At 38.3% G+C, this 141,593-nt stretch overlaps 12 protein-coding genes and 3 long non-coding RNA genes across 27 annotated transcripts in view; 5 read left to right on the plus strand and 10 right to left on the minus strand.

Moving 5' to 3' along the window:
• Positions 1-755: 755 nt before the first annotated feature.
• On the plus strand, positions 756-22,009 carry LOC110057076 (uncharacterized). 2 transcript variants are annotated; one of them, XR_002297505.2, is made up of 4 exons: positions 756-854; positions 943-1,024; positions 6,452-6,603; positions 15,907-22,009. It is a non-coding gene; the product is annotated as an uncharacterized LOC110057076 (long non-coding RNA). The 2 variants fall into 2 exon arrangements; XR_016209940.1 differs by having other exon boundaries at positions 15,920-22,009.
• On the minus strand, positions 21,910-37,082 carry LOC110057075 (uncharacterized). 3 transcript variants are annotated; one of them, XR_016209941.1, is made up of 5 exons: positions 36,812-37,082; positions 36,660-36,716; positions 30,931-31,001; positions 25,858-25,956; positions 21,910-25,644 (listed from the first exon to the last, which is right to left on the minus strand). It is a non-coding gene; the product is annotated as an uncharacterized LOC110057075 (long non-coding RNA). The 3 variants fall into 3 exon arrangements; XR_002297500.2 differs by having other exon boundaries at positions 21,910-25,956; XR_002297501.2 differs by having other exon boundaries at positions 21,910-25,956; positions 36,660-36,720.
• A 7,021-nt stretch (positions 37,083-44,103) lies between these two features.
• LOC149118576 (uncharacterized) lies at positions 44,104-47,523 on the minus strand. The gene is made up of 2 exons (XR_016209950.1): positions 47,268-47,523; positions 44,104-44,391 (listed from the first exon to the last, which is right to left on the minus strand). It is a non-coding gene; the product is annotated as an uncharacterized LOC149118576 (long non-coding RNA).
• LOC110057073 (transcriptional enhancer factor TEF-1-like) lies at positions 44,291-59,145 on the plus strand. 6 transcript variants are annotated; one of them, XM_089298505.1, is made up of 15 exons: positions 46,481-46,627; positions 46,738-47,061; positions 49,800-49,864; positions 51,181-51,216; positions 51,278-51,340; positions 51,656-51,802; positions 52,006-52,176; positions 52,619-52,720; positions 53,230-53,289; positions 53,700-53,762; positions 54,297-54,404; positions 54,649-54,707; positions 54,982-55,063; positions 56,355-56,507; positions 57,285-59,145. In XM_089298505.1, the coding sequence occupies exons 2-15, from the start codon at positions 46,890-46,892 to the stop codon at positions 57,396-57,398; spliced, it is 1,395 nt and encodes a 464-aa protein (XP_089154631.1). In that variant the 5' UTR covers positions 46,481-46,627; positions 46,738-46,889; the 3' UTR covers positions 57,399-59,145. The 6 variants fall into 6 exon arrangements, with proteins under 6 accessions (XP_020619317.2, XP_020619318.2, XP_089154631.1 ...); XM_020763658.2 differs by lacking the exons at positions 46,481-46,627; positions 51,278-51,340 and adding an exon at positions 44,291-44,413 and having other exon boundaries at positions 51,181-51,243; XM_020763659.2 differs by lacking the exons at positions 46,481-46,627; positions 51,278-51,340 and adding an exon at positions 44,501-44,632 and having other exon boundaries at positions 51,181-51,243.
• Positions 59,146-61,598: 2,453 nt separating this feature from the next.
• On the minus strand, positions 61,599-65,972 carry LOC110057064 (fructose-2,6-bisphosphatase TIGAR-like). The gene is made up of 5 exons (XM_020763647.2): positions 65,873-65,972; positions 63,975-64,012; positions 63,472-63,590; positions 62,761-62,838; positions 61,599-62,245 (listed from the first exon to the last, which is right to left on the minus strand). Exons 1-5 carry the CDS (start codon positions 65,932-65,934, stop codon positions 61,712-61,714), a joined length of 831 nt encoding a protein of 276 aa, XP_020619306.2. The 5' UTR covers positions 65,935-65,972; the 3' UTR covers positions 61,599-61,711.
• Positions 65,973-67,985: 2,013 nt separating this feature from the next.
• Positions 67,986-69,386, minus strand: LOC110057066 (uncharacterized). Its single transcript, XM_020763648.2, has one exon. It carries the CDS (start codon positions 69,095-69,097, stop codon positions 68,375-68,377), a length of 723 nt encoding a protein of 240 aa, XP_020619307.1. The 5' UTR covers positions 69,098-69,386; the 3' UTR covers positions 67,986-68,374.
• Positions 69,387-72,176: 2,790 nt separating this feature from the next.
• On the minus strand, positions 72,177-74,660 carry LOC110057063 (uncharacterized). The gene has a single exon (XM_020763646.2). It carries the CDS (start codon positions 73,404-73,406, stop codon positions 72,522-72,524), a length of 885 nt encoding a protein of 294 aa, XP_020619305.1. The 5' UTR covers positions 73,407-74,660; the 3' UTR covers positions 72,177-72,521.
• Positions 74,661-75,817: 1,157 nt separating this feature from the next.
• On the minus strand, positions 75,818-79,221 carry LOC110057077 (uncharacterized). Its single transcript, XM_020763663.2, has one exon. It carries the CDS (start codon positions 78,904-78,906, stop codon positions 77,254-77,256), a length of 1,653 nt encoding a protein of 550 aa, XP_020619322.1. The 5' UTR covers positions 78,907-79,221; the 3' UTR covers positions 75,818-77,253.
• Positions 79,222-84,355: 5,134 nt separating this feature from the next.
• Positions 84,356-89,108, minus strand: LOC110057049 (uncharacterized). Its single transcript, XM_020763633.2, has 3 exons — positions 88,540-89,108; positions 86,339-86,738; positions 84,356-85,179 (listed from the first exon to the last, which is right to left on the minus strand). The coding sequence occupies exons 1-3, from the start codon at positions 88,965-88,967 to the stop codon at positions 84,961-84,963; spliced, it is 1,047 nt and encodes a 348-aa protein (XP_020619292.2). The 5' UTR covers positions 88,968-89,108; the 3' UTR covers positions 84,356-84,960.
• A 3,754-nt stretch (positions 89,109-92,862) lies between these two features.
• On the plus strand, positions 92,863-98,034 carry LOC110057072 (uncharacterized). Its single transcript, XM_020763655.2, has 4 exons — positions 92,863-93,246; positions 95,109-95,308; positions 95,944-96,189; positions 97,428-98,034. The coding sequence occupies exons 1-4, from the start codon at positions 93,036-93,038 to the stop codon at positions 97,455-97,457; spliced, it is 687 nt and encodes a 228-aa protein (XP_020619314.2). The 5' UTR covers positions 92,863-93,035; the 3' UTR covers positions 97,458-98,034.
• A 4,665-nt stretch (positions 98,035-102,699) lies between these two features.
• Positions 102,700-110,764, plus strand: LOC110057069 (mitochondrial glutamate carrier 1-like). The gene is made up of 11 exons (XM_089298548.1): positions 102,700-102,799; positions 104,487-104,635; positions 105,873-106,004; positions 106,510-106,565; positions 107,055-107,145; positions 107,683-107,740; positions 107,860-107,926; positions 108,457-108,631; positions 108,773-108,827; positions 109,195-109,264; positions 110,071-110,764. Exons 2-11 carry the CDS (start codon positions 104,619-104,621, stop codon positions 110,328-110,330), a joined length of 981 nt encoding a protein of 326 aa, XP_089154674.1. The 5' UTR covers positions 102,700-102,799; positions 104,487-104,618; the 3' UTR covers positions 110,331-110,764.
• A 1,010-nt stretch (positions 110,765-111,774) lies between these two features.
• LOC110057070 (V-type proton ATPase subunit E-like) lies at positions 111,775-122,520 on the minus strand. The gene is made up of 9 exons (XM_089298560.1): positions 122,402-122,520; positions 122,220-122,285; positions 119,117-119,226; positions 118,743-118,809; positions 118,348-118,437; positions 115,956-116,024; positions 114,375-114,469; positions 112,909-112,996; positions 111,775-112,232 (listed from the first exon to the last, which is right to left on the minus strand). The coding sequence occupies exons 1-9, from the start codon at positions 122,432-122,434 to the stop codon at positions 112,170-112,172; spliced, it is 681 nt and encodes a 226-aa protein (XP_089154686.1). The 5' UTR covers positions 122,435-122,520; the 3' UTR covers positions 111,775-112,169.
• Positions 122,521-126,241: 3,721 nt separating this feature from the next.
• On the plus strand, positions 126,242-130,938 carry LOC110057059 (uncharacterized). Of its 2 annotated transcripts, XM_089298579.1 has the most exons (4): positions 126,242-126,474; positions 127,956-128,070; positions 128,890-129,252; positions 130,031-130,938. In XM_089298579.1, the coding sequence occupies exons 2-4, from the start codon at positions 127,986-127,988 to the stop codon at positions 130,405-130,407; spliced, it is 825 nt and encodes a 274-aa protein (XP_089154705.1). In that variant the 5' UTR covers positions 126,242-126,474; positions 127,956-127,985; the 3' UTR covers positions 130,408-130,938. The 2 variants fall into 2 exon arrangements, with proteins under 2 accessions (XP_089154705.1, XP_020619301.1); XM_020763642.2 differs by lacking the exon at positions 126,242-126,474 and having other exon boundaries at positions 127,896-128,070.
• Positions 130,939-131,979: 1,041 nt separating this feature from the next.
• LOC110057056 (uncharacterized) overlaps positions 131,980-141,593 on the minus strand; it is a 10,915-nt gene continuing 1,301 nt past the window's right edge. The window contains exons 1-3 of one of the 3 annotated variants that reach the window (XM_089298601.1): positions 134,622-134,717; positions 134,364-134,450; positions 131,980-132,981 (exon numbers count right to left, since the gene is read on the minus strand). In XM_089298601.1, the coding sequence (XP_089154727.1) occupies positions 132,600-132,908 (309 nt within the window). In that variant the 5' untranslated portion in view covers positions 132,909-132,981; positions 134,364-134,450; positions 134,622-134,717 and the 3' untranslated portion in view covers positions 131,980-132,599. Of the gene's footprint in view, positions 132,982-133,306; positions 133,433-134,363; positions 134,451-134,621; positions 134,718-141,593 lie in introns of those variants that run through there. The other 2 variants (XM_089298609.1, XM_089298605.1) reach the window with 2 other exon arrangements.
• LOC149118577 (uncharacterized) overlaps positions 141,004-141,593 on the minus strand; it is a 3,372-nt gene continuing 2,782 nt past the window's right edge. For both annotated transcript variants that reach the window (XM_089298587.1, XM_089298591.1), the window contains exon 2: positions 141,004-141,593. This exon is cut by the window's right edge and continues 769 nt beyond it. The gene's annotated coding sequence lies outside the window, so the exon portion shown is untranslated.

The following is a 141,593-nucleotide window of genomic DNA, read 5'->3' on the forward strand; positions in this document are numbered from 1 at the left end:
CTGTCTGGAAAACTTCAGCCGTTCACATAAAGGTAATGATCTCAGCAACAGACAACTATTATTACAGGCGCAGAACGCACTCCTAATCTTTGATTGCTACTTAGTATTATTGTAATATTACAGGGTGGTGTCGTGGTAAGGTGTCCGAACACGGAATCGGAAGTCGGAACACAGAGAGCCCTCACGTCCGTTTAGAATATGAATAAAATATCGAGCTACCGTAAATCCTCGAATTTGCGCCCGGGGCGCTTATTTCAAATTTAGGAGAAGACGGGTTGCGCTTATTCGAGGGGGCGCTGGGTGGGGGGGGGGGGGGGCTTATTTAATTTTTCCCAAATCGTGACCTGACATGATCATTTTTTTAATACATCATCTACACGTAAACAACAACTTAAGCTGTTTATCGACATAAAAAGCTGATCCGCGGCACCATTAGAAATTCACGTGGTCACAAACTGAACCAATGTTCAAATCTAAAACTAAACGACGAAAACTATACATCATTTGCTGTCTCATTGCTCGTCCACAAAATGGAGGGAGGGGAGGGGGGCGCTTATTTTAAATTTTGGCCGATAAGAGGGGCGCTTATTCGAAGGTGGCGCTTATTCGAGGAGGGGGGGGGGGGGGCGCTAATTCGAGGATTAACGGTATCTATTTCACGTGTTCTGTGTTTTGTGGCGGCCATTTTGAATTTTAATACGCTAGTGTGAGGTCTGGAACCGAAATTACGAAAATCGCTCGGAGCCTGCCTCCTCGGTGAGCGAACGGATCCCCCGAGAATTTGTGAATTAGGTTCCAGAGCTCGCAGCAAGAGAGTCTGGGAACGAAAGATGGCTGCTGAAGCTTGCAGCTAGGTAAAATGTTATTTTTACGCCAAACAACCAATGGAAAGACTGCCTTTGGCTCTTGACACGTATTTTCTGTTGTGTTTTGGTATCTCAGTGCAAGAATTATGCCTGCAACAGGCTACAAAACACATAAAATGGGGACACGGTGACTGAAGCTGATATGCAAAAATGCTAAGGTAAGCTTAATTAAGCTTTAACTCAAATACTGTTATTTACAAAGATGTTAAAAAGTACTTAACTCTCCCTCTCTCCCCAGGGTGTGTGTGTGTGGGGGGGGGGGGGGGGGGGGACTTGACCCGTGTTTGGGTAGAGGGTGTCACCAAGGGTTTGAAATCCTGACCCTGTTTAGGACAAAAATGCTCTAAGGGACTGGAGCTAGCATTAGCAAAATGGTGTATTCATTGACCTTTGACCAAAATAATTTTGCATATTAATTTAATTTTGGGCACGAAAGTTTGCACTGCGCGGAATAGAGATGGCAGCGTTTAAGCTTCCATCTCTCTCCAAAAAGTGAAGATGTCCTTTGGAGTTTCCAGAATTCTTGTGTAATTTAATTAAAATCAAAGAAGAGCTTGAAAGTGGGACATTTGGGTCCGTATATTTGGCCAAGTTCAATGTTGCTGATGAGAAGTGTGTTAGTGTTGTTGTCAAGAAATTGAAAGGTGAATCCGCAGAATCCAAGCGACACTTTCAAAAAGAAGCTGGTATTCTAAATAGTGTTAAAGGCCACAGACTGAAATATCTCCGGTTTTTGGGAGGACATGCTAATGTGTAACCTATGTAACTGAGAAGCAAGGTGGCTGGCTGGATGGCAGGCTTTTCAAGCTATGCAAAATGTTCTACTGAGGGGAGTGGGGTGGGGTAATTGTGATGAAAAAATCATCCAAGTAGCTTTTAGACCAAATAAAAATACATACTAATGTAACAAGAAAAGAAAATCATAGAGGGCTGAGAAAGATATATCTTGAGCGTTCAGAGTCCAAAAATATATAAAATTCATGCTCAACTTGATAGAGTACTTGATACCTGATAGACTAATTTACGTATAAGCTTGAAATGGTCACGAGTAAACACAATCAAAAAACGAACAAAGTGAAAGGAAGCAATATGATTAAGGCCTAATTGCACGGAATCAAATGTGCAGCTCCCTTTTGTAAGGTTGGTTTGCCAAAAATGCAAACACAACCAAAACAGATCGTGATGTTAAAATAGCTATTCTTTTTCATGTCACTTGACTTTTGCAGATGTTTATTTATTATTATTATTATTATTATTATTATTATTATTATTATTATTCCAGCATTCTTATAGACAAATCAAAGTTTTCCATGTAATTAGATTATCTTTCGATCACTGCTGTTTGTACAAAATTTTAAACTGTAAACCGTCTGTCAAGGTCTTACGAAAATTGGTCTTTTATTCCAATTCAATTCAGTTTACAATTTTCATTTGTGGCTATAAATAACATAACTTGCGTGTTCTAACATACCCTCAGACATCAATGCGGTGTATTTTACATGGAAATCATTGTGACATATTACAAACAATGGTGTTTGTGTTAGACCTATCACCATCTTATTCAAATCTAGAGTTGGAGAGAATTAGGTTCAGTCAGGATGAATAGAGCCATGCTTACAATTGTTGTTGTTTATTTGTTTTTTTGTTTGTTTAACTTAAAGAGACTTAAAATCCCCTTTCTCTTGATTCATCATTTCCCACACCAAGGATATTAGATTGACAGACATTGAAATATGTTACGATTATCATAAAGACTAGGGACATCAACTAAAGGCAGTAAAGATGCAAAATAATTAATAAGGGAACCAAGTAAGGGCCTCTTTACCATATGAAAAAAAATTGTGAAAGTGTTTCGGGGCCCAGGGAAGGTTCATTCAGCATGTGGTGTACCATCATGAAGGCAATCATGAATGAAAATTTTTTTTGAGAATGTTTAGGAAATGACAGAATATTTTCAGATTTCAAATATGTTCAATCACCAATCATGTTTTGTTGCAATAAACGTTATGTCAAACGGGAGTATGACTATTCAGGAACATGGTAATGAAATGAGAGAGAATCAAATGATGAATTATATATACCATTCTTTCAGCTCGAGTAACTTCATTACTAGACGAATAAGAACAGTAAAAATAAAATGTGAGTGATAATAATCAAACAAATAAAATTGTTCTTGTTTTGTTTACCTTTTGTTTGTCTTTTTTCTTCCACCAGCTACAAATCCAGGTTTTACAAATCTACCCTTTACAAATCCATGTTTTACAAATCCACCTTTTACAAATCTACCTTTGTTTTTTTTTTGGGGGGGGGGGAGGGGGGCTGCAGCCCTTCCAACCCCCTGGCCCGTACGCCTATGATAATATAGAACTGCGGTTTGTGGGAAAATTTGGCCAAAGGAAAATTTTGCATTGAAAATTTAAACTGGGATTCCTTGCCTCTTGGCACAGCTGTGTCCTACAGATGTCATTGATAAAACACATTTCCAGAATCACTATAGAAATCAAGGGATTTTGCTCGAACTATTACGCAATTACTGATTGCAAATCAACAAGATCTCTGCTTTATTTATTTATTTTCTCTTGAAAAGTGGCCTTCCCCCAAGGCAGCCGGGCGGGCACCTGGCTAAAAGCCTGGATAGAAATCAGTTTGTTAAAATAAAGATATCAAGAAAAAGGCTCACTCGAAGGTTTACATGTACAGTATAGTATGGATGATAGATGCTTGGAAAAGTGATAGTTTTCTGATGATAATTTTTAACTGTCTAGAACAATATAATAATGAAAATGTCTTGCATTTAAAATTGTCTACATGTATCTTTCCAACTTCATATTTACTTTTTTTTAAATTTAATTTTCAATTTTACAAACTTCTTATAAGATTAAATTTGGAAATACAGTTAACAATAAAGATTAGCGAAAAAACTGGGCAACGACGTTTCGGTGTCATCCTGGCACCATTTTCAAGTTAAAAAATATTTGTGCGAAAAGTAAACTAATTTATACCAATGGTAGAGGTGCGAAATTGAATAAATTAAGATTAAGATAGCTGTTCAATGTTCATGTTCATTCCAATGAGGTGTCAAACACTGGTAATGAGTTCAGTGTCTGTTCAAAGCCTAAACAAATACTTTTGCGCGAATGGAGTCTGACTGTGTGTTGAGGCTCGGTTTCTTCTTGTGAATCCACAACATTTCGTGGATCAAGCAATCGAACACCGAAACGTCGTTGCTCAGTTTTTTCGCTAATCTTTATTGTTAACTGAATTTTACAAACCTCCTAGAAAAAAGTACTTGTACAAAAATAATAAGAAAGGGACCAAAAAAGTAATCAACTTGGCAGATTAAGTGACTTAGTTTTTGACAGAAAATAGAGTGAAAGTCTAACTTCTCAAAGTTCCTATGAAATGAAAAATATTTGAATGAATATCTTCTTGAATGGAGTGAAAGTCTAACTTATGCCTATGAAAAGAAAAATATTTGGCACCAGAAATGTACATTACAAAGAAACAAAATGACACCCGTAGTGACATTGCCATGGCAACTCTCTTGACTCCAGTCTCTTTTAAAGTGGGACAGAGGGTCCTGCTTGGAACAGACATGGTTCCCATATTGTCTAAACTATCCTCATTAGATTCATGGAAGTAGATACTCCTTGGTTAAAACAAAAACTGGGAATTTTAGTTTTAATTAAGACAGGACCAGTGGCAAAACTGTTGTCCTGGCAACAACACAACAGGTGTTATTTAGTTTCTTTTGTAATGTACGTTTCTGGTGCTAAGTTTGATGAATGCCACTCCAATATTTCCCTGGAGATATTGTTTATTCAGTATTTTACTGTTTTAGTTGCACAGCTTATGACGTCATCACTTTAATTCCAAATTTTCATAATACAAAAACATCAATATCTCTAAAACAAAAAAAAAGATATTCCCAACAGTAAAATGCCATTGCCTTTCAATTACGCAGCAATTATTTTTCATTTCATGGGCACTTAAGGAGACTTTCAATCCATTCTTACTGAGAATTGTAAACCACATCCTAGAAGTCATGTATCTGCTTAGCAAAAACTATATTTGGGGAAGTCAGTTAGTTGGAGATCAGAAGTCATTTAAATTACCTTAAAGAGTTTTATTCTATGCCCAGGAGCTTAGAATGCTTGTTTGCTATATTACACTTACATGTATTGCAGACATGATGTTTAGTTTCTTTTTGTAGAGTTAATTAACGTCATGGCCTGGAGCTAACAACTGTCATTGACTTATAAGAAATTTTCAAATGATCTGCTCTTTAGTGCAGTTCTAGGTTTCAAGCTTCTTGTTTAATTTTGATAGATGCAGTTTCCACCAAGTCCAAATATTCAGCCTTGCCTTTGAACTGCCTTAATTTGCAACTATTATCAAATTTCATTTGATTTTTTATAAATTCTGAAATTTTCCTTAATTGTAACTTCCATTAAGCCTGTCCTGAATCCTCTTGCACAATTGACTTGTGCTATCCTTAAGAAATTTTCATGTTTCATCAATTTTTGCAGTTTTTCAAAAGCTGTTGTTATAAACAACAAATCAAATCATTTTGCATGTTTGTAGTGCCTACATGTACATGTACATTCAATCCTGGTCATTACTTTTTATGGCACCATTTTTAAAAGTGCTAAAAAGAATTCACACAAGTTTCATGATTCAATTTTTATAGCAACCACAAAGTTCATTGTAAACAGTTACATGCTTAGCATTCTTCCAGCACTTGAGCTGTCAACCTCACAAATGCAGGCTCACATGGAACATTGCAGCTTCTTCACAGTTAGATCTTTGAGTTCTCAAACAATTTTTCTAGCAGCTTTGTAGCAGTTGTTAAGTAGTCTTGAAGGGTTTTTTATCAGTTGTTGTAAGTTTCCCCCCATCCCATCCCATCCTCTATATTTCTGGTCCAATCATGCCTGGAATTAGGTCTCATGGCTAGGTTGCCTGTAAGGATAATTTGCTGGCCATGGGGATGGTATTTATCAACTGGGGCTGGCTGGCCACAGTGGAAACCCCTGGAAACCCCCTGATTAGTGAGGTTTTTGGAAGGTGATAATGCAAGACACCTCATCTGTTATCAGTGGTAACCAGGCTGAGTGAATATTACAGCTACACCTGACTCACTCCTCCTATCAGTGATTTGAGATAGCTTGCGGTATAGGCATTTTTGTTTTGGTTGGGTTTATCTTTTAGAAAATAAAAATTATCTCTGCAATAAATGTGTTTTTTTAGCAATAGTCAGTAGACTGAGTTCTTAATAATTTCACCATAACTTTAGAAATGGGATTAATCGCCAAATGTCCTCCTAGTGCTCCCACACGGCAAACATGTAAATCTGTTTTTTTAATCTCAACCTTGTCTTGTCTTGTCTTGTCTTGTCTCGTCTCGTCTCGTCTCGTCTCGTCTCGTCTCGTCTCGTCTCGTCTCGTCTCGTCTCGTCTCGTCTCGTCTCGTCTCGTCTCGTCTCGTCTCGTCTCGTCTCGTCTCGTCTCGTCTCGTCTCGTCTCGTCTCATCTAACTTATCTAACTTAAAAGATAATATTACCTTATCTTATCTTGAAAACCAGGATGGGACACTGGATAAACCTAGATGGACTGTGGAAAAACTTGAATGCACAGTTGACAGTATTGGACACGTGGTGGGAAAAAGGGATGGGCATGAGTGGACAACTCTGGGTGGACAGTGGAATCCAAAAACATTCAGACCTTGACCAACCAGGTAAATACACTGTCTTGTAACCATCTTGGATCATGTGTACTAATGGCATCCTCAGTCTTGACACTGTCAATTGATACCCTCAATTGGCATCTCAATCTGTACTCGACCGGCACCTTGATCAATACTCAGTCAACACTCAATCCACTATTGATTAACAGTTGGTCACTAGTTGGCCGAGTGTCAACAGACCTATATGCATTGATCAAAAATTAGTTGACTTTCGACTGAGATGTCGATTGAATGTCAGTCAAGTGTCAACTGAGGTGTTGATGAAGTGTCAGCCGGGTATCGATCAAGTGTTAATCAAGGATATCGATCCACACTTGACTGCAGATGCCTTTAGTACACATGATCCACCATCTTTGCGACATGTTCTTGATAAAATTTCAGGCAAAGCAGTGTGTCAACCTGATAGAATCTCCTCATAGCATTCACTGCTTTGGAACACCTTTCCATTAATAATACATGTTATACCTCCAAGTGAAATTACATAGGAGGTCAAGGCTTTCCATTCAACCAGGAAATCTGTGGTGCAAAACATTCTAAAATATGGTTTTTGCAACATGTGCTTTCAGGAAGTACATTATCATATATATGCGTACAATAATTTTTGACAAAATTATATTCATCCAATGCAAGCCAGTTAGAAGTTAAGGGAAGTTTTAAAACCCAAAATTTTTAAAGAGAAATTAATTACCATACTGAAGTGAAATTTTCCAATGGGGAAGGTATGGTTTAAACTGACAAACCTCTATAAGATGGATTTCAGAGCCCATTGCACAGAGTTTCCAAATGCATTGTACTCATGAGTCAACCTTTACCTGTATCTTTTTTAATTGTTTTATTTAAAAAAAAAATAGAAACTTAAGATACAAAACTGTTTGAAAATTTGTGGACATTTTCTCGAGCCTCCGTATGTTGACAGGAAATTCTAAACTTTGGCATTGCCATGATCATCTTGGTGGGAGGCCTCATGGTTAGTGCGCTCGTCTCTGGATCGAGCCCTAGGTTCGAGCCCTGGCTGGGGACATTGCATTGTGTTCTTGGGCAAGACACTTTACTCTCACAGTGCCTCTCTCCACGCAGGTGTATAAATGGGTAACGGCGAACTTAATGCTGGGGGTAACCCTGCGATGGACTAGCATCCCATCCAGGGGGGAGTAAAAATACTCCTAGTCGCTTCATGCTACAGAAACTGGGATAAGCTCCGGCCTGATGGGCCACTTGGCTTGTATGCAGACTTTACCTTTACCTTTTAAGATACAAATGTTAAGATTCAAATGTTTTATTTACAATTGAATAGTCCTGTTAAATTTCTTCTATACTCATTGACTAATAAGAGAACAGTGACACTGATGACACCATCACAAGCTACATGTAAGCGAGTCTTGAACATTTAAGTGTTGTGAGTTCCTGATTGAAATTTAAGCAAAAAATTCCATGCATTCTAAGTGGTGTTCTTTAACCCTATTTAGCCACGTTTTTTTCTTTTTGTTACTGAGCCTGATTTGAATTGAATCAGGGTATGACCCAGTACAAGTTAAATACCTTATAACATGAAATTTTCATGACACGTTTATTTTGCAATGTTGAGGTGCACATATTTTGCAACACTTAAATTCCTCAATTTTGCAAATCTTTTGTATTGTGAATCACTTCAACTTCACATTTTTGAGTAACACACAACTTATTTCTGTGATAATGTTACTTAAACATGGCCTTGAATTAAGTAACCAACTTTATCAAAGGTACAATAACGTCAAAATTAATGAAAACCCAATGTAAGGACTATAAGTTAACAGTAACATAATGTAAAAAGTCTGCATACGAGCCAAGTGGCCCATCAGGCCGAAGCTTATCCCGGTTTCTGTAGCATGAAGCGACTAGGAGTGTTTCTACTCCCCCCTGGATGGGATGTTAGTCCATCGCAGGGTTACCCTCAGCATTAAGTTCGCCGGTACCCATTTATACACCTGCGTGGAGAGAGGCACTGTGAGAGTAAAGTGTCTTGCCCAAGAACACAACACAATGTCCCCGGCCAGGGCTCGCACCCGGACTGCTCGATCCAGAGACGAGCGCACTAACCATGAGGCCACCGCGCCTCCCTGTAACATAATCTGAGTCACTTAATTTCATGTTATGTTCGCAACACTTATTGTTCTTGTCACTTTAACTAAATCACATTTTTTTTTTAATCATGAAATTCGCGAAATATAAAGTGTTGCAAAAATTTCACACAGTAAGGTACATGTAGATGTATCTCCAGAAGTATTCACTTAATGGTATCAAACTTCTGTGGAGAGTAAAGCATCTAAATTAATCATGATGTCACAGAATGCCAAAATGATGTCACACATGTGGAGATGTCTGCCATCTTAGATCTGCCATCTTGAACTTCCAAAATTTTTCAAACAAGTCAGATCGGCAATATAACAACACAAGTAAAATTATGTCAAGAAATTGTATTAAAATTGTCCTGGAATCTTTAAATTTGCCTCAACATCCAGAAAAAGACCAAATTTGGGTAAAACACCCTTTGAAAACATAGTTGCCATAGAATGCCAAATCATGTGACCAAACAGTGGACAAACAAAGTGTGTCCATATAATTTGTGTAGCTTCGAATGCTGTTTTTTGTAGGAGTATATTGAATTTGGCATGGGTACTTTGTTCCCCTCCCTCGCAGGCTAAATTGCCAGCTTTTTATGTGTCTGTCCTGTCACTCTCTTTCCTGACCAAACAGGCCACCCATGGTCCAGAATAAAAACTACTAGAAACAAGTGATCGCGAATGATCAACAACGCAAATCGTCTCATATACACGTGCTTTGAGATGATGTAATTTGTTTTCACCCAGCCAAAATATCTCATTCCAGTCTGCATTAGGACTACATTCCCCTTTTTGCCAAATGCAATCACAGTGAAAAACCAATTCAAAGAAAACCAAACCATTGAGAATAATGAAAGAAGCCACAAAAGAGAACAAGAATGATGTAGCAGATGGACATGAAAAGAAGGCCAAAAGCCCCTGGCAAAAACCTAGAGGGTCAGCCAATTTGCAGTCTTCACAAAAAAATCTCGATTTTTGGGGGGGCTGCAGACAGACCAAAATGGAATTAGGATGCGTTCTTGAGGAAAGCAAAAACACAATAATAACCCAAATTATTCTCATGTTTTGATTAGATCCCTCCTATGATTTGTTAGAGGACAGATGCATGTTGACATCATCGTTACAAAGTTTTTCCCCTCACTTTTTTTTAAATCAAAGTGGCGGAATTGTACAAAAATTTAGAGGACATTTTACCTGACTGGAGGAAGGAAGACAGAAAAAGTCTTGCCAAGGCTGTAACTATGTACAAGAAACAAGAAGAACAAGAAAAGTGTTTTTTTGTGGAAAATGACCTGCGAAATATACTCGAGCAGTCGCGGTCCAACTCGACTAAAAGAAACTCAAAATGGGTCGTGAAATTTTTTCAAAGCAAGAACCTAGTGCTTTGCTTCACATTTAACAAACTCAATAAGCAAAACTTTTGTGAGGTTAATTTATTTTAAAAAATTCAAATTTTCTCAGTCTCAAAATAATTCTTGACACAGATTGATGTCAGGAATGAAACATCACAACACCACTTCTTAAGATCAGTAAAATAAACACTGACATAACCTTGCTTTCTGATGCAAATGTTCCAGCCCATTTCAGGGCAGAGCAGTGAGCAAAGTATAGCTTACACAGCTTATGGCCTTGCTAGAAAGTGTCTCCGACATTACTTCAAATTGATTTGAGAATCACGAACCACAGAGGACACAAATTTCCACCGTCACGAACACTCCTTCTATTCAAACCTTGAATCGAATGGCCACCAATGTTGACTGCAACCACAAGTTTTCTGGACGTATTTTTCAAATCCAGCAGTATTCAAGGCAATGTCCAGTTTTTTTCGCTCACAGGGGTGTTCTGATGAGGAAAACTCACTTGACTTTTCCTTCATTTTCAATACGATAAATTTTGAGGATTTCAAAGTTCAATTTTACTTTCTCTGCAATTCTGCTTTCATTCCACAACAAGGAACATTCAATTCAAGTTTGACAGTGGCATGATTTCTCTGAACCAATCACAATTCTTTGCTATGCACAGCAACCAATCAGTTTGCTTTATTTTGTAAAAACAATAAATGACGTCAAATTGCTATTTTCTTGTTTGTCAAAAGGGGAAATGCCCCACTTTTGAGTTACATGAAATGATTTTGAATATAATAGCTTTTATCCATGCAAAGTTTGTTTTTTTAATTTATAAAACAAATAAATTCCATGTTGCCATGCATCTGTTCAGTAATATATCACTGGAGAAGTCAATCTGTGGTAAGAGCATCAGTGCCACTTTTTGTTCTTACCACATTTTGACATCATCTGTGATCTATTACTGAACAAATGCACGGCAATGTTCATGGAATCTCTTTGTTAAACAGGGCTGACACACAAAAAGCTGGTGTCAAAATCTTAAATAAAAAAAGAGTTAATTTTGTTTAGCATCGATCTGAATGTTTTCATTCTTTTTATGGAACAAATTATTAAAGCTCTGACATCAAGAAGAATGTAAATTATTATTCTCATTGGTCGGTTTTTTTCACAGCTGATGACTTTTGTGGTTGAATGGAAAGTAACCAGATATGGCTTAAAATATAAATCACTTTTAGGGCAGTCAGTCAGTCAGTTAGAGATCAACCTTAAGTTCAGGATTTTATTTTAGTACCCTGCCTGGAGATCTTACTTTGTATTGGTTGAGGGGGGTGGGGGAGGGGCTCAGGATGGATGTTGGATATCCAGGCACTTACTGCAGACAGGCTACTTAGAACTTTAATTTTTGTTGTGCAAAAAATTAATTTGGGAGGTGCCCTAGCTTGCCATGGTTTAACTCTTCACAGGACCTTTGAGGATCTTACAAGATCTTCAAAGACCCAGTTAAGACCTAAGTACATGTATCTTTCAAGGATTCTTTAAAGATCTTTGAATGATCTTACAAGCTCAAGATCCTTTTAAAGGAAGATCTTTTCATTGATTCTCCAAAATTTTCAAAGATCTTTGTGAGATCTTTGAGAAATATCTTTGGAGATCCATGAAGATCCATACGGATCTTGGTCAAGATCTTTGAAGTTCTTCAATATCCTTAAAGATCTTGATCATGATCTTTGCATTGATATAAGAAGCTTGATAAGATCCTCGAGGATCCTTCAGTTGAGAATACTTGAAGTAGAGTGATCATGAGCAGAGATTAGTTAGTGCATATTGGCCAGTTTTAATGTCAGCAGGGGACTTAAGAGTGAATGCCTACAAAAATGGACCTAAATCGCCTATCAATGGCACAAGTCGAAAAATTAATTTCGCTTGTATTTTGTCCATAGATAGGTCCTAGTAAGAATAGAAACGGACCATAGTTAGTTTCTGCTAATACAGCTTTCTTTGGTAGAAATACGCCAAAAACGATTTCGACCCGATTGGGCTCAAAATCAACTTCCGGTTTTGCTGAATTTCCCGAATATTTGATTGCTTCGCGCTCCACAGAACAGCTACTTGAGAATCTTTCAGTGGATTTTATATTCAGTTCAGGTCTTCGTGGTATGACTGAGCGAAAAATAAAATAAATCAAAGTTAGTTTTGAGCCCGAAAAGAGATCAAACTGACACGCAAAATTTTACAGTGTGTCGCAAGAGAATTATTGCATAAAAACATCGCCATATTTTTCTATGGGCTATAACTTTAAATACCATAAAAACACTTTCTACGGGTTAAATATACACCCACCTGTTAGGATATCAAAAAATATCTCTGGGCAAATGGTTTCAAGTCGCCCGCCTTGGCCTGTGTTTCTCATAGATTTTGCCCAAAATCCGCCGTTGGAATGTAAACAATTGCGTGACGCGGATAGCCACTCTCGAGTAAAATATTCGTTTCCAGCAATCCGATGAAAGCAATTTTTGAAACGTTGTGTGGATAAAATAATGGAATTTTTTTTTTGTTTAAGTTAGTATAAATATATATGTTTTTTCACTTGCATTGCAACACCCACGACACCCCTGATAAAGAACGTTACTACAGTACTCCGGGAAATGATTTTAACACTTGTTTATTTTGTCGATTTCACTGATAACTTACAATACAGTGGTAGTTTTAAAGATACACTTAACCAATCCTCTATGGTTTATGGCAATTGAATCATTGACTGACAAATAAAGTCAAGTGGAAATACCATAATTTCTATAAACTACTAACTGCGTGACGGCATCTCAGCTCTTCTAGCTGTGTAGAACATTTGTACCTACACAATATGCTCAAACTCAGCTAGAAAACCCGGAATTTCTTGAATTGAATTAGCCGAGGAAGAAATTGCGTTTAAGTTTCAATCAAACTGGGGAAAAAATCCATCTTTTCTACTTTGGTTGTTTGATCAATTAACTGAAATTTGCAGATCATAACACTGGTAGACAAATAAACATTACAGTGGTCGGTCTAGGACTAGGTTTACACTAAAGGAGTTTTTTTTGAATTCGTAAAAGTTCCCGGATTCATCAATTTTAGAGTACTCGGATTAGTAGGGGTTTACAGTTAAAGGATATTCGGATTCTCAACCGTTTGCACACGACGATAACTCCGGGAACATTCATGATGGAATGGTTAACAAGCAGTTTGTTGCCTAGACAACGAGAAACAAAATGCTTCTGAAAATAACGCTAGGGGTAGGTTGAGACAGTCTGAAGTTTTCTTTCAACTCGCTGACCACAGTACTGTTGTCCATCATGTCAGGTCCCTCCAGGTATTTATTCTGGTCTTTACTTAATATCTAGAACCGTCGAGGTTTTCGATCATGCCATCGTCGTCATCTGCGCAGGAAAGTATAAATTGGGTTTCTGAGGAGTATGGCATTACCCATTATAAAAGTGATTACCTACACCTGAAAGAGCACGAGGTAATCACCCAGCGACCGCCATCAGATGGCTATCAATGTGCCTACGACTGGACTACGACTGGATCATGTAACCCGCCATTTTCGTTCCACCGCAAACTCAAAAGATCACAGGCGGAAAAATATCCGGATTCGAGAGAAAATCGTTTACACGACAAAACTCTCCGGATTCAAAAGTTTTCGGATTCAAAGTTCCCACTTAAAATTCCGGATTCAAAATCTCCGGAGACACGACCAAGCCGGGGAGTTTTTATTTCGGATTCGTCCACTTTTGTGTAAACGGCAAAATCAATCCGGCACTAAAACGTTCCGGATTCATCACGAGTCCGGAACAATTTCCTCTAGTGTAAACCTACAATCCTGGCCATAAGTTGTTGGGACACCTCCCCTTTTTGCACGCTAAAACCCACGATTTCAACTACGTCCTTAACGTTTTAGAACAAAAGATGAATAGAAGAAAGTACAATTAACCCCCCCACCCCCTGCTCCCCCCTAACAATGTTGCATGAAAATGAAGCTATTCTGAAGACTAGATCGGGTGTGGGAAAAAAAGGAACAAGGGACAATAGAAAATGGTTAGACAGTTGTGTTGGAACCAAACGCGATTGCTGAAAAATCGCTATTATTGGAATAAGACGTGAATATCTATCTTGTCATTTCTTTAGGAGGCGAACAATTCTTGAAACGTGGCTATTCTGAAGCTATTGTCAAGGATTTTGTTTTCAAGATTTTTATCAACATTGACTGGGGGGAAGGGGGTAGGCGGGCTTGCGCGGTTTAATTTTGGTCTTAAGATAGGCTGCCTGTGAAGTCATCTGCCGTAACTGTCCCAACACTTTTGACCAGCATTGTAGTCTTTAATGAACAGTTAACATCCATCTTATTTTGTTCGCGGAAGTCGGTCACGGAAGAGCGAATTTCAATGAAATATATATATAATTTGATTAAGCAATTAGCCAAAAATAGGTTGACCGCCAAAACAGTTTAGGGTTTAGCCTAACTCTAACCTTAAGTTTTAAGACTGAAGAAAAAAAGAAAAAAGCATTGAGCATTTCAGTTGTTTGAAACAGAAACATTCGCGCATAATATAGTACGTGCGTAACCTGGAAAGCAATCCGTCCAGCACAGTAATTGTTCAAATTAACAGCTTACTGAGACTCTCGCACCGTCGATGCCTCTTATTTATGATTTAAACTTTTAGGATTTGTTTACTTTACTTTTTCCGACTTTTTAGCAAGAGAAAAGGCAGTAAATGTGCTGGTACAAATAAAAAGGTTTAACCGAAAATCGATCCGTCGAAATCAACAAATACAAATTTAATCGCTGTAGTGTTCCTTCAGATCACATAAGGCTAAAAACCAACAATATCAACTTGTCATTACGCTTAACAAATCAACTTAGAACGATTTTCTTTCTAGAACTCGTTCTTGTAATTAAAATGATCAAAGAAAGAATGACAGCTTAAAACGACATAGCAGTAACACCCGAACTCCAAGTAAATTGCTTTTAATTGGCGTTTTCAATTAACGAAATTTCCAAAGCGATGACTTCTCACATTCTCACGGCAGTTCAGGGGAAAATTTATGAGAAGCACAGGCCAAGGCGGGCGACTTAAAACCATTTGCCCAGAAATATTTTTTGATTTTCAAACAAGTGGGTGTACAGTTAACCCGTAGAAAGTGTTTTCATGGCATTTAAAGTTATAGCCCATAGAAAAATATGGCGATATTTTAGTGCTATAATTCGTTTGCAACACATCGTAATATTTTGCGTTTCTGTTCGATCTCATTTCGGGCTCAAATGAAACCACAATTTATTTTATTTTTCGCTCAGTCATACCATGAAGACCTGAGCTGAATGTAAAGACCATTGAAAGATTCTTAAGTAGCTGCTGTGCGACCCGAAAAGCAATCAAATTTTCAGAAAATCTAGCATAACAGGAAGTAGATTTTGAGCTCAATCGGAGCGAAATCGTTTTTCGCAAATTTCTCCCCAAAAAAGCTGCATTAGCAGAAACTAACTATGGTCCGTTTGTTTACTAGCTAGGGCCAATCTCTGGGCAAAAAATGAGCGAAATCGATTTTTCGACTTGTGCCGTTGTTTGGTCTATAGTTATGGGCACTGGCTCTTAATTGTTGGACTAAGCTATATACAGACCTAAGAGTCATATTAAAACTAGGTAGTTTGTAGGGTTTCTTTTTTCATTTATTGACTTATTATCTTAGTGTAGATATTAAGCAAGACAAAATTTAAACCTGTGCAAGTGATAAGAAATATATATATTTCTAGCTGTCTTAAGCTCAGATTGGATTCCAAAATAACTTATTAAACTGTGCTTGTTTCATCACAGGATGTTGGACCAGATGGAGAACATCACAAGACAGTGTGGACTTGGAGAGGCTAGGAATTTAAGCACAACAGGACAGACATGAGAGAAGGAATAGAGGATGCTTAAAGAGTCAAGCCACCAAGGCAAGATGGTTTATGGTATCATAAGTAGTTTGTCTATTTAACTGTGTATGTATTTGGCCCAGCCCGGGAGGCCTTTGAACATGGGGTACAGCTGGCTCAGGGTTTTCCTCCTAGGAGCAAGTGGACGTACGGGGAGGTTTTTCACCCAGCTGTTGTTCCACAACCCCTGTTCAGGTTAGCTGGTTATTTCTTTACCTTGACATAGTCTTCAACTAGGTTTTTATAGTAGACTCTGTAAATTACTTACATTGGTTTGGAGCAAGTCAAGCTGACTAACTCCAAAAACCTTATTGTCACTATCTTATTAGGACAAACACCTCTTGACCAATGGCAACAGCAAGTCACTATTTCATGACCTCAGCAAAACAATCAACAAATATTCTCTTCTAGAATAGAACTAACACAAACCTAACTAATACCAGATGGATTGAAACTGACAACACCTGACACCAACAAATACTTGTACCTTGTACAAATGACTTATTCATGACCTCAACAAACCTACCAACAGACTTTAACTTCAAACAGAACCGACACAAATTTGACTTACAATAGATAGAGTAACATTTCACAACTTACATCTAACACTGACAACTTAACACCTTACAGATAACATATTTATGACATCACCAAACCAACCAACAAACTTTAACTTCAAACAGAACCAGCACAGACTTGAATAACAACAAATGGATTGAAACTGACAACAGTTATCTGACATCAGCAATTATTTATACCCTACAGATTTATGACTTATATTCATGAGCTAAACAAACCAACCAACAAACTGTACATTATTTTGTAACTTCAAACAGAACCAGCACAAAGGTGACTAATGACAGATGGATTGAAACTGACAACATCTGACATCAACAACTGCAATACTTGCACCTTGACCTGGACCTTGGCAAATCAATCAACAAACTTTAACTTCAAACAGATTAGAACCAGCACAAACTTGACAAATAAGAGATGGATTGAAACTAACATCTGACAGCAACAATTACTTACACCTTACAAATGACTTTTTATGACCTCAACAAGCCAACCAACAATTTTTAACTTCAAACAGAACCAGCACAAACTTGACTTACAATGGATGGACTGAGACTGACAACATCTGACATCAACAACTACTTGCACCTTACAAATGAATAGATTTATTTATGACCTGGACAAACCTAAAAAACTAGACCTGACATCAGCACTTCAGTTTAAACCTAAGATACAGTCACTGACACTGCAGGATTAACTAGCAACTAACATACTCTGTACCACAATCACCAATACTTTACAGACCACCGTAAGTGCACAAGTTTCATACCAATGCAAGGATAAGCACTGAGTCAGATAATATTCTTGTTATACATAAGTGTGTGTGCCACCATTATTTAAATAAGTGCTTAATTCTTCTGAAAGAAAAATGATCTCTGAACATTTTGCTATATCACCATAGCTGTACATGGAATGAGAGGTAGTTTTCTCTGCAGATTTACAACCAGCTCACTTTTCAACTAAATTTCAAGAATTTATTAATTTCTTCAATTCAAAATTCACAGTTTTTGCAAACACAAGAAAGACACCCGTCCAGTTAATTGTTTTCTTCTGTGGTTCTGTACTGATCTTGGCAGCTACCTCTAAGTCTCAATTGTTCTGATAAGACTCAAATCCAAAAATTTGCAAAATTATGTTTATTTTAATAGGAAAACAAAACATCTAAGAACTCACTTATGGTAATCTCTAATTAAAACACATTTTTGTTTTATTGGGCATATGCTAAGGTTCCATCCTTAACCTTAAAAATTGGAACCACACTGAGTACCTTAGAGTAAGTTACATGTAACTCTGAGAAGGATGCAGGATGTGCAGTTTTTCAATTTTCCGCTCTTGCAAATTGGGGTGTGCTTCATTACAGGCTATGAAAAATTGATAGTTGGTAGAACTTTAGAATTTAGCTAAAAAATACGTCACAGCCCTGAGGATAGCTTGCTAAATGATTACTTGTTATATTTAGTGTACAATGTACTTCTTTCATAAAAGCAAAAACTATTTCACTACTAGACTCTTTCAGAGCAACAATCAACATCCCGCTGCCACTCAACCTTACTACTTACTGTAGCTTTCTTAAAATAATCACAAAATGTTTGTTTCTGGTTAATCTTTTAAAACTTGTGTAGGAAATGAATTTTATTAATTTTCTTCGGGAGTCAGTAATTAAAAACTATTTTCCTTTTTGATCCATCTTTACCATTTAAAATGCTTGGCAGCTTGATGGTGGTTGTTTAATTCATAAATCGATTATAAATTGGACAATCTCAATGCACACTTAGTAAAAGTGGATCTGCAAGCTCATTAGCACAAACGTAAACTATTGCTAGGCAAAAAATATTAACTTATCTCAAACAAAACAAAATTTCCCACTGTTAAAGTAAGGTTAGCTCATGCCATCTTTTTTACCTTCTTGACTGCATCATTGATTACTTTCAAGACTTACCCAAATTTTCATTGATGCAAATGTTTTTGGCCTTAAGGTAGAAAATATGACTCTACTTAATGCTTGTAGGAATTTTTTGAGAGGCAATCTTACTGAAGACAAAATGTTATCAGAATTCAGAATTCCGCAAAAGTTAATATGTAGGTCATCATCTCGGAGGTTTTTTAGAATTGGACTATTTTAAGTTTTCAAAGTCTTATTTTCATTTTGTTTTCAATCTGTTCAATTTTTGTCCCATTTTTCATCACTAATGATGATATTTAATAGTAATATTAATCAAAGGTAGCTCAACAGTCTGCATTTTTACCTTATTTCTAAGTTCTTGTTTTTATTCTGCTTATGTGGAAACAAAATCTTGATTCTCTCACACAAGTATAAACAAACATTTTACATTCACATCAAAATGATTATGATGCCTAAGACTTACACAATGCAGGCTGTTGATGAATACCACTGTATATTAAGTTGCTTAATGCACTAATTTCTTGGTTCTTACTTGGTGTTGAAATGGAGGCTTTCTTCGGCTTTCGTTTAACTTTTACAATGCCTTCTCAGTTGCTCCAAAAAAATTCTCGGAATTTTTAAATAAGAATATTTTTATTTACGCTCAACACCCTCAGTGCAGCCTGCTCAAAGGCTAGGTTAAGGTTTCCTGGTTGTTTTTTCTTGACTTCCATTACCAAGAAAGAACCATTATTTTCCGTTGTTAAATTATTTTTAATGTTAATGAGCTTGCATGTATCTACTAAAGTTGTTAGGTTATTATTTAATTCCAGGACAGAAGGTGGCACACACACCAAGACACGAATCTAGCCAATCATGTCCCTGCTGGGTTGCGGAAGCTCTGCCTCTGAGAAGGTGTGTTTCTGATGTCCTCTGAAATATTCCAACTGAGAAATCCTGGGAAACGTTTTCTGATCCTGTAATTCAAGTGGGGACAGTTGGGCACTTGGAAGTGTTGGCCATTTGCTCTCAAGTAGGATGGACAGTGTGAAGGAAGGTGAGAGTTTGCTTTTCATGTCTTTAGGGTTTCACTTAATTTGTCACAATACCCACACCATCAATTTCGGCCCAGCAAGATGCTTGCTTGCAGTCAATGCGTCAGGAAATGTTCCACAACCAAGGGTGTAAAACAGGAGTGCTGAATTGTGGGGCTCAAGGAAGGTTCATCTCTAGAGAAGGCATAGACAGAGGAGATCACTGAATTTCGTCGGTCTGACCTGATTGGATTTTCACAAATGACATTAAATTGAGCTGAGTTACTGCAGGTCTCTCTGAATGAGTTGCTACTCAGGGTCAGGTTTTCTCTCTTTCCTAGTTTTTCATAAAAAAATAATTTTTAACTTTAAAATAATAAAATTAAATCCTGTAGGTCCAATTATAAACAAAACAGCTTTTGCAAAAAAAACAAATTGTTACTAAACATTTTATTAAATTTTCATTTTCACTTTCAAAATTTCAGATGTAATTATTTTCATTCTCTGTTTTCATTTTCATTCATCTTATAACATATTAATTTTGATTTTCAAAAAATTCCTTTCATTAGTTTGATTGACACTCCTCAAACTAAGGAGGACTGAGCACCAGATTTTTGGCACTAGGGTCTCTGGGATTGCCTTGGTAACCAACATGAGCTGTGATTAGTCAATGGTTGCCTTGATAACCATCAACCAATCATAGCTCATGCTAGTTATCAAAACGATCCCAGGAATCCTTATGCTGACAGCTGATGCCTTCCTTAAGTTTCTGGAGTGTTTAATAGTCATTCTTATTTGTCAAGTAGATGTTTATTGGAAACACTTACTAATAAATATATAATAGGTGTTTGAGGAATAATTCTTCATTGTTAGGCTGGTTAACTGTTAATAAAACGGCGGCATCCCATTTAACAGTTAATTAGTCTGTTGATGAAGAGCAATTCTGAAACAGTTTGTATTGAGTATTCTTTTAAGTACTTTAGTTAATTCAGCCAATTAAACAGGAATTCAAAAATTTTTGCAATAACAATGAAAATTCGTAATCATAAACATTTGTTTTGAGGGGGTGTTTTTTTTAGGTGGGCTCAATTTCTTTAACACTAAAATCCAGTAAAACTCGCTAAATTCAGAGTTCCTCGGATTGTCACGTAATTCTGCTGCTCTACAAAGTGAGGAGAGACATTGCGATAGCAGAGAAGTCACGGATGCGAAGGACGCTACAATCTCTTGCAATGGGAATCCGAGATTAACAAATTAAACCTCTGCAATGGAAATTATTGACTCAGGCTGGATTCAAAACCATTTCAAGCCAAAACTTGGCCAAATTGAAAAAAAAAAATTATGGCATAATTTATTGAGCAATGAATTTCTAGTTTTAAATCTTCGTGCATGTATATTTAACTTAGTTCTCTAACACAAAATAACTTAAGCTCATAAATTTTTGACACTTTATAGCAGCGATTCGGCTTAAATCTTTAGCTTGTTTTAGGTTTCAAATAACTACAAGACTCGCTCAGCTTTGTATGTTAATTGCTCGTTTCAGATCACGGATGTTCTCTGGACAATTGGCTTTCTAATTATTCATTCAGTCGCACGGGAATTTGACTTGCATTTGAATAAACAACTCTTCAGAGTAACGTCACGTGATATGAGATAGGACAACAACCAAACAAGCTGAATACACTTAATTATCTAAACCTTTTCCGTATTTTTAGTTTTAAACCAAAACTAAACCTTTTTTCACCGTAATAATCGGCCAATTTCTTTCATTCAAATTAAAGAGAGAAACCTGACATCGGTAGCTTCACAGATGAGAGACTATTAGCGACTTGTGCTCTTTGGCGAAGTTTGTGGAATGACGGTCGGTCGGAGGTTTGGTCGGAGGTCAGACTGGCGGATTCTGTGTTTAATTCTTTCTTTGATTTCAACGGTGATGCACTGTAATTGAGCGTCATACTTTAGCGCCTCGGTTTTTCTTGTCCAGGTTGCGGACATTTCCAACTAAAATGGGTTTTCATCCAAACTATTCCGGGAGGGCGAGCTTATCGGTAAATCTTTTATTTTTTTGGAAGCATAAACTTGCGGATTAGCATCTTCAACCAAATTCTGAATTTGGCATTTTAATTATTTTTCAACTCATTAATTCCAAAATTACTCGAGTGTGGCATTGTGACAAATTAAGGCTGAGATCCCGGAGGCATGGGGAGCAAACTCTCACTTTCCTTTACGCTGTCCACCCCACTTGAGACGAAACGGTCAACTCTTCCAAGTGCTCAACCGTCCCCGGCTTGAATGAAGGGATCAGATAAAACAGACCAGGATTTTGAAGTTGGAATATTAAATAAGGACAAACGAAACAACACTGACTTGGAGAAGTAGAGTGCAAGCGACCCAAAGAGCGGGGACAAGATTAGCTAGATTATTATTTTTTTTTATTATTATTATTTTTTTTAATAAAAGTAATGGACAACAGAGACAATGTTTATTTCAATAAAATTTTGTTATCTTTCCTCTCTTGTTGTTTTATTTTGCAATCCATCCATCTGAGTGCACTAGATTAACTCTCCAAAAATAAGCCAAGTTCTAGAGAAGTCTTGATAAAACTTTGTAGTACGATTAACACTTAGGTTTAATAAACGGCTCGTTTCTTATGTCACTGTACGCCACAGAAACGTCTTTTGAGTACAGTGCTCTTCAAATGAATGAACTATATTTCAAGAGAATTTGTACCAAATTGTCTTAACCCTTTGAATACCAAACTTTCGCCAAAAAATACCGTTTTTAACCGTTTAGTCAAGTTTTTTAGCTGCCATGACGCTAAATAAGCATAAGTTTTGCTAAAAAAGCTTTTTTTTTTACTAAAAGGAGAGATTTTTCGAGGATTAGGTACAAAATTAAGCAAAACTTCAATTCCGGGCATGCGCATAAGCCAAAATTTTGCCATTAATCGATCTCAATTTTGTTTGTTGCCCCTTTCCTTTCTGTTTTTCTCGGCCCTTTTACACTGGTTACCTTTTGCATTGTATGTTCTTTCTGGCCGCCGTGAAAAGTTGGATGTTAATTACGGGCGAAGCCTAGAAATGGACCTTGACCAATCATAGGCGTAGTGGACCATTTTACCACCGTTTTTGCACCAAAACTGATAACGTGGTTTTTCGATTTGCGATGTCGGAATGTCGTCGATATCTAAACCTGACCATTGTGCGGAAAGGCCTAGCCTAGTACTACTATCTGCTTATCAAGAATATCTGATGACATTTAAATTGATGACGTCACAAGTGGTACAAAGAGCACGACCATTAATTACGCATATATATGCGTAGTTGGTATTCAAAGGGTTAAAGTCTAAACTGGTAGAAAATTGAGCAATTTCAGATTTTAGTGGACATATATCCGGTAGCAGAATAATTTTAAGTATTTTACAGTCTTTTAACATTTTCTTAAAGCTTAAGATATAAATAGTTGACTGAAATAACACCGAAAACAATTTCCCTTGGGAACGAGAGAAAATAAATTTCAAAGTTCAGAGAAATTGTGCAAACACATAAAATTTCATCATCGGTTTCATTTCACCAGTACTTTCAGTTTTTCATACGAAGTTCAACATTTGTTTTCGACGTTTGGCGTTGCTAGAAATGATTGGTTTTTTTTTTTTGGAGAAGATATTTAAAACAGTGGTACAGAAGTTTGCAATACGATGTAAATAATCTTAGTACTAAGTTTTTGTCCATTTGTTACTCGAAGTTCTGGTGGATTCCGTCTTAAAATTTAAACATATCTGTGGCGTACATTGGAACAGAAGCAAACCGTTTACTAAGGCCAATGGTACCGTGAAGTTTTATCAAGACCTTTACTACTGTAAACACAAGAGTTTCAGTCCCAAGATGGACATATTAATTCTCCCTACTAAATGCCCAGTGTTTTGATTCTAGTTTTGAGAATTTGGCGTTATATCAAGACTATGCCGAGTTGATGGTTTTCAAATATATTACTACTGTGAGGAGAAATAATGTTCATCACTCTTGGGACTGCCTCAGAGTACGTTTCCCAAAACCTCTCCAACATGCCTTCTCTGAAAGAATGGTTTCCACATAATCGCTGAAAAACCGAGAATATTCGCAACCGTATACAAATTAAATTCTTGATGTTTGGTTTGCTTATATTTGCTTTCAATACAATAAAAAATGGCTCTGAAAGATATTTTTTTGTGTGCACGGAAAATTAAACATCCGAAATAAATCACCTCAACGGTATTTTCAATTCTGTAATTTCCGATTGCACAACATCAAAAGATTCATTCAACAGAGATTGCTGAGAAATTGTAGTCAAAGCTGCAATTCTACTGCTGAAAACAAATGGTTTGAAATCATAAAAACCAAATATGCAAATTTGTGCATGCTGTTTGCACGAACGAATAAATTTTTGCATATTAGCTGATCAAAATAATAGTTTTAACGTTTGCAATCAATTGTTTTCTGAATAGCCGTTTTCTCTATCTTGTAGTTGCTTCTTAAAGAGTTAGTATACTTTAGCTGAAAATTTAAACTCCAGGATAAATACTTCTGTACTTGCATATCCCGTCTTACGTGACACTTATTATTACGTTCTTTTCGTATCACAAGGTAAATCAGTCACGCAAAAGTAAACATCCGTCATGTTGAACAAAAACAAAAACTTTGCAAACCAAAAATTTTCTACTGTAATCTTGAATGTGCGTTTTGGTCAAGATTTTCACGACATCTGAAGGTATAGTGGCAGAGAGGGGAGGAAAATGCTTTGAAAAACGTACCCAGCAAATTTGCAGTGAATAGAGACACAGTCAAACCAACCCAAAGGCAACCTCCTGTACACTTTGCCAAACCAGAGGGGAGTTTATATAGTTAGATTTCTCCTCTAATAATTTAGCGGCACGAGAGAATTTGGGACTTTTACAACGTAGTCGCATTTCAGACTCGAGACGGTAACTTCCAGAGGGTCACTTTACACAAGGCAGTCATTTCGAGAGGTTTGACTCTGTTCAATACTTCAGACATGCAATGTACTGTGCCAAGACTTTTTTAATTAAAAGTGAATTCGTATATATCATTTTTGCCTAATTTTGTCAAGATGATGTATGTTTGATACAGAAGTTTAACGGATTATGAATGCCAATTATACATCATGTGCAAATCAGTTTTAACTGTTGGTCAGTCAATCAGCCAATCACAGAGCCTGTCCACTGGTAAGTGAGTGAGCGAGTGAGTTGGCCTGTAAGTCAGTCAATCAGTCAGTCAATCAGTCAGTCAGTAAGCATGAGTCATTGAGTCGGTGAGTGAGTTAGGGAATAGGCCAGTCAGTCAGTTGCCAGTCCATAACCAGTCAATCTGTCAGCAGTCAATCAGTCAGTCAGTTAGACAGTAAGTCAGTCAGTCAGTCAGTCATGAATCAGCCGGTCACAATGTGTTATTGAGTCAGTTCTTCAGTCAGTGAATCAGCCAGTCAGTCAGTTAGTCAGTCTGCCAGCAGTCAATCAGCAAGTCAGTCAGTAGTCACAGGTCAGTCAGCAGCAGTCACGAAACATTCAGTCAGTCAGTCAGAGTCAATCTGTCCATCAATCAGTTAGTCATGAGTCAATCAGCAACTCAGTCAGCAGTAACGGTTCAGTCAGTCAGTCAGTCAGTCAGTCAGTTAGTTAGTCAGCAGTCATGAAACAGTTAGTCAGCCAGTCATGAGTCAATCGGTCAGTCAGTCATGAGTCAATTGGTCAGTCAATCAGCGCTCACAAAACAGTCAGTCACTCAGTCAGTCAGTCATGAGTCAATCTGTTAGTCAGTCAGTTAGTCAATCAGTCAGACAGACAGTCAGTAATGAGTCATTCAGTAAGTCAATTATGAGTCAATTAGTCAGTCAGTGATGAGTGAGTCAGCCAGTCATGAGTGAGTCAGCCGGTCATCAGAATCAATCTATCAAAAAATCAATCAATCAGTCAGTCAGTCGAGTCAACCATCCAATCAATCAATCAGTCTGTCAGTTTTTGGTAATGTATAAAACAAACTGAATGACCACAGCTACCATGAGAATGTCAATCAGCCAGTCAATTGGTGCTGTAGCCCACTTGCCAACTGAGTTAATATGCATTCACCAAAGTTGAAAATGTAATCCAATTCTGAAAAAAAAAAACATCATACTTTTGAACATCATTTTTGGATGCAGAAGGTAAATTTAACAATTTCATGGATGATTGGTTTAAAAATGTATTTGCTAAAGAGTGTGATTTAAGAGCTTTTCTTACTCATTGTGTAAATAATCAAGGCATAAACTGCATGTCTGAAGTCAAATAATCAGAGCAGAACTTGGCTTATTCAAGAGTTTTGTTCACCTAGTTGCCCCAAGAGATGGATTGCAAAACAGAACATACAGCCCTTCTGAAGAAAACTCCTTGAAGATTTAGTCCACTTTGTTGCTGTTGGCATCTGATCTGGAAAAGAAAGAATACTTATTTTCAGCGAGTATCAGGCTAAGAAATAACTTTATACAAGTTCTTATGATATTATTACCATGTACTCCACATTGCAGTTAACTACAGTCAAACCTGTATATAACGGCCACACTTGGGAAATTGCCAGGCGACCGTTATATACAGGGTGACCACTGTACACAGGTTTCCTTTAAACTCCCCTGGAAGTCAATAAATAGCATTTTTATGTGCAAATAATCACTCAATTTATGTTTTACTGAGAATAATGAGTAACAGCAACACAATAAACACGATAAAAAAGGCCCATGAAATGTCCATGATGTACTTTAAGAGAGGTGCAGTATACTTTGATCTCAGAGAAGTCTCCTGTGAGTGGCTGCATCGGACGCTGATAGAAGAGAAATTTGATGCCGAGGGCTGTCTTGGTCTATAAAACAGTAGCCTAATACAGCGTAAAACCGCCACTGTCAACTTGATAAGTACAGTTAAGTGTTATAATCAGGGAACCATGACGAAAGTGAAAACAGTGTGGTACGGTTGTATTGTTACAGTTACACTAACTATTATTTGAAAGTGACACTTTAATGTTATTTGCCACACGCATGTGTTGGACATAGGCGATGACATGTATTAGTAGTTGTGTTTAGTACTAATATTTGTATTTTTGTGAGACCCCTGCCTTGGTGGCTGCTATTCAACGAGCTGATGAATAAAGCTTGTCATTATTTGTTAATTGTAAACCAATTTTGTGACCGTTATATGGAGGTAAAAGATAATAAAATTGTGGATTCAGGACGTCTAGAGGGTGATCACGTCCGTTATATACAGGAGACCGCTATATGCAGGTCAAGTTAACAGTAAATAATTGAAGGGGTGAGTGCAAAACCATGCTAAGTGACGATTTGGGTGAAAAAAAAAATTTTCGCGAAAGGGCTTGAATTTTTGCATGCGGTCTTCAATGTAATAGAAAAACGCGGCCCTGTATTTTTGTCATTGGTTTTTGCTTCGTTTTCGAGTTATAACGTATGCAAAAATACTTGGCTTTTCCTAGCCATGTCTTTAGGAGTTTATTTGTTGAACAGCAAACAGGCAGACTGTTTATAGTGTATGAAGTCAAAATCAAATCTCACAGCATATATAGAGCGGAAATCTGGGAACAGATTGTTTACATCGGCTATTGTGACGTGAGCACAACACGTGAATCGATCGAGCGGCAAACGAAATACCATCGAACTAAAAAGAGATGTGCCGCATTAGAGCTCTGTCAACTAATATCTTAAGCATTGTGTTAAAGTACCTTGTGTGCCTGCCTGGTGGTTGAGAGGCATCATAAAGCCTCGATAAACCCGTAAGTCATCAGCACGTTTTAAAGAATCAAAATGTGTTCTGAAACTTCGAAGGTAGCTGATATACCGTAATCGTGTTATCGGCGTTCGAAGTCAGATCGAGCCAGGCAGCAAAGTCCAAGAGCAGTTCTTGCCCAAGAAAAATACCCTCTCGTGAGTTGTGGCCCATTTGCCAAGCGTTGCTAGTGTCAAAGTTTGGAAAGCGAGAACTGGTTTTTGAGTGATAAAATTTGTCTTGTATCGACCGCCATGTTTTCCCGCGCACGAGGTGTAAAGACCCTTCCCGGCATGCATTGCGATCACGTTCTGCTCGCGTTTCTCGAACTGGTAACTAGATTGTTTCGGCTTTTTTCATTTAAAGATAATAATGGCCAACAAGTAGCGATCGATTGTAACATAGATCTGTGATCCAGGTTGCTTTGATTTTATTTCATATCGGCATGATTTGTAGTGTTTTGAACTTCTGGGATCAGCGGACATGCAGATGTATGGAGACCCGTACGTTGCGCAGAAGGGTTAATTTGTTAAACTGTTAGGCGGTGCGTGACATAAAGCTACGATCGCGTTTGTCGAAAAATATGTATTTATGTCGTGATTTTTAGCCATTTAAGACGTTGCTGTATTTGGAAAAGTGCTTATTTGATGTTTATTTGTTCAGTGCAGATAGTCATTGTCCCAGATAACCAAAGTAAGTTCCAGATGTTAACACTATTTTCCGGCCGCCATATTTTACCTATTTAAACCTGAAATCAACATTTTTGAGCTTATACGTTGCGTGAAATTAACATTTTGCTGTTTTCTAAGTGAAATCAACATCCTTGCCGTCACGCGTTACGTGAAATCAACATTTTTACCTATTTAGACCTGAAATCGACATTTTTGAGCTTATACGCTGCGTTAAATCAACATTTTTCTGTTTTCTAAGTGAAATCAACATCCTTGCCGTCAAGCGCTAACGTGAAATCAGCATTTTGACCTATTTAGACCTGAAATCAACATTTTTGAGCTTATACGCTGCGTGAAATTAACATTTTGCTGTTTTCTAAGTGAAATCAACATCCTTGCCGTCACGCGTTAACGTGAAATCAGCATTTTGACCTATTTAGACCTGAAATCGACATTTTTGAGCTTATACGCTGCGTGAAATTAACATTTTGCTGTTTTCTAAGTGAAATCAACATCCTTGCCGTCACGCGTTAACGTGAAATCAGCATTTTGACCTATTTAGACCTGAAATCGACATTTTTGAGCTTATACGCTGCGTGAAATTAACATTTTGCTGTTTTCTAAGTGAAATCAACATCCTTGCCGTCACGCGTTAACGTGAAATCAGCATTTTGACCTATTTAGACCTGAAATCGACATTTTTGAGCTTATACGCTGCGTGAAATCAACATTTTGCTGTTTTCTAAGCGAAATCAACATCCTTGCCGTCAAGCGCTAACGTGAAATCAGCGTTTTGACCTATTTAGACCTGAAATCAACATTTTTGAGCTTATACGCTGCGTGAAATTAACATTTTGCTGTTTTCTAAGTGAAATCAACATCCTTGCCGTCACGCGTTAACGTGAAATCAGCATTTTGACCTATTTAGACCTGAAATCAACATTTTTGAGCTTATACGTTGCGTGAAATCAACATTTTGCTGTTTTCTAAGTGAAATCAACAACCTTCCCGTCACGGGTTAACATGAAATCAACATGTAAACCTTTTTTGACCTGAAATCGACATTTTTGAGCTTTTACGTTATGTGAAATTGACATTTTGCTGCTCTCTAAGAGAAATCAACATCCTTGCCGTCGCGCGTTAACATGAGTCAACGTTTTAACCACTGTTGACCTGAAATCAATAAATTTGAGCTTATATAAGTCGCGTGAAATTGACATTTTGCTGGTTTCTAAGTAAAATCAAAGTCCTTGCGGTCGCGGCGGGCCGATCCTTTGTTATAATAAACCGAGGCGAGACTTCGACTTATAACAAAGGCTTGGCTTGGCTATTATAACAAAGGGTCGGCTCTGTTTATCATAACAAAGGCCCGGCTTCGTTTATTTGAAGACCTCGGCGGGAAAAGGGCGCTAGCTATTTTAATCAAAAGTGAACTTTGTCGAAAACGCTCCAAATTTCCCATACAGTTTTGTTTAGGTATGTTTAACAATGTCCCGTAGTTTTTCCGCTAAGCTTCGCTTCGTTTTCGAGATATTGCGTATGCAGAAAAACCACTCGGTTTTCCTAGCGGCGTCTTTATAAACGAAGCAAAAACCAGCGACAAAAATACAGGACCACGTTTTTCTATTACATTGAAGACCGCATGCAAAAATTCAAGCCCTTTCGCGAAAATTTTTTTTTTCACCCAAATCGTCACTTAGCATGGTTTTGCACTCACCCCTTCAATTATAAGGGACAATTTTTGCGAAGTTGTTCAGTGACCATTATACAAAGGGTGACCACTATATACAGGGCCGTTACATACAGGTTTGACTGTAAGAGGAAATCTATAATGTTAAATCATAATCTTCTCAAATAGTCTACAGTGAATCAGTCAGCTAAAGGTCAGTCAGTCAGTCAGTCAGTCTCCCCTTCTGCTGATCTGTCTGTGTCTGTCTGCAATTCAGCCAATCATTTTATCTGTTAGTATATTCAGTTGCCAGTTTTCAGTCAATCAGTTAGTCTCTTTACCACCTTGCTGACTCTTTACACTTGTTTTACTGACTGTCCAAAGGGCAAGCACTCATTGCTACATGTACTTATTTCATTGCTACAGAAGTTCACCTTGTCAGTATGTCAAATAATCTACATATCAGTTTATCAATGAGTTAACCTGTTAGTCAGTCTGTTTGTCAATCCATCACCATGCCACTTCCACTAGTTGATTTGCATACTTAAACAATTGCATGTACATAGTCAATGAATAAATCAGTTCACAGATCAACTAGAAATTCAATTGGATATTTTGTCAATAATATTTTATTGGAAAATAGTTAATATACCTAAGTACATTGTTGAGTTTTATACATGTAAGTATGTCATCAGAACTTCAAAGAATGCAAGAGAAGCACATAGAAAAGAACGTGGTGACACACTTCACAAGTCTACTTAAAAATTTCCAAGTGCTGATCAGTCTCTCTATTGACTCAGTCCATCAACCAGCTAATCAACCTCTCCATTAGCAAAGTCAATTAGTTAATCATTTAAATGGATTAAAACCCAGTTTCCAGTTTATTCAATGCAAATTTGAAATGGAGAGCAAAAGAGGAATTTAGTACAATTTCAAGGTTACCACAGCAGACAACTTTTGTACTGGCACTCTTGCTAAAAGAGGCCGCAATGAATTAGAGAAGACAATTTGTCACATTTCAGAGGCTTGTAAATTAGCACTTATGAGAAAGAATTTCAAGGATGGACATCTTTCTTACCACTAAATGAATTATTTTTTTCATTAAAATACAAATTTTGCTGAAAAAAATGTGCGAGTGTAATAATGATTTTGAGTGAAGATTTTTGCAGGTCATGAAAAAATCCCTGAAAAATGGTTTAACTGTTAATATATAAGAATGCTACTAAGTAGTAATTACTTGTCTGATTAATCAAGAGTAATATATTTGTTAATCACTGTAATTTATTAGTTTACCTGGATAACTGCAGCATGTAAATCCTGATTGCCAAGTTTCTGATCCACTTGGTTCCCTGTTTACATCTCATCTAGAAAACAAAATTTAGGTCACCTTTAATTTATATGTATGTAGTTTCCCCGAAGCTCAAAATACTAACTCTCCTAACCAAATGCCAATATAGTATAGGGAATTTATAGATTAAGGCAACAACTCCTAAATGTTTTCTGAGCTGAATGACATTGAATAGGGTTCACACTGATGTCAATAAATTTAAAGGGAGCATGTAAATTCCAAGTCCAACCAAACCATTCTTGCAGTGCTAAATCTGTCATTTTGACATCTGGCAACTTAAAAAAAAAAAAAAAAAGATCAGAGACAGCCCTAGTCTTCTCGGACATATAGAGACAAGGCGGTCATATTTACACAATTTTGCTGTACATTAGTCATATATATACTGTATGTATGTATCTAACAGTGACTTAGCATGGATTCTTGGTTCTCCTAAATTCTAACAAATAGAAAACACTCAATGTAAAATTTGCATGCACACATCACTGGGATGTGTACATTTGTACACAGTCTGTTTTGCAGACTGTTTCTACTCTTTGTACACAGATTTTTGAGTTTAATAAAGACAAGAATGAGACATGCTGCTTTTAATTTTCTTCAACTCTTTTTCCCAAATACCTTTCAAACAGGTTATATGATTGTTAAAAACTTAATAACTGCCAATAAGTTAAAGAATTCTCACAAATCATTTTAGGAAACATCATGCAAAACTGACAAAAAAACATCTACATGGTTAATTACTTGGCTTTCTCTTTCACAACTGATCGTGAATAGCTCTTTTTGTAAACCTTAGCACAGTGCCGAAAAAAATTTATTACATAGCGATTTGGACAAAATAATTATTACATAATTTGTAAACACAAATAATCTGATGACTCAATCTGTAGCCACACATGAAGTAACAAGTGTGCTTTGCAATGCATTGTAGGGTAATTTCAAAAGTCTGGAAAGGCCATTATTGAAAGCAAAACATGTTTCAAAGCAAACACCATCTGCAAACAAAATCTTCATAACCAATAGCCAACTCATTTGCAATAGGAGCTCTCTCAGCATGGTCGATCATAATGAAAAATTAGTCAGAACACTAAAAAATTTGGTTACACAAGGTCTGATGACTGTTAATTCTAGCACTATTAACATCTTTTGACTATTCATACTATATTTCTGTGAAAAATCATGAAATGCTTCTAGTGTCTTTCGAAATTTTACGGTATCCATTCGAAATTTTTCCATGGCCATTCCAACATTATTTGAAACTGTTTTAAACAGCTGGAACATCCTTTTCTCATCCGTTGATTAGCTGTTCATTTAATAGCTGTTTGCTTTGACAGTTCATTCTCATCACTTGAAATTAAAATATACAACAATCTCATTGCTTAGTTCAAAACTAAGTTCTGCTGCTGGGTTAAAAATAAAAAAAAGAATTTTTCATTGCTGTTGAAACAATTTGAAAATTTTGTGCTTGGTTTAATTGATCACTGTGTTCAAGGCACTGTAGTTTTTGTGCCCATGCTGGGTTTGATTATCAATTTTTTTGCCACTGGGTTAAACATTTTTATTTATCGCTGAATCATTCTGAGTTGTTGCTGCATGAGCCAAATTCAGTTTGCTTTGTTTCCCAGTTTGAAATTATAATTTTAAAAAAATCGTAGCAAGCTTTAGAGTCAAATCTGTTACTGGGTTAATTGAAGAAACTTATTTTTGTTGCTGGACCATTCAGAATTGTTTTATTTGCTGGGTTTACAGTGTGTTTCACAAAACTTTTGTCAAAAGGTTTCTGAAATTTGTTTGAAATTCCTGAAGTTCGCTATGAACTTGGCAATTTCATTACGTAGTTATCAATCAAATCGCGAACTTAGAAACAAAGTTGTGAATTTCTGGTGCAGTGGATTGACTTATTTGCTGATCCTTCTGTAAAATTTTACAACTGAGTTTTCCCAGATGTCACCCAACACCTGCCTAAAATAGAATACAATTTCTGTCGTGTCAGTTTCTCAGGTACATGTAGCTAATTCAGGAAGAACTTCCACGGATAGTGGTTTAAATTAAAGTATTTTGCGTGTACATTAAAAATCTAACAGAGATATTGAAAAAACTGTTTTTCTTTCAGGAATATACATCATTCTAGAAATAGCGTGAAACAACAGCACGTATCAATGCCATTCGTTGAACTTTTGTATTTCCATTTCTTCTGTAAACCAGATGCAAATCGAGTCATTTGTCAAAAATTTACATTTCAGAAGTACCAGTAAACGATGACTTCCAACAGAGAAAATGCAAATGCAATAGTAAGAAGATTAAAAAAAGAAAACGGCACTGTTCAAGCTCGAATTTAAGTTCTGACAGTAAAAGTGAATTGCACGTGGCACACGTAAGCAGTAATTCATTTGCAGTACCACACAATTGCCCAGAGTGTTTCCACCTTCAACTGCATTTCTCAGTTGGGTAGATAGAGCTGTTCCATCGATTGTTCTTCACTCTGCTCTCTTCCCTCTAATTGACAGCGGTGATTCTTCCTATAGGAAATCTACTTGATGTGCCTAAAGGTAAGTTCAGTTCCTTCAAAAACATCTCCTCGACTTGATCCAAAGTAAGAGGTTTTAGTTGAAGCCTCCTCGTAAATTGGTCAAGAGTGTTTCAAAAATTGGGTGATGTGTTTTTTGGTCCATTTTGTCCCTAAATGTAGCCATCTAATTTGACAAGTCTGCCATAACCAAGATACATGCAAGACAAGAAATGGAATAATGGGGGTCAAGCAACTTGAACTTCCCAAATTCCAAACTTTGCTACAGGTGCAATTATTTAAAACAAACTTCGGAAACCGTTTGTCGTTAAAGTTTTGTGAAATGCACAGTAAAATATTATTTTTGCCATTGGGTTCAGAGGTGTTTTGAAACTGGTTTGAAAATGGTTTTTGTAATAAGACTGTACTAAATCACTAATTATTAAACTTAATGCTTTACTGTTGGACCATTCAAAGTTTCTCTGTTGATAAGTCAGAATGGATTTCTTGCTAGGTTCACCATTACAGGTCTTTATTAATTTATACGAATATTGTTTTTCCAGCTGAGACTCGATATTCTTATTTTTCTGCCAATTTTAGGCTGAAAATATTCTTGTAAATATTCTTAGATTATAGTGTATCACATTTCTGCCTTCAAAGGTAATTGGAGCCAGCCTGCAGGCCTTTTAAGGCCTTAAAAGGCCTAATAATTATAAAGAAATGTCATCAGTATCAAATGTACACTCAGCTAGTGCTGTTTTTGTTGTTTTTTGGCATATTTTGCTGTTTAGAGAAAAGAAGAATTTTATACAATTTACTATAAATATATATAAATTGTATAGTATTTACAAATTTTCAACACACAATATTATTCTTTCAAAATCTCAGCCTTGGGTTTATTCTTAAGGTGCAACTACTCAAACCAAGGTGGCCTGACAAAATTTTATTCAGATTTAACAAATGAAAATCACGGAGATTAACAATAGTTTTCCAACAAATTATCCACGTAATCAAGCTGTACATTACAGTGGCAACAGATTTGTGTTAAAACTTTTAAAATGCCAGTGGTCTATTTGCGAAGAATTTGCTTAAGTGGCCTTAGTCAGAGTAGTCACACTGTAAACTATTCTTAAAATTTTGCAAATTTCAGTCTCGATATTCTTATAAAATGTATTCTTATTAAAAAACAAAGAGCGTATACTGTTTGGTGGGCTCAGAAAAATGTGTAAGTATTTCCTATGTCATTTGACAATTAATGCCCACTTGAGTATCTGTACTGCTTAAACACCTCTGGTCTGATTACAAATGAACAATTTATTGTTTATTCTCAAACAAAGCATTGCAAGATTCTTGCTTTGCCTTCCATACACAAATCTGTCCTGTCTACACAACAAATTTCCATATATGCATATACTGCAAGACTAGAAATCCCATCCTTCAGTGTGTGTATACAAGGAGTTGACCTGGGAGGGGGGCGGGGGGGTGAGCACTGCACGAACTGACCTATGCATAACAGTGAGAAAGGGCCATTTTCTTTCACTTTGATAAATTTAATACCTGAGAACATAGTTACTAGAGGGAAGTGGTTATGAAACCCAACAAAGTTCTTTTTTGTAAGTATTCATTCACTTTTTTGGCCTTGACCATGCATAAAAGATTGTGCACAGTTATGGATCTTCTAAAATACATAGAGCCATCTTTGTTTGCTCTTTTGATCTTTGCGAGGCTTTATAACCATTCCTCTCTAACAACTAAGCTGAGAACAAGGAATCCATACTACTATATATACAGGCAAATCCACATGGTAATAAGTAACAAATTTGATTTTGTACTTGAACCTAAGTCTGCACTTGTAACAGACCCAGCTTGAATTATTAGGATTTCTAATATTACAAAGACTGTATAAACGTACACCTTAGAATTTTACAGCTGCCAACTTTCTCCAAAGACATCTCAAAGATTACTGAAAAAGGATATGAGCATTGATGATCCCAGTCCCAAGACGCACTTTCTTAAAATCTAAAGCTGTTGCCAATACTTTTCCTTTGATATCAATATACAAGCAGCAATTTCTGCAGTCTCATTGGCTAAGAGTTGCTTGAAATGTGGTTGAGATGAAAACTATGGCTTTGCAAAATCCTTGTCAAAAATTAATTGTTAAAAGACTTCAGTACTCTACAGTAATAATTAGCCATTTGGTTGATTTTAGCTCAGTATTTTCAGTGTGCGTTCTAGCATCATAACTTGAACGTTGAAGAGCTTCCTGTTCCTCATCGATTTACATGGTGCAGTGTTTCACAAACCCATGACATACGGCTAAGCCTAGAGAACATTTGAAGACCCGTGCATTTTCCCTTTAGTTTGTTCTCAATTTTTTTTAAATCTAACAGGCAGGAAAGACTTATCTTCATGCAGGTCTTGAAGGGAGTGAATGAATATTATTTACCCTTGAATGAACAGGTCAAATGTTTTGGAGTTTGACATCAGAATTTGCAATGAAAATTACCAAAACATGGCAGACATTGCCACTTATATTTTATCAATAAGTAATCACGTGATTTTTCTTTTGATTTTTGCAATAAATAAACACAAATTTTTCAAAGTCTATAAATTGCACTGGCACTACAGGCTCCTGCAATTTTGTTAGCCTTTGAAAATTAATGTATGATTATTTATTCCAGATTGTACCGGAAATCATGTGATTTGTACCAACCTTAACATGAACTTTCCGTTTCTTTCATTAATTCAAGTTCATATACAACTCAAGTTGTGGTTCAATATTACGTTTGGTCCAATTTGGTACAGCTTGCTTTGTTTCAATGACTAACATTATAATATATTACCATGTACATGTACTAGAACAAACGAAACTGTCAAATTGTACCGGCAAGGGTAAAATTGATCCACAACATAAGCTTATATTTCTTGATAATGAGCAGTAAAGGCTGTAATAGCTCCATTTTTTTCGGACGTGAGATCGCGTAAGAGTTCGAACTTCAAGCTTGAGACTCAGGCCAAAAGGTGTGAAAGTTGGCAGGTGTAGAATTTGTCGCTTTGTTTTTCTACTTATGCTTATATATTATACCTCTTCTAGTAGTTTAAGCTTAAGCTTACATTAAATCAAACTGAAACACAGTCACATTGTAAATTCAAGGTTTGTGAGTTTCAGCTAACCTTCATCGTGCAGAGCATTCATTGATCAACTAGCAAAACGTCTCCTCATTCCTCGTCCTGGCTTTGACATGCACAAAAAGGAAAAAAAGGTTACCTTATGTCTCACATCAAGTATTTTACTGGCTTAAATCGCTTCAAAACAAATAACAAACCTTTGAATTGTAATTCACTTGCCCACGTGCAAAATCGCAAAAAGACATTACACCCGCAGACCAGAGGGAGATAGCAGGGTAAAACGGGAGGGGAGGGGAGGGAGAGGGCTGCGTGGATACAGCCTCCGAGCTTCCTCCGAGCATTCCTCCGAGCATGCAGTCTTCGCACTCAAGCACAGGAGCACAGGTAGCCGTCACATCCGTTTAGAATATGAAGATGTTTTGTGGCGGCCATTTTGAATGTTGAATACGCGGTTTGCTAGTGCGAGGTCTGGAACCGAACTTACGGAACAGCGATCGAATCCTTCGAGGATTTGCCAATTTTCCCGCCCGTTTCAGATTTCGGTTTCAGGCCTCACACTAGCAAATCGCGTATCTAAAAATTCAAAATGGAGGTTGGTTTTAAAATTTTTTCTTCATATATATTCTAAACGGATGCGAGGGCTCCCTGTGTCGGAATGAAGCGTCAGTATTTCGAATCTTGGTGTGGACAGCTTTTTTTTTCTTTTGATTTTTTCTTAACTACTGAGGGATGGTTTGCGTCACATCCGTTTAGAATATGAAGATGTTTTGTGGCGGCCATTTTGAATGTTGAATACGCGGTTTGCTAGTGCGAGGTTAGCCTGCAGAGCAGGTGAGATTTTTTCGAGCGAGCGCTCACATCGTAAAAAGTTTAGCCGCCATCTTGAATTTTTCATGCAGTGGAAGACTGGGGAGAGAAAGAAAGTTTTACCAAGGAGGTGAATGATAGGCAAGAGGAAGGATAGGGGAAGGGTGGAGCGAAGAAAATCTCATTCCCCCCCCCCCCCCCCCCCATCCCCCACCGTCTAACATGGCGGTCTAACATGGCGGTCTGAAAAGGCGGTCGCAAGGTTGTAACGCTAACTCGCCCCAATAAGACGCCTGCACTGCAGGCTAGTGCGAGGTCTGAAACCGAACTTACGGAACAGCGATCGAATCCTTCGAGAATTTGCCAATTTTCCCGTCCGTTTCAGATTTCGGTTTCAGGTCTCACACTAGCAAATCTCGTATACAAAAATTCAAAATGGAGGTTGGTTTTAAAATTTTTTCTTCATATATATTCTAAACGGATGCGAGGGCTCCCTGTGTCGGAATGAAGCGTCGGTATTTCGAATCTTGGTGTGGACAACTTTTTTTTTCTTTTGATTTTTTCTTAACTACTGAGGGATGGTTTGCGTTTATAAAGGAAGTAAAAAATATTCAGGCAATAAAAGTAAAGTAATTAACGGTAATTATATAAGGAGTAACTGCAGAATGCTCGGCCACTCGAAGTTGTACCCCTTACAGTGCATTTATTGAAACCGGGGCCACCCAGACAATGAAAACCAATCAGATGGCAGAACTGAAACAATAGATTCCAACATTTTCAAATCCAGCCAATCAAATGTCCGGTACAAAACAATGAAATCTCAACTTTTTCGCTGTGAATTGTTATGCTTACGCGACATTGTGTCACTTTACTTTAGATTTTACATTTACAAGCGTGTTAAACTCATTAGGTTTGACCGTTTTCCACTATATCATTTTTACGGTTGTTTAAAGTCATAGAATAGTAGATTTTGACAATTTTTTGACCAAATAAATTTCACTCCTGTTGTCTGCGCTTGTTTCTATTTTTACAAGGGTCGGTACAAAACGCGGACCCCTCAATCTGGACCCCCTACTGGATTCCCTTTTGGACCCCATCTGGACCCAATCTACACCCCTTCTAGACCCCTTCTGGACCCAATCTGGACCCCCATTTTTTTCTTTCAGAAAGTGCGGGCTCCTGATTTAAATAATTAAACTTAGAACGTAACGCTATGAAGTCTATTTAATCAGTGAGCAAAATGTGAAGAAATCAATGAATTCAGGTAGCGTTGTGTCTAGAATAATGAAATGGCTGCGGCCGCACTATCTATCTCTCGTGAAGTCACAGCTTACTTATGCCACGGAAGTTTGGTCTCCTGCTAGTGTCAATTTGAGAACAATCTTAGAAAGAGTCCAGAGGCGCGCCACTCGCTGGATGCTAAGAACTAGAATTGTCCTACAAACAACGATTGCTGACTCTTCGCTTGTTACCACTAACATATGACAGGGAACTGAGAGATCTTTTATTTCTCTATAACTGTATTTCTGGATATACTGACCTAAAAATTGAACGATATGTTACTTTTACCACACATGGCCGGTCCCGCTCTAAGAATCCCACCCTCGTACTAAAACCTGCTTACTGTAAAATCGCAACTTTTCAAGCGTCTTTTTTCAATAGAATTGTAAAACCCTGGAACGCTATCTGTAATTTCGCCCCTCAAGACAAATTTTCTAGCCCAAGTTTATTCAAATATTTTTTGCACGCCACCTGTTTTGTTGGCATAGCTTGAAATGTTTTCCACCCCTAAGAGGTACTAACTCTAAAACAGTAAAACGGGCACACCGAGCATGATCCAGGCCGCGCGAGCAACATGGAGTCAGCAATTAAACAGCATGCTGAGTCCACGGATCAGAACATTCACCCAGGAGACTCCTAGATCCTCGAACGTGGTGTTAACAACTACCACAAGAGGACTCTCAACTTTGGACAGCGCTGCCATCAACAAGAGGAAACCGTTCCCTCGGGTTTACTTACCGTTGATTTAAAAATCATCATAATATAGATAGGACCCCGCACGCGCTCTGATTGGTCAAAATCCCATGTTTTATCAGAGTATAAAATATAGAAAAAGCGTGCTTTATTGTTTTTTCGCACATTACCTCTATATCATAAAGCAAATGAAGAAGCCTAAGCCTTGTATTACACTAAGCCTTGTATTACACCGGACATTTGAGAACACTCGAGAAATGTAGAAAACACTCGCCTGCGGCTCGTGTTTTCTACATTTCCCTCGTGTTCTCAAATGCCCGTCGTGTTTTATCACAGTTTAAATCACGGCTTAGGTTTCTTTATTTGTTAAATAAAACGACAGCAAGCGCGGGGCTGTAGCGCGAGCAATAACGAACTTTGATATTGCATTGATGAACTCTGATGAAGGTGAACAGAGGCCACCGAAAATTCAGTTACAAAGGTAACAGATCGGATTAAGAAAGTTAAAAAAATGTCATTTTTGATAATTATTTTTATTATTTTCTTAATATTGTTTTTTCATCGTCCGCCGTCCACGGTCCGCCATCCGCCATCCGCCGTCCGCATCCATATTTTACAGAGTCCACTGGGCTGACGCAGACTCGACCTTTACTGCTGGGCTCCTGCTGCTGCGCAGTTAAAAATGCCACGCACAAGCCGTAACCAATAAGAGAAATGGATTTCTATGATGTCATCAATAAGGAATTTCTCCGTTCAAATCCAAGATGTCTTCATTACGGGAAATGGAGATGAGTGTCGATGAACAGGACAAAATGTCGCAAAATATAAAACAACTCGAGCTACGATGCAAGAATTGAAGCTGCATGAAGCTGTTCTCTCGTGAACGTCAGAAGCACGCCTACACGTCAGGTTGACGTCAGCATTGGCCTAACATAACAAAAATTTGGTTGGAGAGTGATACAAACAGTGGAGTTTTATCGTATCAGTTCACATTTGACACTCGTTAGATTACATGCACAGTTTATCTCAGATCTCACTGATGTCGCCTCTAATGAAGTAATGATCTCAACATTATGAGACAAATAACATGGCGAATCAAAAAATAATTACGAAAATGCTGCTGAAAGCACGCTCCCTTTCCAACTGTTAGAGAGCGCGGTGAGCGAAAGAACGTAGATGTCAAGGATTTCCGCTCGCTATGCCAATGGCCTAATGCCAGAGAGGAAGTGTCATCGTTTTATATCTTCAAAAACTCATATCTCCTCTTTATATTTCAATGGACCTGTGGTTGCTGACGTCATTGTTTACATTTTCCGCAATAACCCGCGACCTCCGCAGAGAAGGCAGAATTGGCTTCACACGTTGCGTGTTAAACTTAATAATTGATGAAATGTTCAGCTCTGTGAGTATAATATTAAAAGCGAAAATGGCTTCAAAACCTGTAAAATTTCTGAGAGGTAAAAGCTGCTAATGAGCTTATATATTCTTTGAAAAAAAAGTTTAGTTTTTAAATCCACTTTACATTTAAAGTATCGATACATCGGGCTCGAATATTCCTTGGGACCTTTTATAAAATCGTGCTGTGCCGTCCTTTCAATATTCAAAACTGATATCTTTGTAGTTTGATCAGAAACTGAATCGCTTATGCTAATGAGACAAATATGGTAAAACAAGGATTCCCCTGTACGAGAAACTTGCAAACTTTGCAAGCTCTCAAATAGGATGCATAGAAAGCGTACATTTGCGCCACCACTGTACACCTCATCATGTGCATGGGCGGGATAGCTCATACATGTGCGTTTATGTTCGCTTGAAGGAAAGGCTAAGTGCTAGTGGGGCCGGGGTTGCTGGCCAGCCATCTTGAAAAGCATGCAACCACGAGAGAACGCCTGGGCTAAGGTTGGAGAACATTTGAGGCATACACTTATAACCATGGCTGGCTGAGGATTTATAACCTGATCCTGAACGTTTTCTTTCTTCTTTTAAAGTAAAGAGAATCGAATGGTGAAATTATCCCTCGTGGCTGGCGTGGATCGCACGCAAACTCTAGCAGAGTAAAAGAATTTTAACCACGACGGTTGAATTTGCCATTGCGCAAGTTACCTCGTGACTCTTGTTTTCCTCCGTGAGGAAAAGTCTAAAGGAGTAAAAGCTGAGCAATCAGGTTAAGTTCATCGTGGAATACTGGAAACGTTTTCAACTGTAACTAAAGATAAATTTTCCTCTCATCCGTCTAAGAAACAACAATCTTGTTTTGCAGGGACATTCGGAAATATAATTGAGGACTGTGAATCACAAAGAAGGTCACGATCTATACATACTAAGACATTGTCTGCCCCGTTTTGTGGTAACGAAAGATCGCCCTCAGTTATTCAGGCAACTTTCAAAACTTCGTTATGAAGCTTACAACACACTGAGCAGTACAAACACATACACCAAAAAACAACACACACAAATAAAATTAAACTATCATTAAACTCTACCTGAAAAATTTCAAGTAGTAAGCCCATTTATGAATGAAGTTATTTTTGCAACACAGTCTCTCATTTTACACATTTCTGACGTTTTCTGAACTGAATTAGTTTTTCAGCTGCAGTCATAAGCAGCAGTGGTTCGGCGATGTGTTCGGTCCTATCTCTCCACAGCCCAAATAAACCACATAAACTACCAGGAAAATTGCTACATGTCTTAAACCCAGCTAACACATATCACATGAAATCCATGTGGTGTACATTAATTATTCTCACAAAGTCTTTGTACGAGTCTTGCATGGCCAAGCTTTGCATCAGGAGGATCGAGCCTTTAACGTAGAGATTGGCATGTACATGAGCACATATTGCTATTTTATTGAAGACGTTGTATGCTCTTGACATGTGAAGAGACGTTTGAAATGAAAAACCACCCATTCAACTCTCTGAGAACTGTTACTGGGGATCATCCCCCTTTCCCCAATTTCAATGATGGAAAATGGCGCATTTTGATTTCAGCAAGAATTCACCACTGATTTTTACTTCTCTTTTTCTACGTCCATGTCTGTGTAGCCTTGATCCTCAGCCTTGTTTCGTGGCTGTGTTAAGTGGAAATTGTAACACAAAAGGATTAATAGGTAATACGTTCTTAGCTTTTACGTCATTTACTGAAGTACTCGTGGGTAAGTCAGCTCCTATCCTCAATCTTCCATATTATTGCATGTAGACGTACGTTTTACTAGAAAATTCAGTCCTCCTTTTCAAAAGAGAGCGTGTCGGATCACATGTTTACATTTTTTCGCTTTGACCTTATTTAGCTCGAGGAATTCAGAGGAGGAAACGAGATGGAATTGTAATATTAGAGTTCTAGTTCATGACCCACAAAGTAATCTGATCAGAAAACATTTTTGGCATAACAGGCATAACTAAGCAAACACAGCTGAGCTGCTGTTATCAGCTTATAGTATTCAAAGAATCTAATTATAGCCACATATTTTCTTCCAACTGAGAGATTTTTGTGTGTGACCAGTGTTAGCTAGAATCGATTTCTTCCAAATAAAGATGCGTCGAGCTGTTTTTTTCAGTTCAGTCTTTTTATTTCCAGAGCCGGTCACGACAATGCCAGCTATTTTAAGAGATTTCTGGGTTCAACCCTTGTACTTCTGCAATTAGGCCAAGTTCAAAATTGGAATAAATGAAATGCGAGTCAAAAGAGCACCATCTGCATACAGCAGAACTATTCCAAAGCTTTATATCAGATTTAAAAGTCACACTGAAATATCTATTGGACCTAAAATGCAATTAAGCTCTTCAGTTATTTACAGCAAAAAGAGAAAAAAATTCTAGATACATGTTTAAACAAAGAAGATTTCTAAGTATTACAGACTTACATATCGGCTTGAGAAGCCTCTCAATCGAACAGTAAAGGTCGCCTTTTAAGTTTTTTTTAAAAATCCGGCTATTAATTTAAAAATTCTTCGCCGTTCCGTTTGATCTTCCATTCTCCACTATAGCTGTAAAGTACTTCCTTTGTTTTCCTCTCGTTTGGAATAGTGTTTAATTCCATTTTAAAGCGTTTTGTAACAATACCGTGACTAACTTTCGGCCTCACTAACATACTCAGTCAAAATTGACACTCTCTTAATGAATCCTCGAAAACACGACACTCCGTGCTACATTAAAAGAGCGAGAAAAGACAGAAAATCAGTGTACGAACTCGCGTAGCACTGACAGCTAGCTGCTGAATTCACTGACGTTTATCGCTCCGTAGAGATTGAGTATGATAAATACGTAAACATAGAAGAAATTTAAAAAGAAGCGCAGGAAGAAAAGAGGAAACAATCCGTTGTAAGCTGGGCCCTCGTGAACCGTTTCTGAACAAATTTCCGACAGCAATGAAAAATACACTTGACTTAACAAATCATAGCGACAATCAACATAGCTTATTTAAAGTATACTTTTGTACGGCACACAGCTTATATGCCGAGTTAAGCTATATTAACAATTCCCTGAATTATAAAATAAAATCATAAAATCATAAAATAAAATCATAAACCTAACATTAATCTGTACCAGAAAATAATGCAATGTAGTTAAAAGTCCGACAAGTTAATTTTTTCCTTGCAGTATATAAATTAAAATTTGAGGTTACAGGTTTTCAAAACGATTGAAGTTCTACCGCGTGCCATGGATGTTTGTTTTGAAACAGTTCGCATTTTGTACTGACTGAAGAAGACTGATTACCCGTCATGTTCGCTTGACATTTATTCGTGTAGAATTTGCTTCACACACAATTCTTTGATTTTTACACTGATCGATTGATGATTAATGTCTCAGTCTGAGTACCTGACAGTGAAAACCTGTTAAGTAGAAGTTGACATTTCTGCGGCCTCTTGAACCTTCATCATGACATAGTCGTTATACAATAAAGAGTCAACCGTTGTCAGCTCTTTTCTTAGAGCCACCATCTCCAAAATTCCTCGGGCCGTGAAGCCAAAAGTAGGAACTCTTCAATACAGCTCAGGAGGCTGTGGAAAAATAACATAACCGGTGAGTTCAAATTGTTTTCTTAGTACAAATCTTCGACGAGTGATCGGGTAAGCTTATGTCAAACGTATGATCTGCAGTTATATAACATCAATGGGACTGTCGAGAGAACCCGCCGCCAAAACCGGCAAAATGTAACAACTACGGTTTGGCCTGACGAAAATTATGTTGAGACAATTGAGCAAAGGCCTACATCAGCACAGTTACATTTTATATCACTCGGTAGGTTGTTTCACTTTTTTTATGTTACTTATATGAAAGAACTTCTCAGTTTGAAAAGCATTCAGTTAAACCGGCTGTAAGGATTTCTAGTAAACTGCAGCGGCTTATACCGCCGCCAAATGACAATTCAGCCACTGGGTTAGCAAAAGCAGTCCTCTATAAAAAAAAAAAAAGTCAGTTTCTAATGGCATCAGTTTGTGATAATTTAAAAACAAGCAACAAACAAACGGATATAACACAAGAACAGTGGAATTTCGATTTTTCGAACCTCCAAGGGAAACAAGAATTGGTTTGAAAAATCGGGTAGTTATTTGAGAAATCGTGGGTAAAATTAGAGTTGGACTGAGTGGATGAAAACGAATTTTGTCACCTAGAATCGAGAGGTTCGAAAAATCGAGTCTTGGAAAGTTTGAAATTCCAGTGTAGCTACAAATTGCCGATCGTGCGGCATCAATCACTGATCAAATCTAATCAAAGGTTGACGTGACTTGATCATAACAGTCAGGCCGATTTGACACTAACTTACCACTGCGTCATGAAACACCTAACTGCAACAGGCGCGCTCAATATTTCAATGGTTTATTTGTTTCCGAGGAAGGAGACTTGAATAGCGAGGATATGATTACTTACATTATTCTCCACTGGCGCTTTTAAATAAAGTACTTACTGAACCTGACTACCTTACTGCGCAAATTGTTTATTTAATAACCACATCCGTTCGGCAATGGACTCTTTTTGAAAATTTGCTCAATTGTCTTGGTAATCAGTCAATATTCAGATTTTAGCCAAGGAATTCAATAACAAAACAGGCACCGAATTCAATATCACGCTTGAAAACAATAACCTCTCACTCGGTGAATAATTACAACTTAACTAGAATCACTCAAGCGTTTGCTAATTGTCCACGAGTTCTGCAGGTGAACTGTCATCTTGGACTTTGCCGTGGACACTGGTTGTGAAATACTCGAGCAGAAAGAATTTTTATCATTTTTTTTTTTGGTTAATAAAGTAAGTCAAAGCTCTGTTTCTTTTAACTTCACAGTATGTGAAATCACCTTGTCTAACTAGCCACTTACTTGATTTACAATAAAACCACTGATCATATGGACGTAGCGAAAATTTCTAACAGTGATCATAAATTAAGGTCTCTCTCCCACCCCGAAATGGCTAATCCCGGTAAAATTTAACAGCCGTTTATGTTGGAAGATACGTACACATTTATCGTTGTTTTAAACATCGTGACAGAAAAACTTGGCCTGCTCAAGCACCGGGATGCCAGCAAATTCGTGTGCAAAAATAAAAATCACATTATCATGCAGAATGAATAATTTAAACTGTACAGGTAGGATGTGGTCGTTTTAAGACAAATTAAATCTAGCTACTGTCTGGAAAGACCATTCTCTGAGTTAAAATAAAGAACTTAACATGTGTATTACAATCTCGCGTGCCTCCTTGACAAATTTAACGGGGTGTGTTTGGCGAGAGCCAATCACAACTCGGTATTCTCTAAAATATGCGTGGAATGACGTGGTGGATTCATTATTCTGTATCCACCAAACGCAAGCAGCGGCCTACAGAGAAATCTGCATTTGATCAGAAGCTAAATTGCGAAATTGTGACCGCGGTAAGCCATAAATTGATCCTCTTTTCCAAAAATCACAAAGAAAAAAATAGTTTATAAGATTAAGTATGATTTGAAGACCTTTGCGTTAAAGAAAACATTCCTAGAATTCTATCCCCGTGTTTGGGCATCGAACCAAGCGAGCTTCGAATTCTTCTTGAGGTGACGGGTGACGAAAGGAAATGTCATGAAACCCCCTCTAGGGAGAAATAGCGCAAGTCTTTTGTGGGCGCGCCGAGCATAGTTGTGTCATTCCTTAAATTCTTTGTTGGCCTCCGTTTTCACTCAAGCAAAGGGCAACTTGCTAATTCCAGGTGATTTTTAGAGGGACGAGCAGACTATCATACTTTTTGTCTTTTGGAGACTTCTGTGAGGTCAGGTTCGTTGCACGAAAGTATGAGGGATTTCAATTCGTTTGATAGATTTTCCCCGTCAAATGTTACATCGGCCTGTAGAATCGTTCGAATTTTTCTCATTTTTCCAGACTTGTGCTTCCGGAACGACTGATCAAGACAACAGTAAGAAGTCTACACGGCTAGTATAAACAGTAGTTGGAGCTTCCCTCCAGTTAAAAGCCATATTTTTAGTGTTGTTTCCCACAAAACCGCCAAGATTTCGGACCACGAGGACCTCGAAATGGGCAACTCGGCCGACGAGGGCAGTGCGACCAAAAGCCCTGTCGACATGGCCAATGATGCCGAAGGAGTTTGGTCGCCAGATATCGAGCAATCCTTTCAGGAGGCACTCGCTATTTACCCGCCTTGTGGCCGGCGAAAAATCATTCTCTCCGATGAAGGCAAAATGTACGGTAAGTGATGCATTCTTATCGAATTTGTGCAATTCTTCAACTGTCGATTGTGTGAATATTGCTTTACCCGGAAACCTAAACCTGCCTACAAACGGTTGTCACTGGCTTAGATAGCTTTTCCCTTGACTAAGTCAGTTAGTTTGAAAGTATTTCTAAAATGAGAAACGGTTGCATTGTTAAGAATAGAGAGAATGGTGACTACATACCGTATCTTCCACGAAGGCATGGAATGGACAGTCGGTTGTTTATATCAACTGAACAACGCCGATCTCTTGTTGTAATAACTACATTACTGGCATTCAACACGAATCCCGATTCTGCGTGGCAGCTGGCTCGCCAGAGTTCATGAAAATGTTAGCATACTTCAAGGCTTCTTATCGGTTTTCGCCCGCAAACCTAGAAATCAGCCTGAACAGTGTTAGATGTCACGAATGCTCAGTTACGCTCTAAATGTATGCTACGCGTGTTCAATTGTTTGAAATATGTTCGCTATGTATCTCGCAGTTTTACATTAACCCTTCACCACAGCGGTTGCATGATCGATGTAAATCATCAATTTCCCGTAATTTGTGTTGTAGAAAACCAACTTATCAATTTTTCAGAGGCTTAGTGAGTCAAAAATCAAATGTGATGATGATCTTGATAGATTCAGCGAATTTTGTATCTTCATTTGCAGTTGTGATAATCCGCTGCATGTTTTTTTCGTTGCTTTAATAACTCTGTTACGTAAATTATTTTGGCAGAGTGCATGCTTAGTTTATTGAGTTATAAATGGTATCGAAAAGTGAAATTTTATGTGGCATAATTTTTCAAACTTTTGTCTTCCATGAAACAAAGACCTTAATATTTATCCTGATTAGTATGCCACATGGAACTATTTGGTCGTGTTGTATATTGAGCAATTTTAATTGAATATTATAAAATCTAGTGCTGGTGAAATATAACATGTTAAACCTCTCATAATCTGTTTTTTTTTCTGCCCACAATGACTTTCGTTTCTTTCTGTAGACATTTTGATTCAATAAATTTTTGCTACGATGTGTTAACAAAGTTAGTTGAAAAGCTAGAAATCATCTGCATTTTCCTAGCAGACTGGTATTTTTTTTTGAATTTGCGTTTTTTTATAGCACACTTGAGCTTGAAACTAGAATGCCTTACAGTTTTAAGTGTTCGGGGGAGGGAATTTGTTTAACCAGTAACATTTTCTTTTTAGTGAACCATATAATGCAAACCTTTATAATTAATATAGAGTTTGTAGTCAAAAATTTTATCAGTATATATGCACCACAGACAGTACATTTGTTAATAAATTGCAGGTTCATTTAGTTTTACAACTGTACTGGAAATCAAACTATTAAATTGAAGATTAAGATTTCAGGTGTTACTGCCAACTACTTGAAAAAGAATTATGTTTTCAAGCTCGTCATTGCTTATAAATTACACAGGTGTTTTGATGTAAGTCAGTTTTTTGCATGCTAACAAATGGACATCATGTTAGGCTATTAACCAAATTGTTAATCCATGTCAAAATTGATTGCAACCTGTGGCTCCATTTAACCAGCCAGTGATCTGACTGACCATTCAGAGATCTTACACAATTATTGATTCTCTTGTTGAGTGGAACAGCAGCTTCAGTTGTTTGTTTATTTTTTTCAAAGCAATTCTTCTTTCTGTCGGATCCGTTTTTATGTTAGACCCACTTCAATTTGCTTGCCAACTGTTTGTTTTACATTTATTTCACCTCAACTGTTTTGGATGGGTCTGGTTAAGGCTCCGTGTAGTTTGGGTGAGATTTATTAATATATACATGAAACCTATAAACATCAAAGGTATTCACCCATTTGTTGCAGTTTTTCCTCATTACGACCAATTTGCAGATCAATAGCACATTCTCTCTTAAGTAGTGATGCAGAAAGCCAAAATTTTACCCGCATTGTATGTGCAGGGTTACCACAGTGAAAGATATCCCAATCAACAGTACCGGGTAGGATTTGGTAGAGTTTGAATAGCTAACTGTTGCTTCTGTTTTCCAGTTCAATAATTTCAGCAGAAAAACAACCTGTATGCCACGCTAGTTGAGGAAAATATTAAGTAGATAAATATAGAACACACCGGAATTGTTAGTATACTGGAACATTCAGAAGAATTAACATTTCCTATTTTTTTTCTTCTGAAGAATTAACTTATAGCAAGACTGGCATGGTATACATTACCCGCAAAAATTTCTCAGATGTTTAATTCTGGACATTTAATTTGTGGACACTTTTTATCTGATTTAGGACAAATTTCGGAGAAAAAATTCAGACACTGTGATGAAACATAGCGAATTAGTAAATTTACTCCTGCGAAAATCAAATTAGTTGAAAACACAGTCTGTGAAAACTGTAGTTTTACCGTCCCCCTTAAGATGTCAAGAGAAATACCAGGGAGAAAATAACACAAACTCAGCTATCATGCCGTTTCAAATCTCAAGCCATGTCTCGACTAGAGTTCACTTCATGAAATGAAACTGAGAGCTTTGGAGGTACTTAAAAATTTTAAACTGTACAATGAATATTCCAGATCCTTAACACTTCGGACGCTTAAAAATTTCAGACAGTTTTATTTTGGACCCTTTTTTTTCATTCAAAATTAGCATTGTCTGGAATTTTTTGCAACTAATGTAGCATGATCACTTTAAATTATGTATCCATCAAGATTGATTAATTTTGAATTCCTTTTTTTCATTTTTTGACCAGGTCGAAATGAGTTGATAGCTCGGTACATCAAGCTGAGAACGGGAAAAACAAGAACAAGAAAACAGGTAATTATGAGATATCACATAACAATAGGAAAGAGAGAGGCTTTCAGACTGTTACAGCAGTGTTAGTAAAATCAAATAAATAACAAAATTCTGGAATATGATTGGTACTCGATGTGACTTATTTCGCACTTGATGGCCACACACTGACTGGCAGCATACGCGTTGAATAATAGTCATCTTTCCATGTTAATTTTGCTCTTTTTGCATTGCTGTTTGTGAATACAGGTGTGTTTACATGTGGTTCACTGAGCAATCTATTAACCAGAGTATCCTGTGGATGCTCACTCGTTGGAAAACTTGCATTTTGTTACTGAATATTAAATTGGTTTTATTACTGAGTGAAGTACAGTTCAGTGGCTGATAGAGTTGGTAAATTTCCTCCTGAATTACTTCCTCAGAACGAACCTCACCAAGTCTTATTATCATTACTGATAGCAGTCATTCAAATAAATACACGTGCATTTGTACAAATCTTACTTGTTAACTTCTTTAATCTTAGCCAGTTATAGGGAAGCAGCCATTTGGTCATTTAGCTAGACTATAGTCATGTAGATAGTGACAAACGCTAGAAATTCTAAAAAAATAGTTTGAACTTACAAATGTAAACTACGTGTAAAATGACAAAGTCAAGCAGTACTTGCAAATTGTCCCTTGCTTGGATTGAGGGAAAATTCAATTTTGTACGAGGAATATGTACTAGAGTAGCATGGCATTTGTAAATGTTGTTCCCTTGATAAGTGGGAACCCTGTTTGTTATATGTTTGAAGGTTTGTTTTCTGATTACTACTGGCTTTATCAATCTAATGGCTGACAAAGGTCTGTAGGTCTGTGCATGCACAGGATACAACAGTGTCTTTTCTTCCTTTGCCTTGTTTCAATTCTTGACTTGTTATGGAGACAAAAGTAAGCTGTATTGGCAATTTCAAGATTTTTGTGCGCAAATTGAATTTGTTGTTAAAATTGGATGCATGAAGGTAATTTTCAATGCACCACGTAAGGTTACTTCAATCTGTTTTTGAGACGTTTTGAGACGTTTATGCACATGCACATTCTGAGAGTTTTTTTGCGTTAGAATTTTAGCATGTACCTGGCAGTGAGCACTAAAACTTTGTGGAAACTGAGATCTAATTTTTTTTTTTCAATATGAAAACCTTTCAATTAGAGCAATGAAAATCAACTTCTCTGCAATATTCTTCGATCTGCTATCAAATTCTCAGAACTGGAGATCTGTAAGGACAATCGATATTTCGCCTTTGGGACTGATAAGGTTCAGCTAGTTCAAAGTAAGATGATTTGGGATTTTATTTCTTGTTTAGGTTTCCAGTCACATTCAAGTGTTAGCACGGAAAAAAGCAAGAGAGATTCAAGGCAAACTTAAGGTTGGTTAATTTGTTTATTTGTGTTCATTAATAGGTTTCAAGTCACATACAGGTGTTAGCCAGGAGAAAACCGAGAGAAGTGCACGCAAAAATTAAGGTTTGTGGTTTAATGTGTAAAGTTAATGGAAGGTAACTTTGATTAGATTCTATCTGCTCTTTTTATTCAATCTAAGTATATAGTCACTTCTCTCAGTTTATCTCACATTAGTACCATAGATCAAAACAGTGGGATCCACTGGCTTATGGCATGTAAACGTTATTATGAGTAAGCTGGAAATGTTTTTCCTGGAATGTGGAAACTATGACTGAGAATTTTTCAAAGGAGTTTATTTCAGTTCTTTTCTTGAGATGTAGATCTAGTTTTCTTAATTACTAAGAGCTAATAAAACAATGTGTTTTTTACGTTATGTAGGATCAAGCGGCTCGTGATAAAGCCCTACAGACCATGGCATCAATGTCATCAGCTCAGATTGTGTCAGCTTCAGTGCTACATAGCAAAGCTTTAGCAGCCGCTGGTATGCCTGCCTTTAACAATGACAACCAAGGATACCATGGCCAGGTATGATCCACAACTACTATGTAGCTTTTTTATCCCAAGATTACCGGTAGATTGATGGTGACCATTCTTTTACTTTAGCTTTTCCTTAAATTTACCAACCCCAGCTAACCCTCACTACTCAAGTTTAAATGTTGCCTTAAAGGTTAATCACTTCAATTTAATAATATTTGGTTCTTTACCTTGGCTATTTTATCTACTTTTAGCAACAATATTGGCAATCTGGTACAGGTCAGCCAGTGCAAGGAAGTTTCAACAGTGCCTCACAATCCCCTTATGGCAGTCCGTCAGTCCAAGCCACTGTTCCCGGCAGTGTTGTTTCCACAGCCTCAGTTGCAAGCCCCACTGGAGCTGCTGTTAGCAGCCCTGAAGACATGGTAAGCTCCCCCAATTTTCTCTGACATTACACTGAGTGCTATTTCTTTGGTTATTTCCTTGATTCCAAAAGAGTGGTTGATATCCGATTTCTGTGGAGCAGACAGGTTAAGATAATAATCAGATGCGATATTGTCTTGTCATATCACAAAATCTGTCAATCTATCTGTAATCAGTTAAGTAATATTCATATTTTGAACTGAAGACTGGCAATAGTTATTACCTTGACAAATAACTGTTCATTTTGTCACCTTCTGACCTTTCAAAATTACAGAATTTGTGCACTTCACAGTATAAATTCCATATTTATAATATTGCACTGTAATTGAGGGTTTTTCCTTTCATGAATGTATTAGTTTATAGATCTCTAAAAGTTGGTTGATTGTACAGTGTATGGTAAGGTGTGATAGTTTTAAGTTAATAAATTATTTGTTATGTTTTCAGAGGAGTGCTTCGTACAGCAGTGGTACTGTGTCCTCCACACCACCAACCTTTGCTGCTCATGGAAGCTCCTCATGGCCACCAAGATCTGTTGAACATCAGCTGGTAAGACTGGTTGATGATGCTGTGCAAATGTTAGAATGATTTCCCTTTAAGTGTTGTACAACCAAAACCAAAGTAATCACTCAAGCCAGTCACAAAGGACACAGACAATTCCAGGAAGCCGTCAAAATTCAATTAAGTAATTACATGTAGCCAGTGCATTTAGCATGGGAAAACATGTGTGGGTGGGTCATGATTGGCATTGACTACTGATTGGTTGAGAAAGTGGCACGAGAGTTTTAAACTAGTCACTAATTACATTTACATATTAATTAAAAGCAAAAAAAAAGCAAGAGCAAATTAATTTCAATTCTCAAGTAAAATTACCACTCAAATTTTGATTCCTGTTCAGCCAGGGTGTCACTGTGGCCTAGTGGTTAGGTTAGAGCGCTTAAGTCTGCTATTGTCTGCACAAAATACATGTACATGTAAACTTAAGATTTTCTAGTCACCACAATAGACGTTCTTTTGTCATCATTATTATAACTAAAGGATTTTTTTGTTTATTCCAGCCACTGCGACTTGTCGAGTTCTCTGCATTCCTTGAGCAACAAAGAATGGACCCAGAGTCTGTAAGTGGAATTTTGGGGTTTTCCTTCTTGATATATGCTGTAATAAACAATTAAACCTTTGTTTGTGTTACACATAATTATACATTGTTGAAACTGGTAAGCATATGTGTATGTAGTTCTAGATACATGTAGTTTTTTGACAAAAAACAGACTGGGAAAGGAATACAGACATAATCAACTTACAACATAATTTTACACGTGTTGAGTGGAGTTTTCAATGTCCTTTTTTTGCACATACATGAAAATGCTGCAAACACTCTGGGTTGTATGGTATATTAATAGCATCTTAATTTACAGGCCCAAGAGTCTCGAAATGTACAGGACAATACCTGACAAAATAGAATTTAAATGCTTGATAACATTCAATATGGGACTAAGTAGAAGTCTTTTTTATTTTCTTTCTTTTTCAGTATCACAAGCACTTGTTTGTTCACCTGGGCCCAAACACTGACCTTGGCGACCCTCATCTCGAGGTAGCATGTCTGATATTACATTTTTATTTATTTTCTTGCTGACTTTTTTTCTGTCACTGGCAGATGCAATGACCCAGTGGTAAGGTCTGTGCTCTGGATCGAGTAAACCAGTGTCAATCCCTGGCCAGAGCCGCAATGTTGAGTACCTAGGCAAGGCACTTTACTTGTACAGTTCCTATCTCCACCCAGGAGTACACATAGGGACTGGTGATCAGTTAAAGAAGTCTGATGATGTTCTGGGGGCAAACCCTTGCTACTAAGAAATTTTTGAGGGCTAGTGAGAATCACTTTCAGGGTAGAACATCACATTCGGAAAACAGGTTTTCTTTGCAGTCGGATGAGTCCATTACTTTAGGTATAGCCCAAGTAAAACATGTCGATTTGTGGTCCAGTTTGTGTACTTTTCAGTAGTAATTCAAGAAAAAGCAAATTGTTTTCACAGTAAGATAGATATGCATGTAAAAACATTCCGCACTCAAGTGTTATTGGACTAGAGGGTTTGCTAATTTTTGCCCTTTTTCTGTTCTATTGCAGGCAGTTGATATTCGCCAAATATATGACAAGTTTCCAGAAAAGAAAGGAGGTCTCAAAGAGTTGTATGACAAGGGACCCCAACCAGTGTTTTTCTTAGTAAAATTTTGGGTAAGCCTCATTAATTTTTGTGGAGAACATTTATTAGTGTTCTTACACTGTATCTCATGTCTTCATTTCGAGTTGCTGGACTTTTATTGTAATTAATTTATTGCATTTGCTTTCACTGCTTACAATACTTATGCTGCTACTTTACGCTAATTACAGTACAATGCAATACCACTTCTAGTTTTACACTTAAGTGTTGGCAGACCTGTTTTTTTTGTTAATGATAACTGTCTCATTTACAATCTAGGCGGATCTAAACACAAACATTCATGATGAGGCTGGAGCATTTTACGGTGTTTCAAGCACGTAAGTTGTTTTAGTTTTAAACTATGTTCAACTCATAAGATTCAGACTGTACGTAAGGTGGTGTCCATTTTTTCTGTTTTTTACGTGGTGAATTTTGTGCTGTTTGTAGTACTCCATAGTAGTCTAGCATGCCAGCAAGCCACAGTGTTTGTGGACTTGGGCTATACACTGTGCTCATGCAGTGTGGTGGAATGAAATTTATTCTTAATCTTCTGGCAGTATGACATATTCTTTGCATCACTGTTTTATTAACTTGAATTTTTGTACACCTCAGGTATGAGTCAAATGAAAATATGACAATTACGTGTTCCACTAAAGTTTGCTCATTTGGAAAACAAGTTGTAGAGAAAGTGGAGGTAGGATGAAATGTGGAATCATAATCAGTCACCCTTAGAATGTGCAATTAAAGTCTCACTATGATAATAAAAGTAGAGTGTTTATATTAGAATGGGGGTTGTAAGTAATATATAGATTTAGCCAAGCCTAAAAGCAGAGCTCCTGGGCCAGGTTGTTCAAAGCCCGGTTAAGATAACCCAGCTTAAGCAAGAACTTTGATTTGAATTTTGTAACTTTGCAGTGAGCTTGAGGATTTCTGTATATTGTTTGGCCTTCTGTTTTGAGTTTGAATAATCTCAAAATACACAAAACAAAAGCAGTGAAAAGCATTTATATACAAGAACTATTTATACTTCTGTTAACTTTAATCCTGGGTTAGCATTAACCGGCTTCCGAGCAACCCTGCCCCGTTTAAAACAAGTTAATCTGACGTGAGCCCGCAATCCAATAGAAAACCAGCATTTGGTCAGTGGTCAACCTTTAAAAAACACGTGACCTCGATGAGCTTTAAACTTTAGCCCACGATATGGTCACATGATACTGGTCAGCAGATACCTTGTTTTGACAGGTGTCAGTTGACCATAATATGGATGTCCAAAATCAAAGAAGGAGGCTGTAAATCAAGGCGTCATGTTTTTTTAGCTGGAGTATGGCCGCCATCTTGTGCGACTCCATCGTCGTCATTGTGCATACGCGCCCATGAGCAATACTGCTAGCCATAATAACCATGAGAAAATTAATTCATGGGTTTCCTTTTCTTTCCTATATGGGTAAGGGGCTCCGCTAAAAGCATGGGCAGCTGACTTTTTGTTCATGTCACAAAAGAGTTGCCAAAGTGGAGAGCCTTGGAAACAAAGTGGGCTATTCCACATTTGGTAACTGAAAATTGCCTCTTTTACTGGGAATGTAATAAATTGATCTATACCAAAAATGATCCTCCAGTTCTGAGACACAGTGACAATATTTTTCTGTTACTAGAGACAATGAGTTTCAGAACCTGACAGCTTGGTTATGTTGTACTCTTGGATATCATATTACTCACTGTCCCTCACACCCAGTTGTTTCAGTTGTTATTGACCAAACTGTTGGAGCATTCTTTGAATAAATTAGTGCTAAGCTGTAGGATGCATTCCTTTGGGGTGATCTGGATCAGTGATCCTGATCTGGATCACCCCAAAAGAATGCACCCTTCATTAGGTGGGCTCGGCTGTGAGAAGCAGGAACACATACTAAGGGGAAGAGTTACTACTTTTTGAGATTTGTGTAGTAAATGCCTTTTTTAATCCTTTATACAATTATTATTTCTTGCAGACTGAATTTGGTCACTATGAAAACAGCCGGTTTGTATACCGCATTCACAGATCTCCAATGTGTGAATACATGATAAACTTTGTTCACAAGCTCAAACAGCTGCCTGAAAAATACATGATGAACAGCGTACTGGAAAACTTCACCATACTGCAGGTATGTGGCCCTCTCAGAGACTCAAATTTTTTTTTTTTTTAAGTTGTAGGAATAGGTCTGAGAGAGTTTGAAGTATTAAAATCCAGAGAATTACAAACAATTTGAGGGGAACTTTAAGGGAATCCTGTAATCATTATTACCCAGGGTATATTTGTACTTTCTCTTTTAAGTTTCTCTCAGTTGGTTCCTTTGTTTAATTCCTAGTCTGTGCCATGGGAAAGCTAGCACATAATACATGGGAAGGGTACAAATATATTGGACCATCAGAGCTGTCAAAAAGGGTCTAACCCATAACACATGCTACAGCTGAGTTTGTTTGCTGGGCCATTGATGTTACAGGTGAACTTGGCTGTAATTGGTACAATTCACCCAAAATGTAACAAGTTTGTTATATGGGTGTGAACGTCGAGGCTATGGGTGAATCAAAACTGAGGGACAGCCCTGACCATATTGTACAATGCTCCTGTAAGGCATGTGAATTAGCTGGTGATCCTACCCTTAGTATTAACAGTAGTAGTGGGAAGTTCCCAGTCCTCACTCTTCCTTGCAGAACGGTAAATTAATGAATCAGAGGCATCATGCATGAGTAATATTCTGCTAATTGCAATAAAAAATTCACAGATTTCATCACACTCTCGGAAAACTTTCCAGTGTAGCATAACAATTTTCTGTCATGTATAATCTCACACGGGTATTTTCCAGTTATCTATTTAAGTCACTAAATTTTGTCTTGATGTTAAAAATAAATAATGCTCATTACTCTGTTTATTCATGTAGGTGTTGTCAAACAGGGAAACACAAGAAACCTTGCTGTGTCTTGCTTATGTGTTTGAAGTGTCAACAAGTGAACATGGAGCACAGCATCATATTTACCGATTAGTGAAAGACTAAAGTTATTTTAAAAATAACACCGATCTCTCCTATATGTACATGCATATCTTATATTGCTTTACAAGAGTTGTTGTGAGTTACATACAGAAAATTAAATACTATGCTACATTAGCAACCATAGCCATGCAAAAAGCACAGACAAGTCACACTACAGAATGAAAACAAAGCTTTTAGTGATTGGTTGATATTGATTAAATGGCCACAGCTTACAGTAGTGACAGTAATTGGACATGATTTAGGCACATAACTCAGGTATTACAAAGACAAACAGGTTTCTGTCTTCCCACTTAGTTCATTTCCTTGTTTTTAGCACTAAAAAATTAAAATTAACCAGACATATGTGAATAGAGTTAAAGTATGAAGCAGTCAGAAATGCAGGAGCGCATTTAAAACGATAAATTTTGAAGTCTTTCAGATCACCTTTACATAACTAAAATATTGAGCACTTACACAACTAGAATCTTTGTAAAAAAATAAATACTTGGCACGTCTTCTCACTAAAGTACAATTGGTCAACCACATACATGGCCACTAGTCAAGAACTGTTTCTCAGAGTATTAACCCCTGGCTGGTATAAAAGTACAATAGTGGCAGGAAAGTGCAAGAAAGCTATTGACAGATTTGGAAGCTTTGTCATGACTTTTTCATCGGGTAAATGATTTTTAAAATGGATATGTTTTAGGGGCTTCTCTTCAAAACAACCAACCATCCCCTTGTCAGTAATCTTTTAATCAAGTTTCTTAAACAGCCACTGGGTCATACAAAGGTGCAAGTGGTTATCTTGTCAGAGTGTGATTACATTTTCATGATGCTAACTACTTTATAATAGTTACTAGACAAGTGGTTTATTTCTACAGACTGTTTTATATGCATCATGAAATGTATACAAACTGTTACTAAATCATTCAAAAACAGTAGTAGAAAGTTGATGTAACACTGATGCTGTTTTGTAGTTAGTATTTTTTTGAAATAAAGATTTTTACACATTTAACCCATACAGCGCAGCCTAACTGTGCTGAACATGTAAATTGCTTCGTATTAGGGAGCTTAAGTACCAAGGGGAATGGAACATTGTAATGAGGTACCAGTATTCCAATTCTGCCTATTTCCACTGCTAATACACCATGACTGTCCAGGATGCTGTTGTTCTGTAGTTCTATTCAAAGACTGAGCTATCAGAGGTACATTTATCTTGGACAGTTTTTTTAAGCCTTGATATTTCTCCATGCTAATAAACATGCACATAAATTAACTTTGCACTTCTGATTCAGTTTTCGCATACATTGTTATCACAGTTTAGTCTGATTTCCTATATTCCTGAACTTCAAAATATGTAATAGCGCTTATTTTAAGACAAAAACAAAATGATACTATTTTGAATCTTTTGAGAAAGAGACCGTCATCTTGTGATAAGTGTAACCCAGTCTTGAAAATTGCAAGCACAAATTTGTCTTGTCTTTGTCTTTCTTTTGCTGTTAGAGTGAAATAGCTCATGATTGCTAGTTTTTATGGTCAGTACCTTTAAAAGAGATGCACCATATTTTTGTATATTTGTGGTGAAATAGGAACAGTCTTCATGAATGAAAAAATATAAAAAAAGGTTTCAAAAATATATAGTTAGCCTAGATGTTTAGAGGTGGGTTTTACTTATTATATTGTTAATGTTGTTATAGTGAACAAAGTAATGTAACATATGGCACTATACAGTATAAATATATATATTAGACATTAAAAATTTCCTTCAATACATGTTGTCTCTAATTTCTTTATTCAAAAGTTATTTTGGCAGTAAACATTCAGTGTCTGTCAATATCCAGAGATGGCTCAGCCCCCAAAAACATAAGCACGTAATGTGTGCTATTACAAAAATAGCATTTAACTTGGAGCCCAAGTTTTCCACAATTCAACAAGGTACAGTGGAGTTCACAGTTGCTCATAGCAAATGTGGGATTGTGCAGTCTAATAGTTTCAGTAAATATAATACAGGACTGAAGTCCTTAACCTACATTGTACAATATTACAATGAGGACATTCGAACAATGACACTTACTCGCATGAGTAGTTGGCAGGCCATCTCATCTATGGTAGACAGCAATTTCTGCCCCTTGCCAGTTGGTGTAGAGAAAAGCAGCTATAGCTTAATTTAAGAAAAAAGCTGTGAAGTTAAACTGTAGTTTGAAAAACGTTTTTATTCCTTTTTTTAACCAAAATACATAATGTTTTTAATTCAAATTTTCATCAATAAGGCCATCCCCTTTCCCATCAATGGCTGACCCAGTATTTTTTATAAACAAGGCAAAAATAAAAGTGTTTTAGATTCATTGCTTGCTCCCGTTTCATTGAGTTGCCAAGTTTAATACACCACAGTTGCTTAAATTGGACAATTAACTGCGACGATCATTCTTCACTTTCACCTATAACCGCAGTTCATATATGAAATATTTCATATAAACTTTACATCATTTCACTCCTCACGGGAAGATATGAACTCAATTAATTGACCTCGCTCCCAATGTGTGGCTTCGTAGCTCAGTTGGTAGAGCATCGCACCGGTATCGCGGAGGTCACGGGTTCGAATCCCGTTGAAGCCCTGATTTTTTTTCAGGCTTCTTCTTTCCAGTTGCTTAAATTGGACAATTAACTGCGACGATCATTCTTCACTTTCACCTATAACCGCAGTTCATATATGAAATATTTCATATAAACTTTACATCATTTCACTCCTCACGGGAAGATATGAACTCAATTAATTGACCTCGCTCCCAATGTGTGGCTTCGTAGCTCAGTTGGTAGAGCATCGCACCGGTATCGCGGAGGTCACGGGTTCGAATCCCGTTGAAGCCCTGATTTTTTTCAGGCTTCTTCTTTCCAGTTGCTTAAATTTATTAATTGACCTCGCTTATTAATTGACCTCGCTCCCAATGTGTGGCTTCGTAGCTCAGTTGGTAGAGCATCGCACCGGTATCGCGGAGGTCACGGGTTCGAATCCCGTTGAAGCCCTGATTTTTTTCAGGCTTCTTCTTTCCAGTTGCTTAAATTGGACAATTAACTGCGACGATCATTCTTCACTTTCACCTATAACCGCAGTTCATATATGAAATATTTCATATAAACTTTACATCATTTCACTCCTCACGGGAAGATATGAACTCAATTAATTGACCTCGCTCCCAATGTGTGGCTTCGTAGCTCAGTTGGTAGAGCATCGCACCGGTATCGCGGAGGTCACGGGTTCGAATCCCGTTGAAGCCCTGATTTTTTTCAGGCTTCTTCTTTCCAGTTGCTTAAATTGGACAATTAACTGCGACGATCATTCTTCACTTTCACCTATAACCGCAGTTCATATATGAAATATTTCATATAAACTTTACATCATTTCACTCCTCACGGGAAGATATGAACTCAATTAATTGACCTCGCTCCCAATGTGTGGCTTCGTAGCTCAGTTGGTAGAGCATCGCACCGGTATCGCGGAGGTCACGGGTTCGAATCCCGTTGAAGCCCTGATTTTTTTCAGGCTTCTTCTTTCCAGTTGCTTAAATTGGACAATTAACTGCGACGATCATTCTTCACTTTTTTAATACACCTCATATTATACATCTGCAAGTGATTGACATCTAAGGTAACCCTTGAACAACATCTTTGAAGTAATATATCAAACATGAGGGACTGTGCTTGACCACATTTCCAAACACTGAGGGGAGTGTTGAAAAATGTGATGCGTAGTGGTGTATTTTTGACAAACTTCAAGGTGATTGGAAATGTGGTCAAACACTGTCTCAAGTGTTTGATATATCTTCTCAATCAAAACTAAAACTAAGGAGAAAACAGAGAAATAAAATCGTAAAAAAATCTATGCTAATTAGATCAGTTATCCAAACACCATCACGGTCAAGATTTCCTTTGTTTAAAGTTAATGAATTATTCATGAGTTTGAGACTGCCTTTTTGTCAGAGTGAAGGTGGCTCCAATGTAAAATGGCAGTCATGGGGAAGATACAATCGAGGCTCATTGAATTAATAAATTGTTAATTTGTCAATGCCTCTTTCGTCAGCTTATCTACTACCTTTACCAACTGACAGACTCACTTTTACAAAAGAGAGAGGGATGGAAGCAAAACGCTTTATGGGGATGGCATAATGAATAACTAATATTTCCACACTAAATTCAAATATATCGAGCAAAAGTAATAAATACCCATTTTGGTGAAACAGACTTAATTTTGGCTGCGTATCATTACATCTCATAAAAAACAAAATTCAGAGCCAAACAAAGTCTTATGATTTAAATAGATTAAAACAATTAAAGAAATTTCATTTAGAACCTTCATCTTTTGCAAGATGTTCTGTACTATGTAAACAGATGCACTTAACAAATTCAGGTAATTTTGTTTCCTCATTTATAAAGATTTTTAACTTTGAAATGCCAGTGTTTGGTGATACAAATCTGAGTTGCCTGTTGGCTCCAATTGGAAAATCAGATTCTAAATCATCAACAAAGTAGAGCAGCAACTGCCGTATAACACCACCATGAGAAACAATCAGAACATTGGCTAAATGGGATTGCTGCTTTTGTTTTTCACGCATTTCACATGCTGAGCCTTGCAAGTCATCAATAATTTCACTACTAATGAAATTGTCAGTCTGGGTGTGACTAAAACAGTTGTTGATGTCGATGTGTGAGTGTCCTATTTCTTCTATGATGAAGTTCAAGAATTCTGTTGCTCTTTCCTTGACTTCTTGAAGGGTTTCTGCCCCTTTCGGAGTAAAAACACTTGGTTTCATGCTGTTATTAGCTGCCATTTGAATAAACGTCTGTTTTGATACTCCTTCTGCCACACCATAGCACTAAAAAATGGACAAAGATTTGTTTTGTCATACAAAAACTTTTGTTTCTTAACAATACAAACAAAGTTTAAAATTTTGACACTTCACATTAAACTCTTACCGGTACTTTCTTACTTGACAGTCAGCAAAAGAAATGAGATCAGAAAGCAATATACTTGAGCATATTACCTTGATCTAACATAAAATTGTCAAAACTGTCCAATCAATTTTTCTTGAACTTATTTTTGTTCTAAGCATTATTAAATCATGCCTGTATGTAAAGTGATGACGACTTTTTAAATAAATTCTTGTTCTAATTAACTTGACCAGTCTTGTAACTATAGCAAAACTGTACAAAACGTGCACCTGAAAGGTTAAAACAGTAACCATGTATAAACTGTAGACTAACAAATTGAATATAACGCCCTAAAGATCCACCAACCTAAAACACGTAGAACAAGCATCCCTGTTACTGTCTTGAAGAGATTCACCCCCTTCCCCCCTACCCTGGGTCAGCTACGTTTGGTCATACTCACTCGTTCCCTTAGACGAGAATCCTCCACAATTTTCTTGTGAGAGCAGAAATTGTTTTTCTTGACAATCTCCTCTGCAGTCTAAATTGAGCAAAAACAAATTAAAGTACCAAGTCTAAACAGTAAAGTACACTGCAGTAAAATCACAACCCTCAGCCTGGGGCAGCTAGAATTTCCCCCTGTATGCCTTAAGTGAATTTAGCTTTCTCGTATATATTGGCAAACAAATGGGTCATAGCATTACCTTAGTCAAAATCGTTGTCCAAAAAAGTAATCAGCCTAACAGAGATATGGGTTACAGCACTACTTAGGGAAGAGCTATAATTATCTTTTATACAAGAATTGTAAACCTTTCTACTCCAAAGGGTCTTACAGCTGCAAGAACCCAAGTTGAGTTACTACACCCAAACTAACCAAAATCCTTGTTTTCCCAGTCCAAAGTGAAATAGTGTCATTCCTTGTGAGCCTCAGCTATTGGTCCTGTCAGTGTCAAAGTAAAGGTGTAACTCTGTTTCAAGAGTAGAGGAACAAATTCCAAACAGGCTCTTGCAATTACTGCTCCTTGACACAGTGCCATTGTACTCATTTTTTTGGACAAGCTGACCACCATTCATGCATGGATGTTGTAAGAACAACACTGCCCCTTCTTGCTCTCTCTGCCCCTACCTTGATAGCAGGTTCACTAGAAGGGACCCTGCTCAATTAATCACTCACCTTAAAAGCTCTCTGTAAGTCACTGGAGAAAACATGAGAGAAGTCTTCATCGCATAATTTGTTTCCAGCAAGCTTTGCTTGTTCAATACCTTCATCATTCAATAATGTGTCTGTCTGCCCTAAAAAATAATATTAATTTGTAATCACTTACTTTAAATGTTGCTTGTTATATAGGGCTGGCTTAATGACAAAATCCATTTTCTTAGATTTATGTGAACATGTTATTCTTCAGGTTACCAAACAAAATAATGCATTTTCATGTGCACTAAATGGCTGATGCAATAATTATATCCCCTCAGTCCCCCTTATTATATTCCCCAGTATTCCCCTTGGATTTATTCCACTGTAGTTTTTCCCCTGATATTTTAAACTCCCAATTTCTTGAAGCAATTTTTCTTTTTTCTAAGAGTTTGAGAAATTATTCAAATCATTTCACCACTAATATGATTCATTGATGTGAACTTCCTAAAGTGTCCATATCATTTTTACATAAAGCCTTTTACCTTGAATAACATCAGTCTTGTTCTCTGTAGTTTCACCACTGAAAGGGAAAAGCCAAGGCAAACAATAAGACTCGCAGGTGTTAACAGTTATTTACTTGACGCACCTTTTTTGTCTACGCCATTTTGTTCTGTGGTGATGAGGGGTAATGTAAATAGGGCACAAAACAGATCATGTGTACTATCTGTAGGCCAAGTATTCATGACTCCAAGGTGAGCCTGCTCGCAGGCTAGCCGAGTATCAGCCGACACTGTCAGTTGACATGTGTTGGATGACATGCCAACCAAGTGTCGGTCAATATATCGGCTGATACCTGGTCAATAAGTTGACTGAGTGTCAGTCGCCATGTTATACAAGCTGGTAGACCATTAGTCACCACTATTGGTCAACACTTGGTCAGTATGTTAGTTGACACTGGTCTAACACCCTGACCAGTACATTATAATCAACAGTCGGCAGCATATCAGTGAACTGTTGATAGTATAACAGTCAACTGTCAGTGGTATGCATGTATTGTTAACCGTTGTTTTCGCTGAAATGGAAGCCATCTCCTAGCACCTTCATTTCACCCACAGGGGATGCAAAAAAGACTATCACCTATGCCCATAATTATGTTGATAGAGTTCAAACAGGACATAGCTCAAACTGTGACTGCCATCATTTTACATACATTCTAAAGCAACTTGAGGTCTAAAAAAGTACTGAGTGTTAGACCTTCAGTCATATTAAACCATAATGGGTTTCCATTACAGGGTATATAAAAGCGATGGCATGTTGTTCATTGGACAAAAGTTTTGAATTTGATGCATACTAGATGGACATGATGAACCCATGGCAGTGCAGCATTGTCATGCCAATAGTAATTTTGTAGCCAGTCACAGTGCAGCAGATACTGTCAAGTCATAAACCGGTTAAAACTTGTCAAAAACCAGTATTCTTAATTTATTCATCCCTGGTTGTGGGCAGCAGCTAATCAAAGCAATTGCAAACAGAAGTTCTTTCTTGTCTCTCACAGAGCAGGAAGAGAAGGGAATCTCTCTGTGACTTTTGCAAGGTAACAAAACTACAAACATTGTAAAATGTTTGCAGTCTTGATTGTATCCCTGGTCTGAGGTCTGCATTTTACCCTCACTCAATATTTTACCCCTGGTCTGCAGTCTACACTTTACCTTCAGTCAACATTTTACCACTGGTCTGCAGTCTGCACTTTACCCTCAGTCAACATTTTATCCCTGGTCTGCAGTCTGCACTTTACCCACAGTCAACATTTTACTCCTGGTCTACAGCCTGCATTTCACCCTCAGTCAACATTTTATCCCTGGTATACAGCCTGCACTTTACCCGCAGTCAACATTTTACCCCTGGTCTGCAGCCTGCATTTCACCCGCAGTTAACATTTTATCCCTGGTCTGCAGTCGGCATTTCACCCTCAGTCAACATTTTACCCCTGGTCCACAGCCTGCATTTCACCCGCAGTCAACATTTTACCCCTGGTCTGCAGTCGGCAATTCACCCTCAGTCAACATTTTACCCCTGGTCTGCAGTCTATAGTACTCCGATAGTCTTCCGGTAGCTAGTCTACGTTTTACATTGACCGGCAACTACTGGTTGTTCCAGTCCCGTTTTCCCAACTTGAGCAAGACTCATCCTTCACGTTGAATCTGGTACTTGAATGAGGTTCCTTTTTTGAAAAAATATCAATACTGTATGAAAGTTTTGAAAGGAATTCCGCACAATAACTTATCACCTGGAATGTTTTAGTAACTACAGAAAGCCGGTACTTGACACGTCACAACCATCTTACAGAAAAGAAAAACGAATTGCCGTAACACTTATCTCCATGGGAATGTTTTCAAATCCAGTTTAAATCGAAGAAATAGCGTGAAATGAAACAACTTACTGCCTGACAAGAGTGAGAAGAAGGTATGGACTGCTATCGCCAGCTCCGCGTACTGCCGCCATAGTTGATTGTAATCTCGTCCCCAGGGTCTTCTCCTCGAGAACGGGAGGTGGTTGAGGTGGTTTACTCACGTGACGTCTCAGTCTGACAACGTCAGTGCAGAGAAGACCCTGGGAACTAGGTTGGGTTAGTGCTCGGAAATGTTCGGGTTTTCCCAGCGAAAATTTTCGGTAAAAAGCACTTGTTTTCAGACCGGCCAGATAACTGTTCAACTTTGACCGAAGTCGTGAAAGTTTTGAAAGCGTCTACTCTTGGCAGTATAGAGTAGGGGCTCACCAGTAAAGGGTAAACTTTTTATAGACTTTGTCTGGCCTAACATTGCAGAACAAAAAACAAAAAGATGGGAAACATTTCTCTCCACCTTGTAAGCTTTTTTTTGGCGTTAGTTGGGACGGGGGTGGGGGTGGGGGTTGAGTTTGATCATTGGAAACAGAATCCCAGTGAGGTGCGGCTTAAATTCATTTTTATTTAGGTACCAATTTAGTTAGGTACCAATTTCTGACAGGTTGATCCTGGGTGCCATATTTAGAATAACCACTTCATTCTCTTTCATAATTAGTGGATCGGATGAGGTAAAAGAAAAGTGCATGGAGCATGCCCTCTTTCTCTCAGGATGCCCAATATCTTAATTCTTTTGCCTCTAGGAAGAACATTTTACATCTTTGGCACACCCCATGAGCAATGAAAACAGTATTTGGAAAGCCTTTCTTCTTTATCTCTTGCCCGGTTCAAACGTAAAGCTCTCAATCTGGCGTCTCACACCATAGCTATAATTGGCCATGTTTGATATATCAATATTCTAACATGGATCCAAGGCTTTTGGGTCAAAATTGCAAATTTTTTAAGTTCCTTTTTTGTCGCACAATTCTCAAAAGAGACTTGGATACATAGAAAACACCACCAAATAGAGAAGTTTGTCCTGAAAGCCTCCAAGCCATGTTCAAATATTGATATATTAAATGTGGCCTATTGTCAAAACAGAAGTAACATACATAAACTGGCACGAAGACCCCTACTTTCTTACTCCCTCTGAATATCCAATGGCCTTCCATGGAGTGGGTACGGATATTTTCTCGTACTGCACACTCCTTATATGTAACTAAAGTTGTTGAAGTCCAATTATTGGACTACAACTCTTGAGCCTGGCTCTTTACCAGGGTTTGCCTGATGAGATAACTGGATTTAGTGTCTACCTCATAAAGCCCTTTTGCTGTCATTTCATTGAAAATTCTTAGGTATTTTCAAAAAGGAAATGGCTAATTTGTACAGTTCAGACCCCTTGAGGTGTGCACTTGTCGCTACTGGATAACATGAGAGGGACTGATTTCTTTAGAATCTGAGAAGGCTCTAATTGCATTACTGTTTATCTCTGCTAGCAGACTTAATTAATACAGTGGCTGTCATTTTTTATGTCTGCCAGCAGCACTGATGTTTGCAGCTCCACGGATCCTCCACATTTTAATTTCCTTAGTCTTCAAACTGTCCTCTTTTTTCAATGGTTCGAGCAAACTGTCCCAACTGAACAAAGTGAAGATCTCTTTCTGTATGCTTTGTTTGTTCACCCTCCTTCTCAGCATTTCCTTGTTGATTTCACCCAGAATGCATAGATCTGGAGATTCTCATCAAGACATTGATTGACAACAATTTCCTGATAAATAATTTGAGATAGCCTTCTGTGGGACTGCTGAGCGACAGCTGGTCTTGGATTATAGAGTAAATCGGTTCTGATTGGAAAAATCTTCTGGATTGGTACGGGCATATTCGAAAATAACCTAAACCAGGTGTAAACACACTGGTTGGTGAAAATATCACACTATCATATCAGTTGGCGAGGAGTCTGTGGATAATATTTTACATCCAAAGACAAAATCTCTCGGCATGGATAATTGGTCTTTGTTTCACTACATTCCTCAGAGAATTAGACCCTGATTTGTAAGGGCAATGAATGCCATTTATGGATGCAAATTTGCTTTAGGTCAACAGTTCACAGATAAAAGCCAACAACGTTTTAGAAAAGCCATCTAGCGAAGAATAAAATTATGTTTACTCGAGGTCCGGCCTAAAAATTATTTATTAAATTACAACCCTCTGTTAGACAACCACATCAAATAAAGGTTCCAAAGAGCAGTGTATATATATTTACGGCCGACGTAAGCTACATGCAAGCGTTGAAGATGACTTATTTATAAGTTACTCGATAGGTGATTCGACATAACTCTCTATGTTAAAACAAAAACAACTCTATCAAGCTATTGACAATATTTGCCACAAATACATACATCGCACATCAAAATGATGGTCTAAAATACTTGTTTATATCTATATATTAATCCGTATAAACTTAGCTGTTTAAACACAGCAAAAATTGGGCAAAATTTCCGCTTTGCGATTGTTGCCAGCGTATTAAAGTGCAGTACCTAGAAAAATAGCTAAACCCCACAGCTATCTTCGCTTCGACATACTAAAAGCTCTTCTGATATGAGCTGGTCTGCTAAGATCCCCGTTCATAGTCTTCCCCTTGTCTTTGTCTTTTTTGTGTTGAGAGTTTTCACCCTCGCCAATTTGCGTCGCCGCTGTTATACTGGTTACATGACTAAATAAACATGGCGTTGATATCTCGACTTTCTTTAGTTTACGGAATTTCTTTAACCGTTCTCTGCTGCTAGAGCTCGGAAGTTTATTTAGTTCCGGGGCCGAAGTAGAGGACAAAATTTCTTGCACCGCAGCTTCAACGTCTTTTAAGAACACGTTAGCAGCTTCCTCGCAATTAAAACGAAAACCTGCCATTGCCCCGTCTCCATTTGAGAGCATCATTGTATGAAAGTTCTTTTGTTGTTCTCTGTAATTTGAACTCGAAGTTAGCGTCTCTTTCCACGTTGTAAAGCCACTATCTCGTTCCACTAAACTCAGATGCACTCCTTTGGGATTCCTTGCTCCAGAATCTCCAGTGCTGATGACCAAAACTGGAACTCCTTTGCGTTCTAGCGTCCACTGATTCGAAGGACGTTCGATGCTCGGAGGTTGCCAGAGGTAAAGACTTGCTGTCGTTCCACACACCACAACTCGGTTTGATAGGCAAGATAACGATAGTTTGATCTTGAAAACATCTTTGTCTGATAACCGCTCGCTTAAGGCATCGTCACTAAGCGTTGCCCTAATGGACATGACTGATTTAAGCCAGCGAATTTAAAAGACGTGACAAGAAAAACTCCTCAAATTAATAACAATCGTAAATGCACTTCGTCGTCGTTGAACACACCTCCAACAAACGAAAAGTTGAACGGATTACAAGCGCTCTACCACAACCAGTTGATCATGTGTCATTTCTGAATAAATACATGCAGAAGGAAACGCTATAAATAAAGTTTCTCCGAGATTTCGCTTTCGCTGATGGAGAAAAACGCACTTCCAAGAGTCCTTTTGCTATCGAAGCTCCAAACCGTATGACGTCACCACAGTTCTTTTCATTTCGGATGTGACCTGGGTGGGGTGAACTTCCGGTCTGCAATCAAAGATTTGTTTGTTTTTCGGGAGAAGGTGTCATATACTGTACGAAATGTCAGTGGTGGTCTCCCAAAAATGTCCATTCTCATAAGGAAAGGGAATGTTGTTTGTAAGAGTCTGTGAGACTGTTGCCTGATAGTTAAAGAAAATAAAATTTTATGGGCTTAAAAATTGAATTTTTATGAGCTCCTGCCTGGTGTGGAAGTTTTCGTGTTTTCTCAAACCGAAAATTAACTATATTCATATATCGATCGCAATCAGATAAAAATTTGCCGTTTAGAAAATGCAAAACATTTAGGGGTCAGAATGATTGAACTCTTCGCTGAGGAGCAGTGCGGCTCTTTTAAAAACGATTTTCTGTATACACTGGTTATAAATCTAATTAGCACAGTAATTACGCTATCATGCTCACAGCAAGGTTCTTAGAGCCCGCTCAGTTAACCTGTGAGTGGAGGGGGGACCCAGTAGCCTGCGAGAGCACCCAGGTTTTTTCGGCTCCTGTTTCACGCCAACAAACGGGATGCTCTAGCAAGCTAAGGACCCAGTTTTTTTTTTCTTTTTTCTTTTTAGAGTACATGAACAGTGAAGCCTTGATTCCTTACCATTGAGAGGAAACCAGAAATTTTATTTTTGGGGGGTGTATTTCTTCGCTCGCCGCGAATCACGCTTCAGCGGGTTCACCGCCGAGTCCTCGCGAGAATGAAAAATAAAACTGCTTCTGGCTACCTCTGCCACGCAGGGTCGCCCAGGATATGAGCTCAAAGATTTCTGGAGAACAACTTCTGGCAATTCATATCCTAGTCTGATAAAATCTTCGTTCACCAGCCTCAAATGCAATGAAAATTATTTAAAATGGTACCCAGATGATAGTTAAGGTGATTTCTGAAGTGAATTCTTATCGGTCAGTTTTAAGTCCCCGTAAAGTTGACTTCTCTAAAAGCATACTGATACACATGAAAGACCTTTAGTAGAACGGAGAGCTAGACATAGCTTGAATTAGTCCAAACTGAACTGCCAAGATGGAACCGTACACAGCTGTTTCGAATTGGTTAGTCGGTTCTCCTCAGCACTGTGTAGCAGCGAAAAAAATAGAGCAACCAGCACGAAGGTCGATTGTCCACTAAATGCACATGGTTATGATCTCAAATGAAACTTAAATCCCAAGGTTCATGTGTACGGATTGGTTAACATCACATGCATAACGTGTGACTAGGAACACAACAAGCAAAAATCCGGAATGTCATGTCCAATGTCCCGACAAGGAAACTGCAGACAGACAAAAACTGTGCTACAAAAAATACATGGCCGAGACCATGTTAAAAATGAACAACACATTGGATCTAAGAAGATCCACGGTCCAGACAAAAACAAATGTAAATGTGGCAACACACGGGATGTAGACTGCAGGATCATGGGTAGACTGCAGGCCTAGAATCTCTTCCAATCAGACACCGAGTTAATTAATCGTATACTAATTTTCCGTCATTTATATAGAAACAAAGGAATATTGGTTAAAAGCTGTATTTCAAACAAGCCGCACATTATCCAGTCAAGGAGTTTGTTTTGCAGTCAGTCTAATATCCAATGAACTCACCTCCATAAACTGAAATTCAAATGTCCGGTCCTCAGCCAAACTGTCGAAGACTGATTGTTTGTGGATTGCAGTGTTTATGTGTTCTTTAGTCTAAGTTTACTGACTTTTACCAATTTTTTTTATCCCTTGTAACCTCAGATTCCACTGATGATAAGCTTAGGTCTTGAAACCGTTAATATCTCTCCTCCGTACCTGTGGCAAAACAGGATTACTGCCTCCTTACTCATCTTAACATACGTCGAACAAATACTTGGAAATACTTCACAATACAGAAAAACAATCATTGTTACTAATGGCTGATTCTTATGGTACCAAAAGAAAAGGAATCACCCTAGCTTATAGCTTGAAAACTCAAGTACGGCCTTGCTGAGAGTGCCGTTCTCACGGTCCAATCCCAACCCAGTCGGGAATTGACTTAAGTTTGCAGATCTTATCGTCCATTTTCGCTATCTTTTCTAGTGACTTCCTGACATTTTCCGAGTGCCTTTGAAAGGACAGTACTTCACAAAATCAAAATCAAAACTTCCTCAATCTATTAGACGTGTAGGTTTTGGTCTTCAGTTTTGGTACTTTTCGAAGTCGTCAGTCTCCTTCAGTCAGTGAGAGTCAACATCAAAGTAGAAGTGAGCTTTACTTCGTAACAAACTAAAAGTTTCTGTAAAACTTAAACTGAATAAATCATTACTTGCGTTCGATATGACCTTGATGTTGAACTATTGCATGCCATTGCTAAGTCATCACTAACCACAATGAGGGCTTTTAAGGGTGCCCACCCACCCGTCTACGAACACTTCATTGTGTTACAAGCCGCTACCGGACGTGCATCACGGATGATTGTATTCGGGAAGGCCGTCTTGTCGGGACTATGTAATTATGTGCCTCAACTCACTAGCTATGGAATACATGGCACGTACTTAAGAAAAGGAAATAACAGTAAAACATACCCTTTGGTAATACCATCCGACTCAGTCGCGTACAATTTGCTTTTTTGTACTTGTTGAAATGTGTTTACGGTATCCTTCGAACTGTAAATAAATGGCTATAATTACAAGTAATTATTCATCGATGAATTACTCTGTTTAAAGTTTGCGATTTGACGCGGTGTTGAGTTTAATAGTCACCAGACAAGGGAATAACAGAAACATCTGGAGAGGCAATATGAACATCTTTATTTTTCTCAATAAATTAACTTGTAGGAAAATTATGTTCTAAGCAATCTGTACGCGATCTAATCTTACTGTAGATATTAGAAATCCATTCTTAATTGCCCCGCTAATCTTTACTGCGAAGTCTTCTCCGTCAAACCGATTTCCATTTTTAAAAACTATACACATTCAACACTAGTATAATATTAAATTTCACCCTGGCATGTAGCACTATATTCCAAAAATATCAATAACTTCTTGAGTTTTCGGCTCGTTTACATTCGTATCATTTACACAGCTTTCAGTGTAGGGTCATCCTTCTCAGTCTGTTGAAATTTCAAATCATTTAAAGTTCAGTTGTACATAAATCTGTTACCATCAAGTCCCTTCTCTTGAGAACTGGTTCCGTACATCGTCGAACCAAACTAAAACTTCGGACGGGCCGATTGTTGTTCAAAATCTCCGGCTTGGCAGGCCGTTCAATGCGGCTAATATCGGTTGTGGGTTTCTCGCACACCTCGGATATGGAAACAAGGTGCCGGTCTTTTTCTTGCGACCGCGCAGTCAGCGCGCTCGCTTCTTCTCCGCACGGTGTCGCTATTTGTGGCGCAGCCAGAGGCCTTCCTTCCGCGCTGAAGACTTGTTGTATTTGAATATTGGACAGGGCCACTGTGCATCTCTCAAAAGCAGTTTCGTGAGCTCGAGGGTGTCTTGGCCTTGGTGCGACATTGAAGGAGTGTGACCTCAAGGCCGGTCTATGTCCAGAGCCTCTTAAGGTATCTCTCTTCGAGTTTGATTGCGATGAAAACACACTCAGCGCTCGGAGAACAAGACTGGCAACCGTTTCATTTTCATATCGTATTCCAGCTTTTTCATGAAAGTTCTTGGTGCTATTAAAAGTGTGGAAAGTTGGTTGTGGCGACTCGATCCTTGTCATGTCCGCGACAACAGTCTCTCTCCATACCACTGCGCGGGTTTTTAACGACGTCAAACAGATTTCAATCCGTTGTCCAAGGCTGTCCGTATTATAGACTAAAGCTACAACTCCTCGTCCTACGGTACTCCATTTTTCTTTGGTGGGTCGTCGGAGAATGCTTAGTCGCATCTTGTTTACAAATACCTCGGCCAAGCAAGGTGCTATAACAACTTTGTGCCGAGGTGTCAGTGTCTTCGCCAAGGATTCTCTTATTCGCAGGACGTCTTCGTCGGTCAAAACCATCGTAGGCTTCATTGGAAATCGCTTTGTTACACGAAAACAAAGGTCTCAAGTAAATCGATCTCACTTATAATGTTATTATCAAAGCAGAAATCAGAAGAGTTATGGGCCAAACAAACAGCAAACAACACTCTTGGTGCCCGGTTCGTCCGTGCTGCTGACCGACTTCTAATTCGTGGTCTAAAGATTTGTTAGTATTCGTGGATTTGCGGCACCAGGGTTAGCTGATTTCCGCTTCGCTGAGAAATTATCTCGGAAATCAAGGCGTGGGAGTAAACAGCGAAAATGACTCATATTTACATGACTGCAAGCGAGTAAATCCGCGATTGTCAAACTTGTGGGCAGAGAGATCTAGTGCTTTCCAATGACTGCGAGGTTCTTTACCCCTTGAGAAGACCTGGTTACAATTTTACAATAACAGAAAGTTCAGGGTAAAATATTTACACAGCGAAAATCGAAATCAACGGTATTTATGGTCGACACCGCACAATGTGCTTATTTGCCCTTTGGCGGTACTGGTCTGCTCGTTATTCAAATTTCCCTGATTATTATATTGTACACCAGTGACGATTCTTTCAAGATTCACTCATGTGCTCGGGAGAAAGGTCAACAACGGATGTGGTCAGCGCCAGGTCCATTTGCACTGACTGACAAGACGTCGCATCTCGTGATTCAAGGAAATTCAAAGAACTTTCATGCAGAGTTGTCAATTAAAATGCGTATAAAAACTAACCTACCCTCTTTTGTTCAATAAGAACCAAGAATTAGCTCTGACAATTGTACAATAGTTTTTCTGCCAGACTGAAAGCCTTTTGCTGATTAGGGTTCTCTAAAGGGAAAAATGTTTGATACTGGGCCGTCTCCTGGGAATGACATCCAGTCCAATATGTACAGTGTATATAGCATGCTAGAAAGAGAAATGGCAAAAAAACTGCCTGTACCTCGATATACAACAACTGAAACTTAAACTTCCGTTGGGATGATTTCGTATGTCACTCCAAATTACGTTTTCCCGTTTTGCTTGCTCTGATCAAAACCAGGAGCAGATTAAAGAAAAGTGGATTGGGAACAGGCCTTTGCCTGTTACCCGAGTCCTTTTGGTCCTGTCACGACGAGAGAGCTTTTTAAACTTGTTCCGCATTCGCGCTCTCGCCCCAATTTCCGCGCCAACAGCATGCCAGCAAGAAACTCCTCGCTCGTACGGGAACACTTGTTCGCCAAGCAATGATATCGACGGACCATACAAATGAGCTGGAAATACACGGAGTTACTAGCTGTGTCGTGAAAGGCATAATTTCTGACCCACATCGACTTATGTTGTAATTAGTTCGCATGCGCATGAGACAATATCCATTCAACTTTTATTTTCTCATCAGGCATTTTGAGAGTTCGTATCTTGATCATTTATGAAGAAATGAAGGTTCTGGACACAAAAAGGTGGTTGTTCACATTGATGTGGATGGCATTCCTTATAGAACAGCTCCACCCAATGAGGGTACTTTTCGTTTCAAGCGGAGATGTTTTTAAGGGAATTCACGACTTGAAGTATAGACGACTGAAGCCAGGAAGAACCGTCATTAAGGTATTTAAAAGAGCCTTTCAAAATATCCTCGAAGAAACGCACCAAATAGCTGATTCTTCAAAGTATTCTGAGTTAGTGGAAAGTAGGTACTTGAAAGCCGGGGTACTCTTTTCTGTGGAAGGTGTATGAAATGGTTGCCTTTTCTGTCAACGGATGCTTTGTAAAAGGGGGGAGGGGTACAGGAGTTCACATCTGTGCGGAGCGTTCTCGTTGAACCTTTGTTGAGTACCTCTCCGAGCACATCGTTGAGGCAGCTGGATAAAGGGAGGTTTCAGGCAGGTTTGAATTTTCTGGGCAACCGATCACTAGACACTTACATTAGAGACGGGTTTCTAAAAAGCCCTTTAATACGACAGACTGATTTCAATAGTTCGTACGTTACCAGCCGATATTAAAACTAGGTTCGATTACCAGCCGCTGTACGGGAAAGGAGCCCGCGGAGAAACGTAGACATGACTTAGAGAGCGGCAGAAATCGAGCCTATATTAAAACTTACTAATAGAAAGCTACAAAACAGAAATCGAAATTAATGCCAACATAAAAACCAAAGATAAGCGTAATCGTGCTTTGAACAACCTGGATTCCATCTGCTTTCAGTCGGACAAATCCGAAGTGAGCAGGTCCGGTAGCTTTCTCATTTGTTACGTAACATATCAAACACGAAAGACCGTGTTTGACCACATTTCCAAACACCGAGAAGAGAGTGGAAAGTACGACGCGCAGCGGAGTATTTTTGATGAACTTTGATGTCTTTGGAAATAAGGTCAAACACGGTCTTTCGTGTTTGATATATCTTTCTCAATCGAAACTAAAACTAAGGAGGAAACGTAAAAATCTACGCTAATTAAGATCAGACATCCAAACTGCACCGTCGCGTTTATTATTTCCTTTGTTTAAATTTGAGAAAACTCCTTCCAATTTAGCAACACAGGCTCGGGATATACCTGTGCCCCAACCCCAGCTATCATCTGTTTCAAACTGTAATTTTGAACATGCCATGTTAATACTGCACTTGATCGACTGTTTACAAAACAGTAAGCATTCACTGGTAGATGCAGACCCCAGACTTGTGATCAAAGAACCAATAAAATAAAAAAAAGATAGCTAACTAAATATCACATGATTTCTCTCATGCATAGAAATATAAAATCTTGTATATACATGCAATATCAGCGACATATCAGACATGAACTGCAAAGCCTCAATTTACATTATTAATTTGCTGTCAGTAAGTTTTGCCCTGAAATAACACATCTATATCCTAATATTTGTATTCACTGTATTTCTTTAATGTTTGCACACATTGGCATCATTGGTAAGCTATGCTTGTGCCATAAATAGACTAATCAAATAAATTGTGTATCTTCTTGTGAAACAATGTTACAAATTGTACCTGTTTTGTAAATAGTAAATATTTTACACACAACATAAATTTATGGTCTCTCTTAAACCCTTTCACCCTTTGGATGGCATAGTCCTTAAGGAAGTCTCTCATTGTATCTATTAAATAAAAAGCTCTTTATCCTTGAAATTTGAGCATTTTGTTAGTCAATACTCTCAGTCAGGCTGACACTAGTTTGACAATAGGTGAATACATTTTAAACTAATATTAATGACAATGAACCCACACTACACATGTTTGCTGAGATTACAACCTCTTTCAGGCTCATAGCTATCTCAGATAATTTATACAAAAACATCTTAACTAGTGTTTTAAAGGGATTTGTAACATGATGCTTCTCAAAGCATTTGGAAAGTTGCAGTTCAAAAATGGATAATGCTTTTATCCAGGTAAATCTCTGTCCAGTGGACAGTGAGATTGTTTATAATGTCTGAACTGGAGCCAGAACAGATGTCTGACATGGTGAGCTCTATCCACCCTTACTTGAGGGATGTCTAAGCATTCCATATGGATGGTGTTCATGTAGCTCTACAGAGATCCAAATCATGCCTTAGAATAGTTATTAATCTGAAATGAGTGTGCAGAAGCGGATATCTGTTAACTTGCTTATCTGAACAATAAGGAGGACCTTGACATGGAAACAGTGACACGGAGGAGTATAAATGACAATGAGTGATACAAATTGTGTTGAAATTCTGACTGTAACATGCAGATCTTCCTAAATTGTGACAAGAAAAGGTTTGAAATCCAGACTGGGAATTCAAATGCATAACCCCCTAAAAAGCATCAATAGAATTCCAGTTTTATTACATTACAAACTAGCCACCATGTTATCTTGAACTGTTTGGCCACTGCTTAGCTGGCCAAGAAATACCAAACTAACTTTCCCTGTTTGAAAGAATTTGGAAAAAGGCTGCTTTATTAAAACACACAACCAGACTTGTTCCACTAGTGGAAAGGGCAACATGCAAAGGTTCTTCATCAGTTTCAATTTTTGAAATTAGTTCTCCATCTGGTTTAAAGGCCACAATCGCATTATTACTGCAGTCGCACACTAAAATGGCATTGATGATTACATCAACTGCTATGCCAACTGGATCTAAGAGATCCCCATTGCCGAAGTCAAAGAGGAATTTGCCACTGCTGTCAAAGACCTTTACACACTCCAAATCACCATCAGTAACAAAGAACTTTTGTTGATGATACACAACATCTTGAGGACAAGCTAGTTTGTCTTCACCAAAGCTAAACTGAAACTTTCTATCAGAATTGTACACAAGAATACATGGCTGTACTTCATCCTCAGGTTCATCACAGCAGTCTCTAGGACTTGAGGTCACTAGCAAGCGACCACTGGCATCTGTAGATATCCTTGTGAATTTTACACGGTTGTTTGGTGCCTTCACATACTTCTTGATGAATGTGCCTTCTCTGTCATAGTGAAGCAAACGGTTGCACTCTCGGTTCAAGACTATAATTTCATCATCCTTGGAAAACGTTATGTCCCACAGGTCACCATATCTAATACGAAATGATGTCAGGTAATCTGCCTGTGAAGAGTAGACATAAACACGTCTCTCCTCTTCATCTAGCACAACAATGTCACCTGACACATTTGACGCAGCAATGGCAAAAGCCAAATATCCAGTTTCAATGGTCTGTGTTTCTTCTCCACATGTACTGTAATCGATAACACCAGCACTAGCTTCACTATGAATATACTTGGTAGCAGATAATGTTAATTTCCCAAGCATTTCCACAAATTTGCCTTCCATTTCTGACAGCTGGCAGTGACAAAAATCCATTTCCGCCTGACTAGATAGCTTTCTGGCTTCCAGTGTTCTTGCTTCTGCAGTGGAACTGATTTCTTTTAACTGCTTCACAAGCAAGTCTCCAGAGTCCAGAATTTTTCCAACTTCACCTTGCTTAAGAATTTCACTGGCTTTCTGCATACAACTTTTCGCTTGCTGAACAAAAGCTCCAATGTCTTCCCTCTCTCTTTCTAGAGAATCAGTGTCATAGTTTTCGGTCATAAAGCAATCAACTTGAGAAAGAAGAATTTTCCTGTGATCATTTACGATCTGGACCAAATTATCAGCCATGCTGTTAATCTCGCTTCTCAACAATTTGCTCTGATCTGTGGCCTTCTCGTAGCATTCTCCCATTTCTTTCATCGCTTTCTCTGCCGCCTTCACCCTATCTTTGCAAACTGTCAGTGCCTCATTGACAGCTTTTTTTTCCTTTCTGGCAGGAGTGTTCTCCATAAGTCGCAACAAAAGATGGTTGGTGGGGAAAGCAGACACTCCTACAGATGGAAGGAAAGACTCTTCTCGGCACTGGGGACATGAAATGGTAATACTATTTCTACGCACCATGTTCTCCAAACATCGCTCACAAACATTGTGAGCACAGTTTGGAAGACACTTCGGCTCCTGAAATTCTTCCAAGCAGACTGGACACGTAGTTTCGTCCCCCATAATGTTCACAATCTTCTGTAGTTCGTAGTGCTCTGATCGAGAGAGGGCCGCCATTACTAATTTGCCAGGATTTGGTGATGATGCAACTTCGAGCCCAGTTTCCCCACCCAGTTGGACGGGAACAAGAGCTTCAGGGGTCTACAATCGGTGCATATTTATTGCATGACAATATCACAGTTAGCCTGTGTCACAGCCGCCTCTCCCCGGAAAAAAAAATCGGTGAGAGATTTTTTTTTTCCGGGGAGAGGCGGCTGTGACACAGGCTATATCACAGTTTGAATGCAAGTGAATAGTGTTTTTCGCGTGTTCTGATGGGTGGATTCGGAGGTGATTAGCAAAGAACTATTCAACCCCACATTGGTAAATAATTGTTAATTATTTGCTTTGGAGAGGTTTTCAACTGAGTGCTTAACTGGTTTTACTTGGGGTTTTTACTATGGTTTGAGACTGGCTGAGTCTAATCCCGGTTTGGGGGGGAGGGGGAATTACTCCCAGAAAAATTGGGTGGGGGTGTGAGGCCCGCTTCTCAAAACCCTTGCCTACCCTATTTATGAACTGACCAAAAATTTGAGACCCTATCAAAACCCTGTTTCAGACCTGCGTTATAATTAGTTCCCTAGTTCAGGCCAATGTTAAATTACCGTAAACATAATTTGTAAAGGGCTTCTGTTGATTTTCTTTTCGATAATGAAGAAAAAGTGGCTTTTCTTAAAAACATACCCATATCAAGGCTAGAGTACAAAAACCATACCCTATTTATGGCCAAGATCTGCGATTTTCCCTACCCTATTTGACCTGACCAAAAATTCGATACCCTGTTTATGACTGTTGTCGCTGGCACAGTTGCCCTAAACATAACTTATGAAGGCCTTTTGTTGATGGTCTTATCGATAATGATGAAAAAGTAGCTTCTTCTAAAAGAATGACCAAAACAGCTGAAAAACCATACCGTTTGGGGCTGCACTACCTATATAGCCAAAATAAGGGAGTACCTCCTCCCCCGATCTTATCATTCATCAAATCTTAATGATCAAAACCAAATTATAATTTAACAAATTGACGCCAGTTTTTTTTATGCGTCTGTCCTCTTATTGATGATCGATAAAATGCATTATAGCATTGTCAAAGGGTAAACTTTGACAATGTTATGATAAAATTTATATTCAATAGGAGGACAGACACATAAAAAACTGATGTCAGTTTGTTTTTTACAATAAGAAGACCCCAAAATGGTCAAATGGTGGGAATAAATGAGGGAAAAGGCGCCGTTAACTTGCCGTAAACAAAGATAAGTGAATCTTATTCAAAATGACAGAAACATTGTCAATAGCAAAATAGCGAAAGAATGAGAGATGCGAATGCATCCATAACACTACTGGAAAAATGACCTGAAAAAATTTTCAGGCTCTGAACGGGATTCGAACCCACAACCTTTGCGTTACCGGTGCAAGGCTCTACCAACTGAGCTATCAAAGCCACATCAGAGCGGTCGTGTGTAGGTTCCGCCCTATATGTTAAGTGGACGTAATACTCGGCTCAAGTATATGAATTCCATGGTAATAGATGTCCAACAGTAGCAATTAAATAATGAAAGAATGAGATGCGAATGCAGCCGTAACACTACTGAAAAAATGACCTGAAAAAAATGTTTTTCTATTGTCAATAGCTTTTCTCATTTTTTGACTGGCTACTTAAAAAAGTCCATAAAATCTCATTGGTTAAAAGTTGACAGTTTGACAGCTGAAAGCTGAACTTGAAAGCTTGCGTAAATTAAAATTGTATCCGTCTGTATTTTTATTCATGATAAAAATGAGCCAATCAGCGTGCAAGAAATTAGACAGTTATTGTAAAAAATTGTGTTTTACACTGACCATTACTGAGACCCAACTGAGGAGTCTATTCATAGGCTACAAGGGATTCCTGATTTGAAGTGATCCTAGTCCAGTTGCTTGACTCTCCTTCTTACAAGGAAAAATGGCACTACAAAAGTGGATCACTCTCTAGATGCCTCATGTACCACCAAGAGACAGGTGTATGCAGTGACTAGTATCTTAAAATATAACATGCCCACTGAAAATAAAGCCAATCGGTAACACAGGAAAGCCGTAGTATACTTGATGATATTACACCACACCTTCCCATCAGGTGCTGCATTGATATCCCTCTTGGCCATAGTGTATTTTCCGTGCCATGGTATAAAATAGTTATGTAACACTTTCTTGTGGTATAATTTCCATGGATTACATTGTAACTCACTTGTCGCTTGTATTTTCTTGATAAAGACGCTCGCCTTGAGGCTTGCATGTATACCAAGAAAATACAAGTGACTTGTGGGATATTCCAGGGTATACCACTTTAAAGCGTTGCATATAAACTTATAATGATATACCAAAGGAACCAGGCAAAGAAGTGGCAGGGTCTCCTGCGCAGCAGCTTAATGCAACGCTCTAACTCCACCACAAGTACACAGGACAGTTGCAAAAAGAACCAATAATAATATGGCAGTGATAAAGAAATCATGAATATATAATAGGACTTAAGCCTGATAAACAGTCAAAACTAGAATCCCCTCTGGCTGGGCAAAACAAAACCGAAAATATACATTTTGTACATCTAAGAGCATTGAACTACCAGTGCATTGAGGCAGCATACACAGAAAGTCATGTAAACCTTTGTTTTCGATTCTCTGTCACTTTACCTATTCACAAACATATTCATATATACATTACTTTATTTACCCTCGGATTTCAGAGTAGCTTATGCAGCTAATATCTCCAAGAATTTAACCATCAGATGAGAGATAGACCACCACACCGGGAACTATGTCCCCTACTCTTTTCGATAAGTAACAGGTAGCTATTTCTTTTATTTAACCTTGTAGTGCAAGTTTTTTTATACAACTATCTATAAAATTGACTGATAACCTATTTTACATGTAGCTTCCAACAGTGATGTGTATGGCTTAAAATAATTTAACTAGGGAATGAAAACATATATGTTATCTACCTAGCCTAATGGAAACACTGAACTATGAATAAATTTGGGACAATTCAAATGCTGTACAGTTACACCACATTATTCAAATCTGTTGTTCTTTAAAGTCACAAACTGTGACTGTTTTGCTTTCAATTCTAGTTTAATCAAGGCTGAGGTCTAAGAAAAATTACTATTACGAGGTTCCTAACCATGAAATCTTGGGTGCCAAGCACTCAAGCTTATATGGAAAAAGTAAGTTTTACCAGTCACCCAAAGCAAAAAGTTAGTTGCAAGTGGTACCCGTGCACTCCTAGAGCACAGCCCCGTTAACGTAACCATTTTAGTGTTCAGTAAGTGAACAAAAAGCTCAGTCTTATTCTATCTGTGAACAGGTATGCGCTTACATTTTAATTTTGTAAAAGGTTTCGGCTAACACCATGTTTAAGTTAAGTTAAGTTGAATTTGTTGACTTAAGTTTTTCCCTAAATAAAATAAACCTGTTTGTTCACAGGTTATAATAATAATCTTTATTGAAGAAACTTTTTCACGTACATGTGGTTTAAAATGATTCGAAAAGAGCGTGGGTTCAAGGAAGAAGAGTTCATTCGCGACTTTACATCCCTTCCATTTAGTGTCATTCAGGCAACAGATGATCCTGAAGAAAAGCTAGAGATGTTTACTACACTCATCTCTGACTGTATTGAGCGACACGCTCCACTGACACGCACAAAGGTCACACGGCCACCAGCTCCCTGGTTACATGATGAGGAAATTGTAGGTCTTCAAAATCAGAGAAATGTACTAAGACACAAGGCACACTCGTTAAAAACACCCGATGCCTGGCAAGCTTTTCGCGACGTCCGTAATCGTCCGAAAACAACGATCAAAGAGGCGAAACGATCGTTCATCAATACGGCATTATCATCAACGAAACCGAAAGAGGTCTGGCGTATCATACACCGTATTTTGAACCCATGTCCACAGCCTTTACGTCTGGATGTCAATGAGCTTAACAAGCATTTTGCAGAAGTTGCCCAACGCACCACCGGAAATGCAGGTGTTGACGCAAAAGAAGACCTACTGAACTTTGTTGATAGCTTGCAGCCATGCCTGATGGGGGAAAGATCATTCACTTTGCGCCACGTTAAATATGAAGAGGTCCTCAAGGAAATCAAATTAATTCGTTCCGATACATCGACAGGACCTGACCAAATACCAGTTAAGTTCCTAAAGCCTGTAGCCGACCTGATTGCAGGACCTTTGACAGACGTGATAAATTCCTGTATTGCCACATCAACATTTCCCGACGCTTGGAAAGTTGCGAGGATAACCCCAATCCCTAAGACCAGTGGCTCTACCTTCAGTGTATCAGACATGAGACCGATATCAATACTTCCGGTCCTTTCAAAAGTTTTTGAAAGACTCGTACACCACCAAGTCATCGATTACATTGATTCTCACTGCCTGTTAAAAGAGAATATCTCAGGCTTCAGGAAAGGACACTCAACGACTACTGTTCTATTAGGGATCAGAGATGACATTATTCGCGCCATGAAGCGAGGAGAAGTTACCCTCATGGTACTAGCCGATTTCTCTAAGGCGTTTGATACCATCAAGTACAAGACTGTTCTTGAAAAGCTCAGCCTGTTGGGCTTTTCCAAGGAATATCTTAAATGGACGATCCAATATCTTACAGGAAGGAAACACTTTGTGCAAGTCGACGACAAAACGTCAGAGCTTTGTAGGGTGAGTTTCGGCGTACCTCAAGGTTCTATCATGGGGCCACTCATTTTCAATCTCTACGTGGCTGACCTTCAGTCATATGTACGCGGAGTTAAATGTCATCAATATGCTGATGATACCACACTGTACACACAGTGCAAACCAGCAGATCTTCAATCAACTCTAACTGAACTTTCTGCAAGTATAGGCAAATTGGAAGCGTGGTCACGTGAAGCAAACTTAGTCATTAATCCTTCCAAGACTAAGCTGATGTTATTATCTACTCCGCAGTTATCAAAGGTCCATCATTTAAACACTGAAAAGTTCGACATCACAATCAACAGCATCCCCTTGGAACGAGTGACCACCACTAAATTATTGGGGTCTCACATCCATGAGCATCTGAACTGGGAAGGAAATGTCAGACAAGTAGCAGCGTCCTGCTATGCTACTCTAACAACCCTAAGGAAGTTAAAGAACATCCTGCCTTTCCATATCAAAAAGAATTTGGCACAGGCACTGGTTCTAAGCAAGCTATATTATAATGACATAGTATACCACTCACTCCCAGATTATTTAATGAAACGTCTCCAGAGAGTACAAAAGGCTACAGCTAGTTTTGTGCTTGGTAGATTTGTGTCATCCGAAGACATCCTTACGAAACTCAAATGGCTTCCCGTAAAGGAACAACGCGAATGGAACCTACTTAAGGCAACTCACAAAGCCCTTCACAACCCATATTGGCCAAGTTATCTGAAACTTAATGTATTTCAACACGAAAGATGCTTAAGATCTAGTAACAGCATTCAGTTAGAGAGATCTTTAATTAATAATACTCTACAGGACCAGACTGCAAGTTTATTTAACACGTTGCCCAGCAACGTGAGGTGCTGCCAAGACTATATTAAATTTTGTAAAGACACCAAAAACATTATTTTTAAGAGAGCTTTAGAACACCTGGCATAATTTTAATTATTTATTTATTCATTTATTTATTTTAGCATATCTTAAAACACAATTTTATCTCGTTTACATATAGATATAAATTCTTAAAATTCTTAGATATCTTTTTAATTGTAAATTTAGTTAGCATCAGGCAGGCGAAGAGCCACCCTGTGGATATACTGCCCGAAATGCCATTATTATTATTATTATTATTATTATTATTATTATTATTATTATTATTATTATTATATATATATTTGGTACAGCCTTGTAGTGTACATAGTGGGTGATGCACTCAACATGGCCAAATTACAGAACACCCTACACTCTACTGATTCTCTACGTAGGAGCATTTGTTTTTTTGAGCAATCAGTGTTTTCTGTGCTGCACAGTCATACAGTCCCTACACTAGGCTTTCCTTCCATGCTGATACATGTATTTGGTGGATCTGATCACAGTAATTATTTATTGCTTGATAAGTGAATAACAAACACCAATCCCCACAGCTGCAGCAGCAACACCATATTTTAGCCACGAGTCCCAAGAGTTTCTGTTGCTACTAGATCCACTGGCTCGTCTCCACTGCATAGCATCTTTCCCATCTCTCTCTTCCCATTCCCTGTACTTTTCTAGAAGGCTTTGTGTATCCAGTATATCATTTTCATCTTCTGCGTCAAAAGCAGCCTAACAAAACATCCGAGACAAAAAAAAATCATGAAAACTTGGAACCGTCTGTTACTAGGTTTATTTCACAATAAAATTGTATTTCTAAATGGAACAAGATTTATCTGACACCCAGTATATTCAAGGTCACACCACAGCATGTTATCAGGTTTTTGTTACTTTGTATATCACATCAATTTAACAAAAAAACTATTAATATAGACTAACATATATTTAGTTGGAACCAAACAATTCTATACACCTTAATGTTATAAGAAGAGTAAAAAGTTCATTGGCATAATTAATAATATATTATTCCATGAGCGTGCATTGGATATGAGAGGGCGCGTTGCATTATTTCCTTACTAATTGTATCTACAACAAAATTCTCAACCATGATTAGTTCTCTGCATACCTATTTGCCACGTAACCGGCGCATGATCATGTGGGTGTCCAATAATTATTACAGGTATCCAATTTGAACTTTTTGTAATTGGATACCTGTAAATGGATACCCATGTGATTTGCATGTCAATTACGCGTGCTTTAATGGCTTCCTTCGCAATGTCTCCTACAGTTTTCAAAACTGTGAAAAGCGCTGTTGACGTTTTTACTCAAAAGAAGTTCTCAAAAGACATTTTTTATTCCAAAATTTGTTACAGATATGATTAATTAGTAATAATTATTGGACCTCGTGTGGTACAATTCAGGGAGTAATCGTACTTCAAATTGGCCTCGCACTTCACGCTTATCCAATTTTGAAATTACTCACGCCATTACTCCCTGAATTGTACTCCACTCGGTCCAATTTCCATTACTAATTTGATTTTAGATCTTATCACACTACTAAGAAGTTTTTGAGAAGCTCATGAAAATGACTCTCATCTAGTACATGTATATCACAGTGTTACAACTTGCCCAAAAGGCAAGCTTTAAAAACTCCTTTTCTTTGCATCCTGTACTCTGTACAGGGTTGACACCAGTCAGTTTGGTGGGGACTGGAAGCAGTATCTTGAGAACAAAGGGGATAACATTTGTCCAAGGTACTCAAAGATAGCATTTCAAACTAAAAGCAATACCAATATATTTTGCTCAATCTGGTCTCTAGGGTTCTGGAACATATCAGTGAAACATTTCATTGCAGACTAGTGAAAAAAATACAATGCACTGAGTTACTCACCCATCCTCCTTTCTTCTCTATCCATTCAGATGTGCTCTCTTGAATAAACCTTAAACTGTGCTCAGCTAGCTGCTCAAGTTGTAGATCATCTAACTCTCCTATGATGGCTACTTCACGAGCAAAATGGCACAGTAATGCTACCTTTGACCAGCCAACAATCTGAAGGTCAAATGTTAGTTTTCTAGCAGCTATGCAAAATTGTTCATATGACAGAGATCCTGCTTGGATAATCATCAGGGGCTCATCTAACAAATTCGGCACCCTTTCCATAATTTCCTGACTGATTTTGTCTAGTCTAGCAGCAACACGACCTTCAGGAGATAACACAGGTGAAGGTGTGTGGTCAAAACAAGGTCCACATGATGAAATCGCCAGGTCATTTGGTCTCTTATAGAAATCCCTATACAAAGAAAACAAAAATTGCCTGTTAATTAGACCATCAGGCTAGTAATGTACTGTGTAAATCTGAAAATAATGACCCACTGCTGATTGCCAGTTTCAGATTTGGAAACCTTTTCCCATCACTGTTTATGCCAAGTCACCAATTTCAAGGACTCACTGTTATAGGAAAACTAAATAAATTACAGTGAATCTGCCCACTGGATAAGATGGTGACAATTTATATACACTAATACAGTATAATACAAGATATATGAGGGTGTTTTTAATATTTTGAATAAAAATTCATTGAAAACAGTCTTCATCCTTTAGTACAGCAATACACTTCATTACTTGATGTAAAAGAAGCAGTTGTAAAGAGCTGGTATTAGATAGTGTTATACTTATGCCCCCAGTAACAATATACTCTTAATTAACCAGTTACTGTACATAACAATGGATATATCTTCTGAAAAGAGTTCACAGCAGAACAGAGAAATATCCTGTCCTCAGATTAATGAGCTGTATAACTGTGGTTAGATCTCTTTTATGTGAATTATCACTTTGATTTCTCACATTAATATTAGGGTTTGAAAAACAAACATGCATGAATGTGAGTGAAATCTTTAAATAACTCTCAGTAGATCATGCTTGCAAGCATTAAAAGTTTATGCAGCAGAAAGCTCAATGCATATGCTATTGAAAGGAGTAGAAATGGCTCACTGAAAATCTACTGTTGAAAAAATCACCTGTCTAAGTAGTGCTAATTTTAATTTTCTCAGGTTGTCACATGCTGTCAATTATTTTCAAACATTGTTGAAGTAAACACAGAAGCACTTATATAGGAAATCTTTAAATAACCCTCAATTAACTGTGTAAATGTTAAAAATTAGTGCATTTTTTTTGTTTTGTAAATAACTGTGTCCAGTGTTATCAAGGTGGTATATTTAGCGGTAATTGTGAACACAATTTAGCTCCCATTTTTGGCCAACAGTTGACCGGCAGTTTGACAACTCTCAGCTGACAGTTGGCTGACAGTTGGCTGACAAACGCAAACAGTCGGCCGACAGACAACCAACAATATCTTTTGGGAACTTTTCTTCACTTCTACTTATTTACCAGTTATTGCCACTTGATAAAGACGAAAACTATGGATTAGCTGAAAGATGACTGTAAGATTACATTGCTCCCTATATAGATTATGAACACTATTTATAAAATCAAGCACTATTCACCAAAACCACCCGTTCCACAAAGCCTTCAAATTATTATCACCAACAACTTTGATGTTTACATAATAACAAATCATTGTAACAATCAGAAATTAAAGCAAATAAACTTACATTCGTTTTGGCAGTCAAGTTTCAGTATAAATTAAAACAAATTAATACACCTACGTTTCGTGAGTTGTTTGATGGCAGTAGAGAACCATGACAGGACTTGAGTGAATCCGCCAAAGTAGTTCTTGTGTGCTACTGTACAAGCGTACAAAAAACTACTCGACAAAGGAGCTTAAATCCTGTTGCTGTTTTTATATTAAAAGTGGAATATTTGCGGGGGCAATTAAGCACAACTGCAGTCTTGTGACATGAGCAGTTTAAACACACTTTTCGCTTACTCCATTCGCTAGATCGAACAAACACAGCTGAGATGCAGGGGAGTAAAAGCGTAACAGTTAGCCCGGCACTTGAGTGTAAAAGACCAACAAAAACAGATCGATTACGAAGCACCAGCTGACAGAAGCCCCTATTTATCAACGTCAACACTTACATTTTATCCTAGTTGACACTAAGTATCCAAGGCATAAGAATAGGTCAACTTACATTCTCTTCTCAGCCCTGTTCCTGAGTTTCGACTGATCGAATGTTTCAATGTCTCTCTTCAAGTTTAATGATAACTTGCGTTGTAGTCTTGCCATTCGTAGAAATTTCTGCCGTTTATGCTCGTACGCACCAGCATCGCTAGAACTCTTTGATAACTTCGACATGGCTCTAGTTAAACACGGTGCCCTACTTTCTGAGCGAGTAAAGTTTCTAGCAGTCAATTTATCTGCAGGTAGTGAGCCTAAGTAATCTAAAACGACAATCCGAGTTTCTTCTCGAATCCGTTCAAGTGAAGCCCAGCGAGCCATGTTTGATTTGGTATCGTCACTTTTGCCCATCTCTGGGTCAGAATCTGTGTCCGTAGTTACTTCAGGCGTTCCTTGCGTAATGTATACGTGTTCCACAGGATCGCACTCCATGTTCTCCATGTTTAAGTATATTTGTGCGCAAACGGCGATATTTTTCAGCTGTTTTACTTACAAGGAACTGTTGTCACGTCAGGAGGTTAAATTGGACCCAGTAGGACCCAGGCCTTTCGGCCAGTCGACAACCGTCGGGTACGAGCACTTACGCACCCGAGTTGTGCGCACGTGCGTGTGTTTCTGTTTTTCAAGTGCGCGTGGGCTTCCTACGTTGGCAGCGTTTATCGTATGCGGTCCATTGCAGTTTCTGCTTCCCGTGGGCCGGGTCACCCTTTTTGGGCCCTCTTTTGTCTTTGTGGTGTGAAGTACTGTGACGTTTCTGTACTGTCATAAACAAGCCCCGCCAGTATGGAGCAGAAAAACAATTCACAAATAAGTTGGAGTAGCTCAGAGTCCAAACTGAAATACAATATGCAACCGTGGACAATTTTTTCGCCGACCTGCTGAGGTCTCATCAGCACGGTAAAGCAGAAAAAGATAGAGCGACCTGCACGAGACCAATTATCCACTAAATGCACATGGCAATGACCTCGGAAGGGTGACTCAAATCCAAATGTTTGTGGATTGGTGACTCATTGGTCAATGCGCACAAACCATCTATTTTTTAATAGTTATTTTAAGTCTCCCTTTCTTCACAGCAGGGCATTTGTAAAGCACGTGCACAGAGAATTCGGTAGCAAGAATAGCTGGTGATTGCCAAAACCATACCTCATACTAGATCAAAAAGTTCAACTCCCTTCCGGCTCTTTCCATTGTGGCAAACATTGTGCTACCTGTCCCTACATTTCTGATGGACTAACATCCTGTACCTTTTTCTACCGGGGAAACAAGCCTTCCTAATGGTCTTGACAGCCGCGAGGAAACATATTAGTTTATTTCCTGTTATTATGCGGCATTATATATTTTATCTTATCATTGATTTACGCTGTCGATCAGTATACTTTTTCGTATTTCCACAGATACGCAAACACCGTGATCACTACATTAACACCCTTCCAATGTACCGATCTCATTGTACCGGTACATCCTGATTTTATATTCTTCAACTGAAACCAAAAAGCTTGTATGTATAGGGAAGTATCCCCATCTCTACACCCACCAGTATGAGCCTGTATTGTGAAAGACATAACAAGGGGCTGTGGAAGGGAATGCTTTACAAGACAAAATAAATCTTGAGGAAATATTTGTCTTATTTTTGTCTTGATTTAAAGATTTATTCACAGTTATAATAAAACGAAATCTTTTCTTATTCAAATAAAAGGCAAAGTTACCCTCCACTTTAAATTAAATCAAAACTTATAGAAGCGGTCCACACGTCACAACCTCGTGCAACTCACGTTTCCGTTATGAAGACGGAAGGAAATTTGACGAGTGAACGTCTGGCCCGCCCACTCACTTATTACCATGTAATTCCCCCTTTAACAGATTATAAACTTATCAATGAAAAAATCTCTCGAGCTCAGCCTGGGTTTTGTTCATTTCAACTTAAAACAGCTATGTTTGCACAGTTGGCGAGGTCTCGTGACAGCGGAGTAGTGTGGGCTGCTCGTGCACGGGAGGGGTTTGAAAATGTTACACTCGTTGCAACAGATGTTGTTGCGATACTTAGTGAAACCGTGTTGAGCGAGTCACAACAATGAACTGGTTCTCGTTGAACGAGTTCTTTTCTTGGCGCACCTGTAGACTAGCTGGTGTTTCCTGTAGCTGCTTATCAAGTCTATGGGACGCACCGTTACCATAGCTGAGCGTGTTGTCCGAGTAAAATAAACTGTCTCAGATGTCTATGTGTAGCTGTCTAGAACTTTGTGAAATGGCAGTGGCTCAAAATCGTGCAACGTCTGTCGCATGAAATATGCAAGTCATGCTGCACGAACCATTATTACGCCGCCAAGTGTAACCATAGTTAGTTATGGTGTAACGGAACCTTTACATAACAAGTACATGTTAACAGAGATGACTGAGAATTTATTCAGCTGATATTAGGGTAAATGAACCGTGTGATAGGTATGAAATCTAGTTTAATAGCATAAAATCGACAGTTCATTGAAATTTTCTGAACGGAAACGGAATTTGATAACGCCTTTATTGAGAGACTTTTGAACCAATGAACGTTTTAAGAGTCAGTCAGTTGTCTTTTTTCAGCATTACCTTCCTTTGAGTCATTGCGTAAATGTTGATAACGAGTCAGTACTAAAAAGTTGTGCAAAATATTCACTTAGCTGTTGAATTAGCACCTACACTTCGTCATGTCATGAAAAGAGTTACCGAAGACATAAAACACTCTAAATAAAGGTGAGTCTTAAAATCTAATCATGTCTACTGCAACTCTTTACAAAATTATTCAGTATTAAACATAACTCTGCATGGGAACTTTCTATTTCAGTGACTTCAGCATCTTTCCTCGCCCAACTCTGACTGTTTTGATCTGTCTTAAAAAATGGAAACTCAATGCAAAATGCAAAAGTTCAGTTTGTCATTGTTACTTTACTTTGGACATTAAACGCCACAATGAAGAGCAGATAAACCAATTGTTGTTATTCGATGAAATTGACCTTTTCAAAGAACCGTATCATGATATGCAAGTCATTTTTGCTATAGTGCAAAGGCATCTGAAATCGAAGGTAAGCTCACAGTAAGAATGGTTTTCAGAGAAAACAAGAAAACAGAGAATGTGGCTTATTTTGGTACTCCCGCCTGTTAAGAGTCTGGGCACGACTCGCGTTTCCGCCATCCACCATGCACCAGTGCTCAATGCTTACATGCTTCTTTCTGCTTGCTGTGTTCATAAAGTGTAGATACGTAACAGATCAAAACAGAGAACATAAGAATCAAATTTATATAGATTTAGAAACGACGCACCGGAAGTAAGTTGCGCTGGATTTCTCAAGGTGCCCATGTAGTGACTATGTGTAGTAATAGCATGATACAGAAATGTCGCACGATAAAAATAAATCAATACAGTCAGCAGGCTTTTTTCAAAAATCTTTTAAAAAAGTTAAAATTCTCATTATATCTTTCTCCCGAATCTTTCATGTTCAAATTGCAACCTCGTTCCCAGGGCTTTTCCATTGTCTAGGGAAAAGCCCAGGACTGACGTGGTTGCCTAGTTCCTGTACGGCTTTCCCCCAGGCCTTTGCTGTCAACTGATTTCGGTGACGTGTCCCACCCCTTTTTTGCCCTGGACCACGTGACCCGAAACGATTGACCGCAGCGAAATATTGAGGCCTAGGAACTAAGCAAGAAACGAGGCTCCAACAAATACATGTATATATCAAATTTATCTTACTTTCTTTCTTATCATATATGAAGTTTAAAAGAGAAATTATAGATATGTGAATGTTTTGAATAAACAAGCAAGTTTATCATCGTCCACAGCTTCTGCTATCTATTCCACAGCGGTCCGGCACCGACTTCGGTTGCGTGCGCGTGGCGATAGAAATAAACGGCTTGTACATAGGACCGCAACCCTCCTCTCCACAATGACGTGTAAAATTGCACGTGATTTATAGATCGATATTATTCTGACGCAAAGCGATTGTATAAGTCATTGTTTTTCGTGCACGCTGAATACCTGTGTCTTTATATTTCCTTATTTTCATGGTATTCGGCATAATTCCGAGAACAAATACCGTACGCACCAAAACGAGGGCAAATGTAACGTTTGTAAAGAGCAATCCGTGACTTGCTGAGACGTCGAAATCTTATCTTCTTGGTATATTTTTTATATTGTATTCACCTACTGGAAGGCTCAGACAACTCGAAAACTTCGGTGTAGTAACGTGGGGGTTCGAGGTTGGGGGTGAGTTGTCTCGACTTTTCAACGTCATTTCCGGGTGGGAATATGGGCTGGGGTAGCCTGGGTCGGTAACATATAAAAACGTGACGAGACCACCGCGAAACTACTGAAATGACGAAATAAACTAGGGGAAGTACTGTTGTCGACGTATTTTTCGTGGAAATCTCTGTCACAGCGGTAGAGAGTGAACTTCCTGTCTACCAGATACATATATAGAACTGCTTCGAACTGCTGAACCTAAACTTGCCTAAGCACAGGCACCAATACTTGTGTTCGTGATGGCTGAAGGTATGCCTTATTTCAAACCTCAAAAGACTCCAGTTGAAAGCTCTGAAGAAAGCTTGAAGGATATCGAGTCTCAAGCATGCCTACTTTTCGAGGAGTTTCTTAGACTTCCACAGACAGCAAATTACAGACTGGGATCTAACCGTGCAATGACTGAGGTTTCAGACTCTCCTGTCATCTCCGATGAAAAAATGTTTAAACGAGGTAAGATGCTTTCAAAGTTTGAAATCTTGGCTTAACTTCAGAATACAGGGCCACTTTTAATCATCCACCAAACGTTTGGTTCGTTTGCTCCTTTGTCATCCACCTCCGAGCCAAACGAGCCACTAAATGTATATACTTAGGACTTACACGCATATATAGATTATTCGTTCTTTCATCCACTTCCGAATCTTAATTAATACTATTGGTTAAGCTATTTAAGAATTGTGTTTATTACTGTTATGACCCTGCTAGTGCTATAAATACAAATCTGTTCAATTTTCAATCAGAAGATTCAGGTTTCTTCTGCATTTTGCATTATGGATTTGCAACTGAATTATAACTGAAGTTTATTAAGGTCCCACACTGTCAGGAGGGACCTGTCCCTGTAACAAGCGGTGGGGACAAGTCCCATCATGAGAACTAGCCATTTTTGAAAAAAGGCTAGTCAACAAGAGCAAACTGGTCTGACTTTAAAGGATAAGTCACAGGGGGTGTCCCTAAAACTCTTTGTGTGAACTAACTGCATGGGACAAGTCCCTGTAACCAAATTAAGGTAAACCAATCACAGATATGCATGATAAGCTTCCATAATTTCCTGTGAATGCAGCTTGGAAAGACAATGTTGATGTTGAAGAAGCAGCCTGGAATGTTAATACCCCAAGAATTGTGAAAGAATTTTCTGAAATAAGAATTGACAACTCTGTTATCCTGCAACTAGTCCCCTCATGTAAGCTTTTTAAGGGACTTGTCGCAGAAGCTAGTCCAGGGGACTTGTCCCCTTGTGTCTACCAGTACTTGTCAAGAGTAGTAGACAATACTGAAATGAGTGCTTTCTTAAAACTGCAGCATCAGATAAACTCTGTATCTGCAGCATTTTAGGCGATTGGGATTATTTCTTTTCACAGGATGCTGGCTCATCAAAGGGTTATCCCCCAGCATTCGATTTATTGGTAACACTAGGGCTTGAACCCGGACCACTTAGTCCAGACTTCAATACACCAACCATTAGACCGCCACTGTGTCTCACTCAAAACTTTAGTATACAGAGGGATCAACATTTGAGATGCCTTACACTGAAATTTTTTAACTGCATATTAGGGTATTCAAAAGAGGTTACTGGGTACTAAATGTAGATAGGACATATATGTTGTTATACACGGCATCTACGCGACATTATGGTTATTTAGAAAATAACCCAACAAAAATATGCTTGCTGATTCGTTAAAAATCATGTTTCTATAACTTGATAAAAATACAGAACTAACACAAGCCATTGATGTAATGATGGTGCAAGCAAAGAAAATTTACATTTTGATGATCAAAGTAAACAGGTTGTGATTTCTTTTTGTCACAGTATTTTCTAAAAGAAGTAGAAAAGATGTTCTCCGTGTTTCTATCAAGTTATAGAATGAAAGACTCGTTAAAGTTTGGGAGAACTTGAAAAAGTTGTGGAAACACCCAACTGTTGGCTCATGTGCCCACTGCATTTCTCCTTTTCTCCAACTTCCTCTCATGTTTCAATAACTCAATAAAAACATAGAACATGTTTTCTGTTTCCCAAGCAAACATATGATTAAGAGTCATAGATTGTTATTATCTGAATGTGACAAATTGCTGCCTGGGTAATTCATTATCAGGGTTTTCTGTTTAACCATAGAGGTCACTAGTAAGAGCTAGCACCAAGCAGTAAGTCTATAACACTCAGTAAGGAGGTGCAATCAGCCATGGGCCTCTTTGTTGTTGCTGTAGAATGAAATACAATTATGGTTGATCAAAAATGTCTTCAAAGCACTGTATATAAATAATATGGAAGGCAGCCCACGGGTGGTTTCTTATCTATGTCATCACCTTTTTTCACTCAGGTGCTATTGAGAGTGATGAAGCAGAACAAGATGATGTAGTACCTGACTGTGAAGTTCATGCAAAAAGTTTCCATATGGTACCATCACCTCCAGCCCCAGGAGCAGTGCGGCAACCCCAAGATCCACAAATGGCAAAACTCGCTCAGCAGATGCAAAAAGCGGGAGATGCTCTTTATGAGCGATATGGAGACCGAGTAGATGTAAGGTTATTTTGAAAAACAGAAATTCTGATTTTGATGCGACTTTATTATATGGCTGTGTCTAGCAAGGACTGGAAACTACCAAATTCATGAATATGATTGGCTTAAATTGATACTGACCAGGGTCTAGATTTACCATATAGACCAGTTTCCGCTAGAATGCTCTATCTTTTGCACTTCACTGTGAGGAAGTTGCTAACAAAACATACAAAATCATTTGGGTTTTTTTCTGCTAAGAATACCAAATGGAAGAGAGAAAAGGTGAATAAAACAAGCAAACCTGCAATGGTAAATCATAGTTCAAATCAGGCAATCAAAACACCAGCTGATTATGAAATTGAAGAGTTCTTGCAAGCCCAGAATCGAAAGGTACTCAGTACAAGACTAAGAGCAACATAAACAACTGCAAGAAATTCTATTACCAATACAGAAGCTGTAGTTACTGTAATGGCTTGTTTGTTTGTTTGTTTCTGTCTTCCTTTCTGTTGTGTGGTGTTATACACGTTTTCATTTAGGCTAAATACCAATTCCGATGCAGGGAAAAATTTATATAACAATCAAAAGATATTAATATGTAATTACACTTCTAATCTTAGAATTTGAAATTGACATCCTCATGTGTGTTTTTTTTACAGGGGGTTCAGTCACACCTGGTTCAATACGTTCTTGATAATGCTGCTACCCTGACGTATGAGAGGTTAAGTAGAGAAGTTGATAACATGGTTGGGCAGGACAGAAACTGGTCAAACTTTGTAATGGCAATGAATGTTGGTAAAAGAGTGTGCTTGGAGACATCAAAAGTTTGTAGTGCGGTGACAAGCTACTTTCAGCGTTACGTTAGTCACTCATACAGCCAAGCCATGCAACAGGCTGGAGGAGTTGTAAGTTAGAACATCTTTTTGCGTTCAACTGGTTGCTCTCTTAGTGTCTTATTGTACAAATATATAGGCCTAACTGGATATTCTTGTTGATAGTAATTGTTGAAATATAAAAAGATTAAGCCCAAAAAACTTGTGCCCTGCAGGGTGTCCGTGTGTGGATCGTGAGTGTTCTGATCATCCATTCAAGGGGTAGGCTCGATTACCAGCCACTGTTCGGGAAAGGAGCCGGCGCTTCTCCCCCAAACTCACGGCTGGACTCGTGGACTTGGCATTGTTAATTTCAACCAATAAGAAATCTGCCTGCCTGAATCGAGCAGGCTGCATAAATTAGCTTTCTCGCGGTAGCAAAGAAGTTGTGTGATATGAAGTACGATCGCATTAGTGGGACATTTAACCAAATACCGTCAACTGATGAAATCTTGCCTGATGTATAGTGGCATATACAACACGCAAAATAGTCAACAGACTTACGCGTTAGAATCTATATTTGAATCATTTGGTGCCAGAATGTCAGATAACGAACAAAGTCAACAAAGAGAGGGATAAATACAAACATCGATGTCAAGAAACAAAACATTCGGTCAAATTGATGTGCATGGTAGTCTTCTTGAAGGGAAGCGACACCAGTTTCTGGCGAAGCCAGACAAAATTAAATTTTTAAATGAGCCAAAGCAAACCGAACTAGCAAAACATAAACATTGTGTCAACACCATGCACACCATACAACATATGTGTGACCTTCGACATGACAGTTGTTACACCATAATCAAACAGCCCTGCTCTACTCTTTTTTTTTTTCTAAAAAAATATCTTCTATAGAACACAGCATGTAATGCCCTTCCACAATAATAATGTGAAACAAAATAGGTTGGAGGGCCAAAATTAAAAGAGGAAGTGGGGAAAACGCCACAAATTTTACAAGCCGTAGAGGTCATGTGGGCCTGCCTATGATTTTCATCTGCAGATGACATTTCCGGCCACCTGAAGCACCGCAAGAATTAAATTATGAATTTACATCACAGACATGCTGTGCCGCTCACGCGTCCAGCCGTCTCTTCTCGGGGAGGAAAGTAGACCGGACTCGAGAAAGCGGCAGAAAGCGAGCCTATTCAAGGGCCCATTAATTGCTCAGGATTGTTTTCCTGTTATTGATTGACAGGCACTGTTTATATAGGTTATCTATTGTAAGAAGACATGTTTTGCAACAATTTTTTTACCACCTTTTGCTTTTTGCTCAGGCTCCATTTGTGAAATCAAAAGGTCACTAGGAAATGCCAAGCAGCAGTCAAGGTTGTACAGTGTGTGTAAGGTCAAAGAAAAGCTACTCAAAGTGCTCAGCCTAGCTGGATTTTACATGTTTGAAATGGAATTCCACAAACAAGATCAAGTGAATTTGCCATCTGTCACTTCTGTGTTATTGACTATAAATGATAATTATTCAAATGCTCAAAGTTGGTTTTATCAATATTAATGTTACAAGTATCATAAAAAGAGAATTAATTTTAAGTTAATCTCCATGAGATCAACAATTTTTTTTCCTTTAAAGTCAGAACCAGGCAAGTCTTAAAGAAGCAACTGAAACCTTGGTTTTTGACAAGCTGTTGCAGCCATAGCAGTGTGTTTGCTATTTCTGTCCAGTAATACAGCACTTGTTTTAGTGAATTTGCTAATTTGATTGTTCAAGTGTATTTCCCTTGTTCCAGTAGCACCGTGACTTTTGACATAGGGAACTTGGAATTGAATTCTAAACATAGGTGCAAATGTTGTGTGTTTTCTTATCCTTAAATTATTGTCATATTGTTACTTTGTGTACCTTGTCTTTACAAATAAACATCTTTTATAAAATTGAGAGAATATCATTTGTAGAGAAAATATTTTTTTACTCAGTTGACACTAAGCCTATACTCAGCTGATACCCCACCAACATTTGACTGATTAGGTATCAAGCATTTGTTGACCATTGCCTAGCATGTTTCTGTTTCCTATAGTGCGAAATACCTTTTTTCAGGGGTAAGCAATGATCAGTTGCTATAAATTAGAGAGAATTTTGTCAAAAAAATTTGTACTCCTTATCAACAGCAAAAAGCAATGACCCACGTAAACAACAAACAATTACCAAAGTAAATTCCAGTAAGTACTACATGAATACCATGAGAGTGTACTAGATAATTCTGAATAGCTTTGTTGGAGTGGAAATAACCGAATTTTTGACAGTGGCTGTTTGGTTACTGTGAACTAGGTGTTTTTATTTTCTTTGAAGAAATTCCAATGTATCCAAATTGGCCAAAAATTCAGAAAGCTGTGGACTAGCTGGGACATCTGTAGGCACGGATTGCGTGCAAAGAGCAACAACTACACAGCCCTTTGCACTCAGTGCATTCCTATGATATGAAGCCTGTTTATTTGTTTAGATTCATAATAATAATAATCACAATAATGATAATAATGATGATGATAATAATAATAATAATAATAATAATAATAATAATAATAATAATAATAACAACAACAACAATAACATTAGTTTACGAGGGTAACATTGATTATTGATGCCTCAGTAGTTTACATAATGGCCCTTCCTATGTTAATCTAAAACCAGAGTGTAAACCTAAAATAATAACACGAACTACAGGTCATATCCATATCCCTAAATTACCAGAAACCCTAAATAACAAGAAATTGTAACAAAATGAGGTAAACGTGAGGAAAAGAAACTAGTGAGACAATCTCAGAGAGTGCAGAGCGCAATTGATAGCTCTGGTACAATAGTCCCATAAGTACTCACCCCTACTCGGTTCACTTCCGGTTTGTGTCTACCTTGGTGGTCTGCTACGGCTTTTCCCCTTTGCAGTGTGTAGGTTTCAAGGTTGTATTTTCATTCAAGGTCCAAACATTACGCACAAATTAATTACTACTGGTGCTTTAAGTTGATTTTCGTTCATTTTAAATTCAACAATACGCTGAAGCAGCAAACGTGACAATTTAGCTCTTCACGCCAACTTTGTAACTTGATACTTTTGTTTTCCTCGCAAAGCCATGTAATATGAAACCCCTGTTTTCTCCAAAACATACGGAAGATGTCCTTGTTTTTTGGAGATAAATGAAAGAAAGTTAAATATCTGATGTAGTGATGAAGAAACGGAACAGAGACGATGTTTTGCTAAAAATGCAAATTTTTACCGATGAACAGGAACTAATTTAATTATCAGATAGTCACGAAATACTACTTTCTTTTTCTGTTGCCACCTTTGTTGTTAACAATAAAACAATTCAAAATTAACACACAACGATATTGATGGCTGAGAAGCTTTTCAACGAAAAGTATTGAAGATAAACAGCGCTACTTGGCCGATATGAATGAGTCTCCTCAAAGACTGATTAAATTAATTTGCGCTTTCGTTGGGTGCCACGGCGTCTGCAGCAATATTTGAGCATTTTCCTGGTTTCTTTTGTTACAAATTCACAATTTGCGGAGTATTAAAGCCACTAACTTGAGAACTTTTTGGTCTCTCTTACAGACACAATTAAGGCAAGAAATAAACAAGTCGCTAAGGAGAAGCAATATATTTGAACTCTGACAAGCACACTATTGTAGATTGAAAACAGCAGATGATATTTGTTGAACCGACCTGTTTGTAATTCTAAAAGCTACGCAGCCACAGTAACGTTTCACTTTTGCAATAAAAAGGGACAACTGGCGCTACCTGAAAAATAACTGCCGTCCTTGGTCGCATGACACGATATATAAAATACTGCGTGTAAAGATAGTGTATAACACTAACAATGCTAGAACGCATGCGTCTTACATGTTGAGCTCTACCATAAGGAAAACCACTCAACATTTGTGCGTGATTCCGTATGCAATGTATCCTTCACCTAATATAGAAGCCACGAACCCTAACTAATCTGCGCATGCGTTTAGGCCAAATTAGTTTTGTTCTAAGGAGAATAGTACCACAAGGAGAGCAAGGGGTTACCTGAAACAAATATATAGCTTTGCGATGTTCAAAGTTTAGCGACGGCGATGGAATGTGTTTTACGTAGAGTACACATGTACCTTTCCCACCCTACTCCCATTACTTCCTTGCCTCTAGACTAATTAATTAATTGAAATTAATTAATTAAACAAACATTAAAGTTTACACCTTAGCGCCATAGGGCCATAGTGCCATAGTGCCATAGTGCCATAGCGCCATAGCGCCATAGCGCCTTAGTTCCTTAGCGGCAGGCAACCCCCATAACCATCCCAATAGTGCACTCTGCACTAAAAAGGAAAGTTGTAAAGCTGATCCGTAATTGTAGCAGTGAGCAGGACTTCTGTCCCCTATGTGCCTAAGGGCCTGTTTTCAAGGAGGGAGGGTTACCCAAGCAAGCGGGTTACCCTAGCACTCAAACATTTCCTCTTTTTGTCTTCGTCGTGTTTACAAGGCAGCTAGGGTTACCCAGGTAGGCGGGTTACCCTATCTGCGTGCTAGGGTTACCCTGGCAGGTGGGTTAACGTTTTCCCTTGTAAACACTCCAGGTAGGGTTAACCCGCCTGCCCGGATTAACTTTCTGTTGTTTCCAGACCCTTTGAGTGTAGCCGCGCATTAAGTTGTCCCGGGTTAAAGGGTTACCCACCTGTAAAATTTTGCTTGTAAACCCGGGCTATCTTTTACCCTCCAGCTAGGGTTAACCCGCTTGCTAGGGTAGCCCTCCCTCCTTGTAAACAGGCCTTAACTCGTTGCAAGATCCTCCCGCACTCGACTGGCATGGGGAAGGTCATAAAACGTCGGGGACTTGGCAAGTTTTGCTAAACTCGGTACAACTACAGTATTTGCCGTCCAGCTTTAACACAAATGAAGTGTAAATTTTCACTTGAAACATTATCGGCGGCGTAAAACAACTGGCGGAAATCCGGTTGCGTTCGCAGGCTAGGGGGTTACGTACCCGCTTGAAAAATTTGAGGCAAGGTGTTCTAATAGATTAAGGCTCTCTAAATGACGAAATAGAATAGTTTGAAAACTGCATTTGGTGCCTGGTGCTCTGAATCTAGTTTGCGGGTGACCACCATGCAACAGCTTCTTTTCACTCGGAAGATTGGGGCTTATTTGAGGTGCTTCTCTACCCTGAGTTCATTTGTATTTTCTTGCGCTTCTCTATGGATATTTTGCCAAAGTTATCGGTCGAGTTTGCCTATGCGCATGTATGCACACGTAAAGAAAAACATAATTTAGCATTGATTATACCTGCATGTTTCCGCTCACTTGGTTCAGTCTCTCGTGTCAATCATGAATAGCAAGTATTTTTTGCCGTATATCCCATTTCTTCGCTTTCGCATAACGAAGATCCATTTGAGCAATAGGTGTTAAATATGCTGTCGAACCGTTTCGGCCACAGCATGCATGCATAACGTCATTCAGATAGATTGGAGGACAAGTTTAAGAGTGACAAAATCTGTCTATACGAATGACGTTATCCGGTGCTAAGTTTTTCCACCAGTTTAGCAATTTCAAACCCGTCTAAAATAGCCGTCTACCAGTCCGTTAATTTGTCCTGATTTAAGTTCTTTAAGATTTACGAATATAATTCAATGTTCATTGTAACCCAGTGGATATGATTTTGTAATAATTCCTCGGGGACTGGTCGTTTTAGGCAGCAATTCCTCGGTGTATATCAAGAGAAGGTTATATCGCTAAGTTCCTGTGAGTCTAATGCATACGGTTTCTACAACGGTACTGAATAATTATCTTGTACCTCAAGATTTGCTCGTTACAAGGGCGGGGATTGTGGTCGCCTGCCAGTAAAACGTTTATGCAAATATCAACGAACGTTCAAGAAATATGTGCGACGATCATGTTCTTTGGTAGGAATAAAAAAATAATGTATAATAATAATATTTGTCACACTGCCATGAGTAATGTCTGCTGAAATCATAACTGAAAAGGAATCGGAGGATCTGAGAAAGCAAAAATATTGTTTACGTTTTGCGGATATGCTGTTCTCTCTAATCACACAAACGTTCATGAGAACTTAAGTTAGGATGAATTTGTGCACGTGCTTTGTTTATCCGTGGAGTTTAAAATATTGATGGAGTGAAATAAGCTAAATAAGCCTAAAAACAGGACTGAAATAGGTATACACCCGACAGTTATGTAGACGACGCTGTTTCATGCAGCTAATCTTGAAAGTCAAAAGGCCTTCATTCAATGACTGGCACCTGTTTGGGTGTGGTTCGCATCTTACAATTCTCAACACCTCGTTGCTATCTTATGAAAATATAACGAAGCCGTTAATGTTGAATACCAACGTAATGCTGCTTGAGTTTCGTGCTGAGATAACTTTCTTGCTGACGCACACATGAACTGTTATCTTGTCTCGTACTGCTAACGGCAGAATTCTACAGAATGTTTTGGAGTATTTCAATAAATCATTTAAACAACGTCCTGTCAAGCTAATTAAAATTTAAACAACGCTGTTTCGACTGGCTATTTTTCGCAGCCAGTTGAGTTTTTTTTAAAAGTGTTTCACGGCCAATTGCTCCAGTTCAGTTGAAAGCGCTGGTCGTATATAATCCAACTACAGACCGCTGGTTCATTCAAGGCAGTTCACTCAAAGCTACGGAAGTGAAGTAAGTCAAAGATGATCCTCAAATTGCTGGGGTCACGTTTATTGTCTACGATAGCGGGTAAACCTGATGAGAACATCCTCTTCGATGACAAATTTTACCGAGCAAAATTAACTTATGCGCTGATAAAAAGTAATTTTTAGCAACTTGAAGTTAAGTCAAACTGAGAATATTATAGAGCCGTAAACAAATTGGATTTCGTACTGTATGGTTTGCAAGCTATCAAGACTCTGTTCGTGAGTGTTTTTTTGGTCATGTTTTTATTGATAATTAATTGTGTCATTCTCGATTTTGCTCGCCGATCAAAGTCTTACTATTTATGTAACTATTTCTGTAACTGCTGACACTGGTCTGTAAAAATGTATATTGATAGTTCGGTGTGCAGCTGCATCATATCCGATGTCTTTTAATTTGTTGATAAAACTGGGTTGAAGTCACTATAAACATATTAACTATCGATCTGTACGGACTCTTCACTCGCTTAGTTTCGCATGTTATCCAAACTCCATACTGATGTCAGCGGTCAAGATATCTCTCAGGAAAACCTCACATGCAAATGGCTCGGTGGTTGAAATTCGTCGGAACAAGTGCGGGTTTTGTCAAATCGTGAAAACCTCGAAAAAACAAAGTATTCGACAAATTTAACCTCGGCGACGCGTTCATTAGCCTGCGAACGTAGACGTATTTCCGGCTGTCGCTTGTCTCCGCCGAAAATAACGTCTGCGAACCCGAGCCAGGAAACGATTTCTGTGACGTAATGACTTTTGTTTCTCCTTCGCCAATCATATTCCATGATGGAATGAAACTCGAGTGCTCCTTCGCAGCGAATACCTCGCGCAGTAGTTCTGGGGCTACTTGAGCTAACCTGTGATTGGCTTAAAATTCCTACGTCACAGAAATCGTTTCCTGGCTCGGGTTCGCCATGGATAGTAAAGAGACCCAGTCCTCTATTATCCATGGGTTGCAGACGTTATTTTCGGTAGCCTGCGAACAGGCTCCCGGTGAGCCCGAACGAAGCGCCCGCCCCTATCGCTTTGCTCTCCGAATTCTTCTGTTTCGCGCTCGCCGAAATTTTTTTCCGTCCTCACCGAGAGCCTGTTCGCAGGCTATATTTTCGGCGGAGATAAGCGACAGCCGGAAATACGTCTGCGTTCGCAGGCTACGCGTTCATTTCCCTTGCGAAAGGATTTTGTGAGACTCTAGCCCTTTCCAGGGAGGGAGGAGTTGGAAGGGGAGAGCTCTGTCTCCCTTTCCCTTCCCACTCAGCTTGAAATAAACAGGGCTCACGTTGGAGAAAGTTAGAATAATCAAATTCCACTTTACACAATGGTTGAGATCGCCCTGCTAATAATTTTTCTTGCTTTACCTGGTAATAGCGATACCTCGACAAAATCGGAAAAATAGTGCAAAAGCAAACGAATTTGGTTCATACCAGCTAAACAATTCACCTACCATATGATATTTTGGGACTTCTATACTATTTACCGTGTTCAAAGGTATTTGCGCGTACCAGACCCAAGACTTCACATAACCAGGCTTCCTTTACGGAAAAAGTTTACGTTTTTACTTACTTTAGTATTTCTCGACAACCTGCTAAATCTCCTCCTATAATTTCCAGCAGTAATTCCCAGCAGGAACATTCCTGGGCTAATGTAAAACTGTTTCTAATTGGTCCATTTTTGCGTCACAGGTTCTTTGAAGCGATCCTATTGGCCAGTGTAAGAGCAACCGCGGCGCTTGTAGTGGCGGGAACACAGACCTACATTGCTCTCGCCGGTTCGATTACTTTTCAGTCCTCAGTGCGGGAAAGTTAAATCGTTTTATGGAAAAACCACACAGGTAAGTTCAACAGTTTGCTTAATTTCAAGAAATAACAAAGATTCTCTCAGAAGGCACAGAAGGAAACGCTGTACTTTCTCAAATAAAAAATTAATTGCGCAAGGCGAGTATCAGAAAAATTTGGTCACCATATCGATCAAGCAAGCTTATACTTCACTTTCTCCGGCACTCAACGTACCACATCAGGAAAAAAGGAGTGTAAGATGCTTTTTCTCTTTTCAGAGACGGTTGGACACAAAATTCAGGATCTTGATTTAAGCTAAACCTTGCATGCAACTGGGATTAAAGTCAGGGATCAAAAGTTTAAGACTTATTCACTGGCTTCACAAAACCATCCGAAAACAAAGCCCATGAAAACAATAAGTTTACGTTTGATTAACATTTCCTTTCTGTATTTTAACTTTTTCAAGTTTCTTTGGCGTAGTAGCTTGTCAAGGGGACAAACTGAGGCATATGAATTATTAATCGAGTCAAAGAGTATTTAGCCTCAAGAATCGAGAGAAATTCACACCGACATGTTTTGAAGCGGAAAATCAAAGTCGATAGCTTGTGTTCTTTGGCAAGTTTACAATGAGATGGAGAAAAGTAGGACGCTGTTCCAGGCCATTGGAGCAGAAAAACCCAAACCGAGTGTAATCGTAGAGTTCTGAATTCAATCTACTCTACAGATTTGTCATTGCCACTGAATACGATTTTAATTAAATCGTTTCAGGAGGGAAAGAAACTTTTGTAAGCTTATAACCAAAACAGTAATTTACTTGTTATTCTATAAAGTATTAATTAGGTTTGCTCCAACTGAAAAGTAAAAGTTTACTTAATTATAAAGTTATTTTTGGAATCACTCAATGCATGGGCTTTCCATTGACAGTGTTTGAGTTATTTGAGGTAAACAACATAACACTCTTTTAATTTTATGTCAGTATATTATTTGCCGCTGCAATTAACAAAGAAGGTCAGATACAACCAATAAAAATTTCCGTGTTCTTTTCAAGCTCAAATGCCGGTTTTGTTAGCTAAAACACGAAACTGTCATCGGCATAGTTTGGAAGTCTAATGTATCCAGCAGAAATAAAAAATTCTGAGATTGACTTCTAGGATTTTCGAGGAGCTTATTGTGAAAATTTAAAACGCCCATAGATTTAGCTATCTTGTATTTCGGAGATATGTGAGCGTATATCTACAAAATTATTGTTGCTAAACTGCACAGATAGCATCGTAGTAATTTTTTTTGTTTTAGCTTTTTAGCCAAACTTGTCAATGGCGCTATTGCTGGAGTGGTGGGAGTTACCTGTACTTTTCCGTTGGACCTTTGTAAAACAAGACTGCAGGATCAGAGAAATCTTGGAGCTCAAAAACACTACAGAAACTTGTAAGTCGACATTCTTACAGTTGACTTATAGATCGCAGTTTTGGCAGCCACTGAAGATGGCTCATGATCCGAATTATTTTAAACTAGGGTGTTTTCACGTATTCAGTAGCATGGTAAATTTATTGTCAGGCTTACCTTCTTGTCGAAAGTGAAATTCGAGATGGATGGAAACTAGACCATATAAAATAATGGCGATTGTGCCTTCAGTAGTCAGCAGAGGGAGGGCTTCAAAAGATCAGTGCACGGTACCCTGCAACGAGAGTAATGGGTGTTAGGGGTAAAATAGGGGGGAGGTGTTGCGTATCATCTTCGACCGTCAACGCGCATGATTTTAGTGCACTTGTAAAGGGTGAAAACCCAATGGATAACTGAAAAGGCAACCTTCAAATGAACTGAGAATGCGGCGACAGGTCAGCGCTCCATCAGGCGCTTATATGGTTCACCGCATTAATCGAACACTGCTTTAACGCTGAGTTAAACTATTGTTTATTGCTTCCTTTTTTAGAGCGGACTGTTTATGGAAAGTAGCAAGAGCAGAAGGAGTACAGGGCTTATACAAAGGTAAAGAGTCCAGCTACTATTAGTGTTTGAAAAGTCTCAACAATTCCGGGTCAAACTGAACCGTTCCAAGACCACATGTGGAAAGGACAGCCTGCGTGCTTTACAAGCAACTTAAAGCAATTGTATCCAAAATCGCCTCCAGACCACTTAAATATCCAAAAAGACCGTTCTTATAGTCTATACAGCATTGAGGACGTGGTACAGTTGATAGGATACCTCGTGGGATCATGGACTCTACTTGAGTCCACTGCAAAAGCTAAAGGGGCGGTTGCTAAAGGTTGTCCAGGTTCATTCAAATTTACCGGACCATCGGAATATAGACCCATTGATTATAATTAATACTTTTAAATCTGAAGAATTGAGTTTTCTGGAAGAAATTAATTCCAAATATCTATTAGATATGATTTGTAGACTCAGTACCGAACGGTTGGACTGACTATTCACAATAGCTGCCGTTTCTAACACCGTTTTGTATGGTTTCCTTGCTAGGCATGGGAATAAACCTGTTACTTATAAACCCAGAGAAAGCTATAAAACTTGCTGTAAACGACCAAATACGACAACTGTATGGTGGAAGAAGGTAACTTATCTGAAATATTGAATGATTCTAAGATTTATGCTGGGTTTGGCAAGATGTACGTAATCGATGCATGCATAGACAGCACTTGAACAGTTGGAGACTTCCAGACATACTGACGAGCGCGATTAAAATCCATCAATTGATCTTAGTCTGGGATTGGGCTAAGTATATCACATGACCCAGCCATAACCTTGAGAAATACCTCGTGATGTGATTCCTTAATATATTTAGAAAGTTCCTTATTTCTTCGAAAATTCTCTTTATTTCTTAAACGAGAACAACAGATGACCATCGTCTCACAAGTAATCTAGTTTATTCTACAGAGGTTCCCTTGTCTTGCTTTACATGTACGCAGGTTGTGTTAATTGTTATACTGTAGTGCCTTTTGAATCTCCTTTAGTACTGTTCTTTGGCGCGTAGTGTCTCGAAACAGTCCGGCACCTTTCGTGAAGCTTGCCTTGTAACGTTTTTCACTTAAAAAACTAAATACAGAAGGGCAATGAAGTGATTTTGATTTTATTTCTCACAAACTTTCAGATGTAGACTACCCTTAACCAAAGAGATGATAGCCGGTGGAGCTGCCGGGTTTTGTCAGGTTGGTCATATTCACCAACAATAAAAAGTTGCCTTGAAGCAAGTTGTCTTTGTATTGTTGTTGGTTTAAAACCTTCATCAGTTTCACTGTTTTAGTAAATGTACCACTTTACTTTAAAGGTGATCATCACAACACCAATGGAAATGCTTAAAATACAGCTTCAAATGGCAGGGACACAAACCACAAGTAGGTCACACGTATACAGTGCAGTTCCTTCTCGTTTCGGCCGTTACAAACTCCAACACCCCGCTCAAACACCCCTTGCATAAGGGCAGAGCTTAAGGCTCCTCCAGTCCTTCACTTACGGTCGGATAAACAGGACGCCACATGAACAACCCTTCACTGTTAAGGTCATCCACTTGAGATGACGTGCGTCTAAGTTTAGTACCGTGAGGTTGAGAAATGATTTAGTAATCCAGAAAGTTAGCAAGAGGAATTGTAGGATTTGCAAGCCAAGGAAACAGTCGTTACATTAATTTTTACGTAAAGATTAGCCGTTTTCTAGACAGCGAACCGCATTCTTCTCTCTTTTTTTCGTCTCTCCGCATTCTGGAGCGATAAGGGGAGAGATCCTGCGGTAGACCACGAACAGTATCTCTTCTACGTCAGTTCGCCCTCACAGCGACAAGCGGGAAAATTCTGCAGATAACTCAGGGAGAACATACAGACGCTCATAATCAACGACGTTGGTAACAAACAGTATTTTTGTTCTTCAGCGGGTCCGCGAATGCCTAATGCAGCTACTGCAGTGGCAGCTGCCAGTTCAAATCTAAGGACGTTTGGCACCAAGTCAGGTACAGCTCCCAAATCCGCCATGAAAATAGCACATGACCTGATGAGAAGCAAGGGGATCAGTGGCATTTACAAAGGACTTGGAGCCACATTAGCGAGGTATACCTATGAACGCTATCGTGATAATATTCCCGGCACCTGGTTTCTAAAAAAGAGTTAATTTGATTTGTCATCCGTGATTTGCAGGGCAAAGTTTTCCTGTTTTTATTCAATACTGATCGGTTTCATATTTCTCTGCAGGGACGTGCCATTTTCCTGCATCTACTTCCCTCTGTTTGCCTTTCTAAGGCTGGAGGTTTGTTACCAATTTTACACTTTGATCAGATGAAAACATTGTCAAAAAAGTACGATCACATAACGCCTCTCTTCATAGAACTTCATTGGTTACCCACTCAAAAAGCATCTTTTCATGAGTGCTTACTACGGATGCTGATTTTTTGTTTCATAATGGTTTTACCTTTTTTTTTTTACTTAGTAACTTTTTTTCACTTTTACTTACTTAGTCAATTTTAGGTAGTTTTGGTACGTTTATAGTTAATTTTTAGCGAATTTCTAAATCTGCAAAACGCTGTTGAACCACCGGGAAACAGCGCTATATAAGTGAATATAAGTGTTATTTTCAGACTCACTTCAAATGGCGTGTTAATGGTGTGAATGTTTAGTTTCAGGGAGAAAGAACACAGAATGACAACCCAGGTCCTCTGCAGTGCTTGATAGCTGGCTGTATAGCTGGTGAGTCTCTAGTTGTCAGTGAGAGCATTTTACGAGGGCAAACAGGGTCATGATACCCTGTACCCTAGTCCGGGACCGTGTTACGATTAGGTGATCATTTTCACAACTCAAGGTCGAGATCCTTGCCCAGAAGAACTCTTCTTTATCGTAATTTTCGAATCAATAATTTTGGTCATCTGAGTAAACGATGGCGACTGCGTGCCAACGGCCTTTGATAGAGCCACCACAGTAAATAAATCCTTATCCAAGATACGAGTTAGCTGATCGTGTAAATCACAAATAACGCTGTGAACAAAAACTAAGAACCTAGATCGGAAAACGAGTACGAAGTGCCTATGCGTTCAATTATCACGTTTCACACAAACGTACTATCGATAGACCTCTATCCAACTAGTCAGCAACCGGGAGGAGTAAGGAAGGACTCGGGAACGGATTGAAATTCGAAAGTCGTACTCGTACCTGATCTAGTACTGCTGTCTATTCACAAGAAAAGGGAGCCTATCAAAATAAGCGAGTCAGTCAGAACTGCACTTTCTAATTTAACCCAAAATAAGTACCCTGTACCAGGCGCTCCGTTAGTCAGGGAGCAGCGAGAAAACGGACAGAGAGAAAACGCGACGCAGTGGGTTTTGTCCTTTGGTCCAAGCTACATCCCCCCCTCCAAATTGTGATTTTTCAATGAATTACTCCATTACCTAAACATACCAGAAACTTGTGTCTGTTAAGGGTGGAGTTAAAAAAAATATCCACCCTCAAGGTTGCGACAATTTATACTGATTCAATTAAAATCCATTCTGATTATCCAGCAATGGTCGGAAGTGCCGCCGTCACACCAATGGATGTTGTGAAGACAAGACTCCAGGTGATAAGAAGCAAAGGCGAAGCAGCCTACAATGGCCTGCTGGACTGTGCTCGTAAAACTTACGTAAACGAAGGAATAAGGGCTTTCTATAAAGGAACAGTGCCTAGAATGATAGTGATCGCCCCTCTGTTTGGAATTGCACAGACGGTTTACTTCCTGGGAGTGGCCGAGAGATTACTAGGACTTGAAGTGGGCGGAATATGACGAGATGAGAGACCAATACTCAGTACCAGAGACAAGCTGAGTGGGGTCGGGAACGCCCACCACCACGCTTGCGAAAAATACGGGTTTGACAATGCATAATTACCACGAAATAGATCAAATCGTTTTGTGTTAAATTTATCGAAAGATATGATGAAATTCGACTCTGCAAATATTTATTATGTACAGTGTTATTCGTTGTTTGAGAACTTTCAAACAAAGAAACAAATCTTTTTTCTCAAATTGTAAATAATGGTGGAGATATGTAACTGGTTTACTTACAACTGGGAGGATGAGCCAAAAGTAAAAGAGTTGTAAACCACTCAGCTACAAATACGATAGAAATTCGATAGAGCTACGATAGAACATCACAAGAATGAATAAAGTTCAACCCCTTGAGCAATGATGTTCTTAAATAATAAACAAAGGTTATCTCATCTTGAAGTTCTTGGTCGTTTCTTATTCTAGGGAGTTAGCGTCTATAAGTCAGCGATATGGATGCATAGTAACAGAATAGAATGGGAGAATGACAATGACGATAAACTCTCCCGCCAAAGGTGTCTGGTTTTTAATGACACTTCTTTGTCAGTCACTTACAAAACTGATACCACTGGGTTTTGCCTGAGATTTTTCAACCAAAGCATCTGTTGAAATTGGGCTTGTCCGGGCGTACCAGTGGTCGAGGGAAGCTAACATATGGTAGAACATAAACAAACAAAGAACAACGAAACCGAACCAAAAAGAGTGAAATGCTACGAGTTTAGCTGCCAAATTTAAACATGCCGCTTTGAAAACGTGTTTTGCAATGTCTAAACCTAAAATAGAGATTTAGTGAGAGATCTGAAAAGGTTTGAGAGTAGGTCGACCTTCCTTTCTACAGATCTTCTTACACAATCAAATAAACCTACTCAAATCGAGAATGATCATGCAAGTTAGCAGCTGACGCACATATGCACGCCCTTCCTGAAAGGCAAACGTGACGTGTAGGTGCGATTATAGGGCTGTGAATTTCAGTGGCAGTTTTAGTGTTAAATCTGACAAGTTAGTGACAGGAAAGCCAGGGTGTTACAACCCCGGACAGAACTAGTTTAGAGATAAATCGGAAAAGTATCTACATTTTTCTGCTACGCTGACTTAAATCCAAAGCGTTGCTCAATGATTAGTAGTTATCCCGCTTCCTTTAGCACAAGAGTTCTGTGCGTTGGTTTTCAGTCCACAACAACATTGAATGGGGTTTGGGATTCGGAAGGGAAGTGACGTGGTTTGATTGCATCATAGTGTCGCACACAACACTGACAAAACTGTCCCGACAGTTTCGTCCAAGGTTGTACTTGTAGGTTGAGCATGGCTATTACATTCATGTCTCATTAAACAAATGAGATCTACAAAAAGGGAGCAAAGCTAATGTGACATTTTCACTGAAGAGAAAAAAGTGTCAAACTAATAATGCACATGGCTATTATTTTTTTTAATTTCATTTATCACATTAATTTCGAGATTTATTTTCAGATCAAGGACTGACTCACAAACCCAAAACAAAACCGGCGTTACACTTCTGTTCACCATCATACGAACGTAAAAAAAAGAAACAGTTTTAGAAGATTGAAACATTTCTAGTGAAAAAAACAAAAAAAACAACAAACAAATATGGAAAAGAACACTAAACACACCCACCCTATTTTTGATAAAAATTCTCAACTTTCCAACAAAAGCTGTATACCCCAGCCCTAAGCAATGAACGAATATACACACTCTTTTTCTACTATCGACAGATCAAAAGAACTCATAGATTAAAGAAATTCTATATTCAAGAAGAAAGTCAACAATCAAAAAAACAAGGCATCAGTCCAAGAATACCCTCCGTGTGTTTTCCCCAAACAATGTCTCTCTTATTTCTGGCATCATCTGCAAAGGAAGTGGAAGAAATAATTACAACCGTAACTCAAAAAGGAACAAACGTGTCTGTGGACAGAGTTCTACATACAAGTGAATACATGAAAGATCATAATCATTTCTTATTTTTTTTTAAGAATGTTTAATATCGGAGAAAATTCTTTGTATGGAAATTAAGTTTCCCCCAATTATTTTCCAGTCATGTGCTTTTTGTTTTTCATGACAAAGTATTATTAAACTTAAACTTAAACTTTTAGCTCGAGCAAAGAAGCTCGAGTAAAGGAACATCTTTCCATGTATTCGTCAACTCACAGTTAATTGAAATTAAGTATGGTCAGCTGTTCATGAACATTGCCAGCTCATGTGACATTCAGTGGATTCTAGCAAAACAAAAGTTCTTGCCACGAAAAGCAACACGTTCAAACGTCGCACATGGGAGGAAAATGAGTTTCGATTACGTAAGCCCTCTCTTTGAACAGAGACAATGGCTTCCAATTAGCCAGCATCTATGACACCGTTTTAGCCCTCTCGAGACCATAATGGACATCATATAACTCCGTTGTGGCTGACGAAGTTCGGTGGAACCGAACGAAATATCCCACTTTGAATAAGCCTTTTAATTGCGCTCTGAGTACAGAAATCATTTTTTAATATATGTTTTAAAATATCTTCATAAAGTCCTACATACCTGTCTACTCATCATTTCCAAACGGCTCTCTAAGGTATTGACAACTTTAATCCGGCCTTGTTTGGCTAGCAATTCAACACCACCAGCACTGTGACAAAACAAGTGTATATAAAACAAATGTACTGCAGCCACTATTGCCAGTGGAACCTAATCAATACACCACCACCTTTATTGCAGTCAGTCATTATTTTACTAGACAATCTCTTAAGTATGGCCACCACATTACTTTAAACGGCCACATCGTTGTGACCTGCTCGTGGCCACTCTAACAGACTATTAGAGAAAATGTTGATGGTAGTACTGAAACTGGGCTTGGATACCATCTCCAGACTACATCTACTATGTAGAGCAAGTAAAAACGTCCAACCTTGGGGTAAACATATACCTTTCTGGCCCCAGTTGTTCGAAAGGTGGATAACGCTAGCCACTGGATAAATCGCTATCCAGTTGATAGTGTGGTTTGTTTTGTCAACACTTATCTACTGAATAGTGAACTTCAACAAGATTTTAACAGTGACTAAAAACTCACAAAGCAACAAACCACTGCTGATATTATTTTCACGATCGCAAGGTCTGTATTCTGGCACGATACCCAGGTCTGAGGTTATACTAAAGGACAAGTAGACATGAAATACATGATAGCCCACTTTATGGTTTCCAACAGGAACAAAATCCTTGCTGTTGAAGTAAAATGTTATGATGTTGCTCCAGTACAAGCTGCCCTTAATTAGTTCTTTTAATAAGTTTTTCATGTGTCTGGCAAATGCCATCCTCAGTAGTGTAATATTAATGTAATCTGAATTTACCAGAATGATGTACAGATGGGCTCTCATGAATTCAATATAAATTGTTTTTTACATCAAGATCAAATTTAGACTACGAGTAGTCCCTCTTTCGCTTAGTCCGTCGTATGTGACGCGAAAGAAAACCGCGAGAAAAAAATGGCCGCACAAAATCCTGGCCATTTTTAGCGCGGCCATTTTTTTCTCGTAGTTTTCTTTCGCGTCACGCACGACGGACTTAACGAAAGAGGGACTACTCGTAGTCTAAATCAGATTAGGATTTGGAGTGCAATATGGTGGCCACTACTTTCCTGGCCAAAAAAATTCAAGATGAAGGTAAAGTCTGCACTGGGGGAAAAACATCACACCACCTGAGCTAATCTCAGTTTCCATAACATGACATTACTGGGAATATTGCTATTTCCCCTTGACAGGCCCCCATAATTGGGATGCCCAGTACACCTGACCTGAGTCAGGTCGACTCTTGATCAAGTCGGGATACTAGTACATGTACAGATGACCCTTCATATCACTGGGCGGAAGGAAGGATTGTAAAAATATAATTTAAGTGTGAAGATTGACCACAAATGCTACATGAATGCCCTGGCCAGCACTCAAACACCGTCTAGCCATCAGGTGAAAACATGTCTCAAAAAGGTATCAAGGAAACTTCCAAAACCTTACCAGTCAGATCCTAAAAATGCCTGCTCTTCAATAGTAACTTCTGTATTTTTCTTTGTAGCTTTTTTATATTCCTCTACTGCTGCATCCTTTACACTCTGTTTCATGAAAGATAATAACAGTTCTCTACTTCCCATACCATTTACCTCCATTTATTGTTTCAGAGTTATTTATTTTGTTACAGTTTGAATAGATTACAATGAGCCTGTACAATTCAAAACTGCTTTTAACAAATGAATGCAATTTAAATGCCTTGAATTATTGATCTTCATACACCAGTATTGTATAAAAAAATAATAAATCCACTGGGTATACTTAATCTACACAACAGTCCATCTGTTATATAATAGCTTTTTTCTAGGTTGCACAAATTGAGACAACTAAGAGTGTTTTTTCGTGGTATTGAGTATGGATCTCACTGTAATCCTCCAAAGGAAAAAATATGGCAATTGCAATATTTCAACATAATTCTTAGCACACAAAAACTTTAAAGTGCCTATGAAGTAAAAAATAATATTGCTGCTTATTTGAAAGGCTTTTCAAAGTAAACAAGAATGGCATTTTCCTTTTTGGAATGTCTCTTTTCGTTTTAGAGAGATTTACGTTTTTGTAAGGAAAGTGATGATGTCATAGGTGGTTCCACTAAAACAGCACAACACTCAATTGAGAATAACTCTAGAAATATTAAAGCAGTGTTCTTTAAACTTGGCACCAGAAATGTACGTCACAAAAGAACCATAATGACACCCGTCGTGTCATTGCCATGACAACAGTTATGCCGCTGGTTCTGTTTTAATTAAGACTAAAATTCCCAGATTTTATCTTAAACAAGGATCATCCACCCCTACCAATCTAATGGGGAGAGTTAAGACAATATGGGAATCATGTGTGTTCTGAGCAAGACCCTCTGTCCCACCTTAAAAGGTTGCAAGTGGGGACATTTGGTTTTTCACAGAAAGTGACTGGAGCCAAGAGTGTTGCCATGGCAACAACAGAGTAGGTGTCATTCTGTTTCTTTTGTGATGTACATTTCTGGTGCCAAGTTTGAAGAACACTGCTTTAATATCTCTAGAGTTATTCTCGATTGAGTGTTGTGCTGTTTTAGTGGAACCACCTATGACGTCATCACTTTCCTTATTCGCATAATACAAAAACGTGAATATCTCTAAAACGAAAAAAGATATTCCAAAAAGGAAAATGCCATTCTTCTTTATTTTGAAAAGCCTTTCAAATAAGCAGGAATTATTTTTTACTTTATGGGCAGTTTAACAATGCTCATAAAAAACATCCATAAAAGTCCTAAAAACTTCAAACCTAGCAGGCACAATGCTGCTAGCAAATATTGCAAAAATATGGCTTTCCTTGTACTTTATGGGCTTTGCGCACATGGCTTGCATGGTAATGTCAGTGGTAAAAGGTACAGGCACCATCTTTTCTCGTATGGAGTATTGCTTTGCATGCCATGAGCATTAGTAAAATATTATCAATATTGTCCCACGCTCGTGTCATGTTGATTAATTCACCTTCATATTATCAATGTTGTTTAATGTACTGAGAGACAAACAAAGTATTGAAAACAATTACCTTCACAAGATCAAGATCCTGCTGGCGACATCGTACAGAGACAGTTGGTTCAAGGAGCTGAAATAGTCCCTGAACAGGGAAGAAAGTGGAGTTTTGTGTTAGACATGACCAGTAGTAACACCTGACTAGGGTCCTTCGGAGTGACCACAACCAAATGGAACTCAAGAAGTTTTAAAACTTGAACAGTTCTGTCAAGGAATGGCAGTTCTTCTGAAGGGGACACATTGGCAATAAACAATTTATATAGTTTACTGAAAACCCTTCTTCCATGGCTTACCATGTGTCACACCTCATAATCATGTTTTTCTGAACAAACCATCTTCTAAGACATTCAATACTGATAACACTACATGATTTTCTTGACAAAATTCACTCCATGAGACAGAAAGGAGAACACATACAGGAAGTCTAACAGCAAGCACAAAAACACACTGTGCCTAAGCCAAACTCGAGTGTACATTTTTTAAAATTCCATGATTAAATATTGAAGAATTGTGCACCCCATGGCATAACTAGGTATTATTAAAGTGCCATTGGAATGAAATTTTCGTACTCCCTTTTATTATCCCAATCTATAGTTTCAAACGTGCTTAAAGTAATGGTGAACTTTATTTCTGTCAAATCCTAACGGAAAGTGGTTTTTTTAGCTGTTGAAATCGACTTTTTAGAGCAAAACTGTGTCCGGGCTCTGGAACCGAGTTTAAGGACCTTGTGACGTCACTGGTTGTATTCACGCAAGAAGCGCTATAGATTCTCTTTTGTTTTCACTTGATTTATTCAAGTTTATTCTTCATATTGTTGATACCTACTAGTGTTCTACCTTGCAATTTCTGTCCAGCCTTGACAGGAAATACACATAATAAACGTTGGAGGGCGCCAGAGAGTGTAGATTCACCAAAATAAATGCTACAGATTAGAACAGCTCAGTATACTTTTTAAACATCTTGAGTACTCGATTGGAGATTTCGGACACGAGTGTGGCAACTTTTATATCACGTCCTGAAGCCTAAACATGATATTTGGTTGTCTGTTTTCGGACTGGTTCTGAAATTTGGATTCCCATGTTTATCTAAGGTCTATTAACAAGGTTCGAATATATCCTCGGCAACTTTACTGCATTAAAAGCCGTAAGCGCATCAGCCATCCGCACAATCACAAAGTTATTAACGGTCCACAAGCTTTGAGTCGAGTACTTCTTTGCACACAGAGGGCATCTTTTTATGATACTAACAAGTGAGAGTTCTTGTGGTAGACAAAATGCATCTTTGAAATTGTGATCCGCAGCAGGGTTTGCTTTATTGCCGCATACGTATCAGTGTAAACAAAGCAGGAATTTCGCTTCTCTTTTACAGGTATCTCCCAATTGCAATATTTCACAGCCAATGGATTACTTGGAGTTCTTTAGCAGATACTTATGTCTATGATCTTCATTTAATAGTATCCAAGTTCAAAAAAATTCATTAAAATGTCACTAGTTTACACTCCTTTCGAAGGTTCATTAAACAGAATTTGAACTAATTTGCACATATGACCTTTTGCTGCTGACATTGTCACGCTTTCTCTCGTTTCCTGAAATCATACCTGTAGGGTCATGGCAGCTTAGTTTACCTTTATAGTTTAAATTCGCTCCCTCCATATAAAATAAGAGGGTTTCTTAAATTGCTGCTGTAGTGATAACTTGTAGGATGTAGCAGATACAACTGGACACAATCTCACAATCTCATCCGCTGTGAAACTCACAAAGCGTCTGGTTTCCTCGAAGCAAAGCGACTCGAAAACTCGAAGTGTTGTTGCTGTGATTCGTGCAGCAGCAGTCCAGATAATATTTTCAAAAGCCGCTTTCTCTTGTGTTCATGTCTTTTTTACTTTATAAGTGTAGATATTGTTTAATTGAGTGCTGCCCATTTCACCAAGAGTCCCGATCAATTTGCGATCTAAGAACTCCCACTCGTTTGCTTGCTTACATAAAATATCCTGCAAATATCCAATTAAATAGACTGGAAAGCCCCGGGATTGACTTTTGACCTCTTCATGTCTAAGGCTACTGCTATTATCTGCTTTACAGCTCTGAGATGTCCTTAAGATGTCTTTTGGGGGGCTTCGAACAGTAATCTCTCCTCCCATAATCACTCTAAACTTTCAGCGCAGCATGAGAGCAATACAACCAGTGACATCACTAGGCTGTTTTGGCTGCGCCAAAATGGCCGCCAATTTTGGGCTTAACCAGCCAACTTCGAACGGCTGAAAAAGCAGTTTTCGCTTACCCTATGCGAAAAAAAAAGTTTGCAGTGTTTCCAAGTAAGGTTGAAACTTTATTACTAAGCAAAAATCTCACATACAAAAATTTCGTTTCAGTGGCACTTTAATACTTGTCTTGTATAACACCTCTTACCTGTGTAATAAGTCCCTTAAGAACTTGTCCATATTGAGCCTTGTCTTGTGTTACTTTACCAAGCTGTTTCACTGCTTCATCAAGTATACCCTACAGTAGAGGATAACATCAACAAGAAGCTATTGTCTGGAGGAAATACTTGTAACAGCAACTACCATAAATCATATTATTACTCATCTATGGCTAGTTGAATAGCTAATGGAAAGAATAACAAAATGAGTTCTAACATGGACAGTAAATCTTTCCAGTTCATCAATAGATGTGGTAAAAACATTCCAGTGGTGCCAAGTTTTTAAGTTTTTTGAAATATCTCACTAGTAATTTCTGTCATAATGTACCTCACTAATATTTTGTTTGATGGGCTAAAAAACATCTCATCATATATTTTCTGCTACCTTAATATGGTCATCCTGTGCCTTCAGAGTCTTCAGTCTGGACTGGTTTAACTGATTTGACCTCTGACTAAAATAATTAATACAATAATGTAATTAATATGACGCAAAAGCTGTTAATGTACTGGTCAGACTAAAGCTGGCTCTGCTTACCATTCTAGATAGCATTTACAAAAAGCATACAGTGATGTTATTAGAAAAAGATTTCCTGTGTAACAAACGGCCTGTACAAACAGAGAAGGCTATCTCAGGAAAAACAAGCTGACCAAGATTTATGATTCTTCAAATGTCAACATTTCAAAAGTGATTATCAGATGAGAATACAAAGCTTTATTTTAAATAATTATTACAAACATTAATTATTGGACCCTACTTACATTTTCTTCTGTAGTTCAACTTGCTTTTCTTTCTTTTCAAAAAAGTTCATTATCTTAAGACGTTCCTGCTGTACAAGGCGACCTTTCTCAATATTGAACTCCTCCTCTGCCTGTTATGAGAAAAAATTCAAGTTGGAAAACTATACCTACACATAGAGTGCCTGGATGGAAGTGTTCTATTACGATAAATTGAAAACACAGGTCCAAGATCCCATGCTTCAAAACTTTATGGGTCCTGCACAAATAAGGTTACCACATGTAAATAAGTAACTTACTTAGTGTATGGCAAATTAGCTTTCAAAATGCTAACTCCTGACCAGTCAGTTCAAATGTACAGTGCAACCTGGTTAAGATGGACACCAAACAGACATGTATGCAAAAGTGTCTGTATTATCTGGGTGTCATTTGTAAGCAAACTGTCTGAACAATGTCACAGACATCATGTTTTATTGATGCAAAGACTAAAGCATGCAATTTAAAGTAACAAGAGCAATTTGTAACATTTTAACTGTAACTTAAGTTCAAGTGCAAGAAGCCTAATGCTTCTTCAAATGGTAAAATGTCTCACACCAAGGTTTACAAGGATCAAACACCAGTACAAAGACATTGACAAGAATTTCATTCTGTCACTCTACTGTAGTTAATAATGGCAAGAACAACATATCAACTCACGGAGAGGTTTCACTGTCAGAGAGTAAGACTAGCACATAAGCATAACATAATCCAAACAATATGGCCAGTGTCATTAGAGTGAGATTAATTCACTAATGGGTCACTGAAAGTCTCCATAGTCTGTGTTAACTGGTGTCCATATTAGTCGGCTAATGTAAGAGAAAATTTATTAGCTTTTCATTAAGACAGTCATGACTGCATGTCCATAATAAGCAGGTGTCCATTAAGTGGAGGTTCCACTATAAAGAGAGAAGGACTAGTAAAAAAGGGTACATGAGTACAGAAGTGTCTTAAATTTGCTTTTCTTGTAAGATAAGGTGAGATTGTGTTATGCTGAACTTGAATTTCTTTGTGGATTTTTCTTTGAGTAAATATTTTGATATATTACATCTCTGCTCTTTGAGAGGAGTAAAATGCCTTGCATCCTGAGGACACCAAAGGTTTGAATTCACAATTCTACATCTGAGCAAATTTCAATGCATTCATATGCACAAATGTTGTGTACATCCAATCTCTGTTAATAAAATATTCATAATACATTTTCAATTCCATTTCAGTTGTTACATATATTCATGCGAACACTTCAAACAATTCTTGTGAATAATCCTAACCATTTTCATGTGTTCGATTTACTCCAAGAACTATCGATTGATTGCATATGTGTAGGTAACCAGGGTTCTCCACAACCAGAGGGGTACAAGAATTATGTCTGGGCAATACCTACAGCTACCTTACTCTAAGAGAAAAACATTTTAAAAAAGCATTTTGTTCTAAGCTGTTTTTTTAAGAACTTCTTTTAGTCCTGCATTTATAATATTGTTAACCAAATAAATTTTACATTGTGTTGTTCTAGAAAATATCCATACCCCCTTATGGAAGGTTTTTTTTAGCTTGAACCCCCCCATCCCTCCAGAAATTCTGTTTTAGTGTCATACTTTCCTTTAAAAAAGAGGGCTTTTGAAACCCCTCTCCCCCTTGGAATTTCTGTTTACTTTCCTTGGGGTATGGATATTTTCTGGAACTGCACATCACTAAAATAAGTGTGAATTGAATTTGATAGGTACTATACAAATGTTTCAATCATTATTTTTATAATTAAGTTCACCCAGAGTGATTACATGGGAACATCCTCTTCATAAAAGTACTTTCTCTCCTTGAAGGTCGAGTCTTTTTACAGGAATATTGGCTGAAAAGCAGTTCAAGTTCCAAAGTATACCTAATGGTTCTCTTTAACTGATCCTGGAATTTTTAGTTGATATCTCAGTAAGTATTTGGAATGTGAAGTGTTTGGTTTTCAGTTTAAATCACCTGGGTGCCGCCATGTTTACTTTATCGTAATTTATGACATCATTGTGTGGTCAAAGATCTCAACATAGAGTCTACAGAAGAAGATTTCTCCTTGAAACTGAACATATTCATCTGCAAATGATTAGAAGCTCTTTAATATTTTTTATTCTAAGAACGCCCAACCGCCCATTGACGTCATAATTTCCCTTCAAGCTTTGTAAAAATAAACATGACTGCGCATGCAGAGATGCCAACCTGAAAAAATCAAAATCCGGGAGATCACCAATGTTACCTTTTTTGACTCTAAAAAATGTTGTTCAGAGTAAAGATCTTCAGATTAAATCTTAAAAATTCATCAAATAACAAAAATACTTTCCCCCAAAACACAAAAAATTGGCCGAAATATGTCAGAAAAATGTATTTTATGCACTTTTATTTGTTTTTTTCTGGGAGGTTTGGTGACTCGTACGGGAGAGCAGGAGATTTGGTCTGTATCCGGGAGACTCCCAGATAATCCGAGAGTTGGCATAGATGTGCATGGGAAATTTAAAACCCTAAAATAGCTGGAAGAAAATACCCAGCATTCAAAAGAGGCAAAGAATAATCAACTTCAAATAGCTGGAACAATTTAACACAGACATAAAAGAAGTTTTTAGTCAAAATTTCCTTTAAGTTTTCCAGGTTAATAAGAAATTCAGAAGAAACTCAAGCTACCCCACAACCTGATATGAAATATAGATTATTGGGGAAATTATATTAAAAAAAGTGAACTACCAGTACATCAGTATGAAACATTTGTACTTGAAGGACAGATGTCCATTTTCGTTTGTCACTTGCAGTGCAATGATGTACAACAAGCAATCAGTGCCATGTGTGATAACACCCAACCCAGGCTACATTATCAAAGGCAATCCCAAGTGGCACAATTTTCTTCTGTAATTGAACACAATACAATACTGCTTTCTACTTTTTAAACAATAGACTGGACAGCAACTTCTTCAATCACTCTCCCCTATGAAGAGATGTCAATCACCTGACTGTCTAGTGACGTCATTATACCAAATTGTGAACACCAGGCAGGTATTCGAACTGGACTTCATAGAAAACCATAACAAGACACATTACTTATTTCTTTCTCATTTACCTTAGCATCAATCTCCTCCACTTTCTCCTTGGCTTCCTGCTCTATAAATGCCATCATATGTTCGATCTACAACACAACAACAGCTGAAGGTGTTTACGTCGAAACACGTTCGTATCAAATCAATTTTCGCTTTAGAAGATTATAAAGTTAAAGAAGAGATAGCAAGTGAAGTTAATACTAACTTGTTTCCGAACTTCTGCGTCGTTTAGAGACATTTTGTTTATTCTTTTTGCTAGAACGAACACGAAAATCTTCTGTCTTGAGGGAGCAAAGCTTGTGACCGAAGACAGGCTCCTGGTGCATACTGGGAAAACCTTGTGCTCGCTCGTTCCCAGGAATTGAGAAATGCCGATTTTACTGAAGTTGCTTGCAGTGTTGTTTGAGGGTCCTAACTACGAAATGAATGTTGAAAAGTTCCAATTCTTTTTACTTTAAAAAATATCGAGATTGCCGATTTGGATTTGGATGACCTTAACGGCCCACCAATATGGCGGTTCGAAGGATTCTTCCTACATCAGGAGCCATAATCGGGGACGGAGACCGTAAGTCTTGGGATCCGCGCGCACCTATGATATGGGACAATTTTTCTATTTTTTAGAACAAATTGCACCATCCTGACGTCATATATCCGCGCGGATCCACGCACATGTCGGGGTCTCTCGCGTGGATGTTATCACGTTGCGTGATCAAATGGTGAGAGTTGCGAGATTCTCTTGCAGATTTTTCACAGCGATGGCAGGGAATTAGGCAGGGAATAAGAACCAGGGCTCTTATATGTAGTTTTATCCTCTGAGCTAATGGAAAAGGTAAGTTTTTTAGGGTCGAAAACATGACTTTGATTTCGCACTGTAAATGAATGCTCGCGCTAGTTGTACGCGTAAGCTTTTGCGCTTGTTCTATAAAGAAAAGTTATGTAAGAAAACTCTATACTCTGGTATCGAGTTAATTTGTGAGTTTACCAAACAATGCTTAATCATAACCAAACCGTGGTTTGATAGTTTCTTATTGTTTCTGTTTGTTTGGCGAGTTGCAAAAGTTTTTGAAAGGAAACTGACGCGTACAAGTAGCTCATTTGTATAGCGCAGCGCGTGCACTTTCAAGTCCGAGTCGGTGTTTTCAATTGTTAACAAACCTTGACACAGATTTCTTTCGCTCTCTTTTGTGCCGAGATGCTGCAACAATTTTCACCAACGCCAAAAGGGTACTAACATCATGAGTGTTTCTTTAACATAGTGAAATTTTACACTACGAAAATAAAATAGACAAGGAGTTTTAACAAAATCGAAATCTTTATTCGAGTACCGTGACTATTCGAGTTGATTAAAGAAAGCTGATTATTTCTACTGTATTGACATATTTTCAGCTAAGCTTTTAATATGTTCCCAAACATTTATCAACCTTAAACATATTTAAAAACTAGAGATACATGAGTTCGATGTACGTTTTCACTCGAAAGTGGGGAAGTCCAATTTGTCATGTTTTACTGACTGAACCAAGTATCGGCGGGCGCTCTTATTCATCGACAACAGTCAGTTCATTGGATCTTTACACAACCAAAACTGAGCAACATCTACAGACATAAACTTTATTGTCACTTATTGGGCCTTAATAAAACATCAAGCGTTGCTTACGATTCAGGCGAATTTCAAACTTGCAATTATTTTTTTTTACTGTTCGGTCGAGATAGACTCTGGTGAAATCCTCGCAGGCGTGTGGCAAGAGGAGGGAAACTTTGAAGTCCTGGAACGCTGCTATATCCAATTATATCCAACTAGCTTTTTTTGCTGTGTTTTGGAAAAGCTGGTAATCTTCAACACACGTGAAACTTAGAGTGGAGTAATGTGGAGCCCTCGTAAAAAAAGCTGCGGAACACAACTTGGTCAGTGACATAAAGCGGCACATAACTAAATTTGACACTGTCTAACTTCACTCAAACTGCAGCAGCTTACGACGAAAACGCTGAAGCAAAATTCCAACAGAAAGTATTGAGTTGTGGGCCAAAAGCATCAAACATCTCGGGAATTTCGGACGCCATTTTCCCGCGCTACATCCGCAAAAATCCTCGTAGCATGTACGCGCGTGTGCCGCACGAAATGGCGCAATTTGTTCTAAAAATAGAAAAATTGTCCCATATCATAGGGACAGCCCCAATACTAGAAATGGCGCGCGCTTACGGTCTCCGTCCCCGATTATATTTCCTGCCTACATCAGAAGCCTACATTCAATGCTGGGTCTACTATAGCAGTTTCTCGAAATATCTTGTTATGGGACTTACAGGTATAAAGAGCTATCTTTCTTTTTTAATAAATAATTTGGACTGCACTGTTGGGCACGTATGAATTATTTACTTTACGAGATTTCTGTGGTTAAAGAAGCGGTGGGGATAAATTTTTAGAAAAATGATACATTTTTATGGATTTTTGTGTTAAGGCAAAAGAAAAAAAAGGAAAAAACAGTGCGTCCGATGAAGCAAAGTTTAAGCTACTAAACTAGTTGCTGATAGAAGAATATATGGAAATAGCCACGTGTTGGAGCACACGGATTTTTGCAGTTGTTTCGCTACCAAACCCTATATATAGCGATGCGCCTTCATTGCAACGTTTTAATGGTGCCGAAACTGGAGGAACTCTACCTAAACTTAGCAGATCTAGACGAAGTTTATATCGCAATTTAGACTCTAGAGAGTACGTGTAAGTAAATACAATTAAAAAACTAATTTCTCATCATGAATTACGCGGGTAGCGAATGCGCGGCTACCGATTTCTGTTTTGGCTGTTGGCTTTTAGCAAGTTCTAGACTCTCAATTCAAGCGAATTCATTTTCTAGAATTGGAACAAAAATTTGGAATGAAATACCTATATATTTAAGAAAGCTTCCAAAAAATGTCTTTAAGAGGAAAATAAAACAAATACTTTTTGAAATTCTAGCTTCAGAAGACTGTTATATTGATCTTACAGAAATCGTTCAAAAAGTAAAGCTGAATTTATTTTCCTCCTAGTATGTATTCATTAATACTTAATAATTTCGCTTTAGTGTATCTGTAGTCTCTCGTCGTAACTGTTGTTAACTATTATTTGTAATATCGTTAGTTTATTAGTTGTCTTTAGTCATCGTTGTCAATTCTAGTCTCTTTAGTTCTCTTGTTACCTTCAGTTGTATTTAGTTGTACCTAGTTGTATATTAATAACTCGTCCAAACATGACCCGCCTAGATTAGCTCAGCTATCCGCGGGCATGTTACAATTATAATTTTAATTTGATAACAAATAAAATGTATGTATGTATGTAATGTATGTAGGGCTGGATCGCTGGGTTAAGCTTATTTTGAAGATTGTTATGGTGTTCCTGCCCGCGTTCTGAGCATGCACATGCAAGTTATTCTTGACTCTCTTCTCCTGCCCGGAAGCCCGGTGAAAGGCCTCTCTAGACGGTACTCCCTTCCCTAGACAGAAGCAGACCTTTTAAAAATTTCAAGTTAAATTAGGTGAAAGAAAAAAAAAACCCAGTAATACTGAAAATGAAAAAAAAAAAAAAAAAGGGCAAGGATTGTTAAATATTGGAAAGAATGAGAGGCATTATGAAAGACCAATTTGAAGCACTTAGGCTACATCCGTAGCGTTGGTCCTTGAAAGTGATTCACTTAATTACATTAGGCGTGGGCAAAACTTCAAATTGCATCTCGTTGCCAAGATCACAAACGTATGTCTGCAAAAATGTTCCAAAGAGAAAAGCTCTCTAATCATCATCTGCACAAATAGGACAATTTACTGAAAAAAATTCATTTCTAAGAACTTATTTGACAAGTCTGATGCGGTCAGTTAAGCAGGGTTTCTTAAAGTTTCTTCCTTACAGGGGAACTATTAATAATGGCCGTGTGCTGCCGGAACAAAGCCTGTCAAATTACACAAAGTGTTTGAACTGGCTCTTCAAATATAACCAATTAATTGAAGGTATGTAAGCGGTAAGTGGACTTTGGGTGATAAAGCCTCTAGAAAACAAACCCAAAATTTTCAACGAACGTTTTGGATATTAAAAGCGTTCACTGACTCTTCTTCAGATAAATTGATTTAAAGAATTCTTTTGCCAGTTTTGAAACTTGACAAGAGCAGGTGTGGCATATTGCATTACTGGTTTCCCATTGGCAATTACCTGACATTTTAGCTCGTTGAACAAACAGCCAGGTAATGTAATTTCCCTGTATTGACCAGATGAAATTGTTTCTATCGGAAACTCTGCTCCCTCGAAGCAAGTAGCAGGTAAGAAATACAAAATTAGCCGAAAGTGCTTGTTCGTGGTAAGTTTCGACACCCTAATGTTGCGTTTAGACAGTTATATGCATGATTCAGTAGTCATTGTAAGTGTTATTGAAAGAGCCAACGCCATTCAAAAATTATTCAGTATTATGGATGAAAGGATCGAAAAGCGTTTACTAAACGGGTTTTAAGTTGATCCTTCTGAATAGGGACGAGTTTAACATCGGGTTGCCTGCTTTTCCTTATTTCACAAAACTCAACTCTTTTCCGACTGACGCGACTAAGTAATCTTTTTCAAGTACGGTCATTTATTCTAAGTTGCATTACAGTCATCAATGGCGCGGTGTCTGTACCATCGACAAACGTATGTGTTTACACTAACTCTTACGTTTTATCAGACCAGTTGGGTTATCATTGCTGGTAAATTCGTTCCCGGCTACTGTCTCCCATAGCCTTTTACAAAGTTAACATTTTCATTTGTCATTCGCCTTTTCCGCATCATTACTAAAGAAGTGTAAATTTGATTCAATTTTTTCTCGTTTCATTCGCCATTTCCACGTCCCCCATTAAACACCTTGTTTGCCCCTCAAAATTTTGCATAAGCCTTGTCTTCAGTTTCTCATGGGTCCACTGTAATACCCAGGAGAAATGGGAAACAAAGGTTATGCAGAATTTTGGGGGGCAAACAAGGTGTATTATGGGGCATGTGGAAATGGCGAATTGTTTTCTTGTCTTTTTGTTTTTTTCGATCTTACTATTTGAACAATTTCATAAGAGAAAAAGAAACACTCGGCTGCGATATGGTAAATTGTTTATTTCAGAACTCAAAGGGAAAGAAAGCTTAGTCCTTCCAGGTAGATGGTAATTTTCACCTCAGATTTTGTAACTTTTTCTTGCTCAGTTCTTCCATTTATGGGCAGAATATTATTCTCAAGGAGTTGTGAGAAAATGAGTCTTCGTGCACAGCTTAGAATTTAAATCAAACTATTTGAGTAAGACTGGTCTACATTTGTTCGTCCTAGTATTCCCCTCACTATCAAGGATTTTGCGTGGACAATCCGGACGTTTTCATGGTCTTTCATTAGAGCCTCAGTTCCGACCTTATATAGGAACATCTATGTTGAGCTGTGGTCAAATTTTCTCCAATTTCAGACCATCAGAAGCTGAACTTAAATATCCGTAGTTTAGGTTTTCTAATTTGGAAAAAAAGATTGATGTTGCTATGAATCCATCCGAAACACATTCAAATTAAACATGTGAACCAGCTTAAAAATGCTGGCTCGAGAGTTTAGGATTTCAATAAAGGTTGACCCTTTTTATGTTGTGTCACCGTCTGGTTAAAATGCGTATGTGCATATATGAGAAAGTATTAAAAAAAGATCAATAAGATCAGTAATTTATCAAAAACAGCTAGGTATATAAGTAAGTGATGTGATGTGATATTAAGATCACTAAAAACAAACTAATTATGCAATCCCTTGCAGTGGGTTCCAGATTCTTCTTCTAACTTGATAATGGCTTTGCTTCAGAGGCCATGGCTCTTGTTGTTGTCGCTGGTGCTCGTTGCCGGTCAAGAGCCTGAGATTATTGTACTTAAAGGTAAAAAAAACCCACCAGTGTCTGTAAATGTATAAACTATGGCTATAATTGAAACATAGGAGGTGAGGAGGTGCAATGGTTAGAGCGTAGATCCAGGTTAGAATTAAGGCTCTGTTGTGGGGTTGATTGTGTAGTTACCTTGAGCAAGACACTTTGCACTCATTACATAAAGCTCTCACAGTGCCTCTCTCGATCTGCCCAGGAGTAGAAATGGATACCATGTAAATTGTTGAGGCAACATGAGAAAAATTAGAGGCCTAACCTGCACAATGGACTAGCATTCCACGCAGGGTTAGAAGAAATACTCCTAATGGCTTCATGCTAGAGAAACTAGAGATGACCTCTGGCACGGGACTTCCCTTTAAATATATCTTATATTTTGATAAAAGATATATTTAAAGATATATTTATAAATATGTTATTTATAAATATATTAGATATATCTATAAGCTTTTCATATTTAAGAACCATTTTTTTTTCCATTCTGACTCTTCCCCTTTCTTCCTTCCTTCGTCATCTCCACCCTGACTCTCCTCTATCAGTTTTTTTCCCTCCCTCAATTGTAGGGACTTCACTACATCTACATTAAAAGACGCAAAGTTTTGAAAGTAGGAATTCTTCCAACCTGGTTTGTGATGTCGGAGGTTACATTAAAATGGAAAGAGATCTTTCACTGATAAAGTCACTGGAGGATAAAACACTGAAGAACTTATAACAAACCTTCAGCAAACAATACTGGCTAACAGTGAGGAACTTAATTATTTATGGTGCAACATTGATGATCTAAATTCCCTCTGAACATTTTTACATTTCCATCAGGCGAACGTTTTCTTGCAAGAAGACGGGACAGCAGCTACTCTTACGGTAACGTGACGGAGGATAGAGAATTCACATTTCTGCTCAAATTCGACAGTGGAGATACAACGGAGTACAGCTATGAGGATAAAACAGCAGTTACACCCGACTCTATACCGGCTTGGATTAACATAGGTGATCACGTTCTCGCGGTGTCACCCGCTGCAAGTGCGAGCGAGCAATACCTTGTTGGCTTTGTATCTGATGATTTATGTCGAGGACAAGACAAGGAGTATTATGAGGTTACTTTGGACCGCGATCACCAAGTCGGCAACTATACGATCGATAAGCTACGAAAGCTGCCTTTCTTCTCCTCAGTTCATCAAGGTATTAATTTCATTGTATGCTACTGAAAGAACTAGTTTCAACTGAGTGTGGTAAAACTAAAACCAAAACATTTGTAACGGCCAATTATAGGGGACGTAGACAACACAATCAACCAATCACAATTCTATATATATTTAAGTGACCCGCGCCAAGAGCGGGAAAAATGACTGAGACCAAATCGCGATTGGGTTTCGTTTTGTTTCTCATTGGTTGAATAGAGCGGTTTTCATTCGAGTGTCGTGAAACCAAAAACCATCATCATCATCTTTACTTTCTCTCCTTGTGGAGAATGGGGCCATGAATCCTTCTCCTTCAAGCAACTCGGTCTTTTGCCGCTACTTCTGCTTCCCTCCGAGATGTTCTCTCTCTTTGTTGACTGTTTTTCGCCACGTCTCTCAGTCTTGGCCGTCCTCTTCGACGTTTGCCTTCAGATGCCAAAAACCAAACCAAAACCAAACCAAAGTAATTGCCTGATTAACAACGCTCAAAAAAACGAACAGAAAAGTTCTAAAACCCTCAAACCCTCGTTAGCATAGGGAAAAATATTGTCAAAAAATGGTTTTCCTTGTACTAAGGGTCGCATGGCATTGTGGGTAAATGTACAGACGCCATCTTTTTTCCTACGGAGGATTGAAGACCACTCTAGGTGGCGTTAGTCTTTTTTTTTTTTTAAACGAGTCACAGGTTATTGTGAAAGCAAAATCAAAGCAATTACGAATCACCTAAAGTAATTAAAAATTATCTCGGCTAAAGATCCTGTTTTTCAATCATTTTTCAGTCGGAGCTCGTGTTTTTGCTCGAGGAAATGACAATCTCTACCATCGCGGTTTCGTGAAAAGAACAGGTTACCATGGCGATACGCTTTACATTGAGGTGCAACTGGACCAATCAGGATCCATTTCGCATCAAGCTAGCGACCAAAGAGCCATTGTCCTGGACATAATCCCAAAGTACAGTCACGTGCATGCAACGCAGCGTGTGATTGGTTACTATCCCGGATACTCAAGTTACCTCCCTGGAACAGTACTTAGACGGAATACAGGCTGCTTGAAATCAGCTTACCATGTTCAGTTTGACATGGGACAACAACGCGAGCAAGATTTTAATGACATTCGAATTCTACCACCACCTGTACAATTTCTATTGTTTCCCTGAAGTGGATCTTTAGCGTGACTTTTAAAAAAAAAATTTACTTGGGCGGGAGACAAATGGATGATACCTAAGCACAAGACAATTATATTACAGCAGTTTTTAAAGGACGAATGAGGTTTATTTTGGTGTAAAGATAACTTACACCTAAGTCGTAGTCCTTAATACCCTAAATAACATTGTAATTTCAAGTTCCATTTTCAGTCTTCTGAACTTAAACGGGGGTAAATTAAACAGTTTTTAAACGAGGAATGAGGTTTATTTTGGTGTATAGATAACTTACTCCTATGTCGTGGTCCTAAATACTCTAAATAACATTGTAATTTCAAGTTCCATTTTCAGTCTTCTGAACTTAAACGAGGGTAAATTAAACAGTTTTTAAACGAGGAATCAAAGGTTTATTTTGGTGCAAAGATAACTTACACCTATGTCGTGGTCCTAAATACTCTAAATAACATTGTAATTTCAAGTTCTAATTTCAGTCATCTGAACTTAAATGGAGGTAAATTAAAACTTAATGTATTACGAGGTTCAAAAGCTCATTCCTATAGTCTTCCGCCTTCACTTGTGTTATTCTGAAGGAATCTGATTCACTACGAACACAAGTAAACACTACCCGGCTCCCGGTGAGCCCGAACGAAGCGAGGGAGCCTGCAGACATTCTAGTGATGCCGCCGTTCTAGGATACCAGCTCCTGGTATCATGATATGATTGGTTAAATCGCTGATTGTTGACATCTTTGAGATGAATATTTGACAGATCTTTGTAAAATTATACGACTCCAACGGTTCGTTACAATAGTGCATTTGCCGTCCCCTTTTAATTACGGTCTCTCGAGCTCTCGTTATTTCACAAGTGATTCTGAAGGGTACTTTATGCTCTGTCACGAGGAAGAATTTTAAGTAGAGGCTAGTGAAGTAGAGTCGTTTGGCGATGCTATAGCAATTTGTTTTAGAGGTCAAAGGCATGGTTTCCGGACTTTCCGCTGTTATCTGCTTGTCGCTTCGAAGAGTTTGACACCTCAATCATGGGATTATAATTTCTTTGGGCTCATTTCAGTATTGCAAAATATGTTTTGAGCTCTCTAAAGTAATGGCTCTGGAGGGACAAAGTTAAGTTTGAAATATTCCGTGAACATGTTGCTTACTTGCACTCTATATTATGATGCCCGGCCCAGCTATTTGATTAGCTCGATTAGAACTGTTTGCAAGTACCGAAAATGTAGCTTCTTGACAGGTCTAATTCCCTCATTGACTGATTTCAGTTGTTACAGGCTTATCATTAAGGGCGCATAGGCACATCAAAAACAAAGTCTACAGGCTCCCCTGTCCCCGCCCCGATCGCTTTGCTCTCCGAATTCTTCTGTTTCGCGCTCGCCGAAATTTTTTTCCGTCCTCACTGGGAGCCTGTTCGCAGGCTAGCCCCCTATAAAAAGATACAACCAATGCAAAGCAGCGACAAATGAAACTAGTGGCCCTCCGGATGTAGCGACGCCAAAGCTATGTGACTTGTTATTGAGGATCAATGGAAAAAACGTGATGCGATGTTTGTTTAGACAATCCTTACTCTGAAAGCGAATAAGATGTATTACTGATATAATTGTTTCTCCCTTCAAAAAGAGCTTATTCCATTCACAAAGTTTTGTTCAAACGTTTTGTCTTATTACGAGCTGTTATGCACGTCTTAACTGTCCCCGAAGAAGAGATCTCAGGAAAGTATCGATGGCTATGGTAGCAGCGGAGTCCAGACAAAGCTGAAATTAACGACAGTCCTTTTGGAAAATTATGGTAGCTTATAAAAGCAATCGACTTTTCAACGGTTCATGCCAGACACTGGTCTTGATCGCAATCATATGTTAGTGATGAAAAAGGAAATTATCTCTTGTGATGTGGTTGGTCATGTTGATTATGACTTTTGTTCAGGCATTTAGTTGCTAGCCGGGAAGCACTTTCGTGAGATCTTCCGCTCCTAAAACCTTCACAGTTGACATTGTTGTCACAATAAAGTAAAAAGAAGTTGTGGCAATTTCAAAACCGGAGAACTACGTGCGAAACTACAGAAACTGGACGTACCGAGAATGCGTTAGTACAGTACTTGAAAATTGCTTTCGTCTACACATTGGAGAGAAGTCGTTCTTCCCCTTTGGATACATCAGTATCTGAAGAACGCTTAAGGAGATTGACTGATTATTGACTGAACTAGATTACCGAGCCAAATCTTCTTATTGTTCTTTTTCTCTTCATCATCTTGTCTTCCAAACAGTTTTTAAATTTCAGAAGGTCCAGCATCAAGGCATCAATTTCTCTCTGAAGACAGCAACTTTTCTCTGTAAGCTTCTCAATCTCAAGCGCGACCTCCATCAAGCCAGGCCTGGGCAGAGGAGCTGGAAATGTTGTTCTAAGGCGTTTAAAAGCAGAATGAGGATAGTTGTGAGTGTAGGAGCCTTCATCGCTCGTGGGTGGATCAGGGTACCAAGATGGCGAGGAACTGTTGTGTTGTTTATCCATACTTAGCTCATTCGTATAATGTCAGTTCTTCTTCCTGTTCTTCTTCTTATTCACTGATTCTTGCCTCTTACTTCTGTTTAAAAGAAATTCAGATACAGTCATTTATGCATTCATTAGGAACTGTATGAAGACTACCGAATTTTCAAGCAAATTTTCGTTTTCCCTTGGAGGTTTGAAAAATCGGCATTCCAATGTTGAAACCTATGGATTAAAACTTAAATTTGACTGAGCCGTACCCTTGTAAAGTAGAGCCAATTGTGTCTAATGGGTTAATAGTGCTAGCTGTGGTTTTCATCGATTTCATGTTTCTTTCATAATTGTTTCCATTCGTTACACGGCTCCATAAACTCCTAGCTTAAACCCGTACAACTGCACATAAATAATGTTGTTTTTGTTACCTTTTTATGCGTGGTTTCAGGCAGTTTTCTTATTTAACGGAAGCCTATACTAGGCCGAGGTATTCACCTTATGTTGACTCCTGAACACTAAACTTGATACAACAATGGGCAGAAGAAGATTCCGCTTTTTTAAAAGATCATCGGAGATCCGATGCCTCAAAACTGAGCGAGACGATCTTTTAAAAGATAATAACTATGGCCCTCACGCGTGACCTCTATCGATTAAACGTGAACCATCCACACGTGCTCAATACCAAAAACATGTGACTAAAAGCGTTTTGTGAGCTACAGATCCGCCGGGCACTACAGAGACATCTCTAGTTCTTCTTGTGTGCTTCCATTTTAGTCGCTACTAAATATTCCTCGCTTCATCTCGCAATTGAAAGCTTACGCTAAGAGCCAGACAACTTACCAGCGCAAGCTGTTAATGTATAAGCATGGCCCGAATTAGGAGAATATACATTTTGATAACGGAAATAAACGTCTCAAGTGGCTCATTTTCCTTTCTTTTTCGCCTCAGTGGAAACTTCTTGGTACAAACGCTACTTTACTCCAATTAAAATCCACAAATATGATTTGTTCTCTCAATGTTTCTTATTCGCTGGAAGAACACGATCCACTTTAAAGACTTGAAAGGGAAGATTGTTCTTGATTTTTGGCTTTAAAATACATACAAATGAAGGTTTTAGCGCGCACCTCGTGGATTATTCGCCAACAGAAAGAAGCGTCCGTTTGGTAACTGTTAAATAAAACATTCTATCCGTGCGCGTTTTTATCGAGCTTTGGATCATTTTTCAGGGGTTGGGAGAACTTGAAAACGCTGTGGAAACACGCCTGCTTCTCTTGCTTCCACTCGATCCCGGAAATAGAGAAAAATATTTTATATATATAAATATTATTGCTTCGAAATTTCTCGCGCAGTATGAATAACCCAGTCTTTTTGAAGATTCACTAATTTCCCTTTTAATTATTGGTTCCCTTAAAACATGTAAACTTTTGTCATCTTACAGACACATCAGCATTTTAACTCACGGTGCAAAAATTGTATGCAATTTACCTCAAGCTGTCGTGCTCCATTGGTTATGTCAAGTAGGACAGCAAGAGCTTGTATTAAACCGGGTGCAGGCTATTAAATTGTTGTCACCTGTGAACAAATTACATGACAGAGTTTGGGTATCTTACTAAGCAATACGCACTTTTGCTTTAGGAACACTGAACAGATTCGAGACAAATTAAAATAAAAGCAACCCGCAGTAAGAATAGGTACAGTGACAGCACATAATAGCAAGAGCTACTCTCACCTTTTTCTACTTACCGAAGTGGAGAATAAAATTTGAACTTGCAGTAAGCTTCTTCACTACATAACGGCACTGACCGTGTAACCCTAAATTGTATGTACTCGCTTGAAAGGAGACTTAAATGTCTTCTCGGCATTTTTTTTTGTTAAGAAACATGGTCTTCACGTTGAAAACGTGAATCTGCTAGCCGCACGTGGTAATTGTTTGGACACGTTTTCTCTTAGCTAAATAACTGTACAGATATCGCGATCTTAGAGTAAAATGACAGAGGTCAATTTTCGTTTTTGTTTACTGGCAGATAAGAGCATTCGAATACCTCTTCCAAGTCCTCGCAATCAGTCGTAGTACTCTCGGTCACGAAATGGGAATAGTCAAGACATTGCGGAAACAAACAATTACATTCAAACCCACACGGTGGATTCACAAACTGTTTTGGAATGATAAACATCTTGGTATTTTTTTAGGTTTTGCTACAAAAAAACCTGTTCGGCGATTTTCCACGACCGAGTATCACTTGGTCTGGTGGATACTGTGACGTCAAACAATCTATATTTAGACACGCTAGATCGAAAAAAGCAGAGGTGTCGTTGGAGGTCGTTACACTCAGAGCCTTACAAGCGCTGGACGCGATAACAATTTTTGACCACTGGTAACTGCCAGAAATCAAGACTCGCCAGAAAAAACTGTGTTTATGCCAGGCTAATTACCAGTACTCCTCGCAACTGAACTCTGAACTCGTGATCACCAACTTTGCTTTCCATCGACTAATGGATTGATGTTCTCGCGATCGAAACAGCAGCTTTGTGAGTGATATCGACGACCACACCCGTTAGTTAGCACCCTTGATCAATAGCAAGAGTAAATGAAGAGAGTTTATCCTACATATACTAAAAGGGCGTTGCGTACGTAGATAATCCTGCCGTTTTCATTAGATGCTCAGTTCCAACCTTTTATATAGGAACATCTGTAGTGAGCTGTGGCCAATGTTTCTCCAATTTCAGACTATTAGAAGCTGAACTAAAATATCCATAGTTGGGTTTTCCAATTTGGAAAAAAGGTTGATGTTGCAATGAGTCAATCCGAAACGCATTCAAATTAAACATGTCCACTAACTTAAAAATGCTGGTTCGAGAGTTTTGGATTTCATAAAAGGTTGACCCTTTTAATGTTGTGTCGTCGTCTGTTCAACACGTAACCTCAGGTATAGTAATAACCTGGTTAAAATGCGTATGTGCGGTATATGAGAGAGTATTAAAAAAGATCAATAAGATCAGTAACTAATCAAAAACAGTTAGATAAGTATCTGATATTAAGATCACTGAAAGGAAACTGATTTTGCTATCCCTCGCGGTTGGTTCCAGATTCGTCTTCCAACTTGATAATGGCTTTGCTTCAGAGGCCATGGCTCTTGTTGTTGTCCCTGGTGCTCGTTGCCGGTGAAGAACCTGAAATTATTGTACTTAAAGGTTAAAAAAAAGTTTCTATAATATATGAACTACGGCTATAACGAAAGGAAGTGCAATGGTTAGAGCGTAGTTCCAGGTTAGAATTAAAGCTTGATTGTGTAGTCACCTTGGGCAAGACACTTTGCACTCATTACATAAAGCTCTCACAGTGCCTCTCTCGATCCGCCCAGGAGTAGAAATGGATATCATGTGAATTGTTGAGGTAACATGAGAAAAATTACAAGTTTAACTTGTACGCTGGACTAGCATTCCATTCAGGGTTAGAAGAAATACTTCTTATGGCTTCATGCTAGAGAAACTAGAGATGACCTCTGGCTCGGGATTTCCTTTTTACAATTATTCTTCAACCTTAAAACAGCAATTCATTGCAACTGAACAAAACCTAGTACACGTAATGCGAAAAAACAATGACGTCTTTCAGTTTCTCAACAGAATATGGCCTCTTGTGAAATGTCCGCTAGAGCCGTTATTTTTCAGATAGTGTCTGTCTTCATTTTAGCTTCCTCACCAGTCAATTTAACCGGTCGTATTAACGGGGTAGTTTTATAAAGAAAATAAGGACTGAGCACCCCAAAAGGTGGTTTTTGGTCGTAATAAAAGGGTGGTCGGATTAACGAGGTTTTCAGATAAAGGAATTTGTGGGCTTTTGCTCGGGCCATAAAAAAGTGGTCATAATAAAGAAGTGGCCGTAAGGCGGGGTTCCACTGTACATCTTGAAGCTTTTCATATTATGGGACAGTTTTTTTCTCATTTTGAATCTTTCCCTTTTTTCCTTCCCTCCACACCTCCACCCTGACTCTCCCCTATCAGTTTTTTTCCCTCCCTCACTTGTAGAGACTTCACATAAAAAAACGCAAAGTTTTGAAAGCAAGAATTCTCCCAACTCGGTTTGTGGTGTCGGAGGTTACATTAAAATGGAAGGAGATCTTTAAAGAATAATCTCAGTAGAGGAGAAAGCGCTGAAGAGGTAATAACAACTCTCAGTAAACAATACTGGCTAACAGTGAGGAACTTAATTATTTATGGCGCAACATTGATGATGTAAATTCCTTCTGAACATTTTGACATTTTCATCAGGGGAACGTTTTCTGGTATTAGTTTCAGTGTATGCTACTAAGCGAACTAGTTTCAATCGAGTATTGTAAAACTAGAAGCCACGATATTTGCAATGGCCAGTCTTAGGTGACGTAAGCAACGCAATCAACCAATCAGAATTCAAAGTAAATTCAGGTAACCCGTCCCAAGAGCGGGGAAAATGACTGAGACTAAATCATGTTTGGTTTTGCTCCTCATTGGTTGAATAGAACGGTTTTCAATCGAGTGTCGAAAAACCAAAACCAAAACCAAACCAAAGTAATTGCCCGATTACTTTCGATACTCAGCCCTTCGTAGGAAAACAATAGGTCCGCAATGCAAACATGTGTCTAGTCCAGGATGGATACTGAGAATTGATATTTTACATGCAGATATTGTTGTGTCCTGAGAAATTTCTTGTGATTAATGTAATTGTGGGTTCTAAACATATCTTTGTATTCTGCTATTTTGTAATTCCTAATATTGGGTTGAAAACTCTAAAAGTATTGTAGTGTTGTTTGCCCCATGCAGGCGTAAGAAACGGTTTTATCAATAATAGCACAAGCTCATTGATAATTTTTTTATGAGAAGTGGAGTATCAGGTGTTTCTTTCTGCCACTTTAATACTTCGCTGCTTTTTCATTTCGTTGTTATTTTGCCTCACCCTCACTAATTTTTCCTGAGTACCATAGCACGAATGTGTCCCAAAATTAACTAACATATATACTACGAGAAACAGGTATGTCAGGATAATTTTTAATGCAAAGGAGAGTAACAGGTGTTTCTTTCTGCCACTTTTATACTTTGTTGCCTTTTTATTTCGTCATTATTGCCCCTGACCCTTACTAACTTTTCCTGGGTGCCATAGCATGAATATGTCCCAAAATGAACTAACACACATATGGAAACAGGTATGTCAGAAAGAATGGTGAAGCACCAGCATTAGGAAACACAGGGAGGAATACCAACAACGAGGTTCACCTCGCATTCACACGCTTATGTGGTTAGAAAATGCACCAATATTTGGAGTTGATGGTAATGTTATTGTTACAGAGTTTATTGATAACATCATTGCTGTCAATTGCCAGTTAATGACCCGGAACTGCAAAAGCTGGTTAACAGACAGATTCACAGGCATTCTCATACCTGTAGAAAGAAAACAAAGAATGAATGTCGATTTAATTACCCAAAACCACCTATGAGGGCAACTGAAATACTTTATCCTTTAGAGAGTAATACACCTCGACACAACCTAAAACAGCACAAAGACACTTGGAAAACTATTAAAAAATGATTATATTAAATGATTTGAAAGATGGTGAGTGTACATGTATAATATTTGAGGAACTGCTTCTGAAGTAAAAACTTACTGAAAGTAACTATAAATTGGCTATAAAATCAGCATCTAACTCTCCAACCATATTTTTAACGTGACAACCAAATGAATTAAGGATCATTAATTATAATGTTTCTTGTCTTAAGGCATGGAGAGCAAACACGGATATCCAGTTTGTCCTAGATGGGGCCGAGATCGATCTAAAACTGGAAAGTAAAGACAAAGTAACGAGAAAATCTGCGATAAATGATTATGAAGGAGGAGGCATCAAAATGGTTGATATTGAGAGCATGATTAAATCTCTCCGTCTCGCCTGGCTGAAAAGAATCTTGGCGATAATTTTGGCGCATGGAAAAATTATTTAGAATATCTTCTAAAAGAAACAGGTGGTCTGGTTCTTTTTAATCAGAATTGCAACTATAACGTCAAAGACTTAACTATCAGTTCTCAATTCTACATGGAGTTACTGAAATGGTGTTCTGAATTTCGGAAAGATAATGCGGTTGAAACTAATTGGCTTTACCGAATTTGGAATAACCAGGAAATAAGAATAAACAACAAACCAGTCTTTTATAAAAGGTACTTTAATTATGGAATTCAGACAGTGAGAGACTTGCGTTTCGATCTTAACAACATTGATTCTTATGAGCTAATCGCAAAACACATACAGAAGACGAACTTTCTGGAATGGACTGGTCTTCGTCACTCTGTACCGTTCGATTTAAGGAATGCTTATCATAATCTAGATCATACAGCCCTAAATTCATCTTTCAAAATTGACTGCGGCCTTTTTGATGTAACTAAAAAAAAAATCAAAAGACTATTACTCTCTTTTTGTCCGTAAAAAGGCTTGCTTTCCTAATAACGCGAGAAAATTAAAGTGTGAATTTAATTTAACTGATGAGGCAGTGAAAAAAGTTTTTTCTCTTCCCCATTCGGTTGCTTTTGAGCCATATGTCAAGGCCTTTCAGTTCAAAATATTGAACTCTATACTTCCAAATTACACAAAATCGGGTACATTGCAGATTATCTATATTCTTTCTGCAAACGTGAATCAGAAACAATGCAGCATTTCTTTTATGATTGCTCTTATTCAATTTCTTTCTGGAAAGATTTCGAAGTATATTACTTATCTTTGACAAAACGGCAGATACACCTTAATTTGAAGGATATATTAATCGGTCTTTTAACACCAGAACTTCCCTTACTTAATTATCTGTTACTTATAGGAAAAATTTATTTATGGGCGTGTAGAAGGAATAAAGAACTTCCAAGTATACGAGGTTTTAAATCAAAAGTCAAATTAAAGTATGAGACTGAAAAATACATCTGTACAAAAAATAATAATTTAGATATGTTTAGGAAGAAGTGGGCAATATAAACACTAGAAGTAGTTGAATAACTTAGAATATGTCAGGCTCAAATAGGTGTGACTTTGCTATGTAAACTTGTTCGTAGTGTGTGTACGTGAGCGAGTCTGAATTAGTTGTGTTAAACCGTAAGTCCTGTTTATTATGTATAGTAAAGTAGTAAAGTATTGTAACGAAAGTCGTGTAAATAGTTTTGTGCATTGCAATAAAAAAAAAAAGATCTAAAACTGGAAAGCATCTTTTAAAGCATTTCAGTACTTCACATTGACGACTACTTCGAAAGCCGTGGCTCTCTTAAGAAAAACGCAATAAAGGTCAATAAAAGATAGAAAGCACTGGTTTACTCATTACAGTACCCTCTTTCCGACTCCTTCTGCGAAACAGCGTGAAAGCAAAATATGTCTTGACCTCTCTCTTTGCGAGGACTTCGTCTCAGAACCACTGTGTCTTGAATGGAAGGTAATGTTCGTAACGACGCTAATCTCGGATTTAGTGACGCAAAACAAACCCCCTAAGGCAAAAATATTCACCCCTTTTCTTCTCGAACACTTCACATCAAAACCATACTGCTCAGACTTTCAAATGACGCTAATTTTCGTAATACGAAGATTTTGCGACGCCAATGTTCGTCGCAAGAGGATTGGTCCAAATATTTGCTTTGACTTCTCGGGCACCCGCCCGAGCAGACTGACGAGTAACAGCGACATATCGATTGGTTACGCATTTTCACTTGCGGATTCGTGAAAAGAACAAGTTACCATGGCAATACGCTTTGCATTGAGGTGCAACTGGACCAATCAGGATCTATTTCGCATCAAGCTAGCGACCAAAGAGCCATTATCCTGGACGCAATACCGAAGTGCGGTCACGTGCATGCAACGCAGCGTGTGATTGGTTATTATCCCGGATACTCAGATTACCTCCCTGGAACAGTATTTAGACGGAATACAGGCTGCGTGTAATCAGCTTACCATGTTCAGTTTGACATGGGACAACAGCGCGAGCAAGATTTTAATGACATTCGAATTCTACCGCCACCTGTACATTTCTATTCTTTCTCTGAAGTGGATCTTTAGCGTGGCTCTTAGAAAAATTTACTTGGGCGGGAGACAAAAGGATGATAACTAAGCAAAAGACAATAATATTACAACAGTTTTTAAAGAACGAATGAAGTTTATTTTGGTGTAAAGATAACTTACACCTAAGTCGTAGTCCTTAATACCCTAAATAACATTGTAATTTCAAGTTCCATTTTCAGTCTTCTGAACTTAAACGGGGGTAAATTAAGACTTAATGTATTACGAGGTTAAAAAGCTCATTCCTATACTCTTCCGTCTGCACTTGTGTTATTCTGAAGGAATCTGATTCACTACGAACACAAGTAAACACTACCCTCCCCCCTCCCTATAAAAAGATACAACCGCTACTGATGTAGCGACGCCAAAGCTGTGACTTGTTATTGAGGAACAATGAAAAAAAACTGATGCGATGTTTGTTCTAGATAATCCTTACTCTGAAAACGATTAAGAAGTATTAAAGACATAATTGTTTCTCCCGTCAAAAAGAGCTTTTTCCTTTCGCAACGTTTTCTTCAAACTTTTTGTTTTATTACGAGCTCTTAGGCACGTCTTAACTGTCCCGGAAGAAGAGATCTCCGGAAAGTATCGATGGCGATGGTAGCAGCGGAGTCCAGACAAAACCGAAAATAACGAGAGTCCTTTTGGAATATTACGGTAGTTTATA

This window comes from Orbicella faveolata, unplaced genomic scaffold, assembly GCF_042242905.1.
Source record: "Orbicella faveolata isolate gen_17 unplaced genomic scaffold, um_ofav_v1 contig_1, whole genome shotgun sequence".
NCBI lineage: Eukaryota > Metazoa > Cnidaria > Anthozoa > Scleractinia > Merulinidae > Orbicella > Orbicella faveolata.

Coding starts and splice junctions, on each gene's coding strand:
- LOC110057049 (XM_020763633.2), bottom strand. CDS start 88,967: ATGGAGAACATGGAGTGCGATCCTGTGGAACACGTATACATTACGCAA. Junction 86,739..88,539: donor AACAGGGCTGAGAAGAGAAT/GTAAGTTGACCT, acceptor TTCTTTGTATAG/GGATTTCTATAAGAGACCAA. Junction 85,180..86,338: donor TAGAGAAGAAAGGAGGATGG/GTGAGTAACTCA, acceptor ATGTTTTGTTAG/GCTGCTTTTGACGCAGAAGA.
- LOC110057077 (XM_020763663.2), bottom strand. CDS start 78,906: ATGGCGGCCCTCTCTCGATCAGAGCACTACGAACTACAGAAGATTGTG.
- LOC110057069 (XM_089298548.1), top strand. Junction 106,005..106,509: donor CAAAAACACTACAGAAACTT/GTAAGTCGACAT, acceptor TTCCTTTTTTAG/AGCGGACTGTTTATGGAAAG. Junction 108,632..108,772: donor CTTGGAGCCACATTAGCGAG/GTATACCTATGA, acceptor ATTTCTCTGCAG/GGACGTGCCATTTTCCTGCA.
- LOC110057063 (XM_020763646.2), bottom strand. CDS start 73,406: ATGAAGCCTACGATGGTTTTGACCGACGAAGACGTCCTGCGAATAAGA.
- LOC110057059 (XM_089298579.1), top strand. CDS start 127,986: ATGGCTTTGCTTCAGAGGCCATGGCTCTTGTTGTTGTCGCTGGTGCTC. Junction 128,071..128,889: donor TGAGATTATTGTACTTAAAG/GTAAAAAAAACC, acceptor CATTTCCATCAG/GCGAACGTTTTCTTGCAAGA. Junction 129,253..130,030: donor CTTCTCCTCAGTTCATCAAG/GTATTAATTTCA, acceptor ATCATTTTTCAG/TCGGAGCTCGTGTTTTTGCT.
- LOC110057073 (XM_089298505.1), top strand. CDS start 46,890: ATGGGCAACTCGGCCGACGAGGGCAGTGCGACCAAAAGCCCTGTCGAC. Junction 49,865..51,180: donor AAACAAGAACAAGAAAACAG/GTAATTATGAGA, acceptor TTTCTTGTTTAG/GTTTCCAGTCACATTCAAGT. Junction 52,721..53,229: donor GATCTGTTGAACATCAGCTG/GTAAGACTGGTT, acceptor TGTTTATTCCAG/CCACTGCGACTTGTCGAGTT.
- LOC110057070 (XM_089298560.1), bottom strand. CDS start 122,434: ATGTCTCTAAACGACGCAGAAGTTCGGAAACAA. Junction 118,438..118,742: donor CACAGGATGACCATATTAAG/GTAGCAGAAAAT, acceptor CCTCTACTGTAG/GGTATACTTGATGAAGCAGT. Junction 116,025..118,347: donor TTAAGGGACTTATTACACAG/GTAAGAGGTGTT, acceptor TTCCCTGTTCAG/GGACTATTTCAGCTCCTTGA.
- LOC110057072 (XM_020763655.2), top strand. CDS start 93,036: ATGGCTGAAGGTATGCCTTATTTCAAACCTCAAAAGACTCCAGTTGAA. Junction 93,247..95,108: donor TGAAAAAATGTTTAAACGAG/GTAAGATGCTTT, acceptor TTTTTCACTCAG/GTGCTATTGAGAGTGATGAA. Junction 95,309..95,943: donor GATATGGAGACCGAGTAGAT/GTAAGGTTATTT, acceptor TTTTTTTTACAG/GGGGTTCAGTCACACCTGGT.
- LOC110057066 (XM_020763648.2), bottom strand. CDS start 69,097: ATGTCCATTAGGGCAACGCTTAGTGACGATGCCTTAAGCGAGCGGTTA.
- LOC110057064 (XM_020763647.2), bottom strand. CDS start 65,934: ATGGCGGCAGTACGCGGAGCTGGCGATAGCAGTCCATACCTTCTTCTC. Junction 63,591..63,974: donor CAAGACTGATGTTATTCAAG/GTAAAAGGCTTT, acceptor ATTATTTTTTAG/GGCAGACAGACACATTATTG. Junction 62,246..62,760: donor ATTCTCGTCTAAGGGAACGA/GTGAGTATGACC, acceptor TCCATTTTTTAG/TGCTATGGTGTGGCAGAAGG.